The 120514-nt window shown below is 45.4% G+C and overlaps 3 protein-coding genes and 2 pseudogenes across 8 annotated transcripts; 3 read left to right on the top strand and 2 right to left on the bottom strand.

Moving 5' to 3' along the window:
* Positions 1–26428: 26428 nt before the first annotated feature.
* Positions 26429–40628, bottom strand: LOC308252594 (keratin, type II cytoskeletal 8-like; annotated as a pseudogene). Its single transcript has 5 exons — positions 40563–40628; positions 40243–40353; positions 27959–28579; positions 27237–27699; positions 26429–26470 (listed from the first exon to the last, which is right to left on the bottom strand). The product of its transcript is annotated as a keratin, type II cytoskeletal 8-like (transcript).
* Positions 40629–42162: 1534 nt separating this feature from the next.
* Positions 42163–42688, bottom strand: LOC308252593 (inositol polyphosphate 1-phosphatase-like; annotated as a pseudogene). The gene has a single exon. The product of its transcript is annotated as an inositol polyphosphate 1-phosphatase-like (transcript).
* A 12704-nt stretch (positions 42689–55392) lies between these two features.
* ASGR2 (asialoglycoprotein receptor 2) lies at positions 55393–67065 on the top strand. 4 transcript variants are annotated; one of them, XM_080681749.1, is made up of 10 exons: positions 55436–55610; positions 55950–56097; positions 56957–57070; positions 61720–61839; positions 62084–62179; positions 62696–62767; positions 62960–63046; positions 63133–63278; positions 64837–64943; positions 65355–65764. In XM_080681749.1, the coding sequence occupies exons 2-10, from the start codon at positions 55974–55976 to the stop codon at positions 65509–65511; spliced, it is 1023 nt and encodes a 340-aa protein (XP_080537875.1). In that variant the 5' UTR covers positions 55436–55610; positions 55950–55973; the 3' UTR covers positions 65512–65764. The 4 variants fall into 4 exon arrangements, with proteins under 4 accessions (XP_080537876.1, XP_080537875.1, XP_080537878.1 ...); XM_080681750.1 differs by lacking the exon at positions 56957–57070 and having other exon boundaries at positions 55393–55610; positions 65355–67065; XM_080681752.1 differs by lacking the exon at positions 56957–57070 and having other exon boundaries at positions 55454–55610; positions 55956–56097.
* An 18717-nt stretch (positions 67066–85782) lies between these two features.
* On the top strand, positions 85783–90590 carry CLEC10A (C-type lectin domain containing 10A; the record flags this gene model as incomplete). The annotated part of the gene is made up of 9 exons (XM_080681756.1): positions 85783–85849; positions 86440–86556; positions 86866–86961; positions 87054–87125; positions 87228–87299; positions 87406–87492; positions 87578–87729; positions 89916–90022; positions 90434–90590. 9 exons carry the CDS (start codon positions 85783–85785, stop codon positions 90588–90590), a joined length of 927 nt encoding a protein of 308 aa, XP_080537882.1.
* Positions 90591–106676: 16086 nt separating this feature from the next.
* LOC308254153 (C-type lectin domain family 10 member A-like) lies at positions 106677–110276 on the top strand. The gene is made up of 10 exons (XM_080680086.1): positions 106677–106896; positions 107558–107652; positions 108266–108379; positions 108688–108783; positions 108876–108947; positions 109050–109121; positions 109228–109314; positions 109403–109554; positions 109629–109735; positions 109872–110276. The coding sequence occupies exons 2-10, from the start codon at positions 107586–107588 to the stop codon at positions 110020–110022; spliced, it is 918 nt and encodes a 305-aa protein (XP_080536212.1). The 5' UTR covers positions 106677–106896; positions 107558–107585; the 3' UTR covers positions 110023–110276.
* Positions 110277–120514: the final 10238 nt, after the last annotated feature.

The raw sequence follows: 120514 nt of genomic DNA, 5'->3' as shown, positions 1-120514 counted from the left end.
GGAAGGTCAGAGTGCAGGTATGGAGGATCTAATCATATAACAATTGCAGATCTGAAACAGCGGACCCAAGGCAGTGTTTCCCCACCATCGCTGTAACCTTTAGGTTAATCTCTTAGAAGCAGAGTTTATAACTTCCACCCTTAGTAAGGGGATAAAACGAAGAAAAAAAATGTTAATTTAAGGGAAGGCAGGAAAGGAGAAAAAAAGAAAACTGGTAGATAAGAAAAGCTCAAACTAAAAGGTTAGTACATAATCCAACTATGTTGCTGATTATATTAAATGCAAAAGACCAACTGACCTTGTTAAAGGGGAAACAATTCCAGACAGAATAAAGAATAAAGTCCAACCGTATGCTCCAGAGACACATCTAAAACAGAGAAGTTGAAAGCAAAAGCATGCAAAAGATCTGCCAGGCAAATTCTAACCAAAGTAATGAGCATACAAAGTATAGTTTATAACAAAAAGTGTTATTAGAGATAAAGTCACTTCCTAGTGATAAAAGGTTTAATTCGACAGGAAGATACACTGGTATTAAATATATGTGCATAGAATAAGAGGACCACGAAATATTTGAAACAAAAGCTTTGGAAGTACAAGAACAAATGGATAAATCTGTATTTATAGTAGGAGATTGTAATACATCTCTCTAGCAATTGATAGATCAAGCAGACAAACAAAAATCACTAAGGAAACAGGTTTTGAACTTCAGGTTGTAGTATTATGATGCAATAGACATATTTAGTACACTGTACTCATTGCCTACAGAATACTCATTCTTTTCAAGTACACTGAGACATTTAAAAAATTTGAGCAAATACTGGGCCATAAAGCAAGTTTTAACTAATTTCAGATAGAGAATATTTAAAAAAATATTTTTATTATTGATTTCTGAGAGAAAGGGAGAGGGAGAGAGAAATAGAAACATCAATGATCAGAATCATTGATCAGCTGCCTCCTGCATGTCCCTAGGCCCCCAACTGGGGATCAAGTCCACAACCCAGGCATGTGTCCTTGACCGGAATGGAACCCAGGACCCTTCAGTCTACAGGACAAAGCTCTAACCACTGAGCAAAACCGGCTAAGGCTCAAATAAAGAATTCTTTACTACAATAACTAGAAGTGTAAAATCCCTATGTAAACCATTAGCTAACCCAATCAAATGGTGTATTAAAAGAGATATGTGCAAGTAGCATATATGCCAAGAATTAAAAGATGGTTTAACATCAGAAAACATTTATTTATTTAAATATATTTTTATTGATTTCAGAGTGGAAGGGAGAGAGAGTAAGAGAAACATCAATGATGAGAATCCCTGATTGGCTGCCTCCTGCATGCCCCCTACTGGAGATCAAGCCCACAACCCAGGCATGTGCCCCCGACTGGAATCAAACCTGTGACCCTTCAGTCTGCAGGCCAATGCTCTATTCACTGAGCCAAACTGGCCAGGGCCAGAACACATCCTATCTAATAAAAGAGTAATATGCAAATTGACCACACCTCCGCTACACCCACAAGCCATGCCCACAAGCCACGCCCACCAACAATCAGGAGCAAATATGCAAATAAACCCAACCAAGATGGCTGTGGCCACAGAGAGCAGGAGGGAGGCTTGGGTTTCCCCGGCAATGAAGCCAAGCTTTCCACACACCCTGGCAGGCCCAGGCCTCCACTCCAGGCTACAAAGTTTTAATTATAGAAGATAAATAAATCCCAACAGAAATGGTGGCAGCCACGGAGCTGGAGAGAGTAGGAGGCTAGGGTTGCCCCCGGCGATGGAGGAAGCCAAGCTTCTGCAGCCCTGGCCTGCTTTGGCCTCCGCTTAAGGCTACAAAGTTTCAATTATAGAAGATAAATAAATCCCAACAGAAATGGCTGCCGCCATGGAGCAAGCAGAAGGCTTGGCTCCGCTCCAGGCTACAAAGTTTCAATTGTAGAAGGTAAATAAATCCCAGATACCAGGTCCTCTTCTTGGGTCGCCGGGGGGTGTGGACAGCCTGCAAACCACCACAGGCCCCTCGACCAGGTCGCCCCATGCCCCAAGGGAACCCCCACCCTGATCCAGGACACCCTTCAGGACAAACCAGCTGGCCCCCACCTGTGCACCAGACCTCTATCCTATCTAATAAAAGAGTAATATGCAGATTGACCATCACTCCAACACACAAGATGGCTATGGTCACAGATCCTGCCCCCATGTGGTCAAAGATCCTGCCCCTATGTGGACACAAGATGGCCACCACAAGATGGCCAGCAGGGGAGGGCAGTTGGGGTGTACCAGGCCTGCAAGGGAGGGCAGTTAGGGGTGACCAGGCCTGCAGAGGAGGGCAGTTAGGGGCAAACAGGCTGGCAGGGGAGCAGTTAGGCATGAATCAGGCTGGCAGGGGAGTGGTTAGGGGGTTATCAGGCTGGCAGGCAGAAGCAGTTAGGGGCAATCAGGAAGGCAGGCAGGGGAGCAGTTGGGAGCCAGCAGTCCTGGATTGTGAGAGGGATGTCCGACTGCCCGTTTAGGCCCGATCCCAGTTGGGATCGGGCCTAAACGGGCAGTCGGACATCCCTTGAGGGGTCCCAGATTGGAGAGTGTGCAGGCTGGGCTGAGGGACACCCCCCCCCTGCACGAATTTCGTGCACCGGGCCTCTAGTTTATTAATAAAATAGACTTAGAAAGAGCAGAAGACTAGATTAATCTACACTAATAAAAGAGAAAGATGCAAATTGACCGTACCTCTGCTACGCGCACCAGCCAATCAGGAGTGAGTATGCAAACAAACCTGACAAAGATGGTGGCGGCCCCGCCCCCCAGCCGCTTTGGGCCTGTGGGAGTCGGGGAAGTTGGGCACCAGCGCCTGAGGCTGGCTGCGGCCCGGGAGACAAAGAAGCCGCCTGCCCTGTGGCCCGGGAGACGGAGAAGCCACCCACCCTGTGGTCCTGGGCGCCAGCACTTGTGGCTACAGCCCAGGTGAAGCTACCTGCCCACCATCCCCTGTGGCTGCAGCTGGCCCGGGCGCCTATGGCTGACTAGAGGGACGGAAGCCTGGATCCCAGGTGCCTGTGGTCAGCTGGAGGAGGGAATCCTGGGTTCTGGATGCAGCCGGAGGCATAGGTGGTTAGGGGGCAATCAAGCCAGCAGGGGAGCAGTTAGGAGCCAGCAGTTCTGGATTGTGAGAGGGATGTCCGACTGCCAGTTATCCCCCGAGGGGTCCCAGATTGGATAGGGTGCAGGCTGGGCTGAGGGACACCCCCCCTGTGCATGAATTTCATGCACTGGGCCACTAATGGAGTATAAAAGAAAAAAATCACAATGCAGAGAGAGTACTCGAAGAAAGTTTAACACCTACTTACGAGAAAATCTTTTAGGATCTCAGCTGCTTCTATTTTGTTGCTTTATTATCCTCAACATGTGGATTCTATCATGTTTTAAGATGTCTGCCCCACTCCAGCCATGACACATTCCAGGCAAGAGAGAAGAGAGGAGAATGGCATGCTCTCTCTCTCCCTCTGAGGACACTTCTGAAATTTGGATGATCTTACATCTGTTTGATCAGAACTAGTCCCAGGGCCACAGCCGAAAATGTGGCTGAGTAGTGCACTCTTTATTCTAGACTAGAGGCCTGGTGCATGAAATTTGTGTACTCAGGGGGGTTCCTCAGCCTGGCCTGTGCCCTCTTGTGGGGAGCGGGTCTAAGCTGCCAGTCGGACATCCTTAGTGCTGTCGCAGAGCCACTGTGCTCGCCAGCTGTGAGCTGGGCTCAAGGCTTCTGGCTGAGCAGTGCTCCCCTGTGGGAGCACACTGATCACCAGGGGGGCAGCTCCTGCATTGAGCGTCTGCCCCCTGGTGGTCAGTGCGCATCATAGTGACCGATCGTTCCGCCGTTCGGTCCATTTGCATATTAGGGTTTTATTATATTGGATGGCCAACCCAGGCTTTCTATTGACATAGAGCAGAAGTCAGCAAACCATGGCTCTCACCTGTTTTTGTAAATAATGTTTTATTGGAACCCAGCCATGCTCATTTGTTTACGTATTGCTCATGACTGCTTTTACCTCGTAAGCCGAGTTGGGTAGTTTCGACAAAGCTGGCAAATATTTGCCATGTGGCCCTTTGCAGGAATGTTTGTGATGCCTGGTGCAGAGAAGAGGGGAGGATGGGTATTGGGGCCAATGAGAGGTCTGCCACGCTGCTATTACTGCTGCTGTTTAACATCATCCTGACGAAAGTGCGTGAGACAGGAAAGGGCACCAGAGGTGTAAGAATTGGAAAGGAAGGGATAAAACTATATGACAATCTACACAGAAAATCAACACCATCAGCAAATAATTAGACCTAATACAAGGCTCCAGTGTAGCCGGCAGCTATCAACACTTTATTTTATTTTTTAAATAAATCTTTATTGTTTAGATTATTACAATTGTTCCTCTTTTTTCCCCCATAGCTCCCCTCCACCTGGTTCCCACCCCACCCTCTGCTCTTACCCACCACCCCCCCACTGTCCTCATCCATAGGTGTACGATTTTTGTCCAGACTCTTCTGCACCCCGCATACCCCTTTCCCCCCGAGAATTGTCAGTCCACTCCCTTTCTATGCCCCTGATTCTATTATATTCACCAGTTTATTCTGTTCATCAGATTTTTTATTCACTTGATTTTTAGATTCACTTGTTGATAGATATGTATTTGTTGTTCATAATTTTTTATCTTTACCTTTTTCTTCTTCCTCTTCTTAAAGAATACCTTTCAGCATTTCATATAATACTGGTTTGGTGGTGATGAACTCCTTTAGCTTTTTCTTATCTGTGAAGCTCTTTATCTGCCCTTCAATTCTGAATGATAGCTTTGCTGGGTAGAGTAATCTTGGTTGTAGGTTCTTGCTGTTCATCACTTTGAATATTTCTTGCCACTCCCGTCTGGCCTGCATAGTTTCTGTTGAGAAATCAGCTGACAGTAGTATGGGTGCTTCCTTGTAGGTAACTAACTGTTTTTCTCTTGCTGCTTTTAATATTCTCTCTTTGTCTTTTGCTCTTGGCATTTTAATTATGATGTGTCTTGTTGTGGTCCTCTTTGGATTCCTTTTGTTTGGGGTTCTCTGTACTTCCTGGACTTGTAAGTCTATTTCTTTCACCAGGTGGGGGAAGTTTTCTGTTATTATTTCTTCAAATAGGTTTTCAGTATCTTGCTCTCTCTTCTTCTGGCACCCCCATAATTCTGATGTTGGTATGTTTGAAGTTGTCCCAGAGGTTCCTTACACTATCTTCATATTTTTGGATTCTTTTTTCTTTTTGCTTTTTCGGTTGGGTGTTTTTTGCTTCTTTGTATTTCAAATCTTTGATTTGATTCTTGCGATCCTCTAGTCTGCTGTTGGATCTCTGTATATTATTTTTTATTTTAGTCAGTGTATGCTTAATTTCTAGTTGGTCCTTCTTCATATCCTCGAGGGTCTCACTAAATTTATCGGCCTTTTCTAGAAAATTCTTTTTTTTTTTTTAATATTTTTTTATTGATTTTTTTACAGAGAGGAAGGGAGAGGGATAGAGAGCCAGAAACATCGATGAGAGAGAAACATCGATCAGCTGCCTCCTGCACAACCCCTACTGAGGATGTGCCTGCAACCAGGGTACATGCCCTTGACCGGAATTGAACCTGGAACCCTTGAGTCTGCAGGACGACGCTCTATCCACTGAGCCAAACTGGTTAGGGCTCTAGAAAATTCTTGAAAAACCTTATAACTGTGGTTTTGAACTCTATATCCAGTAGTTTGCTTTCGTCCATTTCTTTCATTTGTGACCTGTTTCTTTGTCTCCACATTTTGGCTGCTTACCTGTGTTGATAGAGTGGCTTTGTGTGCTAGGTGTCCTATAGGGCCCAGTGGCTCAGCCTCCCCAGTTACCTGAGGTGGACACTCTTGGTGCACCCCTTGGTGGGCTGTGTGCACAATCTTGTTATAGTTAAGCCTTGATTGTTGTTGGTATCACTGGGATGAATTGACCTCCAGGCCAATTGGCTGTGAGGATCAGCTGTGTCTACGATGGGAGAACTTCTGTGCTGGAGACACCCTTATGAGATAAGACTTGCTTCAGTGGGGATGTGGTGCTCACTGTGTCTGCCCCCTGAGTGTGTTCCTTATGGATCTGAGGAGTTGTAATATGGATGGTCCCACTCTGACCACTGGGTACACTGGCTCTTGGATCTCCAAGGAGGTGCTAATTTAGCCTCTGCCTGAGGCTCCCAGCAGGAGCTACGGAGAGATCTGCAGATTCCTCTTCTTTGTTTGGGTTTTGGAGGTCCCCAGATGAGGCCCAGCTGTGAAGCAATGCAAGCTGCTCCCAGAGCAGTTGGGAGCTTTTGTCTCCCTGCAGATTGATAAAGCCAGCAGCGTACTCAGTTGCCAGCCTTCCCCGCGTGCGCGCGTCTCCGTACCTCTGCTTCCCCCAGCTCTTGTGAGTCTCAGTGAGCTTTTCTCTCTCCTTCTAGTTGTAGAATTTCCACTCAGCCAGCCTTCCTGTGGTTCTGGATGATGTCCGTTTTGTCTTTTAGTTGTAGTTTTTTTCCTTTTTTTTTAAAAATATATTTTATTGATTTTTTACAGAGAGGAAGGGAGAGGGACAGAGAGCCAGAAACATTGATGAGAGATAAACATCCATCAGCTGCCTCCCGCACACCTCCCACTGGGGATGTGCCCGCAACCAAGGTACATGCCCTTGACCGGAATTGAACCCGGGACCCTTGAGTCCGCAGGCCGACGCTCTATCCACTGAGCCAAACCGGTTTCGGCCTTTTAGTTGTAGTTTTGAAATTGTTGTGCGAGGCAGCAGTTTAGGTGTTTACTTATGCTGCCATCTTGGTTTCTCCTCTGCTATCAACACTTTAATGTAGAAAGAGAAGATAAGAAAAATATTAAAAGATTTCCAAATTAACATAAATTCAATGCAAGAAAATATTAATTTCAGTTGGATTTTTTAAAAGCAACTTAATATAGTTAAAAATATAGATAAAGAAATAAAAATCAATTTTGGGGGGAAAAGCAAAAACTGGGAGAAAGGGAAAAAAGACATTAGAATGTATTACAAAGCCACATTTATAAAAGCCACACAGTGATTATACAATAACGGACATATAGGCCAATGGTGTGGAATAGGGAGATCAGAGACAGACCTATGCATATGTGGGAACTTAATATGCAATGACGGGGCACCTCAAATGAGTGGAGAAAAGATATTGGGAAAACCATCTCTTCATAAGAAAAAAAGAACTCCATGCAAAAACTCCATCACAGACAAAGGTGGGCTGGATAGATTCAAGACCCAAACATAAAAGGTAAAATTATAAAAGAAATAGAAAAAAAAAGTCAGAATATTTTCACCTAGGGGTACTGAAAGACTTTATAAATAATGTCTCCAAAGCACATACCAACAAAGCAAAACAAACATTAGTAAAATTGACTTCATGAAAATGAGAAACTCCAGCTCAATGATAATGTATCAGTTAGGGTCATAGCGAGAAATGGGTAACTGAAGGCTATTTTAATAAAGGGACAGTTTATGAAAGTGTGAGCAGGATTGGGAATGCCACAAGAAACAGGATATTCTCCACGTCTGGATTTGAAGAAATGCTCAACTGTGAGCACATTCACCTCCCCATCAAATTCCCTATAAACTGGTCGTTAGCATGAGAAGTTTAATCAGATTCAGGGTCAAGGTTCTCTGACAAAAACCTTTCACAGGCCATGCTGTGTAGCCCCCACTGCATCACAATGGAGATACCTAATGTCTGCCACTTTTAAAAATGGCATCTCCTTTCTAATATTTTTATTCTTATTTTCTTTTTATTCTGGTTTAACCTCCAGAAGTATTCCAGGGATGATTCACCTCCTTCTCTGGGCCTGTCCCAGTGGACTAGTGTGTGTGTGTGTGTGTGTGTGTGTGTGTGTGTGTGTGTGTATATATATATATATATATATATATATATATATATATATATATATATATTAGAGGCCTGGTGCATGAATTCATGCATGGGTGGGGTCTGGCCAGCCTGGCCAGGGGGAGGGGACATGGGCAGTTGGCCGGCCTGCCTGCTGGTCGAACTCCTCGAGGGGACAATTTGGATATTAGCCTTTTATTATATAGGGTATACACTGAGTGGCCCTATTATTATGTGTTCAGAGATCATAATAATCTGGCCACTCAGTGTATTTCTCAGCGCTCCCCAAGCATTTTGGGGTGTGGAGGCTGACATGTATATAGACATCTTTCCTTTCTCCCACTCCTCAGTTCAAGGCATGCTCTCAGCTTCAGTCTGTTCAAAGTTTTCTCATTTAGAAAAATATTTTTATTGATTTCAGAGAAAGGGAGAGGGAGAGAGAAACATCAATGATAAGAGAGGATCATTGATTGGCTGCCTCCTGCACGTCCCCTACTGGGGATCGAGCCCACCACCCGGGCTTGTGCCTTTGACTAGAATTGAACCTGGGGCCCTTTCGTTGGCGGGCTGATGCTCTACCCATTGAGCAAAACTGGCTAGGGCCAAAGTTCTCTCATTTTTATGTTTTTCCCTTCATTCTGATTGCACCTCCTGTTCTCCCTTCCTTAAGCAACCACCTGAATGTCCTTGAAAATGTATGGATCTTTGAAAATTGTGTGGTGCTGTTGTGTGTGTAGGCCAGTGGTCGGCAAACTCATTAGTCAACAGAGCCAAATATCAACAGTACAACGACTGAAATTTCTTTTGAGAGCCGAAAACTGACTTCTGCACATGGGCCACGAAGTTTCTCAATCGCACTGTACGTGAGCGCCCGCACGTGGTATTTTGTGGAAGAGCCACACTCAAGGGGCCAAAGAGCCGCATGTGGCTCGCGAGCCGCAGTTTGCCGACCACTGGTGTAGGCTATTGATTTTTATTAATGTTATTGTGTTCTAGACTGTATTCTGTTTTCTACTTTTTTCATTCAATACTGATTTTAAGTCTTTCCATGTTGTTGTTTGTACATGCAGTCACTCTTTCTATTTTTCGCCTGTATGATACACTTGGTTATATTTTTCTAGCTTTAATGAGATATGATTGACAAATAAAAATTGTTAGCCCTGGCCGGTGTGGTTCAGGGATTGGGTGGTGTCCCATGCACCAGGAGGTTGCCGGTGCGATTCCTGGTCAAAGGCATATGCCAAGGTTGTGGGCTTGATCCCAGTAGGGGGCATGCAGGAGGCAGCTGAATGATGTTTCTTTCTTTCCCTCTCTGTCTAAAAATTAATAAACAATTATTTAAAGAAATTGTACATATTTCAGTTGTACAATGTGATTTTTAAGGTATACAACATGACTTAATATACATATACATATACATATACATATACATATACATATACATAGTGAAATGACCACCACAATCAAGTTAATTTCTCACATAGTTACTATTTTTTGGTGTGTGGTAAGAACACTTAGGTTCAACTCTCTTAGTAAATTTCAAGTACACAATACAGTATTAACTATAATCAGCATGCTGTACACGAGCTACCCAGAACTCCATCCTGCATAACTGAAACTTTGTTCCCTTTGACCAACATCTCCATTTCTCTCACTCCCCAGCCCCTGGCAACCAGCATTGTACTCTCTCATTCTAAGCATTTGACTTTTTTAGATTCCACATATAAAGGAGATCATACAGTATTTGTTTTTCTCTGTCTGGCTTACTTCATTTAGCATAATGCCCTTCAGGTTCACCCATGTTGTTGCAAATGGCAGGAGTTTCTTCTTCTTGTGGGAAAACCAAACGATAGGTATCTATTACATCCAAGTACATACAGGAATCTAGTAGATAGTTGTGACATAAGAAGTGTATATTTGGTCTCTGTCCCCGGTTCCTGACACTGAGCTCCTCAATCCCTTGGAATTTCCTGGGTGATAGGAGCATCTTTGGTTTTAATGATGCACTTGTTGGTGGGCTCCTGAGTGGGGGCTGGTCACCAGGAAGACCAAGCCATGATTAGAAGCTTGGGCCTTTCAGCCACCCTCCATTCTGTGTAGAAGACCTGGAGACTGAGTAAATAATTGATCATGCCTACATGATAAAACCTCCATAAAAAGCCCTAAACTATAGGTTTTGGAGAGCTTCCGGTTTGGTAAACAATACATGCCATGTGAGTAGAGCCCTCTAAACTCCACAGGAACAGAAACTCCTGCTCTCAGGACCATTCTAGACCTCACCTTATGTGCCTCTTCATCTGGCTTTTCATCTGTCTCCTTTATTATATCCTATTAAAAACCAGCAAATGCAAGTGTTTCCTGAGTTCTGTGAGCCATTATAGCCAATTATTGGGTCTGAGGAGGGGATTGTGAGAATACCTGATTTATACCTGGTTGGTCAGAAATACAGGTGACAAGCTGGGACTATGAATGGCATCTGAAGTGGGGGCAGTCTTGTGGGACTGAGCCCTTAACCGGTGTGGTCTGCACTACCTTTAGGTAGCAGTGTCAGAATGGAATTGTAGGACACCTAGTTGGTATCTGCAGAGTTGCAGAATTGGTTTGCATGGACAACCCCTACCCCCACCCCCTGACATTTAGAAGTGCTGTGAATAGAGGAAACAAGAGTTTTCCTTTAATAATTAAGGAGGAGTTTCAAATCAGAGTGGAAAATATGCAGTAAATGGTGGTGGGGCAGTTGTTATCCAACTCACTGACTTCATCACTTAAAAATTTTAAAAATACATTTTTATTGATTTTAGAGAGGAAGGGAGAGGGGAGAGAGAAACACTAATGAGAGATAATCTTTGTTTGGCTGCCTCCTGCATGTCCCACATTGGGGATTGAACCTGAAACCCGGGCATGTGCCTTGACCAGGAATCGAACTGTGACCTCCTGGTTCATAGGTCTACGCTTAACCACTGAGCCACATCAGCTGGGCTGACTTCATAACTTTTTAAAACAAATATGTATTTTTATTGATTTCAGAGAGGAAGAGAGAGGGAGAGATAGAAACATCAATGATGAGAGAGAATCATTGATTGGCTGCCTCTTGCACGCCCCCTACTGGGGATTAAGCCTGCAAGCCGGGCATGTGCCCTTGACTGGAATTGAACCAGGACCCTTTAGTCCGCAGGCTGATGCTCTATCCGCTGAGCAAAACCGGCTAGGACTGACTTCATCAATTTTTAAGAAATATTTGAGGAGAAACCAAGATGGCGGCATAGGTAAGCACCTAAACTGCTGCCTTGCACAACAATTTCAAAACTACAACTAAAAGACAGAACGGACACCATCCAGAACCACAGGAAAGCTGGCTGAGTGAAAATTCTACAACTAGAAGGAAAGAGAAAAGCTCACAGAAAATTGGAGGTATGGCAAAGGGTCTTTGTGCGCACAGAGAGGAAGGGCGGCTGAGAGCCTGGCTGACTTTCTCTGGCGGAAGGGGGAAGGAAGCCCCCGACCGCACTGAACCCCAGTTCTGACTGCACTGAACCCCAGTTCCAGGCGAGCCCCTGGGGACCCATGCTCTTACAGGGGGAATCTGGACTCTCAGGCGGAGACTCGGGAGCCGGGGAAGGCAGAGGTTGGAAGGCGCGTGCGTGCCAGTGTGCACAAAGCCTGTGGAGGTTGCCACAGGCTTTCCCTAGTGGAAGGGAAGTCAGAAGCTCCTGGCTGGACTGAGCCCCAGTTCCAGGTGAGCCCCTGGGACCCACGCTCTTGTGGGGGGAATCTGGACTCTCAGGCGGAGATTCGGGAGCCTGGGAAGGCAGAGGTCTGAAGGCGTGCGCGTGCGCCCAAGGGCAAGGCTGACGGGAAGCCAAGACTGTCTGCTCCGCCCTGAGACTCCACCCCATCCAAGCTGAGCACAGAGGCTGTTGCAATTTGGCAAGTCTAATCCTATAAGGCTGTCTCCAGCACCGAACTTCTCCCAGCGTAGACACAGCTGATCCTTACAGCCAACTGGCCTGGAGGTCAATTCCTCCCAGTGATACCAACAACAATCAAGACTTAACTACAACAAGGCTGTACACACAGTCCACAAAGGGGTGCACCAAGAGTGTCCACCTCAGGTTAACTGGGGAGGCCGACCCACTGGGCCATATAGGAAACCTAGCATACAAAGCGACCCTACCAACTCAGGGAAGCAATGAAAATGCAGCGTCAAAGAAACAGATCACAAACGAAAGAAATGGAGGAAAACAAACGACTGGATATAGAATTCAAAAGCACGGTTATAAGGCTTTTCAAGAATATCCTAGAAAAGGCCAATAAATATAACGAGACCCTCGAAGATATGAAAAAGGACCAACTAGAAATTAAACATACACTGACTGAAATAAAAAATATTATACAGAGACCCAACAACAGACTAGAGGAACACAAGAATCAAGTCAAAGAATTGAAATACAAAGAAGCAAAAAACACTCAACCGAAAAAGCAAAAAGAAAAAAAATCCAATAAGTTGAAGATAGTGTAAGAAGACTCTGGGACAACTTCAAGTGTACCAACATCAGAATTATGGGGGTGCCAAAAGAAGAGAGAGAGCAAGATACTGAAAACCTATTTGAAGAAATAATGACTGAAAACTTCCCCCACCTGGTGAAAGAAATAGACTTACAAGTCCAGGAAGCGCACAGAACCCCAAACAAAAGGAATCCAAAGAGGACCACACCAAGACACATCATAATTAAAATGCCAAGAGCAAAAGACAAAGAGAGAATATTAAAAGCAGCAAGAGAAAAACAGTTAATTACCTACAAGGGAGCACCCATACTACTGTCAGCTGATTTCTCAACAGAAACTATGCAGGCCAGATGGCAGTGGCAAGAAATTTTCAATGTGATGAATAGCAAGAACCTACAACCAAGATTACTCTACCCAGCAAAGCTATCATTCAGAATTGAAGGGCAGATAAAGAGCTTCACAGATAAGAAAAAGCTAAAGGAGTTCATCACCACCAAACCAGTATTATACGAAATGCTGAAAGGTATTCTTAAAGAAGAGGAAGATGAAAAAAGTAAAGATAAAAATTATGAACAACAAATGCATATCTATCAACAAGTGAACCTAAAAATCAAGTGAATTAAAAACCTGAGGAACAGAATAATCTGGTGAATATAATAGAATCAGGGGCATAGAAAGGGAGTGGACTGATAATTCTCAGGGGGAAAGGGGTGTGGGGGGTGTGGGGAGAGACTGGACAAAAATCATACACCTATGGATGAGGACAGTGGGGGGGAGGTAAGGGCAGAAGGTGGGGTGGGAACCGGGTGAAGGGGAGCTATGGGGGGAGAAAGGAGAAACAATTGTAATAATCTGAATAAAGATTTATTAAAAAAAAAAAGAAATATTTGAGACCTGGCCAGGGAGCTCAGTTGGTTAGATATGCCAAAGTTGAGAGTTCGATCCCTAGCCAGGGCACATACAAGAATCAATCAATGAATGTATAAATAAGTGGAACAACAAATTGATGTTTCTCTCTCTGTCAAATCCTACATAATAAAAGGCTAATATGCAAATCGACCAAACAGCGAAACAACTGGTCACTATGACGTGCACTGACAACCAGGGGGCAGACGCTCAACGCAGGAGCTGACCCCTGGTGGTCAGTGTGCTCCTATAAGGGGAGCACCGCTCAGCCAGAAGCTGGGCTCACTGCTGGCAAGAGCAGTGATGGTGGTGGGAGCCGCTCTAGCCTCTGCGGCAGCACTAAGGACCCCTTGGTGGATGTTCGCCTGCTGGCCTAGGAGCGGGCCTAAGCCGGCAAGTGGACATCCCCCGAGGGGTCCCAGACTGTGAGAGGGTGCAGGCCAGGCTGAGGGACCCCTCCCCCAGTGCACAAATGCCTTGCACCAGGTCTCTAGTCAATAATAATAATAAAAAGAAATACTTGACGATGGAATTGTTTTATTTCTTATGTGCTATTTTTCTCAATTCTGAATGCCTGGAATGCTACTTCTCAAAAACTATGGTTCAGATGTTATGATTCATACTCCTGGGTTAAAAAATAGAAGAATTGGTACATAGGAGCTATGGCTACCCCTAATGTTTTAACAAGAAGTGAAAAATACTTCAAATTTCATGTATGGCAAAAACATTTCAGACAATGAAGGAAAATCTACAGTTTATGCTGAATAATGACTAAATATATAAGCTGGCCCTTCCTTGACATTGAGTGCCATTAGCCCAATAGACTGCTACTAGGTAGGTGACTGGCTGGCCTATTTCCACACCTACTTTCCAAGATTCAGCCTTTGTGATCTTAACTCTAGTCTACAGTTTACCAGGGAAGTTTTGGCATTACTTCAATCTCAACCAGTACAGACCACCATTGAGGCCAGATTCTAATCAACCAACTAAGCAAACTATTAGAGCTGCTCTCAGCTACTTTGATGAACTCTGAACCCAGAATCTCTAAGAAGTACACCCAAATCAATAAAATAACGAGGTGGCACACAATCCTGTTTCTTAAACCCAATGGCTCAAAATAGACAGTGGTTAAAGTCTCAGTGCCTTGTCAAGAGCAACCTAGCCAGCCCTGACCGATTTGGCTCAGTGGATAGAGCGTCGGCCTGCGGACTGAAGGGTCCCAGGTTCGATTCCGGTCAAGGGCATGTACCTTGGTTGCGGGCACATCCCCAGTGGTAGGTGTGCAGGAGGCAGCTGATCGATGTTTCTCTCTCATCGATGTTTCTAACTCTCTGTCCCTCTCCCTTCTCTGTAAAAAAATCAATAAAATATATATATATATAAAAAAAGAGCAATCTAGCCAGATCATGAGCAAGGAATCTTGATCTTGATCAGACCAGGGACAGCTTCAGAGTCACAACTTATTTGGCTGTGGGTAATCCCAAAGTGTCTCAAGGTGGCCCAGGTTGGAGAGAAACCACAGAGAGACCTCCACAGTGGGAGGGGTATACCAGGATGCCAAGAGAGGCCTGGACAGGTGAAGGGCAGCAAGGTATGCATCTCTCAGGGAGAGAGGGGAGGACTATTGTGGATTGCAGAGTTATCTTGTCCCACTCTGCACATTTATGACCAGAGACATTGGGACTGGCCTCCCTGGGCCCCGGAGACCAAATTTCAATATTAAAATAACCAGCGAGAGTACAATGGCTTCCCCCCCCCCGCCGCCCCGCCGGAGGAGGGTAGATTCTAGGGGTGGAAAGGACAGGAAGGACAATTTACTCATAGAAACCAGTCTATACTTGTTTACAAATGTGCAAGCAGTGCCCCAATGGCAGGCTTTGCTTGTCCAAAAAGCAAATCTTTTTTTTTTTAATGTATAAAGTACATTTTATTTATTTTTTAATGTGAATTCATTTTTCCCCATCACCATTTATCCCCTCTATGGCCTCTTCCATCCCCGCATCACTACACTGTCCATGAGTTTTCTATTCTTTTCTTTTTTGTTCTCTCCCCCGCCTGCCCAGCTGTCTGCTTGCTTTCTATCTATGAGTCTGTCTTTATTTTGCTTGTTAGTTCAGTTTGTTCATTAAATTCCACATATGAATGAAATCATATGGTACTTGTCTTTCTCTGACTGGCTTATTTAACTTAGCATAATGTTCTCCAGGTCCATCCATGCTGTTGCAAAGGGTAAAATTTTCTTTCTCAAAAAGCAAATCTTTGCCCTCCCCGGGTAGCTCAGTTGGTTAGAGTATCATCCCAATAAACCAAAGTTGAGGGTTCTATCTCTGATCAGGGCACATATACGTGTTAGGGGCAGAAATAGAATATTGGGGGCCAACTACAATGATAAGAAATACTAATCATGCTCTGTTAACCAGGATGGTTCTGCTCTGCTTAGAGAAAGAGCATTCTAACCTCGCTGAGAGTTGCACGCCCTGGCACATGGGAGCTAACATCGGAATGCAGTCCATCCACCTGTCCCGAGAACTGCCTGTCATTATGGAAAGATTCACAACCTCGTGGCTGAAACAATCTAGTCCCAGAGGCACCTGCTCTTTACAACCCGCAGCCCCTATTGCCTGTAATCTGGTCCGGGGGCACCTGGAGGCACCTGCCCTCTGTGACCCCCCACCCCCCAGCCCACATGACCTGTAACCTGTAATGATTATCCCGTGCCTACTTTCCCATGCCTGTAATTCCTACTTCCCCATGTAATCTTTGTCCTTCTAGTATAAGCAGCTGGCTTATGGGGAGAGGCAGAGCAGATTTTTGGGGATGACCTGCTGCTCTCCCACATTGCCGGCAGTATTGGAATAAACGCTCATATATGATTCAACCCTGTCTCTGCTGAATTGGCTCAAGTAGTGACAGGCAGCCCGGACCCCTTGGTTTTTCAGTTACACAAGAAGCAACCAATAAATGCATAAATAAGTGGAACAACAAATCAATATTTCTCTCTCTAAAATCAATAAATAAAAATTAATAAGTAAATAAAATAAAATTATTAAAAAAACCACACAAATCTTTATGTTGACCATCAGAGCCTATATACTCATAAACTTTGTAATATACTATTGTTATGAACTGAATTGTGTTCCTCCTCCCCCAATTCATGTGTTGAGTTCCTAACCTCCAGTACTTCAGAATGTGACCTTATTTGGAGATAAGGTCTTTATTTATTTTATTTTGTTAAATATTATTTAAAAATATTTTTATTGATTTCAGAGAGGAAGGGAGAGTGATAGAGAGATAGAAACATCAGTGATGAGAGAGAATCATTGATTGGCTGCCTCCTGCACACCACCTACTGGGGATTGAGCCTGTAACTCAGACATGTGCCCGTGACCTGAATCGAACCTGGGACCCTTTAAGTCTGCAGGCCAATGCTCGCCACTGAGCCAAAACCATCTAGGGCAAGATAAGGTATTTAAAGAGATAGTTAAATTAAATTGAGGTAATCAGGGTGGCCCCTAATCCAAAATGACCTGGAAGGGAAACTTTATACACAGACGCGTAGAATGAAGACATTGTGAAGACTCGAGGGGAGGACGACCATCTACAAGCCAGGGAGAGGCCTGGAACAAATCCTTCCCTCTCAGCCCTTAGAGGGCACCGACCCTGCCAATGACACCTTGATACTGGACCTCCAGCCTCCAGGACTGTGAGAAAATAAGTTCTGTTTTGTAAGACCCCCCCAGGCTGTGGTACTTTGTTGTGGCAGCCCTAGGAGATGAGATAGCTCCCTCCCAGGATGAATGCACAAAAAGATACTACATGGACACCTCTGAAAATTTGTAATGCCACTAAATACAAAATCCACTGGTAAAGACTAACTGGAAGTTTAAGAAAATGTAATCAGTCGGGAGGTCTTTGGGAAGAGCTTATGGAAATTGTAATATTCTACGTAATTGTGAGACCCTATATAGTGGCACCCTACAGGAAGAACTCTATGTTTATAATAAAGCTCTGTGGGTCTAACTTCCCCTTCCCGTAACCTCCTTTCCCCTAACACTCCTCCATTGTGGCACACAGGCTAGCGTGTGCATGGCTTGCCATGTCTGCATGCACTGGGTTGCAACTCATACTTTTTTGCTTTTGGGTGATGAAACACCTCGTCAACATTATTCTTCACTTGACACTACCAATAAAAAATTCTCTCCATTCAAATTAGGATTATTAAGTAATAAAATCTCACAAGTGAGGAATGCATCTAATAAGATTTGTACAAATAAAATCTGTTTTGGAATCCCAATTTGAATGATTAAATTAAATTTCACTAAATTCAGCATCAATAAAGAAGGCCAGTATAAAATATCACTGTTCTGAAGAGCTACGCCCATTTGCAGTGTTGACAATGAAGTTTGCCCTGTCTCCTTTCAGGGCACCCTCTGGCCCACCCCTGCAGTTTCTAGGCTGGGCAGCAGAGGAAATTCCTTCTTTCCTTCAATCTAAGCTCCCACCATCAGAATGAATTTTACCAAAATGACTTTGAATAGATGAATTACCATGTTTGTTTTGGTTTTCTTTGGTTTTCTGCTTTGTTTTTTTAATCAGCCATTCACCAGCAACTGAGACCATTGGCACTCAGGAATAAAAACAAACACAGACTAGATAAGGCTTCCCTAGTAGTCTAAACTGATCCATTTCCTCAACAGAATTTTAAAACCACAGGGCTGGGGGTCTGAAGAGAAGCCTGGTGTGTGTGTGTGTGTGTGTGTGTGTGTGTACACGCGCGTGCCTCTTTGTGCCACAACCTGTTTAAATCCTCAATTCCCTTTTATTTTTATTTATTTATTTAAAAATATATTTTATTAAATTTTTACAGAGAGGAAGGGAGAGGGATAGAGAGTTAAAAACATCAATCATATGTCTGCAACCAAGGTATATGCCCTTGACCAGAATTGGACCTGGGACCCTTCAGTCTGCAGGCTGATGCTCTATCCATTGAGCCAAACCATTTAGGACCCTCAATTCCCTTTTAAAGGAACAGATATATAATAAAAATCTAAAAGAAGCCACAGTAGAAATGCAGAGAGGTCTGCAAAACAAGAGGCTCCTTTCATTCCAAAAAACCAAACCAACATAATGAATGCAATGGATCCGTGTGCCAAAGTGTCCATTTTGTCCTACGGAGGCACTGCACTGGCACGAATTTTGAAGAGGAAAGAGAGTGTGGGGCCTGCAAACTGCAGCAATGCAATCTCCACTTGAACAATGCACCTTTTTCTGCTGGTAAATCTTTTTTTTTGTAACTTGATGTGTAGGCGCATTTCTCCTTTGTTGAGGGGAGGTAGGGGTGGAGGAGACCAGAGCAGAAGTGAGCATGGGGGGCGGATAGAGGTGGGGAAGGAGTCTGCAGTAAGGGGGCTGCCGTGGGTACCTGGAGAGCTGCTATCCATAAGTGCTGTGAACCCTGCGAAGATGAAGGAAAAATAAAATGGACGCCTTCTAAGAAGTGCTCCTGGTGTCTGGAGTCAAATAAAAGAAGCAGAGCCTACCCCAGGCGGTTTGGTTTAGTAGTTGAGTGTGACCCATGAACCCAGAGTCACTGGTTCAATTCCGGTCAAGGCACATGCTCTGGTTGCAGGCTAGATGCCCAGTAGGGGGCGTGCAGGAGGCAGCCGATGGATGATGTTTCTCTCTATCCCTGTCCTTTCTTTCTAAGGATCAATAAAATCATTAAAAAAAAAAAAAAAAAGCAGAGCCTAGCAGCCATCTCCGCACAGGGGGCTCTCACGCAAACTTTTTGCTGAGAATCTGCAGGCTGGACTGCCTGCCTTTGCACTAATCTGCCTACCAGCAAAGGTGAACTACCTGTCTGCATTGTGCTTCTGCCGGTTGAGCTAACCCTTATAAAGGTTTCCTGTGTCCCATTCCAACTAATAGGACTGAAGCTTTCCTCATCCAATCAGCTGTGCAGTTCTGACCAATCAGAATAGTGCCTCTGGACTAATCAAACGCACAGAATCAAGAACATACCAATCAGGGACTAGGGGCGGGGACTTTTAGCGGAGCCAGTCCCGCTCTGGCTCCGAGAACGCATTTTCAACGGAAAACTGCAGAGTTCGTTTCCTTGGCGGGAGCGGTTGGATCCGAGACACTGGCGAGGTCTCCCCGGAGGGAAGCGGGCAGAACGGCGCGGAGCGGGGCAGATAGGAGAGGATCATCACGGAGCGGAGCTGCCTAGTTGGGGAGGCTTCTGACTACAATTCTTTCTCCTACGCACCCTGAAGTGACTCACACTTCCACCTTGAGAGCAGGTAGCGAGTTAGCACCCACCTGGAAGTTACCATAACTCAGCAACCAGAGTCATCTGACGCAGTTGTATTTACCCGTATTATTTTTCCTTATCCATATTTTTAGCCCTATCATTTCATCCCTTAACTTCTACTCTTCTTCCCCTTTTGCTCCATCCTCTTTAAAGCAACACGGCCCTCTCCTCACCTTATTGTCGATGATACAACAAAGTGGGTAAGAGTAGAGAGTCTAGAGCCAGAGTGACTGGGTTTGCACTTAAGTATGTCTTTTATTAGCGTTGGGATTCAATTTCCTCATCTGTAAAATGAAGGTTATATAGTTACCACCACATAGGATTGTTGTGAGATTTAGACGAGTTAATATATGTAAAGCACTTATATCATTGCCTAACATATATATGTGTCAGCTATTATTATTATTGGATCCCTCAGTTATGTCCAGAACTCATCTTTGCCCCCTGGCTTTCTATATATATCACCCATTTTGGGCCCAATCCAGGGCTAAGTGCTGTGGAAGCTACAGAAATATGACATTGTCCAAAGAATGTAACAATGATAGGTGGGAAGAAAGGGAATATGCATAAAAGAGGAGGTGATATATAATTAAGTACTAAAAGAGATATTATAATTCACCAGAACCTGTAGTCACCGGGGTGTGGGAGTCAGGGAAAGCTGCATGAATAAGCTAGAACTTTAGCTGGTACTTAAAGGGAGTCTATGATTTGTTAAATAGAGAAAAGCCAGAGAGTGCAGTGTAGGCAAAAGCATGGCTTCAGGAATGATCAGGATTTAATAGACCAGTCTGGCTGTAAAGAATTGGTTTAGGAAACAGTGAAAAATTCTATATGTATAAAAGCCTAATAATGCTAAGTGTCGGACCAGTCCACCATTTGACCAGTCACTATGACATGCACTCACCACCAGGGGGCAGACACTCCGACCGGTAGGTTAGCTTGCTGCTGGGGTCCGGCCTATTAGGACTGGGTGAGACAGGCTGGACTCATCCCGGCGCCCTCCCGTGGTCCCTCTGTGGCCCCTCTGTGGCCCCAATGGTGCACCGGTGTGGTCCCTCTGCCTGGCCTGTGCCCTCTCGCAATCCAGGACCCCTTGGGGGATGTCCGAGAGCCAGTTTTGGCCTGATCCTGCAGGCCAGGCCGAGGGACCCCACCGGTGCATGAATCCGTGCACCAGGCCTCTAGTATGATTATGAAAACCTGTTAAGGGTGTGAAAGTTACACTGAAATAGGGAGAGCCACTGAAAGTTTTCAAATGAGAGAGATGATTAAAATATGATTATTTTAGATTCCATATGCAGAGCAATCTAGAGTGGAAATCTTGATTCAGGGAGACCAAATAGAGTGCTCTAGCAAAATCTAGGAGTAAAGTGAGAAGGCGCTGGACCACAGTGGTTGTGACAGGAGTAGGAAGAAAATCCTGGGGACACTAAAAAGGCAGAACTGACAAGATTTAGTAACTGACGGGAGGTGAGGGGTGGGATGTAGAGGAAAGAGAAAAATAAGACCCTGGGAAATTTCTGTCCTGGATGATGAGAATGATGACGGTATAACAGGTGGATGTACAGCAGTTGGGAAGGAAGGCTTCTGGTTGAGTGGAAATGGGGTAGACAGCTATCTGACTTTTTCTGACCTTCCTGAAAAATCCTATCTAATAAAGAGGGAATATGCTAATTGACCCTCACACCCTCACAAAGATGGTGGCACCCACAGCCAATAAGGAGGGAATATGCTAATTGACTGCCATGCCTCAAAGATGGTGGCGCCCACAGCCACAAGATGGCAGTGCCCAGTCCCCTCAGCCCCCCAGCTGCCCAGGGCCGGCCCGAGATGCAGGCAAGCCTTGGATGGTGGCTGCCCAGCCGTGCAGGCAAGCCTTGGATAGCAGCTGCCCAGCTGCCCAGGGCCGGCCCGAGGCACAGGCAAGCCTCAGATGTCGGCTGCTCAGCTGCCCAAGGCTGGCCCGAGGAGCAGGCAAGCCTCGGATAGCAGTTGCCCAGCTGCCCAGGGCTGCCCGAGGCTCAGGTAACCAGGGCCGGCTGAGGTTGACGCTGCTGGCAGTGGCAGCAGCAGAAATATGATGGGGACATTGCCTTCCCCTGATTGCCAGGTTGCCTTCCGCTCCTGAGGGCTCCCGGACTGTGAGAGGGGCCAGGCTGGGCTGAGGGACCCCCCACTCCAGTGCATGAATTTTCATGCACTGGGCCTCTAGTGTGTGTTGAATAGGTAAGTTGTTGCTGAGGGAAGAGGACAAATCTAAAGGCAAAGATTCAGTCATCCACTGAGTTAGTGGTTGAAACAACCTCAGGAATTTAACAGCTTTATTATTTTATTTTATTAGATTATTCCCTCCCCCATTGTTTTTCAGAGAGAGAGTGTGGAAGGGAGGGAAGGAGGTTAAATTGGTCCTAGTTACTCCATCTTGGCCAAAAGCCAGTAGTATTCCCCTTCCCCTATAACAGTATTTAAATCTTGATCCAGGGTCCAATCAAAGATCAGGCATCACATGTCGTGTCTTTGTTTCCTATAGTCCAAAACATTTTCCTACACTTTTTTTTTTTAGTCTTTTCTGACCCCGGCATTTTTGATGTGTTTAAGATAGCTGTCTTGCATGTTGTCCCTCAGTCTAGATTTGTTTGCTAGATTCAAGGTAAACTGTTTTGGGAAGAATACGGTAAAACCTCACTATAACAGACTAATTGGGGTGAGGGGTGCCCATTAAAGCAAAAAAATCCGTTACATAATAAAGTAGGTTTTCTGAATGCGTATGTTAAAAAATTGACAAATTAGTTAACCTGTTTTTACTTCTGTAGACATGTTTGTGTAATTAAAATTAAGTATGTATGAAAAGTTTAATTTCACAGAAAAGTTTTCTATATTATTATAATTTTAAATTTATACTGAATAGGTATTCTGCATTCACCAGTCACTGCGAGTAAACAGATGCACACGGCTGGGGCCAGGTGGGAACATTGGCTGCCATGGGATAAAATTGCTGCTGAGCCCTAGCCAGTTTGGCTCAGTGGATAGAGCATTGGCCTTTGGACCTAAGGACCCTGGGTTTGATTCCGGTCAAGGGCATGTACCTCGGTTGCAGGCTCCTCCCCTGCCCAGGACCTGCTCGGGGTTCGTGCAGGAGGCAACCAATAGATGTGTTTCTCTCACATGGATGTTTCTCTCTGTCTTTCCCTCTCTCTTGCACTCTCTCTAAAAATCAATGGAAAAATATCCTTGGGTGAGGATTAAAACAAACAAACAAACACTGGTGCAGAAAGTTGTCACGAGACAGAACCAATTACCACACATGATTTGGTGTGATCATGTGCTAATCATTCACTGACCAATGTTTACAAGCAGTGATTCTTGCATTTAAATATGTAGACTATAGTTGTAGATATGTGATATTTATTTATGTTGGTGAAATTACTACATTAATTTTTCCAAAATATGGCCTATTTGCTAAAATTTGTTAAGAATAACAGTGAGCCCTAACCGGTTTGGCTCACTGGATAGAGCGTCAGCCTGCGGACTCAATGGTCCAAGGTTCGATTCCGGTCAAGGGCATGTACCTTGGTTGCAGGCACATCCCCGGTGGGGGGTGTGCAGGAGGCAGCTGATTGATGTTTCTCTCTCATCAATGTTTCTAACTCTCTCTCTCTCTCCCTTCATCTCTGTAAAAAATCAATAAAATATATATAAAAAAAAGAGAATAACAGTGAAATAATAACAAAACATAACCTTTTAATTTAATAATAAGCAAATCTTGGTTAAAAGCATTAACCAAGCCCTGACGGGTTTGGCTCAGTGGATAGAGCGTCGGCCTGCGGACTGAAGGGTCCCAGGTTCGATTCCGGTCAGGGGCATGTACCTTGGTTGCGGGCACATCCCCAGTGAGGGGTGTGCAGGAGGCGGCTCATCAATGTTTCTCTCTCATCGATGTTTCTAACTCTCTATTCCTCTCCCTTCCTCTCTGTAAAAAAATCAATAAAATATATTAAAAAAAAAAAAAAAGCATTAACCAAGGTGTTAATTTTCACAAATGACAGACGGATCAGAAATTTTGTCAGTTAAATTTGAAGTCCATTAAATCGAGGTCCAAAAAATTGAGGGTTTACTATATAGGTGATGTATTCTTCCTACCTCCTCACTTCAGGTGGCCCATAATGGGCTACACTGGATCACTTGGTGCAGATCTCTCCATTGTAGAGTTATTTTTCCCCTTGGTAACTAATAAATAATCTGTGGGATGATACTTTGGGATCAGGGAAGATTCTACTCTCAACTTTTTACCAACTGTGCATCAATGATAATCTGTGTCTGAATTGATTATTGGTGGTTACAAAATAACACTTTTTTTCTAATTCTATTATTCCTTCTACATTTATTAGCTGGCAACGTTATTCCATAAATAATAGCTTCCCCTCTTTTCTTTTTGAGTATCATTATGCTCTTCTTTAATTATGTTGTACCTTATCATTTTTCTTTTGAATGTTTAAATTGCCCAGATTTGACCAATGCAATCTGTTATTTAGCCACACAGTGTTTCTTTTTCTTTTTTTTTCCTTTATTGATTAAGGTATTACATATGTGTCCTTATCCCCACATTGCTCCCCCCATTCCCGCCCCTCCCACTCATGCTCTCACTCCCCGGGTGTCTGTGTCCATTGGTTAGGCCAGTGGTCGGCAAACTCATTAGTCAACAGAGCCAAATATCAACAGTACAATGATTGAAATTTCTTTTGAGAGCCAAATTTTTTAAACTTAAACTTCTTCTAATGCCACTTCTTCAAAATAGACTCTCCCAGGCTGTGGTATTTTGTGGAAGAGCCACACTCAAGGGGCCAAAGAGCCGCATGTGGCTCGCGAGCTGCCGTTTGCCGACCACAGGGTTAAGCTTATATGCATGCATACAAGTCCTTTGGTTGATCTCTCCTGCCACACAATGTTTTTATGCCCAGAGTAATTTCTTATATATTTACCGCTCACAATTAGGAATTGAGAAAGGGACTCCATAAGTTGTCGACTTATTCGTAGTCTTCTGAGAAGTCTTCCTCTTCCTGTGGACTCTCACCCCAAAGTGAGACTTTGGGTTGGGAGAGGGAGATACAATTAAACTATGCATTAGTGTCACCCATTCCTAATCCTTATCACCTTTATTCTAGGCATCCCATAACTCCTGCCATACTTACCCTTCTGTTGGGCACGTCTGTCCTCCTCTCTATTTATTTACAATGTTCAAGAGTAGCAAGTGGCCTACCTCTTCTACCTACTCTAGTAACTCCTTTACCACTAATTGAATTCTCTGTGTTTCCATTTATACCTAGCTGTTTGACCTGCTACCTCTGCCAATTTAAAAATAATATTGAGACTGTGGGCAAGACAGTCAAACTGCATTTGACACTGAATGTCTGCCAAATACAGATTGTGGTGAGTCGGAATTGCCTGATAATAAAATTTAAAATTTTTATTTAATTAGTTTTAATTTTTTATTTTTAATCAATGGTAAAATTGTAAACAAATAATGTAACTGCATTATTATTATTATCATTATTGTTTTTGTTAATCCTCACACGAGGATATTTTTTCCATTGACTTTTAGAGAGAGTAGAATGGAGAGAGGGGGAGAGAGAGGAAAAGAGAGAAACATCTATGTGAGAGAGACACATCGATCGGTTGCCTCCCACATGCGCCCTGGCTGGGGCCAGGGATTGAGCCTGCAATTGAGGTACGTACCCTTAACTGGAATTGAACCCAGGACCCTTCAGTCTGCGGGCTGACACTCTAACCACTGAGCAAACTGGCTAGGAAGATACATGTTTATTTTGTTTGTTTTTGCAGTTTTATAAAAAGAGCACAAATGATACTGTTTTATGAAAGTTTTATTTGGAACCTGAGAGTTTCTAGTTCCATCACCAGAGGCTGCTGCCCAGCCCTTCTCAGGGATGGGAGTGCTCTTGTGTACTTAGACTGTCTAACTCCAAACTTGCTTTGAAGCTCCAGGCTTTCTACCCACCAGACTCTCGGTGGGTATTTTTCTACATATTAGGTTATTGGCACCTACTTGATAACTTGCAAAATGTGCTTTCATGCCTACACAGCTTGAATACCGTCTCTGTCAGTGATCTGGGCACATCATAAATAATAATGCTGTGCTACTTATATAAAGACAGTGCTGCTTATTTTTCAAAACAATGTTTTGACCAATTATATTACTCCCTTCCACCTCAAGGGTGGGTAGGACATGCATTTTAATCTCCTCTCACAGGTGAGAAAAACACGACCAGGAAGTACTAAGTGCTATCCTCTATTGCCCAGGTCTCTGGCTCCCAGTTTTAGGTGCTTGGCAAGCCCATGTTCCTCCTTTCTCAGAGCCCTTACCTATCCTCTGACCCTCACCACCCAGCTGCGCAATGGTACACTTGACCTGCACGCAGTCAGGAGCTTTGTATGGTTCCCCAAATAAAGCTGAAAAGAAAAGAAATGACATGAAATGAAAGCCAAGTAGGCATCTGACAACAGTTGCTTTTTCTCTTCTGTATTTTAGGGCCCCAAGTGTTATTCCATAGATTTATTGAACATTCCACATTGGCACACAACCCGGCAAGTCTCAGTCTACATCCCAGATGCCTGCCTAAATATAAGCAAAGAGCAAGGGTGGACACGGTGGTTTTTTCTGTATGCAGCCTTCTGTTATGTGGGCTGGGATATGTGGGAGCAGGGACCAAGCTAAAGAATCAGTGGGTAAATGGAGAAGGGCGTGTCCAGATGAGGACCTGTTAGCAGTGGGTGTTAATCATGGTCATCTGTGATGGCAGCAAGAACATGGGCACCCTGAGGAGATGGAGAGAGGAAGCCTCAGGCTCCCTCTGCATCTGAGGTAGGACAGGAAGGGGTATGTGAATGTGAGGAGTCACAGTAGATCTGCAGAGGGTCTCAGTGAGTGGAGTGTTCTAGCCTTGGCTTTTTATTTTATTTTTATTATTATTTTTAGCTAGCCTTGGCTTTTCTTCAGTACCGGGCATTTGGCCCTTGGGGACCAAGGGATTAATCCTCACTATGGTTACTATAGTTGACGCTATGGAATGTTCTGAGTAAATACCCACTTTTTCCAAAGAAGCCTTTTCTCCTTTTGTTGAGTTGCCAGTCATAGGTTTAAGTTGGGGCTTATTTTTCTTCTCCCTAAATGGCAGTCAAATGCTTGCTGATTCCTCAATTTATTTGGCTGGGATGTATGGACTGACAAAAAGCTGTTCCATGAGTTTTTCATTATCAAAAATGGTCTCTTTTTTATTGATAGGTGAGGAATTATAGGCTTTGGCCGGGGAGTTCAGTAGGTCAGAATGTCACCCCTATATGCCAAGGTTGTAGGTTTAATCTTCGGTCAGGGCACAGGGTACATACAAGAATCAATCAATGAATGCATAAATAAGTGGAACAACAAATTGATGTTTCTCTCTCTCTCTCTCTCGCTCTCTTTTTCTTTTTCTCAGAAAAAATCAATAGAGCTCTGAAGGTGCCAGTGCGGCCCTGAGAAGCACAAGGAGCCAGCCAGCATGTGTCCTGCCATTTGAGGCCTAGTCCACCCCTTAGCGCCCACCCTCCTTGGAGGTGGGATCCAAGCATCCTTGATGGCCAGCTCCCCATACTGCTCGCCAACAGTGACAGGGCCTCCAGGGAAGCCCTCTGGCCTTTGAGGCTCTCGATCTCATCCTGGAGTTGGCTGATGTTCTGGTTCTTCTCAGAAATATCAGTATTCGTGCGATGCAGGTCATCCCATGCTTCCCGGCCAACGTTTGCAGCTCCTCATACTTGATCTGGTACATGGTCTCAGCCTCAGCCCGGCTGCAGTTGGGGATCTCCATGTACTGGGCCTTGACCTTGGCGATGATGCTCCAGCTCCAGGGAGCAGTTGTTGTCCATGGACAGCACCATGGATGTGTGGGAGGTCTGGACTGCAGTTCACGCATCTCTTCATACAGCTGCCTGTAGAAGTTGATCTGATCGGCCGGCCATTCCAGGAGGGCCTCCAGCTCTGCTTTGCTCATGTAAGCTTCATCCACATCTTTGTTCTTCTTTTTTTTTAAAATCCTCACCTGAAGATATTCTTTCCATTGATTTCCAGAGAGAGTGGAAGGGAGAGAGAGAGAGAAACATTGACGTGAGAGAGACACATCGATTGCTCACCTCCTGTGCATGCTCCCACAGGGACTGGGGAACCTGTAACCGAGGTACACGCCCTTGACTGGGAATCGAACCCAAGACCCTTTGGTCCATAGGCGGACACTCTAACCACTGAGCATACTGGCCAGGGCCAACCACATCCTTCTTGATGAGGACAAATTCATTCTCCATCTCTGTGCGCTTGCTGATCTCATCCTTGGACTTATTCTTCAAGTCCCCCACCAGCCCCTGCATGTTGCCAAACTCTGCCTCCAGCCTCAGTCTGTCCTAGGCCAGCGTGTCCAGTTGCCGCTGGAATTTGTTGATGTAGCTCTCAGACATGTTGTCCATTGTACTGTGAGTCGTCTGCTGCTGCAGGAGGCTCCACTGGGTCTCCAGAACCTTAGTCTGCTGCTCCAGGCTCCGCACCTTACCCATGAAGGAAGCAGACTTGTCGTTGAGGGTCTTGATCTGCTCCTTGTCCTGGTGGTACACCGCCTGAATGTTGGGGTCCACCTCCAGCTTCAGGGGCCTCAGCAGGTTCACTTGGAAAGCTGTGATGTTCCCCACATTCCCAGCCCCGCTGTAACCCCCGGCCAGACTCACGTTGGCATCCAGGCCAGCCTGGTAGCCGCTGCCCACCCGGGAAAAGCCGCTGTTGGTGCTGGGCCCACTTGGGTATGAGCGGCTGATGAAGGCCCCGGGGGCCGTGGAGGTCTTCTGGTCACCCTTGTGGACATTGTGGAGGCTGGAGTGGAGGTGAGGAGGTCTGGATCTCCTCTGAACCAGACAGAGATTCGAGAAGGAGCCAAAAAGCTGCTTCTAGGTGTGATTTAACTCTAGGATCAAAGAAACCTCCAAGGGTGCCTGTGAGACTAAGTCTAAAGGGGACCGAGATGAAGTGCTTCTGTCAAGAGAAACTGCTTCTGCCTAGCGTGGTTGTGCATTTTTTTCACTGCATGAGGGCACTCGGCCAAGGGCCAAGATAGTGAGTGGGGCTGAAAGTCCTGCCTGTACTCCATGCCAAGCCACATGCACAGGTCTCCCCAGACACATTGTGGGGCTTTTTAAACAGACACAGAGAATGTCTAAAAGCCCAGCATGCAAGGGCTCGTTTTCAAGGTCCCAGGTCTGTGGTGATTTTGCTCATGAGTATGGACCCATGTACTCATTTAGCCCTAATAAGACCAGAGCTGTACATGTGAGAGACATGGAAATGGCATGAATCGCTAATTGTCGGTATGCATTTACTTCCAAAGGGCTCTTTTCTGTATTTCTGGCATAAGAGATGCTCACCCAAATGCAAGATGGAGGTAAATTTGAGGAGGATAAAGATGGGACAAAGCAGGGGACACATGGAGCTCACATCTCCCTGTTTTGTTTTTTATTTTTAAATTCAAATTCCAATATTTCTTTCATTTAGCTGTTTAAAAAATGTACAACTGCTCAGCAAGACATTTTATAAAAACTTAAAAATGCTGTAAGTAAAGTAGCAATTAAGAATGTTCTCTCACGTAAGAAGATGACAAAAAATTTCACTTAAAAACAGAAATTTATCATCTTAGTATTACAAGTTTATTTAATTCATAAGAAAAGATTCTCAAAGTAGGAATCACCAAGTTTTCTATTGCATACACAACTGTGATTAGGATTTCCAACACAAGGTGTCTCCAGGACTGGTCTCATTTTAGCAGTGCTCAGTCATCTGTTTAGTTCTTTCTATAAGAAGCAGAACTTCGGTGCTGACCTCTGCTAGCTGCTTCTGAGCCCTGTAAAAATGAGTTGACTTGTGTCAGTTTGTCTCCTACATCCTTTGCGCTTTCTTCAGAGTCCAGAGTGCCAACCATTACACTATGGAATGCGCTTTCTTCAATCTTCAGTTTATAATGTTCTACTTCACAGTCTTCTGTCATATGCATTTCCATGTGTTCCAAGGTTTATTGCTTTTTGTTTCCACTTCTCTTTTTTATCCTTTAGTTTTTTATATTTCCTTAGAAGTGAGTGCTTCCACTACTAACTCCTGGTGAGGTGTTTTTCTTCATCCAGATGTATAACATTTCATACTGATAAATTCTTTCTTTAAAATGATGCCATTTGTTGATTAATAATTTCAACATAAGAACATGCTTTTCACTTTCAGCATTCAGTATTTTTATCATATCCTGAAACTGATGGTGGGTATTAATTTTATTGTCTTTTCTTCCCTGTTAGCTTTGTTTTGAGCATGATCCAGTTGCTGTCTAAGCAACATATTTTCACTCTGTAGGTGAGATAAACTCTTCTGTGATGATTCCTGTTTTCCAATGTCTTTATTCACTTTCCTTGTTCCTTTTGATACAGGTGTTCAGTTTCCTTCTTTTGACACTGTTTTTGGTTGAGGTCCCTTTTTACACCTTCTAAAACCAATGTACTTCCTTTGAGAGCATCTCTTGTGTGATAAAGCTCAATTTCTAAGCTATTGTATTTACTTTCCACTTTAGAAAGTTGTTGAGAAAGAATATCATTGTTATATTTTAGGTTAGACATATCAAAATTCATTTTGTCCCGTAAACAAAACCATATCTTGCTCTCTGGAAAGCAAGTTTTAGCAGTCCATTGCCACCACTCGGCCACCTCATTCCAGGAAAGCAAGTTTTAGATCTCTTTTTGATGTCTGACAATGCTCATGATCCTGTACAGCAGTAGCCAGTCTAGACCGGTATGATTCAACTTCTGCTTCCAGTCTTCCTCTGTTTTGTGGTTCATTCTCCGGTTTACGGTTTAGCATTGTTATCTTAGCCGTCAGAACTTCAAACTGTCCATTATATTGAAATACTGTTTTTGTTAATGTTTCCTCATTAAGTTTTATTGTCTTTTGAAGATGGTCATTCTTTTCTTTGACAACTGCAATGTCCTCAAAATATTTTTTCCCTATTTCCTGGTTCTGATTTAAAAAAAATCTATATTTTATTGATATTTTACAGAAAGGGAGGGAGAGGGAGAGAGTTAAAAACATCGATGAGAGAGAAACAACAATCAGCTGCCTCCTGCACACCTCCTACTGGGGATGTGCCCACAACCAAGGCACATGCCCTTGACCGGAATCTAACCCAGGACCTTTCAGTCCACAGGCCGACGCTCTACCCACTGAGCCAAATCGGTTAGAGCTGGTTCTGATTTTTTACTGTGTCTATAGTAAGTCCAGTCTTAGCCTGGCAATTTCATCCCGCAACATGCGATTTTCATGCAACAGACTTTTTTTCGTTTTTCAGAACTATTAGAGACCTCAGAATTCATTTTCTTGGGAGCTATTTCTATCGCCTTTGTTTTGCAAAAGTGTTTGGCCACAATTCCATCTTGTAATATTCTAGCGTTCTGTTCTCGAGAAGATTGCCCCTGAGTGTAATTTCGCTCTCCTACAACCTCATTCTCTCTTACAATCTCCAGTACGATGTCTTGTGTTCTACTGGTTGTTCCAAGTTTTGGGTTCATTCCAACTTCTTTAATGGAGTGCTTTCTTTCTTAAATGCACCTTTTTTTTTTTTTTTCACAAACAGGTGAGCTTTTGGTCTCTTCTCTTTTTCTTCTTTTAAGGTAAGTCTATCAGAATTGTCATTCTCTATAATAGAAAGCTACTGATTATTGGTTTGTTCACCTTTGCTGAATAAATCACTGTCATCAGTGGCAGCATTATGCATGTTTCCTGACACTTCCCTTTTACTGCTTTTCTGCTTCTTTTTTTCTTCTTCAACCTTCAAGTCTTCATTGTGTGCTGTAGGCCTTGAATCATCAATGCCAGGTTTGCTGCAAAGTCTGCTTAAAGAGTCTTCTTCAGAGATATCAACCACTGTCCTTGATTTTGTTTTGGTCTGTGCTTGTTTTCGAGCTTTCCGTAGATGAGGAGTGCTACTTTCAGATGTTGGGGTCTCCTTTCTTCTTTATAGTCAGAAGTTACTTGTTGCCTGCAGTCTCTATGCAGTCTCCACTTTGGTCCTAAGGTATCAGGGTTCTCTCCTGTTGATTATTCAGGAAGTTTTTCTGTGTTTTAGTTGTAATTCCATTTTGTTCCTGGGAGCATGTCTGTGCAGCATCCACTTACTCTGCCGCCATTTTTAATCCCTTCCTGTTGGTTTTTGAGGAGGACGTTTCTGGAGAAGGCGGCCTCTTTGGCTGAGGACTGTGTTTGGACCTCTCAGTTCATCATAGGCAAGAAATGGAGCAAAGCCGCAGGATGCTGATGAGGATGAGCTTTTCATCAAAATGTAAATGATTGGGAACAGTTTGTTTTCTTACTGATTTCAGAGAGGAAGGGAGAGGGAGAGAGAGATAGAAACATCAATGATGCGAATCATTGATTGGCCACCTCCTTCACACCCCCCACTGTAGAGCAAGCCTGTAACTGGGTCAAGTGCCCTGACTGGTGAATTGAACTGTGATCTCATGGTTCATAGGTCCACACTCAACCACTGAGCCACGCCGGCTGGGCTGAGTCCCTGTTTTTTACGTATCGAATCAGAGATTCTCAAACTAGTTTTCTAGCTCAGCCATGAACAAGAGTGATGCTTGCACAGAGGCCTCTGTTCTCTGCAGATTCTGCTGTTACTACAGACAACTTTATGCCAACAGTTAAACCAGTGAAAGGCATCAGGAATACCACTGCCTTTCCCTCCAGATCTGCAGGCTTCAGTTTCCCATTGTTCTCATTCCCGGGTGATGGACTTGAAACTCAGCTAAACCAGCAGCTACAGGCCCTCTTCCCAAACAATGGCCTGGGAAGGCTCATTTCTCATGTTATCCCTTCTTTGAAAATGGACTGCTCTGGGGTCAGTGTGCAACTGACCTATGGCGAGCTCATCTGCAGAACAGGCCTCCTAATGAAGCTTCAGTGAGCAGCAAGAAGTAAAGGTTTCCAAGGCAGAGTGGTATACGGACCAATGGAAAAATGAGAGCTACATCAATGAAAGGACAGAAGCCCAGGGTGGCTAGAAAGAGCAGAAGTCGAGGGAGGTGAGGACCGCTCCCCAGACACGGGACCTGGACTCAGTCAGTTTAGGACATGCCATGAAAGCGCCCAGGCAGGAAGACCTGGGGCGCCTAGTCTGAATCTTGTCTTGACCATGTGACTTTGGCTGAGACAATGACCTCCTGCTTTGCTCATTTAGAGAATGGTGCCACTGCTCCCAGGGTAGACGAGGAGAGGGCCTAACATCCAAGATAGATAAGTTGTACACAAAAATGCTAATGCTAAGATTCCATAACACATCAGATGACTAGTAAGGACCTAGCTATTCACCTGAAATAGTGGGGTTTTAGAGTAGCAGTTAAGAATAGTTATTTTTTAAAATATATTTTTACTGGTGGCCCTGTGCACGAATCTGCACACGAGTAACTCGCTGCCGCTTGCCTCAGCTGGCTGCCCAGCCCACCGCTGCTCGTAGCTCTCTGCCGCCCGTAGCTCACTGTCACGCCCTCCTGTTCGGTTGTTACGCATCACGGCGTGATGACCATTTGCATATTACCTCTTCATTATCTAGATTGATTTCAGAGAGGAAGGGTGAGGGAGAGAGGGATAGAAACATCAATGTGAGAGAGACACATTAATTGGTTGCCTCCCGCATGTGTCCTGACCAGGGCCAGGGATTGAACCTGCAACCAAGGTGCCAGGGATTGAACCTGCAATCAAGGTGCATGCCCTTGATCAGGAGTTGAACCTGCGACCCTTTGGTCCATGGGCCTGTGCTCTACCACTGAACCACACCAGGGGCTGGGGGGCAGGGGGGCAGGAAGGGGTTTTATATATTCTTAAGTGATGTGACATAAAGTCCATTTATATTTTTGGGAGCATTTTCAAAATTGCTTAACTGTAAACAACTTAATAAAATATGTCTATGTAAGAAATGACCAAATCTGTAAAGAATTTTTATGAGTTTATTTGAGCCAAACTGATGACAATTGCCAGGAAGCAAAATTTCAATGGATTGGGGAATGCTCCAGAGAATGGCAGTTTTGCAGTTTATTTTATACAGTAAAATCCAAGGAGGGTTACATGAAATGCATTGGTGGTATATTAGGGAAATCTCTGAGATTGGATAAAGAGTAAAGTGAAGAGACAAATTCTCTTTTTTACATTGGCTGGTAAAGGGTATAGGCTAGTTAACAATGAACATTTACAGCACATAGAGATGGTATTTGGGCAACAAGATAACAATGATGGGTTCCATGGTCTCTGCTCTGGTGGGAGATTGTGTCCTGTGGGTTGGGAATAAAGGGGATTACTCTGATAGTCCAAAGGTATGTTATTGTAGATGCAAAAAAAAAAAAGTCACAGTAGACTGGCTTAGTTAAGGTAAAGATTGACTCCTGTCAAGGAAGATACTGATTCAGTAGGTAGTTAGACATGAGTGGAGTAGGAGCGATAGGCCAGGTATTGAAGGTCACCAGGGTAGAAAGCCCAGGTGCATGGCAATGGACAAAACTGGGAAAAACAAGTATTGTAGAGTGGGACCTCGCCTCCAGCATGACCTTTCCTCTCCTAGCATATTGCTGATCATACAGTTTAGACCCCCTGACCTTTCATATTGCTGGTCATACAGTTTGGACCCTCCTCTGACCTTGTCTCCTCTGGCGTGTTGCTAGTCACATGGCGACCCTTTAGAGGAGGAACAAGGGGGCCAGAGAATAGCCTCATATAACTCCCATAAAAGCCCTTGCACGTCCACTCCCTTAAGCAGCAAGCCCTCAGGACAGTGAGGTCCTGACATGCACCAAATAATCTTGAATACAAAGCCTCGCATCTATTGACCACAGAGACAGAGTTTTTGTCAAACTAGAGATCACATCTAGGCCTCAGTTGTGTTTCAGCGCCAGGCTTAGAAAAGCAGCAAATCCAGATGAAGTGATGCCATGGCTGACATCAGGACCAGGTGCAATGACTAATGACCCCTGACCCTCTAGTGCTGACCAATTGGTAGAGACCACAACCATGAAAGGACACACCTGGAAAGCTGATGCATATTCTATTGAAATCCTCCCCTATAATCCCTGCCATTGGAAACGAGATAAAAACCCTTGAGACAAAGAACCCAGTGCATGGGTGCTATCTCTCTAGAGCAGGTCCCTGCCTTTCCTTCCCCCTTTCTCCCCTTAAGGCATGTACCTTTGCTTTCTCCTGAGCTCCAAGGGCCCTTCTTTTGCCTCAGTAACTTGTTTCCTGGGTTCACACTGCTCAGCTGGCTCATTCTATCTCTGTGATTTTCTAAAATTTTTGCTTGTATTTGAGTTCTTGGCTCTGAATTCTTTCTTAACCAAACTCAAGGACTGAGGTCTAACTTCACCGGTAACATCTGGTGCCATTTTGCCATTAACAATACCAGCCTAGGATGTGACAACCGGTCATGACCCACCTTTAGTTAAGAAGTTTTAATTTCAGACCATCCTATGTGGTTACCTGAGGTCTCTGAGTTTATAAGTCCTTCCATGCAGGCCTCCCCCGAGCTTGTCAGGTTTAGTATATGGCTCCTTTTTTGTCCACTAGTAACACCAAGCTTGAAAGCCAATTTTGCTTTGTGGTCACTGGTCATCACTCAATACAGATGAACACATCATCCAATACAGCCAATCACCCTTTGAGCCCAGACAGCCTGCAGTACATGGATCCTGTTAGAGCACTTTAAACAATGTTTTTATTGATTTCAGAGAGAGGAGAGAGAGGAAGGGAGAGGGAGAGAGAAACATGGATGAGAGGAACATCATTGATCAGCTGCCTCCTGCACACCCCCCTACTGGGGATCGAGCCCGCAACCAGGGCAAATGCCTTGACCAAGATCAAATTGTGACCTCCTAGTTCATGGGTCAACATTCAACCACTGAGCCACACCGGCTGGGCAGGCCTACACTTTTAATGATAAGAATGAAGTCTTTACTATTTAATGTTTCACTTTAGCTATTTGGAGAGAAGCATGATAGTAAGAAGTCCGGGGTGGTGGGGAGAGTCTCATTCCTCGTGGACTAGAGCGTCACACAGGGGTGACCACAAGGTGGTGCTGCCACTCTGAATGTTCGGAACGTAAGAAAAAGTATAACTTTTAATTGTTGACACGTTTACAGATATCCTCCACCCCCACCACCCCGCCCCTCAAGCCAAAGTAACTTTTGATGCCTATTACAGTAACTTAAAGAAGTTTTACAGAAACTTTCCTGGGTGGCTAGAAAGAGGCCTCTGTTCTCTCAGGGAAAAATCCAGGTCTTCCCTATTGTGTTCCTCCTTTACTTTTACCCCAAACACTTCACTTCTGACACTTCCGGTCACCAAAAGTATGGAGGTCTCTCCCCAGCCCCCCGCCCCTTTGCCCTGCAACAAGCAATTCTCTGGGCATCCTGCAATTTAACTCATTTATAACACTATCTACCTAGCAATGGTGTTGGAGCCCACAGGTTAAGGGCTCAGTCCCACGAGACTGCCCACCCTTGCCAATTGACAGCCCAGTATCACCTGTGCTTCTGACTGACCAGCTGTAGATCAAAGGTTTCCATGACCCCTTCTCTGGGTTCAATTAATTTGATAGAGCTGCTCCCAGAATTTACGAGAAACATGTTTACCAGTTTATTAAAGAATATGATAAAGGATAGAGATGAATAGCCAGAAGAGAAGACAGAAAGGGTGAGGTAGTCTGGAAGTATCCCAAGTGCGGGCCCTCTGCCCCTGTGGAGTGGAGGTGTGTCACCCTCTGGTATGTGCATGTGTCGTCCACCTGGAAGCTCTCCCAACCGCTTACTATTGGGATTTTATGGAGGCTTCATCGCTCAGGCATGACCAATTATTAACTCCATTTCCAGCCCTTCTTCCCTCTCTGGAGAATGGGGCGGTGGGGGGGAGCTAAAAATGCCCCTAATCGTGGCCTGGTCTTTCTGGTGATCAGCCCCCATCCAGCAGTCACCCAGGAGCCCACAGTCACCTCATTAGAACAAGAGATGCTCCTAGTGCTCTTACCACGTAGGAATATGCAAGGGATTTTAGGAGCTCTGTGCCAGATACCAATACATATACATGTTTTCTATTGTCTGCACAGGCCAGATTTCACAAACTGAACACACACGTGTAACCAGAAATTTGATCGAGAAAGAACATTATCAGCACCCAGGGCTGTACTGTGCCCCCTTCTAGTCATGGCTCTCTCTCTCTCTCTCTCTCTCTCTCCCCCCCCCCCCTCTATTTCTCTCTCTCTCTGACTTCTAACAGGATAGGTTAGTTTTGCTTGTTTTCATACTTAAGTAAATGGAACCATGCATGTGGTTCTTTCACTCATGATCGACTGTGAAGTTCATCCGAATCATTGCACATGTTGTGGATGGTTCACCCTCATGGCTGTACAGTGTCCTGTCATGGGACTATACCCCAGTTCGTTTAGTCACTCTACTTCTGAGAGGCATCAGAGTAGCTTCCCTGCTGCTAGAACACGGTACATGTATTTTGGTGAACACATGGATGGTTTCTGTCGGGTGCACCTCTAGGACTGGGATTCCTGGGTCACATGGCCAGCTTTAATAGACCCTGCCAAGCAGCTTTCCAAAGGCTGCATCCTTTGTGCTCCCACCAGCATAGTGGAGAGTTTCCGTTGCTTCATATCCTTCAACCTTTTTTTAACCATAATAATTTTAAACATTATTTCTTAAAAAAAAAAAGTTGTTGAGACAACTAGCATTTCTTGAGAGCCTACTATGTGCCTAAGCTCTTCTAATTGGACACAGCACTGAGCAAGACGGGGAATAATCCTTTTTCCCCTGCAGCCTGGGCCCTCGAGGACACTATGGCTCAACCGATGAACCAAGCATGCTTGGCAGGTGCTGGGCCCAGGGGGGAGCAGGCGAGATGAAGCTCCAGAGACCTCTATGGCTGAAATTCTGCCTCTCCCTTCTCCACAGCAGCTTCAACTTGGTCCTAGCAGGGCCAAGTGAGTGAGAAGATGCAAAGGACTATAAAGCTGATAGAAGAATCCAGTGTTGCATGCTTCTTGATAAATTGTTTCCTCAGACTATTCCAATGTTTATACCAAAATGCTAGCTGTCTTCTATCTAGACGTTAAAAGCAAAAGGGGAACCCAGGCAGCTGTGTTCCAGGCTCTGTGCAGGGTGTGAGGGACACGGAGGTGAAATCACGGTTCCTGCCAGGAGGGTGTCAGGGTGCAGTAGGGGAGACAGACAGCGCCCTGAAGCAATGACAGAGTGGCGCTGAGGAGAGGATGGTGAGCGCTGAGGAGGGGATGGTGAGGTCCACGTGGGGAGTCAAGGAAGGCCTCCTGGGGGAGGGGAGAGATGGTGCATGGGCTGGGATTCCAGGACAGCGAGAAGCTTGTGCGAAGGAACAAAGAAAGCCAAACAGCTTGTGGTCTGGTGGCTACAAGGAGTGTCCTGCAGCTTAGGAGGGGTCAGCACATGGGGAGGGGGAGATGGACCATGTGTGCAGCTTGGAGGTGGGGCAAGGAGTTTGCACCTTTCTCAGCTTGTGCTTCTCAACCAGATACAAGCCTGCGAGGCCAGGGGTGCCCTAGGGCTGCAGAATAACAAGGTCATTGGCTCTGGCGTCAGACGGACCTGGGTCTGCATCTTGGCTCGGCCTCTGATTTGTGAGTGACTTGAGAGAAGTTATTTAACTTCTCTACGCCTTAGTTTGCTCATCTGTAAAGTGGGGATAATAGCGGTACCTTCTCCAGAGGCTATTATTAAGCTCAACTCAGGTAGTGGAGGTAGAGCATGTTGTCCAAAGCCTGGCACACAATAAGCTTTCAATGCGTTAAACTAGTGTAATTTTGTCATTGCTTGGTCATGTGTCAGTGCATTTTTCCCTGGAAAGTCCATTTCAACTCGGTAATATATATACACTGACTGGCCAGATTATTATGATCTCTGAATGCATAATAATCTGGCCACTCAGTGTATATCCTATATAAGAAAAGGCTAATATGCAAATTGTCCCCTCGACCAGCAGGCAGGCCGGTCAACCGCCCATGTCCCCTCCTGCTGGCCAGGCTGGCCGGACCCCACCCATGCACGAATTCATGCACCGGGCCTGTAATATATATATACATACACACTGAGTGGTCAGATTATTATGCGTTCAGAGATCATAATAATCTGGCCACTCAGTGTATATTTTAAATCCTCACCCAAGGATATTTTTGCATTGATTTTTAGGGAGAGTGGAAGAGAGAGGGAAAGACAGAGAGGAACATCGATGTGAGAGAAACACATCGATTTGTTGCCTCCTGCACCCGCCCTGACCAGGGCCTAGGCCAGGGAGGAGCCTGCAGCTGAGGTACATGCACTTGACCGGAATCGAACCGGGGACCCTTTGGTCTGCAGGCCGACACTCTATATCCACTGAGCCAAACCAGCGAGGGCACAACTCAGTAATATTTAATTTAAAATTCTTTTTATATTAAAAACAGAAGTGTATTAAAATAAACGCTCTATGGTGGGGCAAGTGGATCTCTTAGAGTTGACTCTTCTCTGACCTTGGGGGGGTGTGGGTGAGGCTCCAGGCTGAGGCTCCTCCAAGGGCAGCTGAGCCACCATCTTCTCCAGAAAGTACCCCCCCCCCCCAACCAAACACCCCTCTTCACCCTGAGCTTGTGTTGTGTATGAACCCGTGTTTCCCTCTCATCTGTGGTCTTGAGGGAGCGGTCCCTGTTCATTTCTGTCCCCCTGGCACAAGCTCTGGGCAGCACACAGTGGGCGTCTGAGTCCATCACAGGACCCCGTGCTTGTGTTTGGCCTCAGAGAACTTTTAGTTATGTCCAGGAGGCAGAAAGCAACGTGGCTTAGAGAATCTGAGGAAGGTTCCCGATCAGCACCTTTCTCACATCCTCGTTGGCATTTCACGTCTCCAGTACCCCCACCATGGCTGCCAATTTGAACCATTCCTGCTTCCCAGTGCCCTTCTGAACTTTAAGTGCATGCTTGTCCTCTCAACATAGTGTGTCCCCCCTACAGAAAGTCTTGGGTGACATGGAGCGGGTAAGCCAGGCAGGGAGAATGAGGCCTCTGTCACGGGCCGCAGGTGGGTGGATGCAGGTAAGTGTGGGAGCAGACACAGACCTGCAGCCAGCATAGCCAGTGGCCAGGGATTAGCCCAGTGAGAGCAGGGTAATGGGGCTTGTAAGATTGGGGTGAGTGAGTGAGTGTGTGTGTGTGTGTGTGTGTGTGAGTGAGTGTGCGTGTGTGTGTGTGTGTGGCTCTGCCCAGATGGGGCCGTTTTGACTCTCCTCCTCCTTGGTGAGTCTCCCCCCTTGTCCCTTCCTGTTGGCTCTCCTGGTTCCTCATTTTGTGATGTAGGAGTGTGTGGACCGTCCAGAAGGGGCCAGGGGTGAAGCTGCTGTTTCCCCTTTGCCTCATGCCTCCTTTCACTTCCTGTCCAACTTCTTGGCTGTCTCTGAATCCCCAGCCAGGGGTCCGTTCTTCTCTCCCACCCCCTGCCTGAGCCACAGGAAGTGGGGGGCTTTCCTCTGGGTCCCAGATGCTTCCAGGCTCCCCAGTTCCCGTAGTGGCATCTCCTCCAGGGAGTGGATGCAGGTGGACACCTGAAGATCAGGGGGAAGGGAATGGGTTTTTATCGAGCACCTACTATGAGATGGGCTTTGTGTACAGGCTCAGGGTTAGATACCTTTTCTTCCACGAATGCATTTAATTTCCATAGGACAACACAAGGCAGGTATTATTACCATATCCATTTCCAGCTGAAGAAACGGAAGCTCCGAGATCTTAAGTAACTTGTCCATGGTTCACTTACAGCTAGTAAGCGGCAGGACCAGAACTCCAACTTGTGTTTGACTCCAAAAGCCATGGTCTTCTCCATACTGCCTTCAGACAGGGAGTGACTCTTACAGAGGTTGGGCTCTCCCTTTTCCTCGCTTTTTGGGGGGTGTGGTGCTGGGCATGGAGATTGAGTGGTGAGGAAGGTAGTTCCTGAGTTCAAAGAGCTGGAGTGCAGACAGGGAGAGAGACATGGCCATCCATTCACTCATGCAGTATGTACTTACTGGTATCGGAAGCAGACCATGTGCAAGTACTGACCCAGACCTGGGGAGCCAGGACTGAATGAGACAAGTCCTGCTCTCGATGAGCCTGTATTCCCGCATGTGCAGGAAGAGAATAACCAGACCCAAATGCATGATACGTGAAATGCTGACAGGCGCTATGGAAAAAAAAGAGAGTAGAGAAGCAGGGAGGGGCAGCTTGGTGGTGATGGAAACAGAGTCTCCTGGTGTGGGGACGAGGCAGCCAGGATGGATGCCCACCTTCTCAGCCTCCTAGGCTGGCACCGGAGGAATATTCTGTCCAGTGTATTTGCTTGGCAAGAGTGGAGTGAGGGTGGGCTCTGCTGCAGTGTTCTTGGCATGGGTGGTGCGTTCTTCTAGACAGTGACCCGGGACTCCAGCCCCTGGCATGCAAACTTTCTTTTCAAGGTGAATTTTTGATGTGTGTAGTAGTATTTGGATACAGAAAAGACTATTTACTATAACTTTGTTTAAAAAAATTAGTAGTCAGTTTGTTAAAATAACTTTAAAAACTCATTTTTAAGCTTCACCTATGTGTGTACCCGCAGGCACAAGGTTTGGGCTAAGGAGGCACAGGAAAAGTCGCCAGCTGCTTGCTTTATCTGTATGCAGTTAGTCCTCCCTGTTGGCCCAGCCATCCGCTCCACTGTGCCTTCGTTTGCCACGTGGTATGCCAGCTGTACCAAATGAAGCCCCGTGTCTGGATGTCTATCCAAGCGTTCTTTAAAGTCTGCCATCCCCTGCCCTGGCCCTGAGTGTGGCAGGAGCGACACAGGAGCCCCGTTTGAATGTGGCATCTTCTGCAAGGATGTAAAGGTCCACAGGCCTGGGGCAACACACCTGCGCTTGTAACCAGCCCCAGCTGCCCGCAATATGCAATCTCTCTCTCTCTCTCTCTCTCTCTCTCTCTCTCTCTCTCTCTCTCTCTCTCACACACACACACACACACACACACACACACACACACACACACGTGACAATGCCGCTTTGATAGGCTCCTTTTCACTTGTGCTATGACAGCTGAAAAACAGGGAGAGAATTCAGCCTCGGAGCTGGTGTTTTCAGCCAGTTGGCTCCGAGGTTCACTGCCATTTCTTTTCTCTTAAAAAAATATATATTTTTGTTGATTTCATAGAGGGAGTGGGAGTGAGATAGAAACATCAATGATGAGAGAGAATCATCAATTGGCTGCCTCCTGCATGCCCGCTACTGGGGATCGAGCCCGAAACCTGGGCATGTGTCCTCGACTGGAATCAAACCTGGGATCCTTCAGTCTGCAGGCCAAAGCTCTATCCACTGAGCCAAACTGGCCAGGGCTCACTGCCATTTCGTTTAGAGATGAAATGAATAGATCTTGGTTCTCATGTAAGAAAGGCCCCAGTAGCGCTGTCCTTTCCGTCTGAGGGTGTTGAGGTCTTAGGAAAGGTTGGTTGATGACTCCCTTCAGAGGCACCCCTGTCTGTATGTCATAGACACCGATTAAAATGGTGACGTACTAAAGTCCATGGGGAAGATTCCTTGGATGGATTGAGTGTCAGCAGAACCTTGTACATACTGATAAGTTGAATCTATGGGATCCACCCAAATTCCCAAAATGTCCCGTGGAAGGGTGACCTCTATCGAATCCACAGTTGGGTCAGTAAAGGCACCACCCAGATGCACAGCCTTGGCTAACGCTTCAGGAGCCACCTGTTACCATTAAGGACTTTGCTAAGAAGCTCTACTGTGTCTTCCTCAGTTGGACACAGTCTCAAGGTAATCTTTTCTCCCAAATAATTAGTAAACTCACTGGATTCTTCTCCAAAAACTTTTTTTCCAAGCCTGGAAACGTGTTCTCCATATTCTGTTTTATAACCATTTAGATTATTTTTAAGTGTACAGTTGGATGGCATTAAGTATAAATATGTGCGACTGGAGAGGAGAAACCAAGATGGCGGCATAGGTAAACACCTAAACTGCTGCCTCGCACAACAATTTCAAAACTACGACTAAAAGACAAAACGGATATCATCCAGAATCACAGGAAGGCTGGCTGAGTGGAAATTCTACAACTAGAAGGAAAGAGAAAAGCACACTGAGACTCAGAGGAGCTGTAGGAGGCAGAGGTACTGAAACACATGCGGAGAGGACTGGCAACTGAGTGCGTGGCTGGCTTTCTCAAGCAGGAGGGAGACAAAAGCTCCCGACTGTGCTGAACTCCAGTTCTGGGTGAGACTTTGGGGACCCAGACTCATTCGGGGAGAAACTGGACTGTCTGGCAGCGGGCAGAACTCAAGGGCAGCTTTCTCTCAGAGGTGCTTGCAGCGATTACCACGGGACACTGAGACACAGGGGCCTATTAGGGCAGGGCTGACAGGAATCCAATGCTGTCTGCTCCGCCCTGGGACTCTGCCCCATCCAAGCTGAGCACAGAGGCTTTTGCAAGTCTTGTCTCATAAGGGTGTTTCCAGCACAGAAGTTCTCCCACCGTAGACACAGCTGATCCTCACAGCCAATTGGCCTGGTCAATTGCTCCCAGTGATACCAACAACAATCAGGGCTTAACTACAACATGACTGTGCACACAGCCCACAAAAGGGTGCACCAAGAGTGTCCACCTCAGGTAACTGGGGAGGCTGAGCCACTGGGCCCTATAGGACACCTAGCACACAAAGCCACTCTGTCAACTCAGGGAAGCAGCCAAAATGCGGAGACAAAAAAACAGATCACAAATGAAAGAAATGGAGGAAAGCAAATGACTGGATATAGAGTTCAAAACCACGGTTATAAGGTTTTTCTTTTTTTTTTTTTTAATAAATCTTTATTCAGATTATTACAATTATTTCTCCCTTTTTCCCCCATAGCTCCCCTCCACCCATTTCCCACCCCACCTTCTGCCCTTACCTACCCCCCACTGTCCTCATCCATAGGTGTATGATTTTTGTCCAGTCTCTTCATGAACCCCCCATACCCCTTTCCCCCTGAGAATTATCAGTCCACTCCCTTTCTATGCCCCTGATTCTATTATATTCACCAGATTATTCTGTTCCTCAGGTTTTTAATTCACTTGATTTTTAGGTTCACTTGTTGATAGATATGTATTTGTTGTTCATAATTTTTATCTTTCCTTTTTTCTTCTTCCTCTTCTTTAAGAATACCTTTCAGCATTTCATATAATACTGGTTTGGTGGTGATGAACTCCTTTAGCTTTTTCTTGTCTGTGAAACTCTTTATCTGCCCTTCAATTCTGAATGATAGCTTTGCTGGGTAGAGTAATCTTGGTTGTAGGTTCTTGCTATTCATCACATTGAAAATTTCTTGCCACTGCCATCTGGCCTGCATAGTTTCTGTTGAAAAGTCAGCTGACAGTCGTATGGGTGCTCCCTTGTAGGTAACTAACTGTTTTTCTCTTGCTGCTTTTAATATTCTCTCTTTGTCTTTTGCTCTTGGCATTTTAATTATGATGTGTCTTGGTGTAGTCCTCTTTGGATTCCTTTTGTTTGGGGTTCTGTGGGCTTCCTGGACTTGTAAGTCTATTTCTTTCACCAGGTGGGGGAAGTTTTCGGTCATTATTTCTTCCAATAGGTTTTCAGTATCTTGCTCTCTCTCTTCTTCTGGCACCCCCATAATTCTGATGTTGGTACGCTTGAAGTTGTCCCAGAGTCTTCTTACATTATCTTCAACTTTTTGGATTTTTTTTTTTGCTTTTTGCTTTTTCGGTTGAGTGTTTTTTGCTTCTTTGTATTTCAATTCTTTGACTTGATTTTTGTGTTCCTCTTGTCTGTTTTTGGGTCTCTGTATAATATTTTTTATTTCAGTCAGTGTATGTTTAATTTCTAGTTGGTCCTTTTTCATCTCTTCGAGGGTCTCGTTATATTTATCGGCCTTTTCTAGGATATTCTTAAAAAGCCTTATAACCGTGGTTTTGAATTCTATATCCAGTCGTTTGTTTTCCTCCATTTCTTTCGTTTGTGATCTGATTCTTAGACGCCGCATTTTCACTGCTTCCCTGAGTTGGTAGATTTGTGTGCTAGGTTTCCAATTTGGACCAGTGGGTCTGCCTCCCCAGTTAACCTGAGGTGGACACTCTTGGTGCACACCTTTGTGGACTGTGTGTACAGCCTTGTTGTAATTAAGTCTTTATTGTTGTTGGTATCACTGGGAAGAATTGACCTCCAGGCCAGTTGGCTGTAAGGATCAGCTGTGTCTATGCTGGGAGAATTCCGGTGCTGGAGACAGCCTTATAGGATTAGACTTGCCAAATTGCAATAGCCTCTGTGCTCAGCTTGGATGGGGTGGAGTCTCAGTCTTGGCTTCCCGTCAACCTTGCCCTTGCGCACACATGTGTGCCTTCAGTCCTCTGCCTTCCCGGCTCCCGATTCTCCGCCCGAGAGTCCAGACTCCCCCCACAAGAGCGTGGTTCCCCAGGGGCTCGCCTGGAACTGGGGTTCACTGCAGTCAGAACTGGGGCTCACTTCAGTCAGAACTGGGGCTCAGTGCCGTCAAGAGCCTCTGACTCCCTTCCACTAGGGAAAGCCTGTGGCAACCTCCGCGGCCTTTGTGCACACTGGCGCGCGCGGACTTTCAGTCCTCCGCCTTCCCCGGCTCCCGAGTCTCCGCCTGAGAGTCCAGACTCCCCCCACAAGAGCGTGGGTCTCCAGGGGCTCACCTGGAACTGGGGTTCACTGCAGTCAGAACTGGGGCTCAGTGACGTCAGGAGCCTCTCACTCCCTTCCACTAGGGAAAGCCTGTGGCAACCTCCGCGGCCTTTGTGCACACTGGCGCGCGCGGACTTTCAGTCCTCCGCCTTCCCCGGCTCCTGAGTCTCCGCCCGAGAGTCCAGACTCCTCCCACAAGAGCGTGGGTCCCCAGGGGCTCGCCCGGAACAGGGGTTCAGTGCAGTCAGAACTGGGGTTCAGTGCGGTCGGGGGCTCCCTTCCCCCTTCCGCCAGAGAAAGTCAGCCAGGCTCTCAGCCGCCCTTCCTCTCTGCGCGCACAAAGACCCTTTGCCGTACCTCCAATTCTCTGTGAGCTTTTCTCTATCCTTCTAGTTGTAGAATTTTCACTCAGTCAGCTTTCCTGCGGTTCTGGATGGTGTCCGTTCTGTCTTTTAGTTGTAGTTTTGAAATTGTTGTGCGAGGCAGCAGTTTAGGTGTTTACCTATGCCACCATCTTGGTTTCTCCCCTCTATAAGGTTTTTCAAGAATTTTCTAGAAAAGGCTGATAAATTTAGTGAGACTCTTGAGGATATGAAAAAGGACCAACTAGAAATTAAGCATACACTGACTGAAATAAAAAATATTATACAGAGATCTAACAGCAGACTAGAGGATTGCAAGAATCAAGTCAAAGATTTGAAATACAAAGAAGCAAAAAACACTCAACCAGAAAAGCAAAAAGAAAAAAGAATCCAAAAATATGAAGATAGTGTAAGGAGCCTCTGGGACAACTTCAAGCATACCAACATCCGAATTATGGGGGTGCCAGAAGAGAGAGAGCAAGATACTGAAAACCTATTTGAAGAAATAATGACTGAAAACTTCCCCCACCTGGTGAAAGAAATAGACTTACAAATCCAGGAAGCGCACAGAACCCCAAACAAAAGGAATCCAAAGAGGACCAGACCAAGACACATCATAATTAAAATGCCAAGAGCAAAAGACAAAGAGAGAATATTAAAAGCAGCAAGAGAAAAACAGTTAATTACCTCAAGGGAGCACTCATATGACTGTCAGCTGATTTCTCAACAGAAACTATGCAGGCCAGACCAGAGTGGCAAGAAATATTCAAAGTGATGAATAGCAAGAACTTAAAACCAAGATTACTCTACACAGCAAAGCTATCATTCAGAATGGAAGGTCAGATAAAGAGCTTCACAGATAAGAAAAAGCTAAAGTTGTTCATCACCACCAAACCAGTATTATATGAAATGCTGAAATGTATTCTGTAAGAAGAGGAAGAAGAAGAAAAAGGTAAAGATAAAAATTATGAAAAACAAAGTGACAACAAATACATATCTATCAACAAGTGAATCTAAAAATGAAGTGGATAAAAAAATCTGATGAACAGAATAAACTGGTGAATATAATAGAATCAGGGGCATAGAAAGGGAGTGGACTGACAATTCTTGGGGGGAAAGGGGTGTGGGGGGTGCGGGAAGAGACTGGACAAAAATCGTACACCTATGGATGAGGACAGTGGGGGGGTTAAGGGCAGAGATTGGGTGGGAACCTGGTGGAGGGGAGCTATCAGGGAAAAAAGAGGAACAATTTTAATAATCTGAACAATAAAGATTTATTAAATTAAAAAAAATAAATATGTGTGACTGTCACTGCCACCCATCTCCAGAACTTTTTTTTTTATCATGCTAACCTGAAACTGTATACCCATTAAATGTAACTCCCTATATTCACCACCCCAACTCCTACTTCTGTCTGTGAATGGGACTACTCTCGGTACCTCATATAAATGGGAACGTACAGTATTTGTCTTTTTGTGACTGGCTTATTTTACTTAACATAACATGGTTAAGGTTTATCTAGATTGTAGCATGTGTCAGAATTTCCTTCATTTAAAAACATTTTTTTTTTTATTGATTTCAGAGAGGAAGGGAGAAAGAGAAACATCAATGATGAGAGAGAATCATTAGCTGCCTCCCACATTCCCCACACTGGGGCTTGAGCCTGCAGCCTGGGCATATGCCCTGACTGGGAATCGAGTCGTGACCTCCTGGTTCATAGGTTGACACTCAACCACTGAGCCACTGGCCGGGCAGATTTCCCTTCCTTTTTTTTTGTTTTGTTATTTTTTTAAAATAAATCTTTATTCAGATTATTACAGTTGTTTCTCTTTTTTCCCCCCATAGCTCCCCTCTACCCGGTTCCCACCCCACCTTCTGCCCTTACCTCCCCCGCCACTGTCCTCATCCATAGGTGTACGATTTTTGTCCAGTCTCTTCCTGAACCCCCCCATACCCCTTTCCCCCTGAGAATTATCAGACCACTCCCTTTCTATGCCCCTGATTCTATTATATTCACCAGTTTATTCTGTTCCTCAGGTTTTTAATTCACTTGATTTTTAGGTTCGCTTGTTGATAGATATGTATTTGTTGTTCATAATTTTTATCTTTACCTTTTTCTTCTTCTTCCTCTTCTTAAAGAATACCTTTCAGCATTTCATGTAATCCTGGTGTGGTGGTGATGAACTCCTTTAGCTTTTTTCTTATCTGTGAAGCTCTTTATCTGCCCTTCAACTCTGAATGATAGCTTTGCTGGGTAGAGTAATCTTGGTTGTAGGTTCTTGCTATTCATCACTTTGAAAATTTCTTGCCACTCCCTTCCGGCCTGCATAGTTTCTGTTGAGAAATCAGCTGACAATCGTATGGGTGCTCCCTTGTAGGTAATTAACTGTTTTTCTCTTGCTGCTTTTATTTTTTTTAAATAAATCTTTATTGTTCAGATTATTACAGGTGTTCCTCTTCCCCCGCCCCCCAATAGCTCCCTTCCACCTGATTCCCCACCTCACCCCATGCCCTTACCCCCCGCCACTGTCTTCATCCATAGGTGTAAGATTTTTGTTCAATCTCTTCCTGAACCCCTCACACCCCCTTCCCCCTGAGAATTGTCAGTCCACTCCCTTTCTATGTCCCTGATTCTATTATATTCACCAGTCCATTCTGTTCTTCAGATTTTTTATTCACTTGATTTTTAGATTCACTTGTTGGTAGGTATGTATTTGATGTCATTTTGTTGTTCATAATTTTTATCTTTACCTTTTTCTTCTTCTTCCTCTTCTTAAAGAATACCCTTCAGCATTTCATGTAATCCTGGTTTGGTGGTGATGAACTCCTTTAGCTTTTTCTTATCTGTGAAGCTCTTTATCTGACCTTCAACTCTGAATGATAGCTTTGCTGGGTAGAGTAATCTTGGTTGTAGGTTCTTGCTGTTCATCACTTTGAATATTTCTTGCCACTCCCTTCTGGCCTGCATAGTTTCTGCTGAGAAATCAGCTGACAGTCGTATGGGTGCTCCCTTGTAGGTAACTAACCGTTTTTCTCTTGCTGCTTTCAAGATTCTCTCTTTGTCTTTTACCCTTGGCATTTTAATTATGATGTGTCTTGGTGTGGTCCTCTTTGGATTCCTCTTGTACGGGGTTCTGTGCGCTTCCTGAACTTGTAAGTCTATTTCTTTCACCAGGTAGGGAAAGTTTTCTGTCATTATTTCTTCTAATAGGTTTTCAATATTTTGCTCTCTGTCTTCTTCTGGCACCCCAAAAATTCGGATGTTGGTACACTTAAAGTTGTCCCAGAGGCTCCTTACACTATCTTCATATTTTTGGATTCTTTTTTCTTTTTGTTTTTCTGGTTGGGTGTTTTTTGTTTTCTCATATTTCAGATCTTTGGTTTGATTCTTGGGGTACGTTGATCTACAGTTGAGTTTCTGTATATTCTTTATTTCAGACAGTGTATGCTTAATTTCAGACTGGTCCTTTTCCATTTTTTTGGCATTCTCATTAAGGTCCTTGAAGGTCTCATCAAGGTTTTTGGCGGTTTTTAGAAGATTCTTGAGTAACCTTATAAATGTGGTTCTGAACTCTATGTCATCCAGTAGTTTGCTTTCCTCCACTTCTTTCATTCGTGACATGTTTCTTTGTCTCGGCATTTTGCTGCTTCCCTGTGTTGATGGAGTGGCTTTGTGTGGTAGGTGACCTATAGTGGCCAGTAGCTCAGCCTCCCCAATCACCTGAGGTGGACGCTCTTGGTACACCCCTTTGTGGGCTGAGTGCAAAGTCTTGGTGTAGTTAAGCCTTGATTGCTGTTGGTACACTGGGAGGAATTGACCTCCAGGCCAATTGGCTGTGAGGACCTGCTGTGTCTATAATGGAAGAACTGCTGCGGTGGAGACACGCTTATGGTGCAGGACTTGTTTCAGTGGGGCTTTGGTGCTCACTGAGTCTGCCTCTTGAATGTGTCACTTATGGATGTGAGGAGTTGAAATCGGGTGTCTCACACTGACCACTAGGTACACTGGCTTCTGGATCTCCAATGGGGTGCAGGTCAGCTACTGTCTGAGGCCACCCAGCAGGAGCTACAGCAAGAACTACAGTTTTCTCCTCTTTGCTTGCGGTTTGGAGGTTCTGGAGCTGTGTGACCCGGGCTGCAAGTTTGCTAGGTTAAGCTGCGATAGGGCAGGCTGTTCATATGCTAAAGCCGCTGCTTGGAGCTTGGGTGGGTTTGTAGATTGTGCGGGGCGGGGTCTCAGGGCATCACTAGGCTAGGGCGTGGCAAACAGCGATGGCTGCCAGTAGGCCGGCTCTGTGTCTCTGACCACGTCTTTGCGTCCCGCGCCCCAGCACAGTAAACAATTATTCCTGCGCGCAGCCCTGTAAGCAAGCCTCACCCACTTTCCGACCGGATGGCAGACAGTCCAGCTTCTCCCCGGAGGAGTTTGGGTCCCCCGCATCTCCCCAGAAACTGGAGTTCGGAGTAATCGGGAGCTTGTCTCCCTTCGGGTTGAAAAAAAGCAGCGCTCCCAGTCGCCCGTCGCCAGCCCGATTCACGTGCCTCCGTACCTCATCTTTTCAGCGCTTGTGCACCTCTCAATGCTGTTTTCTCTTTCCTTCTAGTTGTAGAACTTCCACTCAGCCAGCTTTCCCGTGGTTCTGGGTGATAGACGTTTTGTCTTTTAGTTGTAGTTTTGAAATTGTTGTGCGAGGCAGCAGTTTAGGTGCTTACCTATGCTGCCATCTTGGTTTCTCTCAGATTTCCCTTCATTTTAAGGCTGAATAATATTCCATTACATAGGTAGCTCATTTTGCCTATCCATTCATCCATCACTGGAGACTTGGACTGCTTCCACAAGTTGGCTATTGTGAATAATGCTGCTACAAACATGGCTGCACAATCTTTTTTCTTTAGCTTTGAGTTTGGGGAAAATTTACCATTTCTCTCTACATCACTGATTCTGTTTCCTGCTATTACCAATTGACTCTTCACATACTCCATCGTGTTTGAAATTATCCACCATCATGTTGCACCCAACATTGTTCTTCTGTTATCAGTTGTTCCTTTGGTGTGATTTCCTGCTCTTGTTTTGTAGAAGGAAGATTCATTCATTTAGCAAATAAACTATCCAGGATATTTTAAAAACGTTGCCCTGTTTATTGCTAAGTCTATTTCTTTTAAAAAATATTTTTTATCAATTTCAGAAAGGAAGGGAGAGGGAGCGAGAAATTGAAACAGCAATGATGAGAGAAAATAATTGATCCGCTGCATCCTGCACACCCCCTACTGGGGACTGAGCCTGCAACCGGGCATGTGCCCTGACGGGGAATCGAATCGTGACCTCCTGGTTCATGGGTCAACACTTAGCCACTGAACAACACCAGCCTGGAGCAGTAAGTCTATTTCAAGAGGATCATTTACCTGATTTATTTCCATCTTTTGACTTGCTGTATCTTTTCATATGTCCAATTTAAAAATGTTGTCTTTTTGCCTGAGTGCATTAGTTTGCTTGAGCTGCCATAACAGAATTACCACAGGATGGGGGGCTTAAACAGCAGACATTTATTTTTTTGTAGTTCTGAAAGCTAGAAGTCCAAGTATAAGGTGAGACCACTCTTTCTGGCTTGTAAGCAGCTGTCTTCTCTCTGTGTCCTCACATGGTCTCTCCTCTGTGTGTGCACTCCTGATGTATTTTCCTCTTCTTGTAAGGACATCAACTCTATTGGATTAGGGCTCCACTCTTATGACATGTTTAACCTTAATTACTTCCTTAAAGGCCTCATCTCCAAACAGTCACACAGAAAGGGGGAGGTCAGGTGGACCATGTGATGTTGGCTATGTTATATACTTGGATGCACCCAGCCGTTGGCTGTGCTGCTCTGGAAGCTCCCAGAAGGCTTTGCTCACATGTTGGGGGCCTCGTGCTCCTCTGCGTGATCTCTCCATATTGTGTCTTAACTCCCGCCCCCCTCAGCCCCCATCCCAGGCTTCTTCATGACCCCTCTCTCTCTCTCTCTCTCTCTCGCCTAATAGATGGACTTCCTTATAGCATGGTGTATGGCTTCCAAGAGTGAAAACTGAACCTTCCAGGTCTCTTAAAGGCTAGGCAGAGTGTGGCTTCAAGCACTTCCTATTGGTCAAAGCAAGTCACATGGTCAGCCTGGACTCAAGGTGAGGGGAATGGACTCTACCTCTGGATGGATAGTCTGACTTGCACACACAGTGAAGGGAAAGTTGATGGCTGCCATCTTTGGAGACTGCTGTATATAGTAAACACACCACTTTGGTTGCCTGTGGAGAGTGGAAGAATTGGTGTCTGGAAACAGTGCAGGAGGGAAAGTAATAAAACAAGAGAAAGGTCTTGCTCAGACCTCAGAAGAAGACTGGGTGTCATGAACTCAGAAATTGACTAACCTCACTTTCTGTGCCTTAGGTACACTTTCTGTGCCTTAACTCCCCAACCCCCCCCCCCCAAAAAAAAAACAAAACAAAACACAACAAACAACACACCAAAATCAACCACATAAAACAGAACTTTATAACTGTGGCGGGCTGGCATGGCCATGGCATACTCAGCCCCAGGGCGCCTTATGTGCCGCGCCAGCTCAGCCAGGTTCAGTGACCCTGAGTGGGGGCGGTGAAGGATTAGAAAAGACAGAGAAGAGAATGAAAGCTGGGTCTCGGTGGGAGAGACAGCGACAGCGTCCACAAGCCATGTCTTTATTTTATAGCCAGATGTCATGAGACAAAGTAAGGGTGTGGTCAAGATGTTTACAACATTCTCGTGGGTTTCGAATCTACTCAATTACATGTATCTGATCAAGCTTTGTTTACTTGCAGCCTATATCACTTACGCATGTGGGGCCACGTGTTGGGACCATAGGTTCAAGCTTACACTATAGCTGTTGGCTATAATTGTGCTGGGAGGGCTCTGCCCTCCAAGCTGGGACTTGCACGTGGCCATGAGAGGACTATGCCCTCTCATTAGTCCAAGGCTTGAACCTGTCCAAATACCGTAGCCGCTCTCCACAATAACCCAAATCAGAAAAACCCTAACATAAAAGTAATGAGTCAATGTGGAAACGTAAGAAATAGTCCAAGTATATGTCAGGTGTTGGCAAATTAAAATGTTGACTTTCAGACAGTTAGAAAGAATAGGACACAGAGGGTATCTCTCATGTTCTGTCCTATCTCGCCAGTGCCAGTAGGGAGTTGTACCTTGAAACTTGGAATTTATTCAGTCGAGGTGGGTGGCCAGTGAGACTCCCTCTGTCCCTGGATGGCAGTTGGTGAACCTGGACATGCAGCTGACAATCTATTTGCTGAGTTCTTTCTTATATCTCAGAACTGAAACCACGTCCCTGCCAAAAGTAGGGCTTCATGACAGTGTTTTTCAAACTTTGATTTGTGACTGATTAATGGATCAGGAAACTCAATTTAGTTGGTCATGAAATAGAATGCAAGTAGTTCTGGCTAGTGTTGCTCAGTTGGTTGAGCGTCATCTCATGCCCCAGAAGGTGGTCATTTCAATTCCTGGGCAGGGCACACGCCCAGGTTGCAGGTTCAATCCCCGGGTGCATATGGAAGGCAACCAATCGATGTTTCTCTCTCTCCCTTCCTCTCTTCCTAAAATCAATAAAAACATATTTTAAAAAAGATCATAAAGACTATTAAGAAAAGAAATAGAATGCAAGTAGTAAGGTAAGCATTGTTTTTATGAAACTTTCATGTCAATAGTATATCTACAAATTCATTAATTCAATCACTTGTTCATTCAATAAATACCTGTTGAGCACCTACTATGTGCCAGGCACTGGGGATTCAGAAACCAGTAAAACCTACAAATATGCACGTGTGTGCAGGTGCTTGCGTGTGTGTCCTGGATCATGTTGTAGAATGCATCTCTTACTGTGGGTGACAGTCAAAGAGCAGAGCAGCCACCACTGCCTTGGTGGCTTCATAGAAAAGTCATGATATCGAATTAAGTGGCTACTTCCCATGTGTGTCAGGAAGTTACCACAAAAAATGCACAGGCTGTACACCTGAAACAATACAATGTTAAATGTCAATTAAAAACACAGACAGACAGACAGACAGACAGAAGGAAAGCACAGGCCTCTGTCTCGACCCCTTTTCAGCACCAGTGCACCACGGGCTACTTTATAAGCAGCCCAGGTAGGTGAGGGTCTGAAAATCAGGCATGAAACTGTATTTTCTCCCCAGACTATTGTTAGTGTGAGTGTAGCCATTACTCATGTTCCTCAGCACACGGAGCCCACCTTTCTCGTAGGACTGTGAAGACCCCTCTCTTATGCTCTTTTTCCCGCTTTGTTCCGTTTTGCTTCCCATTTCCCTCCCCTCTGTTCCTCCATCCAAGGCAAGTCGCTTAATCTCCCCGAGGCTAATTTTTGTGGCAATTTTCTCCCCTGAGGTGCTGTGTTGTGAGAATTACACAAGAAACTGGCTGGGAGTGAGGACAAAGGTTTGTGTTGCCAGGGCCATGCAAGGGGCTCACTGGGGTGGCACACCTCCTGCCTCAGGAGGGCTGCCTTCTGCCCAGTCCTCCCTCTGTAACCGGACAACCAAGGGGTCCAGGCTGCCTGTCACTACTTGAGCCAATTCAGCTGCGACAGGAATGAATCAGATATGAGCGTTTATTCCAATACTGCTGGCAGTATGGGAGAGCAGCAGGTCATCCACAAAAATCTGCTCTCCACCCCACCATAAGCCAGCTGCTTATATAGGGTAGAAGGACAAAGATTACATGGGAAAGTAGGAATTCGAGGCATGGGAGAGTAGGCCTGGGATAATCATTACAGGTTATAAATCATGTGGGCTGGAATTGGGTCGTAGAGGGCAGGTGCCTCCAGGTTCCCTGGGACCAGATTACAGGCAATAGGGGCTGCGGGTTGTAAAAAGCAGGTGCCTCCAGGACTAGATTGTTTCAGCCACGAGGTTGTGAATCTTTCCATCATGATAGGCAGTTCTCGGGACAGGAGGATGGGCTGCATTCCCATGTTAGCTCCCATGTGCCAGGGCGTACAACTCCCAGCCAGCTTAGAATGCTCTTTCTCTAAGCAGAGCAGAACCATCCTGGTTAACAGAGCATGATTAGTATTTCTTATCATTGTAGTTGGCCCCCAATATTCTATTTCTGCCCCTAACACCTCCTCCCCCTGCACATCTGGTTCTCCAGGGTGTCAGTCCCCAGTGGGGGGAGCTTGTCAGCCCAGCTCAGGGAGCCTGGGCTGAGCCCAGGAAGCTGGGCCTGGGCTCCGATGCCAGATTGGGCAAGAACAGAGAACCGGCCCCTCTGATCCTGGTCAGGGTGTTTAGAGACACCAACAATTCTGGGAAATTCAGAGGCAGGAAGTGAAAGGGGGTGGGGTGAGGGGAAACCCTGAACTGCACTTCCACCCTCTTGGCCTGGCCTCCCTTCCAAACTGTGCAATGAGGTCTGAGGTGACTGGCTCATAGGGGTGACGGGGACAGACCAGGAGACCCTTTCTCTAGAAAGAACAGAGACAGTCCTGCCCCAGCCCCCACCATGCTTTGCCTGCCTCCCAACTCCATTTCCACTTCTGTTTACTGTCCAAAGTCCCTGGGGTCAGGAGATGCCAGGTTACAGCCACTTGGACATTCAGACACACGGGCTCAGGGCCCTCACCTGGACCAGCCCTCTCCCCTCCTCTGTCCTGCTAGCACCACCTGCCCCACTTCTCCTGGCTCCAGCTCCTCCTTAGCCTTGGGGCCTGGGCTGCCCGCGGGACCTGGAGTAAGCCCTCCACACCTTTAGCAGGTAACCAAGGTTGGGGAGGCAGGTGGGACTGGGGATGTTTGATATTAAGGAGACTGTAGCTGAGGGGCAGTGGGGACCGGATGGGAAGATGAGTGTGTGGAGGGAAGGCTCCCCCATGGCCATGCCACAGCCTAAGCAATCATCTGAGAGGGGACAGGACTGGCTGTATTTCAGCCCCAAACTCACCTCCAACCTCGGACCCAACCCAAGCTGTCTCCTCAATCTACTCTCACCCTACTTCCAACATCATCACCAGCCTCCACCTGAATTAGCATCTTAGCACCAACATCAGCCCCGAACTCAGCCCCAGCCCTAAGAGCAGCCTCAACTCAACCCCAGGTGCAGCTCGGCCCTGGACCCAGCATGGAGAAGGACTTCCAAGACATCCAGCAGCTGGACCCCGAGGAAAATGACCACCAGCTGGGTAGGGGTGAGGGACCAGGCACTCATGGACACAGTCCCAGGAGAGCAGATGCATTTTGGAAAGGCAAGTACCCAGTTTCTGGGGCTCTGCTTCACCTTCTCACTCCTGACCGCTCTGTCTCTCTGAGGTCTCTGTCATATTCACTCCGTGGGCAGGGCCAGGCCCCTCCACGTGTGTAGGTGTGTGGTGCCCACACCTCTGTTTACCCCCTGACCTCACCTTTCTCTCTACCCTCAGGACCCCAGGAAAGGGTGTGTGCCCAGAGGTGAGGGAGTGAGTGGGAGCTGGAGATGACTTCCTCCCCTCTTCCTTCTGACATGTGCTGTGTGCAAGGAAAGCCCATTCAGCCAGGAGAGTGTCTGTGTATACGGGAAGGTGTGGGGATGGGTAGGTGGGGCAACAGACACAGAGATATTCTGGAACATTCTCACTCCCCCCCAACACCCCCCCACCCCCGATCTTTCTCTGGCAGATCTTGATGGAAGGCCCATGTCTAGGAAATGGTTTTAAGGCAAGAGAGACCCGAGCCATTCTAGGCTGAAGGGCTGGAGCTAGGGTGGGGGTGTGTGTGTGTCAGGTGTGTGGGTGCTGGTGATGGAGTGAGGCTCTGTGGAGACAGGAGGGGCTGGGACTTGGAGCTCAGGGAGAGGATCTGGTTAGCCTGTGCTGGGAAGAGAAACCCCTCATTTCTGAGGTTGGCAGACTGTGGAGGCTGGTGCTGTTGCCGGTGGGAGCTGGGCAGGGCAGAAGCAGAAGGAGGCACAGGCATTCCTACTGAAGGCTTGGCAGTAGGAGGCCAGATCTGCCTCACTCCCTCTGCATTGTCAATGCCCACGTGATACCTGGTATGCAGTAAACACTCAAAAATGATTTGGGGTATTGTTGCATCTTCCGAAGGTGAGAGGGTTCTGCGTTTAAGCAGGTGGTTTGGAGACAGTCCAGAGGTTTGGGGTTTCATGGGAGAAGGCGCTCACCCAACAGGCCCGATGGAGACACTGCAGGGCACCGCTGAGGTGCTGCAAGCGTCAGTGCGCAGGTGAGCTGATATCTGCCTCCTGCCTACCAGCCATCCTCTCCCACTCTCCAAGCACCTTATATGCCTCTGTTTTCAGCAAATTTGGAAACATTTTGGCCAGTGTCTGCCTCACCCTCCTCCCCTTTCCTTCAAGGACTCCAATTCTGCATCTATTAGTGGACCCACAGTTCACTGATGCTATTTCAATTTTTAAAAAATAATTTTTTCTCTCTCGGTGTTTCTTTTTATATAGCTTTATTGCTTTGTCTTAAAGTTTACAAATCTTTCCTTATGTATGTCTAATCTTCCATTAATTCCACCCAGTGTATTTTTTATCTCATACATTGTAGTTTTCATGTCTAGAAGTTCAACATGGGCCTTTTAAATATTCTCTTTGATATTCTACTTAATTTTTTGAACATATGGAGCACAGTTACAATATCTGTTTTAATGTCCTGTCTGCTAATTCTAACATCTGGGTCAGTTCTGGGTCAGTTTTGATAGATTAACCTCCTGGTTACAAAATGTGTTTACCTGTTTCTTTGTATGTCTAGGAATCTTTGATTGGAAGGCAGACATTGTGATTCTACCTGTTGTGTGCTGGATATATATTTGTATTCCTCTAAATATTCTTGAGCTTTATTCTGGGATGTAGTTAAGTGACTTGGATCACTTTGGTCCTTCCAGGTGTTGTGTTTATGACTTGTTAGGTGGGTCTGGAGCATGGTCGGGGCAAGGGCTTCTTGGGTCAGCTACCCAGTGCGTTGTAGGTGATGTTTTCCAGACTGGCTGGTGGGAGCAGGCACTGTTCCTGGACCTGTATGAGTGCCAGGCACTGCTCCCTAATCCTTGCAGATTGTTTTTGCCTGGTCTAAGGTGGTTTTGTTTACTGCCGATTGCTTGACGGGAACACTACACAGATCTCTGGACTGCTCTGTGCAGCTCTCTCCCCTGATACTTTGTCCTGTGATGTCTAATAACCCCAGTCTCCTTAGACTCTAGGCCCCATCTCTTCAACTGGGGGAGTCTGCTGAGCTCTGCTTGGATTGCCCCTCCCTGCCTCATGGCCTGAAAACTTTCTCCCAGCACAGGCTGGGACAGTCATAGGCCTCATCTTGTTCGCCTCCTGTCTCCCAGGGATCATTGCTCTGTGTTGCTTGAAGGCCGGTGCCTTGAAAGTGGTTGTTTCTTATAGTTAGCTGTTTCTTGTTTTGGTGTCTCTGGGAGGAGGGCCAATCTCATACTTATTATTCCATGTTGGGCAGACCCTTTCTTTTTTTTTTTAAAATTTAATAAATCTTTATTGTTCAGATTATTACAATTGTTTCTCCTTTTCCCCCCATAGCTCCCCTCCACCCGGTTCCCACCCCACCCTCTGCCCTTACCTCCCCGCACTGCCCTCATCCATAGGTGTACAATTTTTGTCCAGTCTCTTCCTGCACCCCCATATCCTTTCCCCCTGAGAATTATCAGCCCACTCCCTTTCTATGCCCCTGATTCTATTATATTCACCAGTTTATTCTGTTCATCAGATTTTTAATTCACTTGATTTTTAGGTTCACTTGTTGATAGATATGTATTTGTTGTTCATAATTTTTATCTTTATGTTTTTTTCTTCTTCCTCTTCTTACAGAATATCTTTCAGCATTTCATATAATACTGGTTTGGTGGTGATGAACTCCTTTAGCTTTTTCTTATCTGTGAAGCTCTTTATCTGACCTTCCATTCTGAATGATAGCTTTGCTGGGTAGAGTAATCTTGGTTGTAGGTCCTTGCTATTCATCACTTTGAATATTTCTTGCCACTCCGGTCTGGCCTGCATAGTTTCTGTTGAGAAATCAGCTGACAGTAGTATGGGTGCTCCCTTGTAGGTAACTAACTTTTTTTCTCTTGCTGCTTTTAATATTCTCTCTTTGTCTTTTGCTCTTGGCATTTTAATTATGATGTGTCTTGGTATGGTCCTCTTTGGATTCCTTTTGTTTGGGGTTCTGTGTGCTTCCTGGACTTGTAAGTCTATTTCTTTCACCAGGTGGGGGAAGTTTTCAGTCATTATTTCTTCAAATAGGTTTTCAGTATCTTGCTTTCTCTCTTCTTCTGGCACCCCCATAATTCAGATGTTGGTACACTTGAAGTTGTCCCAGAGGCTTCTTACACTATCTTCAACTTTTTGGATTCTTTTTTCTTTTTTCTTTTCCAGTTGAGTGTTTTTTGCTTCTTTGTATTTCAAATCTTTGACTTGATTCTTGCGTTCCTCTAGTCTGCTGTTGGGTCTCTGTATAATATTTTTTATTTCAGTCAGTGTATGTTTAATTTCTAGTTGGTCCTTTTTCATATCTTCGAGGGTCTCGCTAAATTTATCGGCCTTTTCTAGGATATTCTTGAAAAGCCTTATAACCGTGGTTTTGAATTCTATATCCAGTCGTTTGTTTTCCTCCATTTCTTTCATTTGTGATCTGTTTCTTTGTCTCTGCATTTTCACTGCTTCCCTGAGTTGGTAGGGTAGCTTTTTGTGCTAAGTTTCCTATATGGCCCAGTGGGTCGGCCTCCCCAGTTACCTGTGGTGGACACTCTTGGTGCACCCCTTTGTGGACTGTGTGTACAGCCTTGTTGTAGTTAAGTCTTGATTGTTGTTGGTATCACTGGGAGGAATTGACCTCCAGGCCAGTTGGCTGTGAGGATCAGCTGTGTCTACGCCGGGAGAAGTTTGGTGCTGGAGACAGCCTTATAGGATCAGACCTGCAAAACTGCAAAAGCCTCTGTGCTCAGCGTGGATGGGGCAGAGTCTCAGGGAGGAGCAGACAGTCTTGGCTTCCCGTCAGCCCTGCCCTTGCGCACGCACCTCCAGACCTCTGCCTTCCACGGCTCCCCTGAGTTTCCGCCTGACAGTCCAGATTCCCTTTGTAAGAGCCTGGGTCCCCCGGGGCTCGCCTGGAACTGGGGTTCAGTGCAGTCAGGAGCTTCTGACTCCCTTCCGCTAGGGAAAGCCTGTGGCAACCTCCACATTCAGTCTTCTCTGCGAGCACTCTCTCGCGCGCGCCTCCAGACCCCTGTCCGCTGTGGCTCCCTTGAGTCTCCAAGTCTCCGTGTGCCTTTCTCTCTACCTGACAGTTCAGACTCCTCCTGTATGAGCCTGGGTCCATGGGGTTTCACCCGGAACTGGGGTTCAGTGCAGTAGGGGGCTTCCTTCCCCCTCCCGCCAGAGAAAGTCAGCCAGGCACTCAGCCGCCCTTCCTCTCTGCGCATGTGTCTCTGTACCTCAGCCCTTTGCCACTCCTCTGATTCTCCATGAGCTTTTCTCTTTCCTTCTAGTTGTAGAATTTCCACTGAGCCAGCCTTCCTGTGGTTCTGGATGATGTCTGTTCTGTCTTTTAGTTGTAGTTTTGAAATTGTTGTGTGAGGCAGCAGTTTAGGTGCTTACCTATGCCACCATCTTGGTTTCCACAGACCCTTTCTTTTATTTTCTAACTTGACCATGCAGCACTTCACACATTTAAACCCATTTCACGCTCAGAACAACCCAATCAGGTAGCTATTGTTCTTACCCACTTTTTTTCTATTGTGGTAAGAACGCATAATTGGGATCGACCCTTCAACAAAATTTAAAGTGCACAATACTGCTTTGTTAACTAGGCACAGTGTCATAAGCAGATCTCTAGAACTCACACGTCTTGTGTAAATGTAACTTTACACCCGCTGAACAGCAATTCCCGATTTTCCATTCCCAGACCCTGGCAACCACCATCCCACCCTGTTTCTATGAGTTTGATGGTTAGATTGTATAAGTGGATACAAGGAAACGGAGGCGCCAAGAGATTGAATGACTTGCCTCTGATCTCTGGTTGGTGGCATAGTGGGACTCAGTCACGGATGGTCTGGTGTCCGGACAGAGGTCTGGAGACAGGTTGTTGAGCCTACCCAGAGTTGAGGGTTTATAGGCTGTAGGGCAGGCTGGGAAGAGGACAAGGGCCCACTAAATGGACAATATTAGAAAGAGCAGTCAGAGGACCAGCCAAGGAGTATCAGTAATGAGTGTGAGAGTGAAATGAAAAGTGTGTGTGTGTGTGTGTGTGTGTGTGTTTTCAGGATTCAGCTTGACCAAGGGGAGGGAGAGGTTTCTGTGAGGTGACTGAGGGCTAAGAGGGGAGTGTTTATAGTGGAGGAACAAGGGTTTCTGGGGTGGAAGGGCAGAGATATGTGGGAAAGGAGGCTCTAGGGGTGAAAGATGAGAGAGGATGGGACTTGGACAGCAGCCCGTGGGGAGTGGTCTGTGAATGGATCGTGGTGGAATGACCTGGACTTGAACATCCCAAGGGAATTGGGTGGTGGTGGTTCCAGTTTTAGACTTGCTTGAGGAACCCAGGCATGGATTTTAAGAACACAGGGCCTGTTTCCTAGGTCCCTGGGTCTAAGATTGGGCCTTTACACACCAATGATGTGACTATTGGTGTCATGTGCAGGTGTCTTGCATGCACGTGTAGGTGTGTGCATATGCATGTGTTCATGTGGGTGCCAGTGTGCAAATGCATGTGTGTGCAATGCTGAAACGCTGGGGTCAAAGCCCATAGTCCTCCCACCCACCTGGGCTGTACTTCCTGAGACTTCTGCTCCCCTGGATGCTCCCATTAGGTGGGCTCTGAACAGCTCTCCTCCTGACACCCTTTCCCTCGCAGGAGCGCCCCCTCCCCAGCCCCCTCTACTGCGGACTCTCTGCTCCAGCCTCTGGCTCAGCCTGCTGGTCCTGGGCTTCAACGTTCTGCTGCTGGTGGCCATCTGCGTGATCGGGTCCCAGAGTGAGGATCGCAGAGGCCAGTGGGATGGGCCATGTTGGGAGGAGATACAGGCTGTGCCCGGGGCAGTGCCAGGGGCAGTGCCGGGGGCAGTGAGAGCTATGGCAGGGGAAGACTTGGAGGCAGTAAGGAGCAGTGCTGGGACGGTGAGGGGGGGGGGGGGGGGACGGTGCCATGACAGTGATGAGGCTGTCACCTGGGGCACAGCCCCCTCCACTTTGCCCGGTGCCCTCTCTCTCCTGACAAGGAGCACAGATGCAAAGGGAGTTTTGGACCCTAAAAGATGCTTTCAGCAACTTCTCCGCCAGCACCCTCACTGAGATCCGGACGCTCAGCTTCCACGGTGAGGGCGCTCTCCGGCCGGGAGGGCCGGTGGTGGGGTAGTTGAGGCACCCGCTTAGCAGCACAGGCTGGACTCCAAGGTGGGTGCCCAGTGCGGGGTCTGCAAAGGGGTGTGTTTGTGGTGTGTGGGCAGATACCCCAGTGGATCCCTGGGCTGAGGGACCTTGAAGGATGGATAGGCAGGTGAAGAGGAGAGGGGTCAGTGCCAGGTAGAGAGAACGAATCTGCCAAGGAGGTGGGCAGGGCCAGGCCACGGAAGCAAGCTGTGTTAATGAAGCGAGGCTTCATTTTGAGAATATAGGGACTTAGGGAGGGGATTCAGGCAGGGGAGTGGCCTGAGCAGGTTTGTTCCTCAGAAAGCCAGGTGGCAGTTCAGGGAGACTGGGCAGAGTTGGGAGCTGGGGGGCAGAGCCTGTGACCCAGGTGAAGTGATGGTGGCTGGTGCTCCAGTGGATGAGCGTGGAGGGTGCTAAGGAGGCGGAATGGAGGAGACCTGTTCAGTTTTCCCCTTTCTCAGGAGGCAGCACAAGTGACAAAGTGACAACTCTGGAAGCCAAGCTGGAGAAACAGCAGCTGGAGCTGAGAGCAGGTCTGAGACCCCCCTTGGTGTGTGGTATGTGAGTGTGTGTGTGTGTGAGCATATGTATGGAGTGTGGGGTGAGTGATGTGTGTGTTGTGCATATGAGTGTGAGTGTGAGTGATGTGTGTGTGTCCTGTGTGGGGCGCCGGTAGATGGGACGCCCTCACTGCCCACATCCGGGCCTGTTGCTCTGTCCCCTAGATCACGCCACCTTGCTCTTTCACCTGAAGCACTTCCCAGCCGATGTGCGCATCCTGTCCTGTCAGATGGCCTTCCTGCGAAGCAATGGTAGGGAGGTAGGGACAGGGAGCCTCCAGGCCCAGTGCGCCTGTCCCTCCAGCGGACTCACCTCCCTGCCCACTCCCGTTCTGCAGGCACGGAATGCTGCCCCATTGGCTGGCTGGAGCATGAAGGCAGCTGCTACTGGTTTTCTCGCTCTGGATTGACCTGGCCCCAGGCTGAGAAGTACTGCCAGCTGGAGAACGCCCACCTGGTCGTCATCAACTCCAGAGAGGAGCAGGTGAAGCACACCTCCCCAGGCAGGAGGCGCCTGGAATGCAAACCCTGGGCGCTGGGTCCGGTGCTTTATTATTATTATTATTAAAATATATTTGTATTGATTTCAGAGAGGAAAAGAGAGGGAGAGAGAGATGGAAACATCAATGATGAGAGAGAATCATTGATTGGCTGCCTCCTGCACACCCCACACTGGGGATCGAGCCCACAACCCGGACATGTGCCCTGACCGGGAATTGAACCATGACCTACTGGTTCATAGGTTCAACCACTGAGCAACACCAGCCAGGCGCTTTATTATTATTATTATTATTATTATTATTATTATTATTATTTTAAAATATTTTTATTGATTTCAGAGAGGAAGGGAGAGGGAGATAGAAACATCAATGATGAGAGAGAATCATTGACTGGCTGCCTGCTGCACACCCCCTGCTGAGGATCCAGCCTGCAACCTGGGCACGTGCCCTTGACCGAATCGAACCTGAGACCCTTCAGTCCGCAGGCAGATGCTCTATCCACTGAGCCAAACCAGCTGGGGCCACTTTTTAAATTTTTTTTAACCTGGGGAAGAGTCCAGAAGCAGCAGGTTGGCAGAACGCTGGGCGGTTCATAGTGGAGCAGCCACTGATCTAAGAGGTGGGAGATTATAGCCAGGAGCTCGGGCAAAGGGGCAGGAGCCAGGTGAGCAGGGGGTGAGGAGCAGGTCAGGAGACAGAACGCAAGACAAGATGAACTAACTAGAGGCAGGACTCGGGTGCAGAGCGCGGGGTCACTGAGAGCCCTTCTCACTGTGTGCTGCCTGGGATGTGGCGGCCATTTGGGTGAAAGGAGCAGAGTGGGCAGGATTCCCATCACATAGTAAAGACTCAGCAAATGTTACCATGAATATCCTCCTTAAACAACGGCCCGCCTATTCTAACAGGCTGGCTCTTCCCTGTGAGCATTGCTGCCTGGGTTGTGGTGTGGTGGTGGCAGGGGTAGGCGAGACCTGCAGTGCCATCTGGGGCTCTGGGCAGTGGGTCCAAGTGGAAGCCCCAGGACCCGGTGAACCTCTGGAGATGACAGCTACACAGAAGTAGGAGCAGGGCAGAAGCCCCTGAGGGGCAGGTGACACCGAAGGCTCCGTGGGGCAGCAGGCACAGGGCCAGAGTCAGGATCCCAAGTTTGAGGTTGTGGGCAGAAGACACGGGGAGGACTAGCTTTGGGGTAGCAGCCAGGGGTTTAGAATGAAGTGGGGGCGGGATGGGGGCAGTGTCACAAACTTAGCACTGCATTGACTTTTGGGGCTCTACCAACCACCGCGAGGTCCTTAAGTCAGAAGCATTAGAGGGCTTCTGAGGGTTAAATAAAATAATACCCATGAAGCACATAGCAGGGGCTTTAGCCCAGTACATTATCTCGAAGCAATAGCTAAGGTTACCAAGGACAAAGCGAGGACCTAGTTTTGCTGGGAGCTGATGCTGCACCTTGGGGCAGATGAGGCTGGGGCAGGCTGAGGGCCCACAGCTAATGCCTGCACGGAGCACAAGGGACGACACTCCATTCCACTTGTTTTCCAGAAATTCATTGCACAGCACTCGAGCCCCTTTCACACCTGGATAGGTCTCACTGAGAGTGATGGCTCCTGGAAGTGGGTGGACGGCACAGACTATGGGAACAGCTACAAGTAAGCGCCTCCTCCCCACCCCACCCATCCTGAGGGACCCAATTCCCCAACCATCTCCCCTCCAGCCTCCCACGTGCTCCTTTCTGTTCCCTGAACTCTCCAAGGCTGTACTTTTTTTTTTTTTTTTTTTTTAAATTTCAGAGAGGAAGGGAAAGGGAGAGAGAGATAGAAACATCAACGATGAGAGAGAATCATTGATTGGCTGCCTCCTGCAAGCCCCACACTGGGGACCCAGCCTGAAACCTGGGCACGTGCCCTGACCGGGAATCAAACCGTGACCTTCTGGTTCATAGGCCAAAGCTCAATGTGGTTCATAGAGCCACACGGTTGGGCAAGGCTGTGCTTTTCTGAGGTGGAGTGAGGGGTGCTGGGATGGGTGGTCAGAGTCTAAGCTCTGTCCTGCATTCCTAGGAACTGGGCCTTCGGTGAACCAAATAACTGGCAGGGGCATGAGGAGGGCGGAAGTGAAGACTGTGCCGAAGTCCGGGATGATGGGCGCTGGAACGACGATTTCTGCCTGCAGGTGCAGCGCTGGGCGTGTGAGATGACACGCAACATCACCGGCTAGGAGCCCTGACCCCAGCAGATCTCCACCTGCACCCCACCCCTACCCTGCTCCCAGCTTCTCTACTGGGGATTTGGAAGAAAGGAAGAATAGTCAGAGGCATTGGGAGGAGTTGAGGGAAGATAGAACAAAGTGGTTTAAGAATCTCAGGCCCCGGGGACACAGATCCCGCCTCCTTCTGCTACTCACTGTGAGGATTATCATTTGCAGCCTCCTCAGTGGAGTAGGAAAAGAAGAACCAATGCTTGACACTCTGTGTGGACTGGTTATTTGGAACTGGGAAATGCAGGGTGCAAAGAAGAGGGAGCGCAGAGGGTCTGGGAGAAAGTTTAGTCCTAGACAGCTGCTCCTGGGTCCCCAATCCTGAGGGACACGGATCAGGGAGGGGAGGGGAGGGAAGAGCTTGGAGCAGAAGCATTCAGTGGAAGGCCCCGGGGCTGGGGGTGCGGGATGGAGCTGGCTGGGTCTGGCTGGAGGGGCTGCCCACAGCCTGAGGGGCTCCTGGAGGAAGCACTTTCCCTGCAGTTGGGATCTCCTCCAGAAGAGGCTTCAGGGGCACCCCACTTCCCTCAGCCTGGGAGCGGTGGCGTGGGCCGCAAGGCCGGTGAAGAACGTTTGCTAAGAGAGGGGGATTGGTGGCACACTTTTCTGCTGTTTTCAGCGTGGCTGCCTCTTTTTGACCCAAACGGATCTAGATGGATGTCCAGCACAGGGTGTCACCGACATGTCCGCAGTGGGCAGACTTCATCCTCCAAGATCATCCTAAAGCCAATCTTAGAAGGGCCTTTAAGCAACTAATTTTTTTGTTTTATTCTTATTACAATAGTAATATATACAATTAGTGAAAAATGTTTTAAACACACACACACACACACACACACACACACACACACACACACACACACACGAAGAGATTTATTACAAGGAATTGGCTCCTGTGATTATGGAGGCTGACAAGACCCAAGTCCTGCGGTGAGCAGGCAAGCTGGAGGCCCAGGAGAGCCGATGGATGGTGGAATGACAAAGGCAGCAGACCAAACACCCAGGGGAGTGATGTTTCCCTCGAGTCCAAAGGCAGGAAAAAGCCAATGTCCCCATTTGGAGGGGGTCAGGCAGGAAGAACTCTCTGGGGCTCACGGAGGCTCAGCCTTCTGGTTCGTGCAGGGCTTCAACTGGTAAGATGAGGCCCACCCGCTTGGGGAGAGCAATCTGCTTTCCCAATTCAAATGTTCCTCTCATGGAAAACACCCTCCCAGACACACCCAAAATAGGACTGACCCAACTTCCAGGCACCCTGTGGCCCAGTCAAATTGACATAAAAGGTTTCCTGTTGGGTGTGCCCTGCATATGTGCACATTTGCAATATTGCACTTCACTACCCAGCAGCTTTTCCCACTTTCCCGTGCCTTGTGTGTGGACTTTGATCCAATCTTTGCTATTCCCGTGGAACGTAGCAAGGGTGGAGAATTCCAAAATATGGATGTGCCCTATGTTAGTTAATCATTCCCTGTGGAATATAAGGCATTGGCATTAAAAATAATCTTTATTGTTCAGATTATAACAGTTGTTCCTCTCCCCCAGCCCCCCGTAACTCCCCTCCACCCTGTTCCCACCCCACCCCATGCCCTTACCCCCCCTCCACTGTCCTCGTCTATAGGTGTAAAGATTTTTGTCAATCTCTTTCCGCAATCCCCACACCCCCTTCCTCCTGAGAATTTTCAGTCCACTCCCTTTCTATGCCCCTGATTCCATTATATTCACCAGTTTATTCTGTTCATCAGATTTTTATTCACTTGATTTTTAGATTCACTTGTTGATAAATATGAATTTGTTGTCACTTTGTTGTTCATAATTTTTATCTTTACCTTTTTCTTCTTCTTCCTCTTCTTACAGAATACCCTTCAACATTTTCATATAATACTGGTTTGGTGGTGATGAACTCCTTAGGTTTTTCTTATCTGTGAAGCTCTTTATCTGACCTTCAATTCTGAATGATAGCTTTGCTGGGTAGAGTAATCTTGGTTGTAGGTTCTTGCTATTCATCACTTTGAATATTTCTTGCCACTCCCTTCCGGCCTGCATAGTTTCTGTTGAGAAATCAGCTGACAATCGTATGGGTACTCCCTTGTAGGTAACTAACTGTTTTTCTCTTGCTGCTTTTAATATTCTCTCTTTGTCTTTTGCCCTTGGCATTTATGTGTCTTGGTGTGGTCCTCTTTGGATTCTTCTTGTTTGGGGTTCTCTGCACTTCCTGGACTTGTAAGTCTATTTCTTTCACTAGAGAGGGGAAGTTTTCTGTCATTATTTCTTCAAATAGGTTTTCAACATCTTGCTCTCTCTCTCCTTCTGGCACCCCCATAATTCAGATGTTGGTACGCTTGAAGTTGTCCCAGAGGTTCCTTACACTATCTTCATATTTTTGGATTCTTTTTTCTTTTTGCTTTTCCGGTTGAGTGTTTTTTGCTTCTTCGTATTTCAAATATTTTGATTATTGGGATCCTCTAGTCCAGTGGTCGGCAAACTGCGGCTTGTGAGCCACATGCGGCTCTTTGGCCCTTTGAGTGTGGCTCTTCCACAAAATACCACGGCCTGGGCGAGTCTATTTTGAAGAAGTGGCGTTAGAAGAAGTTTAAGTTTAAAAAATTTGTTTTGTTTTTTTTTTCACTTTTTATTTATTTTTATTTTTTTTAATTGTTTGAAGTATTACAAATAGTAGTACATATGTCTTCTTTTTTTTTTTTCCCCCATTGACCTTCAAGTTTAAAAAATTTGGCTCTCAAAAGAAATTTCAGTCGTTGTACTTTTGATATTTGGCTCTGTTGACTAATGAGTTTGCTGACCACTGCTCTAGTCTGCTGTTGGATCTCTGTATATTATTCTTTATTTCAGTCAGTGTATGCTTAATTTCTAGTTGGTCCTTTTTCATATCCTCGAGGGTCTCACTAAATTTATCGGCGGTTTCTAGAAGATTCTTGAAAAACCTTATAACTGTGGTTTTGAACTCTATATCCAGTAGTTTGCTTTCCTCCATTTCTTTCATTTGTGACCTGTTTCTTTGTCTCTGCATTTTGGCTGCTTCCCTGTGTTGATAGCATGGCCTTGTGTGCTAGGTGTCCTGTAGGGCCCATTGGCTCAGCCTCCCCAATTACCTGAGGTGGACACTCTTGGTGCACCCCTTTGTGGGCTGTGTGCACAGTCATGTTGTAGTTAAGCCTTGATTGTTGTTGGTATCACTGGGATGAATTGACCTCCAGGCCAATTGGCTGTGAGGATCAGCTGTGTCTACGCTGGGAGAACTTCTGTGCTAGAGACACCCATATGGGGCAAGACTTGCTTCAGTGGGGATTTGGTGCTCACTGAGTCTGCCCCTTGAGTGTGTCCCTTATGAATGTGAAGAGTTGTAATCTGGTATGGTCTCCCACTGACCACTGGGTACACTGGCTCTTGGATCTCCAAGGAGGTGCAAAGTCAGCCACTGCCTGAGGCCACCCAGCAGGAGCTACAGAGAGATCTGCAGATTCCTCCTCTTTGTTTGGGGTTTGGAGGTGCCCAGATGAGGCCCAGCTGTGAAGCAATGCAGGCTGCTGCTGCCGGGCCACGTGCCTTCTTTTGAAAGCTTTGGATTTCTCTGACCCAGCTGCAGATTGTTAGCTTTTATGTTGCAAAAGACCAGGCCATTCATATGCAAAAGCCTCTGAACACAGCTTGGGTGGGGTTTTAAACTGGGTGGGGCAGGGTCTCAGGGAATCATCAGGGCGGAGCAAATAGCACTGACTGCCAGTCAGCCCTGCCCCAGAGAGGTCCCTGGGTCTCTGTGTCCTGAGGCCCTGTGCAGGAACAATGATCGCTGCAAGCACCTCAGAGAAAGCTGTCCTTGTGTTCCAGCCCGAAGCCAGACAGTCTAGTTTCTCCCCATATGAGTCTGGGTCCCCAGAGTCTCTCCTGGAACTGGAGTTCAGAGCAATTGGGAGCTTGTATCTCCCTTCTGACTGAAAAAAAAAACAGCGAACCCAGTTTCTCGTGTGCCTCTGCACCTCCTACCAGTCTCAATGTGCTTTTTTCTTACTTCTAGTTGTAGAACTTCCACTCAGCCAGCTTTCCCATGGTTCTGGATGATATTTGTTTTGTCTTTTAGTTGTAGTTTTGATGTGGTTGTAAGAGGCAGCAAGTACAGGTGTTTACCTATGCCACCATCTTGGTTCTCTCCCCTCAGGTGAATTCTTTGGCATTTTTGTATGTTTTCACACATAATATTTCAAGCAAATTTTGCTTCTCAGTTTGTGCTAGGTAAAGACTTCCCGATTTTGAGTTGCAAAATTTTCTAGGACTTCTCCTTCCAAATATATACGATTGGCATGAGGTAAAAAGAAATTATGGAGCCCTAGCTAGTTTGGCACACTGGATAGGGCGTCAGCCTGCAGACTGAAGGGTCCTGGGTTTGATTCTGGTCAAGGGCACATGCCTGGGTTCTGGGCTTGATCCCCAATAGGGGGCATGCAGGAGGCAGCCAACCAATGATTCTCTCTCATCATTGATGTTTCCATCTCTCTCTCCCTCTCCCTTCCTCTATGAAATCAACAAAACTATATTAAAAATTATGTAAGTAATAATACATGCAAGTAAAGTCTTATAAAGCTAGAAAAAGCCACTTCTGCTGTGTAGAGAAACCACTCAGTGCTTTTTAGCTGTTTCTTCCAGTGACATCTGAATTTCTAGATAATGCACATAGACAGATATATCTTTATTTACCAATTGTTGATATTATTTAGTTCTGCCTGTAGATAAGGTACAATCTTCCAATTGAGTTTACAACAATTTCTATTTAAATCGTAATTCAGAATGTGTATCAGCTATGGCTGCATCAACAGTGGTAAATGCTGAGCCAAGTAGTATCATCTGATTACATTTCCTTTCTTGCACAACTTTTGTTTCTTCTGAAGTTTATAATTATTTAAAAGAATATGCTCTATATTCTTTGAACCTATTGTGAAATCTTCCTTAACTGTAAAAAAGTTTGGCAATATAAACATCTACTCATGCAAACTGGTCATAGAATTGGTATTTCAGTTGCACTTTTTTTCCTAGAGTCACAGGGGTGAATGGAAATTTTATAAAGCTTAGCAGGCGTCCTCAAACTACGGCCCGCAGGCCACATGCGGCCCGCCGAGGACATTTATCCGGCCCGCCAGGTGCCGCTGCCTGTCCTGCTTAGCAGCCGACTCGTCCTGGGCCCGCAGTGTGCATAGGAATTTGTTCATAGTTTTTTTTTAAACTATAGTCCGGCCCTCCAGCGGTCTGAGGGACAGTGAACTGGCCCCCTGTTTAAAAAGTTTGAGGACCCCTGGCTTAAAGTGTACACAATTTTGGGAAGCCCTTAAGAAAAAATACAAAATTAAGCATCAAAGTTATTATGTACTTAACTCAAAAAACTTCAAATTAAAAAAGCTGAAGATACCATAAGCATCACAAAAATGATATAATCTATATATATAAAAGGCTAATATGCTAACTGTCCGACCATCCGACTGCTATATGTGCACTGACCACCAGGGGACAGATGGTCAGTGCAGGAGCTGCCATGACTCACACTGGCCATTTACAGAGAAATGGCACCATGGACCTGGTGCCTACAAAGCAACACTTGGCTTCCCCCAAGTGGGATACAGGCCCCGCCACCACCCCGGAGTGACAGTCCACCAAATCACAGCTAATGCTGCCAAGACCCCATGGCACAAAATGTGGCCCATAGCCCAGCCCAGCCTGGAAACGGTGGCTGTGGGTGCCGGGTAATGACGTCACATAACAATGCCTGGCTTCCTCTCCTTAGCAACTAGCCTCCTTGCAGTTTCTTCAGCCCAGGAACATGACTTGCTTTATAGCCAGGTGGAAACATTTTACACTTTAACGAAATGTCTGTGAAGTGTTTTCCCATGCCTCATCTCATTTGATCCTCACAGAAGTCCTGGAGTAGGCACATAGGAGACTAGGTGGAATCCTATTCTCTTTTCAATAGCTGGAAAACGGAGATTTAGGAAGCTTAGAAACTTGACCCAACTGAAAAGAAGTAAGAAATGGTGAACCTTAAAAATGACTTCAGGTTTTGTCACTGTGCAGAATATAGTCAAACACTGCTACAGTTAAATATTTTACCCTTTGTTCTTCCTGCATGATCTACAATAATAATTTGCTTTGTGTTGATATTTACTGCTGTGTTGCTGACAATTTTTTTGACATTTATTTATTTATTTATTTTTATTTTTTTATTATTAATTTCTTTATTGATTAAGGTATCACATATTTGTCCTCATCCCCCCATTCCCATCCCAAACCCCTCCCCATGCATGCCCCCACCCCCCAGTTGTCCGTGATCACTGGTTAGGCTTATATGCATGCATACAAGTCCTTTGGTTGATCTCTCCCTCTTACCGCCACCCTCCCCTACCTTCCCTCTGAGGTTTGACAGTCTGATCGATGCTTCCCTGTTTCCAGGTCTTATTTTGTTCATCAGTTTATGTTGTTCATTATTTCCCCTAGATGAGTGAGATCATGTGATACTAGAAATACACTTATAAGAACCGAAAATGAGACAAGCAATAATGGTTATGCTGAGAGGCAAATGAATCAGTCTGTAGTGAGTTTCTTTCTGGGCCAACAGTTCTTTTGAGTCCCAATTTCAATGTCAAATAGTTCCTTATGTGTACATGTCAGCAATGATATTTCAGTTCTGGATGGTGGACAAATGGTGGTAATGCAGGTCCAACCCTCTCTGGTTTGGTCCTGGGCAACCTGCTGCGATGCACAGCTGCTGACTGCTAGTATGGCAAGGCGTCGTCAGCGTCTTCCATCTCGGGACTGTTTCTCTTCTGTCTTCATGGCTGGAGCAGTCCTGTCAATTCCTCTCTGTTGCAGGAATCCACATGGTCTTGGAGGTGTTTTCTGAAAATATACAAACATATTTTCGACCAAAAGTTAATAAAAGAATCTTTTCTATAAATTTGACTTGGGATCCTTTTTCATTTTTTGCCCAAACAATTTTCCTTTGGCTTGTTTTGATACCATGTGTGTTTTTCATGGGTGTCTTGCTGTTAGCATTACAAATGAAAGGTAATTTTCTAAAGTAAAAATTTTCTATATGCAATTTACTTACAAGATATTTTTCCTTACATGATATTCTTCTACTATCCCCCCTTTTTTGATTTAAATATTAGGAGGCTTTTGGAAATTTTATAATGTAGTCTTGATAGCTTTTAAATTTTAATTTTTTGCACTAAAATATGACTGCTTTAGGTTCATTACATGTTATGCAATTTTACCATGAGATGAACTACCAATAAAAATTTTAGTTAACACTTTAGGAACAGCTTTTTGTCCAGTACAATTAATTTTTCTAGAATATTCGCTTAGCCAATTTAAATTAGTCTGAGAACCTGACTACTATTTTACTGTCAAATTTAATACTCTAACGACAATCTTATTTTACCCTGCAAATATTAGTGGAAAGGATTATTTGCCTTCTTGAGTAGGCCCTGAGCATTCCTGGTGCTAGCTTGGATTTAGATATCAAAAACCCACTTCCCCACAGCATGGGTACAAGACATGTGTTGCTGACAATTACCTGAAAGAGAAGTTGAGGTACTTCATTGGGCTGGAAAAGTTTAGCTAAATCAGAAAGCAGGTCTAATAAAGCAAGTTTATTCTACATATATAAAAGGCTAAGTTGACTCGTGCATGCACGATACATATAAAGCTCTTGCTGGCGCCAATCGCACGCATGTGTTTCGATCTGTCATTGTTGATCGTGAATGTGCTTGATACGTCTATTATAGAGAAAGAGCAAATAGTTACATTAAAATATTTCTTCTAGTTAATTTCCTTTCAATGTGTATGAATTTGTGCACTGGGCCACTAGTATTTTGAATAATCTTCTAACACGCTTCTAAACTCTGTTTTCCCTGCACTTCTTTGCTGCAGGCTCATTGTTTACATGTGACAAAGGTGTTGTAAGGTGAGTGTCCACAGAGAGAAGAGATTGTCAAGTGTTTTCTCTGATGCAGTTCTTCTATGTTACTGCTGTCAGGTCCTTCAGGGCATGTGCATGTGCCACCTTCATGTCACCCCAAATAAGTTTGCACAGTGGGTAATAAAAGGTCCCCTGAAAGCCATTCTGGAGCAGGTGGGTGGACCCTAAGAGTACATGATGTGACTGCAAACTGCATATCAACCCTGTCACTGAAACCAACTTCTTACTCAGATGAACAAAAGCCACCTGACACAGAGGAAAGTGTGAAGAAGGGAGAGTTGGAGTGAACATGACAGTGGTCATCTGAACTGATTGTGGTCAAAATAACTTTTGCTTTCATCATTTATAAAAACTTATGATTATGTGATGACATTGATAGGGCCCTTGGGGACCTTGAAGGGGCCCAAGAGAGGCCCTGGAGTTCAAGCTCCCTTAGGCTCACTGTCAATTCATGTCTTACCTCTCCACAACCCCCCTGTCCCACACAGCCAGTCTTGTGTCCTCAGATCCCACCAGAAAGGCTATCTCTAAACCTGTGGTGGAGCAGTTATCTTGGAATTTCCTACTCATCCTGAGAAATTCCTGGATCTTTCTCTTTCTCTTGGGTTGGGTGTTCTTGCTTGGATCTGTTCTTCTGCCTTTGTTCTTCTTTTCCACTTGTTTTACTGAACCATCCTCTCCAGTAGCTTCCTGGAAAAGTGTGTTTGGGAGGGACTTTCTTTGACAGATTGATTAATTATTGGTGAGAATACAGAATTATAGCTTGAAAATAACCTCTTTTCAACGTTTGGTGATCCTCACTCCATGTTTTCTAGCTTTTAATGTGCTGTTGAGAGACCTGACCCTACACTAAGCCTGATCCTTTGTATGTGAATCCTCTGCCTCTTTAGGATGTTACCTTAAGCCTGTGTGAGAAAATCACCACTGATGTGCTTTGGTGGGAGCCTTTCAGTTGCTAGACCAGGCTCCCACCAGGTTGTTTTAATTTGGGAGAGTGGAAGGTGATTTGAGAGAAATGGCTGAGAACCAGGTGGTTGGTCTGTTGGGCATGGTGAGGATTCTGCTGCTACTTGCTGGAAAAGTGCTGTATCAGGCCCTGCCTTCCTTCCTGCTCAGTGCCCCCAGGGTTGTCATGGAAACCTCAGGAGACTTGTGTCTAACAGGAAGCAGTAACGTCACATTATTGTTCATATTTTCCTCTGAATCTTAGATTTTAGGCTTGTATGCTCCAAAGGTACTCTTTTCAATCAGTGATCCATATTCTGAATTGAAAATATAATTAAAAAATCATTACATTAAAAGTAAGTGCCAAATATTGCTAAGTGAAAGAAGCCAATTTGAAAGGGCTACATTCTGTGTGATTCCAACTACATGACATTCTGGAAAAGGCAAAACTATGGAGACAGTAAAAAAAAAGTGATTGGCAGGAGTTTGGGGGGAGGAAGGGATGAATAGGTAGACCAAAGGGAATTTTAGGGTGGTGAAACTATTCCGTATGTTACTGTAGAAGTGGATAATGGCATTATACATTTATCAAAACCTGTAGAATGTACAACACAAAGACTGAACCCTAATGTAAACTATGGACTTTAGATACTAATGATGTTTCAATATTGGTTTATCAGTTATATAATATGTACCACACTAATGCAAGATGAATCAATAAAGGAAAGGAAGAATAAAATAAAAATCACAATAAACATAATTTTCTGTTCTTTTGAGTTATTGATATGACTCAGGGAAGAAGGTAGTAAACTTGTGTGTTCTATGGTTGTAAACAGAACATCTGATAAATGAACAGCTGGTGGGAGCCAATAGCTTCCTATAATAATCTAATATAATAATAGAGGAATATGCAAATTAGCTGGGACGCCATAACCTCACGACTGATCTACAAGTGGCGGAGAGCTACAGGAGGGTGGGGCAGTGGGTGGAGAGCTATAGGAGGGCGGGGCAGCGAGCTACAAGCGGTGGTGGGCAGGGTGGCCAGCTGAGGCAAGTGGCAGCGAGCTACTTGCCCATGGATTGGTGTGCAGGGCTACTAGTAGTAATAATAAATGAAACAAACATTGTTTATACTGTGCTTTTAGAAATATTTTTGTCACCGCAATCTATCAAAGAAGGACCTTAATAAATGCAAAAAGGAGATATTTATTATGTTCCATTCTAGTATTATAATATAACTAGAGACCCAATGCATGAAAATTCATGCAAGAATTTTCCTTCCCCCGGCTGCCGGCACCAGCTTCCCTTCGGCCCCAGCTTCATCCAAAAGGATGTGTGGTCTAATTAGCATATTACCCTTTTATTATTATAGATTAATTTAAATTATATATAAATAATAAAAAGAGAACCAAAATGTCTTCATAAAGAAATACTGTCCCATATTACCATGACTCAAAGTGAAAATTATCTAGAAGAGAATTAAATATATTGAAACATATTTGATGAAGCTAAAGCTGGACTCTAGGAAAATGTACAGCCTCATGTTTTTATAACCCAAAATTAAAGATTGAAAGTAAATAGCCAAGTATTCAACTTAAAAATTAGAAAATTCAGCTACAAAACAACCTAAAATATAGTGGAAAGAGGAAATGAATAAAGTTAATATTAGAAGATTCCAAATATAGTAGAATGAAGAAGGCTAAAAACTATTTTAAAAGTTAAAGCTTTATTTTTTGATAACTGGAGATTCACCTGCAGGTGTATGAAATAATACAGAGAGATCGCATGTAACCTTTACTTATTTCTCCCAATCATAACATCTTGCAAAAAATATTGTATAATCTCATCACCAGGATATTAACATTGATCCAGTCAAGATATAGAACATTTGCATCACTACAAGGATCCCCCCTGATACCCTGTTATAGCCACACCCACCTCCACTGCCCACCCAATTCCTAACCCTTGATAACCACTAATTGGTTCTCTATTTCTATAATTTTGTTATATCAACAATGTTTTTCAGTGGAAACATGCAGCATGTAACCCTTTGGGACTGGCTTTTTTTACTCACTGTAATTCCCTGTAGACTCATTAAACTGTTGCATGTGTCAATCATTCATTCTTTTTTATCACTGAGTACTGTTCCGTGGGATAGATGTACCAGTTGTTTAGTTTTGTACACGCTGAAGGTCATCTGGGTTGTTTCCAGTTTTAATTATTACAAATAAAGCTTATATAAGCATTCATGTACAAATTTTGCTATGAACATAGTTTAATTTCTCTGGGAAAAAGCCCAAGTCTACAATTGCTGGGTCATGTAGTGGTTGGATGTTTAGTTTCAGAAGAAGCTGCCAAACTGTTTCCCAGAGTGGTTGTACCATCTTATTTGCCTACTAGAGGCCTGGTGCATGAAATTTGTGCACCCTGGGGGGGGGGCGTTCCTCAGCCTGGCCTGTGCCCTCTCACAGTTCTGGAGCCCTCGGGGGATGTCCAACTGATGGCTTAGGCCTGCTTCGGGCCTAAGCTGTCAGTCGGAATCCTTAGTGCTGCTGCAGAGGCAAGAGAGGCTCCTGCCACCACTGCTGTGCTTGCCAGCTGTGAGCCCGGCTTCTGGTTGAGCAGTGCTCCCCCTGTGGGAGTGCACTGACCACCAGGGGGCAGCTCCTGCATTGAGCATCTGCCCCCTGGTTGTCAGTGAGCATCATAGTGACTGGTCATTCTGCTGTTTGGTTGATTTGCATATTAGCATTTTATTATATAGGAGGATCACCAGTGTATTAATGATCCAGATTGCTCACATCTTCACCTGCATTTGGTTGCTAACACTATTTTAAAATTTTAGCCATCTGTGAGTGTGTAATGAAATAATACCGTGGTGTGTTTTTTAAAAATTTCTTTATTGATTAAGGTGTTACATATGTGTCCTTATTCCCCCATTACCCTCCTCATCCCCCCCCCCCCAATTACCGTGGTTTTAATTTACATTTCCCTGATGGCTAATAATTTGTACAATTTTCTTGTGCTTATTTTATTTTTTTAAATATATTTTTATTGATTTCAGAGAGGAAGGGAGGAGAGAGATAGAAACATTAATGATGAGAGAGAATAACTGATTGGCTGCCTCCTGCACAACCCCACTGGGGATCAAGCCAGAAACCTGAGTATGTGCCCTGATGGGGAATCGAACCCTGACCTCCTGGTTCATAGGTTGAAGCTCAACCACTGAGCCATGCCAGCCGGCTCACGTGCTTATTTTCCATCTGTAATTCTCTTTGAAGAAATGTCTCTTCCTGTGTGTGTGTGTGTGTGTGTGTGTGTGTGTGTGTGTGTGCGCCCGCGCCAATTTTCTAATTGGATTATTTGTGGGGTTTTTTTTTACTGTTGAGTTTTGAGAATTCCTTATGTATTCTTGATGTCAGTTTTTTGTTGGCTATGTGGTTTGCAAATATTTTCTCCAAGTATGCAGCTTGCCTTTCTATCTTCTTAACAAAGATCAATTTCCCAAAAGAGTAATGTGATAAATACAATCTTGGCAATCTCAATTAAGGAACAGAAAAGTGACAACCACATAAAATAGGAAGTTAATGTCACTTTTCCTGTTTTCATAGGAATTTGGCTGGGTTCCTGAAGCTGAAATGATTGTTGGTAAATGCCCATACATTAAAACAGGAGTTGAACACATGTAGGCAGGGGGAAAACAAGCAACCACCACTCTTCCCAGCCTCTGTAAGAGAGGAGGGAGTTAAGGAGATTATTTCAAGGAAATTTCAGTTGTAAACCTGGGCTGGAGCTGTCACATTCATCAGCTAATCAGGCTATACTTGGCGGTCTGACAGGACAAGGAGGCCTAGTGGACTCCATGGATGTCAGGCTTGAGCCATATAGGAAGAACCCTGCCCAAGAGGACTGCATGGCAGAGTGAGGCTGAAAGAGACTGTGGGTGTACAGCTGCCACCTGGGGCAGGAACCCATGGTGACCATTACAGAGGGAAGCCAGAGAGTTCATAGTCATGAGGGACTTCCATGGGAGGGTCCCATAGGGGGTCTCGAAGGAACCAAAGGATCCAATGAGAGGCTGGTGTTGGATGCCTGCTGTGAAGAACATCTTGATCACCACAATAGCACCAGATTCTTGTATTCCTTTTTTTTTTAACAAATTTGATATGTTGTATTTTAATTGTAGTTGAGTTCAAAATTAGTTTCTAGTTTCTGTTGAGACTTTGTCTTTGATCCATGGATTATTTAGAAACATGTTGCTTAATTTTTGGGTTATGGTGATTTTTAAATTACATTGCTGTTATTGATTTCTAGTTAAATTCTGTTATGATCTGAGTACATATGTTATACAATTTCAATTTGTTTACATTTGTTAAAGTGTTGTATGATCCATGATATGATATATCTTCAAGTAAGTTCTATGTAGTACTTACAATTAATGTGTATTCTGCTGTCTTAAGGTGGCATTTATGATCTATAAATGTCAGAGATATTATATATAAAAATAATGCAAGTGTGATCTGAATGCCAATTAACTTTTTTGGAATAGGATAAAATAACTTTACTATTCAATAAGATAATAAAAGATACCCAGTGAGAAAATTTTGAAGGTAAACTCTGAAAAATAGAAGCAAGAAAATTTCTAAACCATTAGAAGAAAGAAAATGCAAAAACAACAACAACAAAACAACAACAATCTGTCAAAGTCAGAAAAAAGGCAAGAAAATATAGTAGATCAAAACATAAAATTATAGCCCTGGTCAGTTTGGTTCAGTGAATAGAGCATCGGTCTGCAGACTGAAAGGTCTTGGGCTCCATTCTGGTCAAGGGCATGTACCTTTGTTGTAGGCTGGATCCTCTGGCCCTGGTTGGGGCATGTGCAGGAGGCACTCAATTGATGTGTTTCTCTCACATTGATATTTCTCTCTCTCTGTCTCTCCCCATCCCTTCAACTCTCTCTAAAAATCAATGGAAAAATATCCTTGGGTGAGGATTTAAAAAAATTGACTTCAAGGCAAAATTCATTACTAGGGAAAAAGGAGTCACTATCTACACTAATAAAAGAGAAACATGCAAATTGACTATACCTCTGCTACGCCCACAAGGCATGCCCACCAGCCAATCAGGAGCGAGTATGGAAATTAAGCCAACCAAGATGGCTGCAGCCACAGAGCGAGCAGGAGGCTTGGGTTTCCCTGGCAATGGAGGAAGCCAAGCTTCCCACCCGCTCTGCCCAGCCCTGGCCTCTGCTCAAGGCTACAAAGTTTCAATTATAGAAGATAAATAAATCCCAGATACCAGGGCCCCTGCTTGGGTCGTCAGGGGGGCCGGCCTGCAAACCACCACAGGCTCCTTGCCCAGGCCACCCCACGCCCCAAGGGAACCCCCACCCTGATCCGGGACACCCTTCAGGGCAAACCAGCCGGCCCCCACCCGTGCACCAGGCCTCTATCCTATCCTATCTAATAAAAGAGTAATATGCAAATTGACTGTCACTCCAACACACAAGATGGCTGCCCCCATGTGGACACAAGATGGCCACCACAAGATGGCCAGCAGGGGAGGGCAGTTGGGGGGGACCCAGGCCTGCAGGGGAGGGCAGTTAGGGGCAATCAGGCTGGCAGGGAGTGTTTAGGGGGTGATCAGGCTGGCAGGCAGAAGCGGTTAGGGGCAATCAGGAAGGCAGGCAGGTGAGCAGTTGGGAGCCAGCAGTCCTGGATTGTGGGAGGGATGTTCAACTGCCCGTTTAGGCATGATCCTACTGGTAGGATTGGGCAAAACAGGCAGTTGGACATCCCTCAAGGAGTACCAGATTGGAGAGGGTGCAGGCTGGGCTGAGGGACACACACCCCCGTGCACGAATTTCGTGCATTGGGCCTCTAGTATATATATATAAAAGCCTAAGCAACTGGCTGACTGGTAGCTATGATGTGCACTGACCACCAGGGGGCAGACACTCAATGCAGGAGCTGCCAAGCTGCAGTGACTTGGCAGCTGCGGTTCTCGGTGACACACCTGGAACCAGAGAGGAGGGAGCCTGATTCTGGGGTGCATCACCTGAGAACTGCCCTCTTGCAATCTGGGACCCCTCAGGAGATGTCAGAGAGCCAGTTTTGGCCCGATCCCTGCACACACTAGACAGTCTCTCATCCCCGGGCCTTTGCACTTTGTGGTGCCCTGTGTCTAGAACGTTATTCCTCCCTTCTCTCTTTTTTAAAAAAATATTTTTAAATTGATTTCAGAGAGGAAGGGAGAGGGAGAGAGAGATAGAAACATCAATGATGGGAGAGAATCATTGATTGGCTGCCTCCTGCACACTCCCTACTGGGGATCGAGCCTGCAGCTTGGTCATGTGTCCTGACCAGGAATCGAACCATGACCTTTTAGTTCATAGGCTGATGCTCAACCACCAAGCCACACTGGCCAAGCCTGGAGCTTCTCATGACTCACTCCTTCACCTCCTTCAGATTTTTGCTCAGATACCACCTTCCCAGAAAGGCCTTTCTTGACTTCTCCTCCTCCTTCTTCTCCTCCTCCTTCTTCTCCTCCTCCTCCTCCTCCTCCTCCTTCTTCCTCCTCCTCTTCCTCCTCCTCCTCCTCCTTCCTCCTCCTCCTCCTCCTCCTCCTTCTTCTTTCTTTCTTTTTTAAAAAAGAAAGGTCCCTTTAAAAATTTTTTTAAGGCTTGATTTCAGAGAGGAAGGGAGAGAGATAGAAACATCAATGATGAGGAAGAATCATTGATCAGTAGCCTCCTGCATGCCCCCTACTGGGGAGGGATGAAGACCGCAACCCAGGCATGTGCCCTTGGCTGAAATCGAATCTGGGATCCTTTAGTCTGCAGGCCAATGCTCTATCCACTGAGCCAAACCGGCTAGGGCTTGACATCCTCTTCTTGATGGCATATTAAATACTGACCCCTTCTCTCACTTCCCTGCTATATTTTCCTCCATAGCACTTATAACCATACAAATATATATATATATATATTGCTAATTTATTTTGTTTATTTGTAAGTTCTATGAGGGCAGGGCCTCATTTGTCTGTTTGTTCACACCTAAAGTATGTCTTTTCTAAAGGAGAATGTCTGGTATATTGTAGATGCCCAATAAGTACTCGTTGAGTGGATGCATAAATGCACGTATAAGTGAATGCAGAAACACACCATGTTCTCTGTGGGAATGATTCAACAATGCCAAAATGTTGTTTATGCCCAAATTAATATGGAAATACAATGAAGTACTGTGGTAGACACAGAGATGAGCTAGCCAGACCCCCTCCCTTACAGGAGTGTGGCCTGTGCAGACAGCCCTCTCCTGTGAGGTCCTACCCCTGCTGGGGTGCTCATTGGTGACTAAGCAAGGTGGGTTACAAAGGCCCAGGTTTGAAAATCAGAACTTCCTGCTGGGTTGCTGAAGTTCTGTGGGGTCTTCACAGCTGTTTACTAGTAACTTCTCCCTCTGCCCACTTCTCTTTTTACCCCCCTTCCTTTCACAGGTGTTGGTCCCTAGTAAATAACTTATACCCCAACTTCAGTCTCAGTCTTTACTCCTAAAGACCCAACCAGTTGTTAGGCACATTCTAGGGCTCCATTATGCTCTGCTTGGGGCTCTTGGCCCTCCCTGAGATTGCTCTGTTGTTCTTATTACAGGTCTCATTATTTACAGCCTTCGGCTTCCAGCAAACCACCTCACCCAGTTTCCAGTGGACCACCCACACCTGGCCCCCACCTGCACCTGATTCAACCAGTTACTCTGACCCTTACAAGAGACATAAATACCCTGTTCCCCCTACTCTGTACCAAATGATGCCATTTTGGTCTCAGCCCTTCTGCAAGCAGATGTACTAGTAACAATAAATTTATAATTCTTTACCCTTTTGGCCTCTCGTGTTCCTCCTTCGGTGACCCTACATTTGGTGCTGAAATGGGGAGGGTTTCATGGGGAAGGGGAGCCATCACCCCGGCTTCAGTCACCTTGAATTTGCTACTCAGAGAGCAGTACGCAGCTTACCTCCGAATCCTACTCAGGTGACACAATCAGCGGCCTTGATTAGGCCTCCCTCTCTTAAGGGACCTTCCAAACCAGCAAAGGAGGATGCTGAATCAGAGACCTCTCCTTCCCTGACCCCTCACTGAACACTGGCTCATTTTGTAACCGGACAATCAAGGGGTCCAGGCTGCCTATCACTACTTGAGCCAATTAAGCAGAGACAGGGTTGAATTTGTATGAGTGTTTATTATAATACCACCGGCAGTGTGGGAGAGCAGCAGGTCATCCACAAAAATCTGCTCTGCCCTTCACCATAGGCCAGCTGCTTATACTGGGGAGAAGGACACAGATTCCCTGGGGGCATGGAAAAGTAGGCACGGGGTAATCATTACAGGTTACAAGTCATGTGGGCTGGGGGGTGGGGGGTCACAGAGGGCAGGTGCCTCCAGGTGCCCCCGGACCAGATTACAGGCAATAGGGGCTGTGGGTTGTAAAGAGCAGGTGCCTCTCGGACTAGATTGTTTCAGCCACGAGGTTGTAAATCTTTCCATCAAGATAGGCAGTTCTGCTGAAACCGGTTTGGCTCAGTGGATAGAGCGTTGGCCTGCGGACTGAAAGGTCCCAGGTTCGATTCCGGTCAAGGGTATGTACCTTGGTTGCGGGCACATCCCCAGTAAGGGGTGTGCAGGAGGCAGCTGATCGATGTTTCTCTCTCATCGATGTTTCTAACTCTCTATCCCTCTCCTTTCCTCTCTGTAAAAAAATCAATAAAATATATTAAAAGAAAAAAAGATAGGCAGTTCTCAGGTCAGGAGGATGGACTGCATTCCGATGTTAGCTCTCATGTGCCAGGGCGTACAACTCCCAGCGAGGTTAGAATGTGCTTTATCTAACCAGAAAAGAATAATCATGGTTAACAGAGCATGATTAGCATTTCTTATTATTGTAGCTGGCCCCCAATATTCTATTTCTGCCCCTAACAATTTCATCTCCAGTAAATGACAATTGGATCATCCCTCCAGATTTCTGATTTGCTGTCTCAGACAAAAGACCTAGCGCTAGCCTAGAAATCCTCTCCAATCCGGTCTTGGCCCCTGGACCAGGTCCCACAGTCTTCCTCGTCGCAGGGAACACCTGCCACGTGGACTGGACTGTCCTCCTCCCTTGGGAGCCTGACTAGAAGGTGGGGATGCCCTCCCTCTAGTCTAGCTCCCTAGGTCTCCTTTTGTTGCTTACCTCCTCTTTCTAATTTACACCACTGAGAATTCTTTTTCTGTTCCCCCCAATAACACTCCTCTAGGATGTCTCCTCCATAATCTTAACACATTCAGCTTTTCCACGGATTTCCAGTCAAAGAGCCGTATCGTCTATCTAATACTGCCTGGCCACAAAATACATTAGACAATGATTCACATTGGCCTGAGAATGGAGCTTTTGATTTTAACATTCTCTGGGACTTAGACAATTTCTGTCACTGCAATGGGAAGTCGTCATTCCACCTGCCATCTGGGTGGAAGTGGGCACAGTTGTCACCTCCACCCAGGCCGTGCTGCTGGTTAGTGCATGGTGGCTATTGCCAATTCTGGCTGTTCAGGTTGGTGTGCCCTTCCTGGTGTCCAGGCCTCTCTCATCTCTGGGGGAACCCTCCTCTCCCTTGGCCCACAGCTCCTGGGTGCTGGGCCAGTGTCCATTGGCTCCCCGCCTTTCCTACCAGTTTTGAGGAGGTCTCTGCCCTTCGTTGTTTTAAAGTCTCCTCTTCAGCCAGTCTTCAGCTGGTATTTCAGGGTGACTAATTCCCAATTTAGTTCAGTTCTAGTTAAATTCTGGGAGGAGGTGGGAGAAAGATCCACCTACTCCACTGCCATCTTCCAATCCCCTCTCCCATGGTTCTGTGGGAACTGAATGGTTAATGTGATGCTCAATCAAAGTTTGTTCATGTTCCCAGATCCTCCTGTCCCAATCTAGCCAGGGATCCTACTTCCTTCACCCTCTTCCCTCCTTCTTGGAAGAGTGAGGAGAGCTAGGCCAGAGCTGGGGGAGCTTGATGGCTCAGGCCCCAGAGGAAGCTCAGATGCTAGGAACTTGGGTTATAATTGAGAAAGAACTGAGAAAAAGGCTCTTCTGGATCTGGGTGTGCAATGGTGGAGACACTATCAATTATGGGAAGTTTTGATGCAGGAAGTGAAAGGGTGCATGGGCAGAGGATTAGACTGTACCTCTTATCCATTCTGGTCAGCACTCATTTCCCAAATAAAAGAAATGAGGAAGTTAGGAAGGCTGAAAGGAAGTGAAAAGGGAGGAGACACACACTGGAGGAGGAGAGCAAAGCTGGCTTGATATCTATCACCCCAAACACACAATCTCAGCCTGTGATTTGATTATTATTTACTGCCCAAAGTCAAGGAAATGAGAGACCCCAGATGATAGACTCCTGGGCTTTCAGACACAGAGACCAGCAGGACTCCAGCCACTTATCCGACTCCTCCCTCCCTCATCTCTACCCCAATCTCTAGGATTTCATTTTATCCAACTCTGCTCATTGCTGCACGGCAAACCCAAGAATCACAGCCTCCAGACTTTGCACAGGTAACTGGGTTGGGGATGCAGGTGAGACCAAGGGGACAGGGAGGGAGTTAGAGAAAGCAGCGAGAGGGGGCTGTGGGTCTGCAGAGAGAATGAATAGGAAGAGATATAAAAGGGCAGCTTGGAGATTCAATGGCCAAGTGAAAATTTTAGACTCTATTCACATAACTGGATGCAGGTTGAAATATGACAGCCAAACCTCGGTCACAAACTGAGACTCACTCAGCCCCATCTCCAGCCCAATTCCAGCCCCATCTTTAGCCCCAGCCTAGCCTCAGTCCTAACCCCATTAGAAACACCATCTTCTCCTTTAACCCCCAAACATAGCTTCAACCCCAAAGTCAACCCCAAATTGACTCTCTTCTGTTTCCAACTTCAGGGCCAAGCTGAAGTATTGACCCTGATCAAAGGAGGAGATGTAAACTCAATTGCATCCCCAATATTAGACCCAATCCTAGTCACATATTTAGCTCCAACTTTACCTTCACCTTCATTCCCACACTCAACCCAACCCCAGCCCAAAGACCAATCCTGACCCCACTTCCAGCCGCTGCTGCAAACCTAGGCCCATTGCCATTCTTCTCCCTAACCCTTGGCTCATCCTCAACCTGAACTTCTCTTACCTCAACATCAGCCCTGACTTCAGCTCCAACCTCCCCCATCCCCTAACTCCATCCCTAACCTGTTCTCTGGCCCTGCCTCCATTTCAGCTCTGACAGTCTCAGAGTTGGTCCAAGGATGTCAATGAAGTATGAAAACCTCCAGTCCTTGGAGAGTGAGAAGAAAAGCCAGGGTTCTAGAAATGGTAAGAAGAAAGGAGAAATGGTGTCTTCTAAAATACTTTTGTTAAAGTATGTTTAGAAGAATTTCTGCTGTCACGGTATATCTGCACCTCTACCATGTATACTGCTGGGCTGCTGCACTCTGAGGGGGCTCCAGTATAAAGAGGATTCATAATCCTCTGAAGGACAGGATCAGGGTGGACCAAAGCAGTCCTGCTGTACTCTGGGGAAGGTCATGAGCATTTACACTGGGAGAGTGAATAGTCATGTTTAGAAGAAAAACTTTGGCTAACCTGACAATACAGATAAGCACGAGCCTGCTGAGGGCCAGGATGCCCCAGTGCATTCTGTGTCCTCCTGCCTCCTGTCCCAGCCCTGATGATAAGACCTCACATATTGCCATCGTGTTGACATAGGGATGAGGAGCCCAGGTGACGGAGGACTTGTACTGGTGCATGAGGGGTCAGATGCCTGGGCATCCCCTGCACCACAACCTCTCCCCAGCTTTACCTGCACCACCCTTCATCCCTGACAGGTCCCTGTGGCCCTCTCCTCCTCCCCTGTGTCTCTCCTGTCCTCAACCTCCATGTCCTGATGTCCTCTCCTCTTGCAGGGCTGCCTCCTCCCCCAGCCTTCCTGCAGCATCTCTGCTCTGGACCCTTCCCCCTTCTGATCTCTCTGGGCCTCATCCTTCTCCTGATGATTGGTATCTGCGTGATTGGGTCCAAAAGTGAGTGTCACAGGATGGGCAGGGATGGGGGCGATAGTGGGGTACAGTAATCCAGGCACTGATGATGATCATGGTGGGTAAAGATGGCTGCTGGCTCTGTTACTTACTCATGGGTAATGTAGTCAAAGAACCTAACCTCTGGAAGCCTGAGTTTCCTCCGCTGCAAGCTTGGATAACAACCATGCCTGTACCTTGAAGTCGGGTGGCTGTGAGGACCCAATGAGCCAATGTATGTCCAGTGCTCTGCTCAGTGCCAGCACAGAGAGGACTCATCAAGCTTAGCACTCATGGTCCCACTTGCCTGATCAGATGCCAATATGCGGAGGGACCTGGAGACCCTGAGAGCATCTTTCAGCAACTTCACTTCCAACACGCTGGCTGAGGTCCAGGCCCTGCACTCCCAGGGTGAGCCTGGATGGAAGGGCCTCTAGATGGGAGGAGTCATGGTGGGGAAGAGGGGAGCTGAATCCTGAGCACTGAGTCCCCATGTCCTCCAGGTGGCAGTTTGCAAGCAACAATAACATCTCTGAAAGCTGTGGTGGAAAACCAGGAGCAGGAACTGCAAGCAGGTGAGAGACTCCTCCAGGAGTGAGTGTGCAAGGGTGGGGGCTGGGCTCTCAGGACAGAGGTGGGTGGGAGCAGCCAGGGGTGCTGAGTGCCCTCCCCTCCAGCCCGTAGCTTGAATGACAAGGTGTTTTCTCTGGAGAGCAAGCTGGAGAAAGAGCAGCAGGAACTCAAAGCAGGTCAGGCCCCTTCTCCCCTGCCCCTGGGCCTGATGTGGTGGGAGGGCATGGAGGGCCCTCAGCTGGGCCCTCTGCATTGTCCCCACTGCCCTTCTGTGTGTCCCAGGTTATTTTGGAATGTTCATGGGATTCCAGCACCTGGTCAACAGCCTGAACTCACTGAATTGTCAGATAGCTGCGCTCAAGAGCAATGGTGAGTGGTGTGTAGGGCAGCGCCTAGGCCCATATCCTGCCCATGTCTGGGCAGCACATCAGATCCTCCTCCCTTTCCACCTCAGACTCTCAAAATGCCTGCTGCCCCATTGGCTGGCTGGAGCATGAAGGCAGCTGCTACTGGTTCTCTGGTACTGGGAAGCCCTGGCCCGAGGCTGAGAAGTACTGCCAGCTGGAGAATGCTCACCTGGTTGTCATCAACTCCAGAGAGGAGCAGGTGAGGGCTCAGGTCTGAGCTCAGGTCCTGAGAACTGGCCCCGCTAAAGAAATGGTTCTCTGCTCTTGCTGCACATTGGCATCACCAGGGAGCTTTAAAACCATGGCGATGTGAGTTACACCCTGAGGGATTTATAATCATGGGCCACACAATGACATTTCAGCAAGGAAAGACCAAAGAGAGAACAGTCATCTCATAAGATTAGATTAGAGCCAAAAATTCCTTTCACCTAGTGCAGTGGTCGGCAAACCGCGGCTTGTGAGCCACATGCGGCTCTTTGGCCCCTTGAGTGTGGCTCTTTCACAAAATACCATGGCCTGGGCAAGTCTATTTTGAAGAAGTGGCGTTAGAAGAAGTTTAAGTTTAAAAAATTTGGCTTTCAAAAGAAATTTCAATTGTACTGTTGATATTTGGCTCTGTTGACTAATGGGTTTGCCGATCACTGACCTAGTGGGAGGTAGCCTCATGATGTAGTGCAGCACATTGCTCAGGTGTGTGTGCTGATGCTGGTGTGAACAGACCTACCTCACTGCCAGTCATATGTATAAAAGCCCAGCACTTACAATTATGCACAGTACAATATACTTGAAAATGGTAATAAACAACTGTTACTGATTTATGCATTTACTAGAGGCCTGGTGCACGAAGATTCGTGCACGGGGGGGGGGGGGTGGGTGGGTCCCTCAGCCCGACCTGCACCCTCTCCAATCTGGGAGCCCTCAGGGGAGCCCTCTCCAATCCGGGAGTTTCTGTCTGTCTTTGCAATCATATGAGTGAATTGTCTGAGACCCCAACCCAGTTTGGTTTGTTGCTCACAGAATAATAGTGGCATTTTTTTTTTTTGCTTCATTGGTGGAGATTTCCTGGAAATTTTAGGATATCTTCCCTTTAATTTTTCCTAGACACTCTGATTTTACTTATGACTCTCACCTTTGCTTTCCCTCCATCCCCCACAGCAACAATAACTTGCTCCAGGCTCACTTTGCTCTAGTGTCTAGGACATCCGTCTGCCACCAGAACTAGGATTCCCAGCATTCCTGGTGCTCCCTGCGCTCTTGGTTTTCCCTTCCTGCTCTGTCTCTCTCCCACGGCCTCCCGCTCTGCCAAGTCCTCCAAGTCGCCAGCTCTCCCTCTCTGCTCTCTGCCCAGCGCCTGTGTATGCAAATTAACCCACCATCTTTGTTAGGTTAATTTGCATACTCATTCCTGATTAACTGGTGAGCGTAGCAGAGGTATGGTCAATTTACATGTTTCTCTTTTATTATGTAGGATGATACTACTAGAGGCCCAGTGCACGGATTCATGCACTGGTGGGGTCCCTCAACCTGGCCTGTGCCCTCTCACAATCTGGGATCCCTCGGGGGATGTAGTGGTGTGTGAAGTGGCAGGCAGCTGGGGAGGAGCCCAAGTCCAGGCTGGGCTCTGCGCTGCTCCCACTCATCCCGGCCCTGCTGTGCCTGCTGCCACTTGGTAGCGCTGCTGCAGAGGCGGGAGAAGCTAGCACCGCTGCAGCTGCGCTCACCAGCCGTGAGCCCAGCCTCTGGTGCCTGTCGGTCAGCTGAGTGGCACTCATGCTTTGGGGGCACACTGACCACCAGGGGGCACACTGACCACCAAGGGGCAGCTCCTGTGTTGAGCATCTGCCCTCTGGTGGCCAGTGTGTGTCATAGCGACCAGCTGGTCATCTGGTTGTTCGGTCGACCAGTTGCTTAGGGTTTTATATATATAGATACTATTATTATGTTAGAGTGTATTCTTTCTACTTATAAAAAAGCTTTGTTGTTTAAACGTATGCTGTGTTTTGCTGGCAGCAGCCTCATATACACCTTGTGTTTACTGTATCCCTTTTGTGCATCCTTTTCTCTTATGTTTGATTTTATCATCTCTTGTGGTTTTGTAGAGTAACACACCATGCAGGCTGATAGCCTAGGAGCAATAGGCTACAGTCTAGGTGTGCGGTAGGCTATGCCATCCCAGGTTGTTAAGTGCACTCTATGATGTTCGCACAATGATGGAATTACCAGTCTCTGTTATTAAAGTAGAGCGTGACAGCAATTGGCCTGGGCATTGGGATAAACATCCTAAATCCCCTCAACTGATATAATGTACATGTAAAGTTTAAAACTCCTAGTCCAAGGAGTTGGTTGGGAGGGGGAGAAGACATTATTGTCATTCTGTCGTCCCAGATTTTTGTCCAGGAGCACATAGGCTCCTCATACACCTGGATGGGCCTCAGTGATCCTGAAGGAGCCTGGAAATGGGTGGATGGAACAGACTATGAGACCAACTTCAAGTGAGTACTCTTTTTTTTTTTTATTAAGGTATTATATGTGTACATATCTTACCATTGCCCCCCCCCACCCCACTCCCATACATACCCTCACCCCCCAATGTTTTGCATCCGTTGGGTACTCTTATATGCATGCATATAAGTCCTTCAGTTGATCTCTTATTTCCCCCACCTCTCCCTAACCTTACCGCTGTAATTTGACATTCTGTTTGATGCTTTACTGCCTCTGTATCTATCTTTTTGTTCATCAGTTTATAATGTTTTTCATTATCCCCTCAAGTGAGTACTCTTGCTTTCTGTGTTCTTCCTCCGCTTTCAGCTCTGCTCCTCGAGGATCTGACCTACAGCCTCTTCTTCTCAGCCCTCACTCTGTTCCATCTGACTTTCCCAACTTACTGTGTCCTTCTCCCTCAGGAACTGGAAGCCAGGACAGCCAGATGACTGGCAGGGGCACGGGCTAGGTGGAGGTGAGGACTGTGCCCACTTCCACCCGGATGGCAAATGGAATGACGACGTCTGCCAGAGGCTCTACCGCTGGATCTGTGAGGCCAGCACTAGCAAGTCCAGATAGGAGTGTCTTAGAGCTGCTTCCTGTGGACCATTGAGCCATGGAAATGGCAGGGATGGGGGAGGGATTCTTCCCCAGACACCCCTAATAAGATTGTGGGAGAGAAATAAGCCCTGAGAGATTGGAGCATTGCCATCATTTTGAATTTTTTTCTCCTTAACTTTCAGAGATTATATAGAGTTCCTAAGGTGCTTTTAAAAATTAAATTTCAGCTTTATTGAGGTATAATTGACATATAAAACTTTAAGTTACTTAAAGTATACATGGTTGTGATTTTATATATATATATATACATATATATAAAATCACAACCATGTATATATATAGTAAATATATTTACTATATATATATACATATATATACATATATATATATATATATATATATATATATATATATAGTAAAGGAAAGACCCCATCTAGTTAATGAACACATCTATAATCTCACATATTTATCTTTTTTTGTACGATTACTTAAGTTCTGTTTTCTTAGCAAATTTCACTTATACTATACAGTGTTATCAACTATAGTCACCATGTTTTACATTAGATCCTCAGACCTATTTATTTATAACTGAAAGTTTGTACCCTTTTACCAACCTTTCCATATTTTATACCCCCACCACCCAGGCAACCACTTTTCTACTATTTCTTACTATGAATTTGGTATTTTCAGATTCCACATATAAGTGATGCCATGCAGTATCTGTCTTTCTTGGTCTGGCTTATATCACTTGGTATAATGCCTTCAAAGTCCATTCATGTTGTGGCAAATGGCAGGATTTCCTTCTACTCATGAATTAATAATGTTTCATTGCTCATATATACCACATCTTCTCTATCTATTCATCCATTGATGAACACTTAGGTTGTTCCCATATCTAGGCTATTGTTAATAATGCTGCAATGAACATGGGATGCAGATATACAATTTTCATTTCATTTGCATATATTCCCAGAAGTGGGATTGCTGGATCATATGGTAGTTCTATTTTAAATTTTTGCAGAAAACTCCATACTATTTTCCATAGTGGTTGCACCAATTTACATTCCCACCTGTAGTATATAAGAGTTCCCTTTCGCTTTGCCAACCCAGATTTGTAACCTTAAAAATAAACTTTATTGAGATAAAATTCTTTTTTTTTAAATTTCTTTATTGATTAAGGTATTACATATGTGTCCTTATTCCTCCATTACCCCCCACCTCCCATTCATGCCCCCACCCCCCTGTTGTCTGTGTCCATTGATTAGGCTTACATGCATGCATATAAGTCCTTTGGTTGATCTCTCCCTCTTACCCCCACTGTCCCTTACCTTCCCTGAGGTTTGATGTTCTGATTGATGTTTCTCTGTCTCTGGATCTATTTCTATTCATCAGTTTATGTTGTTCATTACATTCCACAAATGAGTGAGATCATGTGATATTTATCTTTCTCTGCCTGGCTTATTTCACTTAGCATAATGCTCTCCATCTCCATCCATGTTGTTGCAAATGTTAAGAACTCCTCCTTTTTTACTGCAGTGTAGTATTCCATTGTGTAGATGTACCACAGTTTTTTAATCCACTCATCTGCTGATGGGCACTTAGGCTGTTTCCAAATCTTGCTATGGTGAATTGTGCTGCTATGAACATAGGGGTGCGTAAACCCTTTCTGATTTGTGTTTCTAGTTTCCTGGGATATATTCCTAGAAGTGGGATCACTGGGTCAAATGGGAGTTCCATTTTTAGTTTTTTGAGGAACTCCATACTGTTCTCCACAGTGGCTGCACCAGTCTGCATTCCCACCAGCAGTGCACGAGGGTTCCTTTTTCTCCACATCCTCGCCAGCACTTGTCATTTGTTGACTTGTTGATAATAGCCATTCTGACAGGTGTGAGATGGTACCTCATTGTCGTTTTGATTTGCATCTCTCTGGTGATTAGTGATTTTGAGCAGGTTTTCATATGTCTCTTGGCCTTCCTTCTGTCTTCTTTTGAAAAGTGTCTATTTAGATCAGTTGCCCATTTTTTTATTGGGCTGTTTATCTTCTTTTTGTTAAGCTGCATGAGTTCCCTGTAAATGTTGGAGATTAAATCCTTATCATTGATATCATTGGCAAATATGTTCTCCCATGCAGTGGGCTTTCTTGTTGTTTTATTGTTGGTTTCCTTTGCTGTGCAAAAGCTTTTTATTTTCATGTAGTCCCATTTGTTTATTTTCTCTTTAGTTTCCATTGCCCTAGGAGCAGTATCAGTGAAGAAATTGCTTTGGCATATGTCAGAGATTTTTCTGCCTATGGATTCCTCTAGTATTTTTATGGTTTCCCATCGTATGTTTAAGTCCTTGATCCATTTTGAGTTTATTTTTGTGTATGGTGTAAGTTGGTGGTCTAGTTTCATTTTTTTGCATGTATCTGTCCAATTTTCCCAACACCATTTATTGAAGAGACTGTCTTATTATTATTATTATTATTATTAAGGTACTAGAGGCCCGGTGCACGAAATTCGTGCATGGGGGTGGGGGGTGTCCCTCAGCCCAGCCTGCACCCTCTCCAATCTGGGACCCCTCGAGGGATGTCCGACTGCCCGTTTAAGCCGATCCCGGTGGGATCGGGCTTAAACGGGCAGTCGGACATCCCTCTCACAATCCAGGACTGCTGGCTCCCAACTGCTCGCCTGCCTGCCTTCCTGATTGCCCCTAACCGCTTCTGCCTGCCAGCCCGATCACCCCCTAACCACTCCCCTGCCAGCCTGATTGATGCCTAACTGCTCCCCTGCCAGCCTGTTTGCCCCTAACTGCCCTCCCCTGCAGGCCTGGTCACTCCTAACTGCCCTCCCCTGCAGGCCTGGTCCCCCCCAACTGCTCTCCCCTGCAGGCCTGGTCGCCCCCAACTTCCCTCCTCTGCCGGCTTGGTCACCCCTAACTGCCCTCCCCTGCAGGCTTGATAGACCCCAACTGCCCTCACTTGCAGGCCTGGTCCCTCCCAACTGCTCTCCCCTGCTGGCCTGATCACCCACAACTGCCCTCCCTTGCAGTCCTGGTCCCTCCCAACTGCCCTCCCTTGCTGGCCATCTTGTGGCGGCCATCTTGTGTCCACATGGGGGCAGCCATCTTGTGTGTTGGAGTGATGGTCAATCTGCATATTACTCTTTTATTAGATAGGATAGAGGCCTGGTGCACGGGTGGGGGCCAGCTGGTTTGCCCTGAAGTGTGTCACGGATCAGGGTGGGGGTTCCCTTGGGGCATGGGGCAGCCTAGGCGAGGGGCCTGTGGTGGTTTGCAGGCCGGCCATGCCCACTGGCGACCCAAGCAGAGGCCCTGGTATCTGGGATTTATTTATCTTCTACAGTTGAAACTTTGTAGCCTTCAGCGGAGCCAAGCCTTCTGCTTGCTCAGTGGCGGAAGTCATTTTTTTTTTGGTATTTATGTATCTTCTATAATTGAAACTTTGTAGCCTTAAGCGGAGGCCTGGGCCGGCCAGGGCTGCAGAAGCTTGGCTTCCTCCATCACCAGGGGCAACCCTAGCCTCCTGCTCTTTCCAGCTCCGTGGCTGCCACCATTTCTGTTTGGGTTTATGTATCTTCTATCATTGAAACTTTGTAGCCTTGAGTGGAGGCCTAGGCCCGCATGGGCAGGCGGAAAGCTTGGCTTCCTCCATCGCCAGGGAAACCCAAGCCTCCCTCCTGCTCTCTGTGGCTGTAGCCATCTTGGTTGGGTTTATTTGCATATTCGCTCCTGATTGGCTGGTGGATGTGGCTGGTGGGCGTGGCTGGTGGGTGTAGCGGAGTGATGGTTAATTTGCATATTACTCTTTTATTAGATAGGATTATATGTGTACATATCTTACCATTGCCCCCCCCAACCCCACTCCCATACATGCCCTCACCCCCCAATGTTTTGCATCCGTTGGTTATTCTTATATGCATGCATGTAAGTCCTTCAGTTGATCTCTTATTTCCCCCACCTCTCCCTAACCTTACCGCTGTAATTTGACAGTCTGTTTGATGCTTTACTGCCTCTGTATCTTTTTGTTCATCAGTTTATAATGTTTTTTATTATCCACAAATGAGTGAGACCATGTGGCATTTTTCTTTCATTGACTGGCTTATTTCACTTAGCATAATTCCATCCAGGTTGCTACAAATGGTAAGAATGCCTTCTTTTTTATGGAAGCATAGTATTCCATTGTGTAGATGTTCCATAGTTTTCTGATCCAGTCATCTGCTGACGGGCACCTAGGCTGTTTCCAAATCTTAGCTATTGTAAATTGTGCTGCTATGAACATAGGGGTGAATATATCCTTTCTGATTGGTGTTTCTATTTCTTACGATATATTCCTAGGAGTGGGGTTACTGGGTCAAACAGGAGTTCCATTTTCAGTTTTTTCAGGAAACTCCATACTGTTCTCCACAGGGGCTGCACCATTCTGCATTCCCACCAGCAGTGCACGAGGGTTCCTTTTTCTCCACATCCTTGCCAACACTTGTCGTTTGTTGATTTGTTGATGATAGCCATTCTGACAGGTGTGAGATGGTATCGCATTGTCGTTTTGATTTGCATCTCTCGGATAATTAGTGACTTTGAGCATGTTTTCATGTGTCTCTTGGCCTTCCTTCTGTCTTCTTTTGAAAAGATTCTATTTAGGTCCGTTGCCCATTTTTTTATTGGATCATTTATCTTCCTTTTATTAAGTTGTATAAGCTGCCTGTAGATGTTGGAGATTAAACCTTTATCAGTGATAACATTTGCAGATAACATTCTCCCATACAGTGGGATCGGGCTGATGGTTTCTTTTGCTGTGCAAAAGCTTTTTATTTTGATGTAGTCCCATTTGTTTATTTTCTCTTTGGCTTCTATTGCCCTAGGGGCAGTATCAGTGAAGAAGTTCTTTCGGCATATGTCTGAGATTTTGCTGCCTGTGGATACCTCTAGTATTTTTATGGTTTCCCATTTTATGTTTAAGTCCTGTATCCATTTTGAGTTTATTTTTGTGTATGGTGTAAGTTGGTCATCTAGTTTCATTTTTTTGCATGTATCTGTCCAATTTTCCCAACACCACTTATTGAAGAGACTGTTTTGACTCCATTGTATGTTCATGACTCCTTTGTCAAATATTAATTGAGCATAGTGGTTTGGTTCGATATCTGGATTCTCTATTCTATTCCATTGGTCTATATGTCTGTTCTTGTGCCAGTACCAGGCTGTTTTGAGGACAGTGGCTTTGTAATACAGCTTTAAATCTGGTATTGAGATCCCTCCTACTTTATTCTTCTTTCTCAGGATTGCTGTGGCTATTCGGGGTCTTTTTATATTCCAGATGAAATTTTAGAGAGTTCTTTCTATGTCTGTGAAATATGCCATTGGTATTTTAATAGGGAGTGCATTGAATCTATAGATTGCTTTGGGTAGTATGGACATTTTAATGATGTTGATTCTCCCAATCCATGAACATGGCATGTTCTTCCACCTGTTTACGTCTTCCTCTATCTCTTTTTTCAGTGTCCTGTTGTTTGCCACGTATAGGTCTTTTACTTCCTTGGTTAAGTTTATCCCTAGGTATCTTAATTTTTTTGGTGCAATGGTAAATGGGATTGTCTTTTTAGTCTCTCTTTCTGTAAGTTCACTATTGGTGTATAGAAATGCCATAGATTTCTTGGCATTAATTTTGTATCCTGCTACATTGCCGAATTCATTTATTAAGTCTGTTAGTTTTTTGATGGAGTCTTTCAGGTTTTTTATGTACAATATCATGTCATCTGCAAATAAGGACAGCTTTACTTCTTCTTTTCCAATTTGGATGCCTTTTATTTCTTCTTCTTGTCTAATTGCGGTGGCTAATACTTCCAGTACTATGTCAAACAGGAGTGGTGAGAGTGGGCATCCCTGTCTTGTTCCTGTTCTTAGGGGAAATGGTTTTAGTTTTTGCCCATTGAGTATGATGTTAGCTGTAGGTTTATCATATATAACTTTTATTATGTTGAGGTATGATCCTTCTATTCCCACCTTGTTGAGAGTTTTTATCAAGAAAGGGTGTTGGATTTTGTCAAATGCTTTTTCTGCATCAATTGATATGACTATGTGATTTTTATCTCTCAATTTGTTTATGTGATGTATCATGTTAATTGATTTGCGGATATTGTACCATCCTTGCATTCCTGGGATAAATCCTACTTGGTCATGGTGTATGATCTTTCTGATGTACTGCTGGATCCAATTTGCTAGAATTTTGTTGAGGATTTTGGCATCTACATTCATGAGGGATATTGGCCTGTAATTCTCTTTCATTGTGTTGTCTTTATCTGGTTTTGGTATTAGGGTGATGCTAGCTTCATAGAAGGAGCTTGGAAGTGTTCCTTCCTCTTGAATTTTTTGGAATTGTCTGAGGAGGATAGGTTTTAGGTCTTCCTTGAATGTTTGGTAAAACTCTCCTGTGAAGCCGTCAGGCCCCGGGCTTTTGTTTGCCAGAAGCTTTTTGATGACTGCTTCAATTTCTTCCATAGTTACTGGCATGTTGAGCTGTTTAGATTCTTCCTGATTGAGTTTTGGAAGGTTATATTTTTCTAGGAATATGTCCATTTCCTCCAGGTTGTCCAGTTTATTGGAATAGAGTTGTTCATAGTATTTTTTTAACAATCCTTTGTATTTCAGCGGGATCTGTTGTTATTTCACCTCTTTCATTTCTGATTTTGTTTATTTGGGTCCTCTCTCTTTGCTTCTTGGTGAGCCTGGCTAGAGGTTCATCAATCTTGTTTATCCTTTCAAAGAACCAGCTCTTGGTTTTGTTGATCTTTTGTATTGTTTCTTTGGTCTCTATGTCATTTATCTCCGCTCTGATCTTTATTATTTCCTTCCTTCTGCTTACACTGGGCTTTTCTTGTTTCTCCTTTTCTAACTCTTTGAGTTGTTGGGTTAGGTAATTTATTACCATTGTTTCTTGTTTTTTGCAGTAGGCTTGTAGAGCTATGAACTTCTCTCTCAAGACTGCTTTCGCTGTGTCCCATAGATTTTGGATTGTTGTGTTTTCATTGTCATTTGTTGCCATGATGTTTTTTATTTCTTCCTTGATCTCTCTGGTAACCCAGTCATTGTTTAATAGCATGCTGTTTAGTCTCCATGTGTTTGATTTCTTTGGATTGTTTTTATTGTAGTTGATTTCCAGTTTTATGCCACTGTGGTCTGAGAAGATGCTTGATATGATTTCTATCTTCTTGAATTTGAAGAGACTTTGCCTATGTCCCAACATATGGTCTATCTTTGAAAATGACCCATGTGCACTTGAAAAGAATATATATTCTGTGGCTTTGGGGTGAAATGTTCTGAAGATGTCAATTAATTCCATCTGGTCTAGTGAGTCATTTAGGATTGATGTTTCTTTGCTGATTTTTGTTTAGAGGATTTGTCCAATGGTGATAGTGGGGTATTAAAGTCTCCTATTATGATTGTATTGCTGTCAATCTCTCCCTTGATATCCTCCAGGAGATTTTTTATGTATTTGGGTGCTCCTGTATTGGGTGCATATATATTTACCAGAGTTATTTCTTCTTGTTGGATTGCTCCCTTTAGTATTATGAAGTGGCCTTCCTTATCTCTTGTTATGTCCTTCACTTTGAGATCTAATTTGTCAGATATAAGTATTGCTACCCCAGCTTTTTTTTCATTTCCATTCGCCTGGAAGACCTATTTCCATCCCTTCACCCTCAGTCTGTGTGCATCTTTTTTTTCTGAGGTGGGTTTCTTGTAGACAACAGATATAAGTGTCGTGTTTTCTTATCCAATCCGTTACCCTATGTCTTTTGATTGGCGCATTTAATCCATTTACATTTAAAGTTATTATTGATAGGTACTTATTTGTCGCCATTTTTATTCTTTACCCCTGTGTTCCTTCTTCGCTTCCTATTTCTTTTTTTTTACAGCAGCCCCTTTAGCATTTCTTGCATTGCTGGTTTGGTGGTAATAAATTCCCTTAGTCCTTTTTTGTCTGTGAAGCTCCTGATTTCACCTTCAATTTTGATTGATAGCCTTGCTGGGTACAGTATTCTTGGATTCAGACCCTTCCTTTGCATGACTTTGTATATTTCATTCCATTCCCTTCTGGCCTGATGAGTTTCTGTTGAGAAATCAGTTGCTAGTCTGATGGGGGTTCCTTTGTAGGTAACTTTCTGTCTCTCTCTTGCTGCTTTTAAGATTCTTATTTTGTCATTGGTGTTTGCCAATTTAATTATAATGTGCCTTGGTGTCAGTTTTTGGGGTTCATTTTGCTTGGGACTCTGTGAGCTTCTTGGATTTGTGTGGGTTTTTTCTTCCCTATATCAGGGAAGTTTTCTGTCATTATTTCTTCAAAGAGGTTTTCTATTCCTTGCTCAGTTTCCTTTCCTTCTGGAACCCCTATTATGCGGATGTTGTTTTGTTTCATGTTGTCCCAAAGTTCCCTTAGGCTCTCCTCTTGCTTTTTAATTTTATTTTCTAGAAGTTGCTCTACTTGGGTATTTTTTCCCATCTTGTCTTCTAGCTCACTGATGCGGTCCTCTGCTTCTTCTAGTCTACTCTTGATGCTTTCTATTGAGTTCTTTACAGCATTGATGTCATTTTTCATTTCTTCTTGGTTCTTCTTCATTTCCTCTTGGTTCTTACTCATATTGTCGAATTTGTCTTCCATTCTTTTCAGCCACCTTATGACCATTTCTCTGAATTCTTTTTCTGGAAGGTTGCTTGCCTCCATTTCGTTTACTTCCTTTTCTGGTGATGCCTGCTTTTCTTTCATATGTGGGCTGTGTCTTTGTCTCCCCATGGTCTCTCTTCTCCGGATGTCTGGTTATGTAGTTCTCTCTCTCCTCTCCGTGGTGGAGTGTAGAGCTCCTCTGAATCCGCGTGTTTGCGCCAACTGGGGACCGGTGTTCTGAAGAGACTGTCTTGACACCATTGTATGTTCATGCCTCCTTTGTCAAATATTAATTGAGCATAGTGATTTGGGTTGATTTCTGGGTTCTCTATTCTATTCTATTGATCTATATGTCTGTTCTTGTGCCAATACCAGGCAGTTTTAAGAATTATGGCACTCACCCCTGCTGGGGTGAGTGCCATAATTCAGCTTGATATCTGGTATTGAGATCCCACCTAATTTGTTCTTCTTTCTCAGGATTGCTGTGGCTATTCGGGGTCTTTTTTTATTCCAGATCAATTTTTGGAAAGTTCGTTCTAGGTCTGTGAAATATGCTGTTGGTATTTTAATGGGAAGTGCGTTGAATTTATAGATTGCTTTGGGTAGTATGGACATTTTGATGATGTTGATTCTATCAATCCATGAATATGGTATGTTCTTTCATCTGTTTATATCTTCCTCTATCTCTTTTTTCAGTGTTGTGTAGTTTTCTGCATATAGGTCTTTTATCTCCTTAGTTAAGTTTATTCCTAGGTATCTTAATTTTTGGTGCGATGGTAAATGGGATTGCTTTTTTAGTCTCTCTTTCTATAAGTTCATTATTGGTGTTTAGAAATGCCATAGATTTCTTGGCCTTAATTTTGTATTCTGCTACATTGCTGAATTCATTTATTAAGTCTAATAATTTTTTGATGGAGTCTTTAGGGTTTTCTATGTACAGTATCATGTCATCTGAGAATAAGGACAGTTTTACTTCTTTTCCAATTTGGATGCCTTTTATTTCTTCTTCTTGTCTGATTGCAATGGCTAGTACTTCCAGCACTATGTTGAACAGGAGTGGTGAGAGTGGGCATCCCTGTCTTGTTCTTTTTCTTAAGGGAAATGGTTTTAATTTTTGCCCATTGAGTATGATGTTGGCTGTGGGTTTGTCATATATGACTTTTATTATGTTGAGGTATGATCCTTCTATTCCCACCTTGCTGAGAGTTTTTATCAAGAAAGCGTGTTGGATTTTGTCAAATGCTTTTTCTGCATCAATTGATAGACTATGTGATTTTTATCTCTCAATTTGTTTATGTGATGGAGATACAATTCTTACACAGTAAAATGAACTCATTGAAAGAGTAGAGATGACTTTTGACAAATATACATACTTAGGTAACCACCACTCCAACAAGGTGTAGAAAATTTCCTTCATCCCAAAAATCTCCCAGAATTTCATATAAATGAAACCACACAGTATATACTCTTTTGTGAAACCTTATGCATTTCACACAGACTAATTTTTAGTAACCATAAAATAACAGAATGAGGAAGGTAGGTGAGGCCTTGGAAAGTCCTATTTTATAGTGAAAAGAGCATTTTCTTTCCTATAGATTGAGTTCCATTATCTTCTGTCACTTAAAAGCTGTTTAAACTTAGGGTGATAAGGAAAGATGACTCTTTAACTTTTTTGAATATCCCAAAGTTGTTAGGAGAAGCAGATAACACCCCCAGTTGTATTGGTTAGCTATTGTTAACAATCTACCCCAATTAGCGGCTTAAAACAATAAACATTTGTTATAGCCTATGAGTCTATAGATCAGCTGGGTGTTTTTTGGTCTGGCAAGACTTGACTTACCTTAGCTGGTCTCGTTCATGCATTCGAGGCCAGCTGGTGGGTTGGCTGGGAGCTGGTCTAGGACAGCCTCACTTCCATGTCTGACATTTGGCTGGCTATGGCCTGGGACAATGGGGATGCCTGGGTCATTTTAGGCTAGCCTGGGCTTATTCGCATTATGCCTTTGGGCAGGGTTCCAAAAGAGTAACTGGAAGAGTGCAAGGACTCTGAAGCCTTAGTTTTGGAACTGAAGCATCACTTCTGTTAACTCCTGTTGGCCAAAGTAAATCACTTTGTGGCAGCCCCACTTCTGGGAGTCAGGAAATAGAACATCTTCTGATGGGAGGAGCTACAAAGTCATAATGTGGAGAGAATGGACATAGGGAGGCATGGAGATTGCTGTGTTTTTCAATAAATTTGGCACACCAGGGGAAGCATATTGGGACATCCTGTAAAGAACCAGTCCATAACTAAGGGTTCCCATTAAGAGAGGCCAGGACACATGCATTGTGGTATTACTTGCACCCAGACAACTGCCTGGCATATAGAAAGGTGTCAGTTAAAGTTTATTAACAATACAGAGGCTCAGCTGGCATGGCTCAGTGGTTGAGCATCAACCTTGGAACCAGAAGTTCACAGTTCAATTCCCGGTCAGGGCATATGCCTGAGTTACAGGCTCGATCCCCAGTTTGGGGTGTGCAAGAGGCAGTTGATCAATGATTCTCTCTCATCATTGATGTTTCTATCTCTCTCTCCCACTCCTTTCCTCTCTGAAATCAAGAAAAATATTTTAAAAAAATAAGAGGTTGATATCAGAGGGAAGGTATGGGAAGGACAAAATTATCCCCTGGAGGCAGCACAACTTCACTTTTCCCTGCCCACCAGCATCACATGAAAATCATCAGACTGGGTACTTGATGAATCACTGAGAACCTTCTTCGCGCAGGTCCCATACTTCCAGAAGCTCTTCCAGTGACTGAACCTAACAGGCAGCTAGAATGCAGAGGCAGTAGAAGCAGATCTTGGCATGTCTTAGGTCTTTTGCTGACCTGTTCCTGGGCTTGGTGATGTTGGAAGTCAGATTTGGTGCACATCTTGACCCCTCCCATGCACACCCAGACCCAATAGAGGCAGCCACAAATGGTGGATTGCTTTGTTGCTTCAAACAGGTAGCTCATGGCCAGCCACAGGCAGCATCTGACATTGAAATGCACCAGAGTCCCTCCCAGGATGTCCCAAAAGAAAAACATCCAGTGGTGGGCTTCAGACCACATCAGAGCAGGACCCACTTAGCTCCATAAGCAGCATATTCAAAGGGAGATCTCAGCAGGCAGCAGACCCTGCTGGGGTGAGTGCCATTTAATGTGGTCAGCTCCCAGACAGCATCTCATACCCTATGGTTGAGATTAATTCTCACAGTCAGCCAGCCTGAGGTTCAAGCCTATACATGGAGAGGCCAAGAGCAATCAAGACTCAACTACAACAGGATAGCTTACATAACCCACATAAGGAATAGTCCTAGAGCACCTTGCTCAGGTTATGAGGGAGACTGTGTGACTGAGTCCCACAGGACAACTACTACATAAGACCACCATACCAAGACTGGGAGTGATAGCAGGCCTACCTAATGCATAGAAACAAATACAGAGAGGAAGCCAAAATGGGAAGACAGACCTGCCAGCATTGCTAAGTGGTTAGAGCTTCAGCTCACACACTAAAGGGTTGTGGGTTTGATTCCTGGTCAAGGGCATGTACCTGGGTTTCAGGTTCAATCCTGGCCCCGTTAGGGGCACATGTGGGAGGCAACCAATTGATGTCTCTCTCTCACAATGGTGCTTCTCTCTCTCTCTTCCCCCCACCCCACTCCCCTCCACTCTCTAAAAATTAGTGGAAAAATATCCTTGGGTGAGTATTAACAACACCAACAAAAAATTAAAAATGGGGAGACAAAAACATCCCCAAATAAAATAACAGGAGAAATTCCCAGAAAAAGAACTAAACGAAATGGAGGCAAGCATTCTACCAGATATAAAGTTCAAAACAATGATTATAAGGATGCTCGAGGAACGTAGGGGAAGAACGGATGAACTCAGTGAGAACATAAACAAAGAGATAGTAAGCATAAAAAGAACATAGAAACCATGATAAAGAACCAGTCAGAAGTGAAGAATACAATATCTGAAGTGAAGAATTACACTTCAAAAGAAGGTATAAACTGTGGGTTAGGTGTAGCAGATTATCAAATCAGTGATTTGGAAGACAAGGTAGCAGGAAACATCCAATCAGAACAGAAAAAGAAAATAATAATTAAAAAAATAAGGATAGTCTAAGGGAGCTCTGGGACACCATAAAGGATAACAGTTTCTACATCATAGGGGTACCAGAAGGAGAAGAAAGAGAGCAAGAAATTGAGAACCTTTTTGAAGAAATAATGACAGAAAACTTCCTGAACCTGGTGAAGGAAAGGAAAGGTTACTTCCAGGAACGTGGCAAGAAAGTCAGACTTTGGGAGGACAGGCTTACCACACAGAACCACAGCAGGTATTCAAAGGAAAATTCTTTAAGATTACCCATGTGGACAAGTTTTTTCAGTTTGCCCATGATGGCAAAACAGTGCTTCTCTCACACGATTACCATGTTCACAAAATGTGATGACATAGCTTTAAGCATCGTTATTGCAAAAGTCAGGAATAAGTTGCATTTCCTAGGGAGTCAGTGGTATATGGAAAATGTTCTAAGTTTAATTTATTTTGGAGATTAGAAGGTGAACTATTATTTTATGAAACCCACATGCTAGTTATCAGCAAAATCCTGTCAACTCCACCTTCACAATATATCCAAAATCAACACTTCTCATCACCTCCAAGCTTATGCCACCATCATCTATCTCCTGGGTATTACAATAGCTCCTTACCTGGACTTTTGGTTCCACCCTTGACCCTTTTCATGAAATCCACAATACAACAGTCACATAGTACAGTTAACATATATGCCATGTCATTCAATCCTCTGCTCTGACCCCTCCAAAGTCTTCCCCCTAACTTGGAGAAAAAAAATCCTCAACAAGAGACTACAAGACCCTAAAGAATTGCTGACCCATGTTTCCCCTATATGACTCATCTATTCTTCTCTCAAGCTCACTTCTCTATAAAATCTCTGGCATCTCTGGCAAAGAGATGATCCTTGTAAACACCAGACATGCTTTCACCCCAGGGCCTTTGCACATGCTGTGCCTTCTATCTGGAAAACTCTTCCTACTGGAGCTTCTCAAGACTTACTCCCTCACCTCCTTCAGGCTTTTGTCCAGTTATCACTTTCCCAGTAAGGTCTTTCTTGACCCCCAATGCTTTTTTTGTTTGTTTGTTTATTAATTTAAGACCTTTGTTAACAGGTGCTTGCAGTTTGTTGACTCTTTTGAAAAAAATCAAGTTGTAAACTTTTATTACAATTAAAAACGAGGTTCTTGAAAATTTCAACTTTACCAGATATGAAACAATTTAACAACCTTTAAAAGTGTATTGAGAAAAAACAGGCTTATAAAAAGCAAGCACATTTGTCATTACCTGAAATAGATATATTTAGGTAAAAATAATAAAACCTGCATGCTATACGGATAATGCAGATAGTTCTAGGTATTTGATCAATGGGCAAAAAGCAAGCATTTGAGAGCTTCAGTTTCAATCTTTTGATCCTTTCTTATTGCTGAGATTTCATATTCATTTTTTCCTGTTGGATGACTAAACCAGATAATAGTAGAGATGGTAAGTCAGCATTTACTCAGCCCCTCCCTGCTCAGCTTTTGGAGCAGACAAATTCTCAGCTGGTGGATCAGCTACTTTGGTCCCCTTGCCATTTTGTGCTTTAGGGTGCTTTGGGCGTCTGTGATGGTCATTGAAGTGGCAGTGGGACCAACATGGAGGAGGCTGCTGACCATGGGTCTCATCTCCTGGATATTTTTTATCTTCATTGCCATCATTGCCATCTTCTGTAGGCTGTCATTTTAAAAAATATATATTTTATTGATTTTTTACAGAGAGGAAGGGAGAGGGATAGAGAGTTAGAAACATCGATGAGAGAGAAACATCGATCAGCTGCCTCCTGCACACTCCCTACTGGGTATGTGCCCGAAACCAAGGTACATGCCCTTGACTGGAATCGAACCTGGGACCCTTGAGTCCTCAGGCCGATGCTCTATCCACTGAGCCAAACCAGTTAGGGCTGTAGGCTGTCATTTGGGAGGAGGGCCCCTGCGGAGTCATGGTCTATGGCCCCTACACATGTTCTGTCTCACTGGTTCTACCTGTTCTCCCGCACCCTGGTTGTCAGCTCCTCCATCACTTGTTCCTGCATAGGGAGGGTTGGGATACTGTGGTGGATGCCCATAGGGTCTCCGCAGGTAGTGAGGTGGGAGCTATTGCTTGTGGTAGGACAGGTGCTGCTGGGCATGGCCTTCAGGAGCGCTGTCCGATCCCTCATGCCTTTCCCCACTCTCATTATTCTGGTAATTCTTTTGGCAATTGCCTGGAGGACCCCTTTGATACTCTATTGATGGCCTATGAAGAATTGACCCCATCTCACTTCACTGCTATATTTTCCTTGTAGCACTTATCACCATGTAATATTATATATTTCTTACTCATATATTGTATCTGTCACCCACCAGAATGGAAGTTCTATGAGGGTGGGACCACTTTTATCTGCTCACAGTTCACACTGCTCTCCCTTTGCCTAAAACTAGGGTGAGTGTCTGGGAGGGAAAATCCTGTGTACCGGCCCTTTAAAAAAGTGGCTTTGTCCCTGGGCGGTTCAGGTCTCTGGCTACTAGAAGCACTGATGCTGGTTGGTATGTGGTGGCTATTGCCAGTTCTGGCTGTCCAGGTTGGTGTGCCCTGCCTAGTGTCCAGGCCTCTCTCCTCTCGGGGGAACCCTCCTCTCCCTTGGCCCACAGCTCCTGGGTGCTGGGCCACTGCCCATTGGCTATCAGTTTTGAGGAGGTCTCTGCCCTTCCTTGTTTAAAAGTCTCCTCTTCAGCCAGTCTTCAGCTGGTATTTCAGGGTGACTATCCCATAATTTAGTTTAGTTTTAGTTAAATTCTGGGAGGAGGTGGGAGAAAGACCAATTCCCCCTCCCATGGTTCTGCGGGAACTGAATGGTTAATGTGATGCTCAATCAAAGTTTATTCCTGTTCCCAGATCCTCCTGTCCCAGTCTGGCTAGGGATGCTACTGTCCTTTACCCTCTTCCCTCCTTCTTGGAAGAGTGAGGAGAGCTAGGCCAGAGCTGGGGGAGCTTGGTGGTTCAGGCCCCAGAGGAAGCTTAGATGCCAGGAACTTGGGTTACGATTGAGGAAGAACTGAGAAAAGGCTCTTCTGGATCTGGGTGTGCAATGGTGGAGACAGCATCATCTCTGGGAAATGCTGATGCAGGAAGTGAAATGGGGTGTGGGGCAAAGAAGAAGCAACAGACTGCACCTATGGACCCCTCTGGGAGGGGTTCCCCTCCACAATGGAAACAATGAGGAAGTCAAGGAGCTCAATAGAAGCTGAAAAGGACCAGACACATCCGGGGGTGAGGGATGGGGGGAGGGAAGCAAAGCTGGCCCTATATATAGCTTCTTCACTCACACAATCTCTGCCTGGGTTCCAATTATTATTGACTGCCAAAGTTGAGGAAAAGGGAGATCCCAGGTTATAGACTCCTGGGCTTTTAGACACAGAGACCAGCAGGACTCCAGCCACTGACCTGACTCCTCCCTCCCTCATCTCTACCCCAATCTCTAGGATTTCATTTTATCCAACTCTGCTCATTGCTGCACGGCAAACCCAAGAATCACAGCCTCCAGACTTTGCACAGGTAACTGGGTTGGGGATGCAGATGAGACCAAGGGGACAGGGAGGGAGTTAGAGAAAGCAGGGAGAGGGGGCTGTGGATCTGAAGTGGGACTGAATAGGAAGAGATATAAAAGGGCAGCTTGGAGATTCAATGACCTGGTGGAGATTTTAGACTCTATTCACTTAATTGGATTTGGGTTGCCCCATCTCTAGTGCAGTTCCAGCCCCATCTTCAGCCTCCTGTCTAGACACAGCCCTAACTCCATTACAAACACCAGCACCAACCCAGCTCTCTTCAGTTTCCAACATCAGCACCAAACTTAGGCCCCACTCCATCCATGGCATCAACACCAGTATTGACCCTGGTCCTAGGAGGAGATGCAACCTTACTTGCACCCCCAATGTAAGACCCAGTCCTAGTAATACCTTTAGCTCCAACTTTACCTTTACCTTCAATCTCACATTCAAGCCATCCCCAGCCCAAAGACCAATCCTGACCTCACTTCCAACCTCTGCTGCAAACCCAGGCCCATTCCCATTCGTATCCCTAACCCCTGGTTCATCCTCATCCTGAACTTCTTCTCTTACCTCAACTTCAGCCTGACTTCAGCTCCAACCTAGTCCCAGCCTCCCCTGTCTCCTATCTCCAGCCTAGCTGGTCACTGGCCCTGCCTCCATTTCAGCTCTAACAGCCTCAGCGTTGGTCCAAGGATGTCAATGAAGTATGAAGACCTCCAGTCCTTGGAGAGTGAGAAGAAAAGCCAAGGTTTTAGAAATGGTAAGAGGAAAGGAGAAATGGTGTCTCCTAAAATACTCTGTTAATATGTTTAGAAGGATTTCTGCTGTCATGGTATATCTGTACCTCTACCATGTACATTGCTGGGGTCCCCCACACTGCGAGTGTCAGGCCCTAGCGCCTGGTGGTTGCAATGTGAAGAGGATTCAAGAAGGACAGGATCAGGATGGACCAAAGCAGTCCTGGATGCCTATACTCTGGGGAAGGGTATGAGCTTTTGCACTGGGGGAATGAACAGTCATATTTGGAAAGGAAACATTTGTTAACCTGACAATATAGATAAGCACGAGCCTGCTGAGGGCCTGGCTGCCCCGACTCACTGTGTCCTCCTGCGCCCTGTCCCAGCCCTAATGATAAGACCTTACATATTGTCATCATGTGTTTCTGGGGAAGGTGGGGGGGGGGCGTTCTGTGTGACTGAGAACTTGTGCTGGTCCATGAGGGGTCAGATGCCTGGGCATCCTCTGCACCACAACCTCTCCCCAGCTTTACCTGCACCACCCTTCATCCCTGACAGGTCCCTGTGGCCCTCTCCTCCTCCCCCGTGTCTCTCCTGTCCTCAACCTCCATGTCCTGATGTCCTCTCCTCTTGCAGGGCTGCCTCCTCCCCCAGCCTTCCTGCAGCATCTCTGCTCTAGACCCTGCCCCCTTCTGCTCTCTCTGGGCCTCATCCTCCTGATGATTGGCATCCTCGTGATTGGATCCAAAAGTGAGTGTCACAGGATGGGCAGGGATGCGGGCGAGAGTGGGGTACAGTAATCCAGGCACTGATGATGATCATGGTGAGTAAAGACAGCTGCTGGCTCTGTTACTTACTCATGGGTAATGTAGTCCAAGAACCTAACCTCTGGAAGCCCAGTTTCCTCCTCTGCAAGCTTGGATAACAACCATGCCTGTACCTTGAAGTCGGGTGGCTGTGAGGACCCAATGAGCCAATGTATGTCCAGTGCTCTGCTCAGTGCCAGCACAGAGAGGACTCATCAAGCTTAGCACTCATGGTCCCACTTGCCTGATCAGATGCCAATATGCGGAGGGACCTGGAGACCCAGAAAGCATCTTTCAGCAACTTCACTTCCAACATGCTGGCTGAGGTCCAGGCCCTGCACTCCCAGGGTGAGCCTGGCTGGAAGGGGCTCTGGATGGGAGGGGTCATGGTGGGGAAGAGGGGAGCTGAATCCTGAGCACTGAGTTCCCATGTCCTCCAGGTGGCAGTTTGCAAGCAACAATAACATCTCTGAAAGCTGTGGTGGAAAACCAGGAGCAGGAACTGCAAGCAGGTGAGAGACTCCTCCAGGAGTGAGTGTGCAAGGGTGGGGGCTGGGCTCTCAGGACAGAGGTGGGTGGGAGCAGCCAGGGGTGCTGAGTGCCCTCCCCTCCAGCCCGTAGCTTGAATGACAAGGTGTTTTCTCTGGAGAGCAAGCTGGAGAAAGAGCAGCAGGAACTCAAAGCAGGTCAGGCCCCTTCTCCCCTGCCCCTGGGCCTGATGTGGTGGGAGGGCATGGAGGGCCCTCAGCTGGGCCCTCTGCATTGTCCCCACTGCCCTTCTGTATGTCCCAGGTTATTCTGAAATGCTCCTGAGAGTCCAGCAACTGGTCAATGACCTGCACACCCTGCATTGTCAGATGGCTGCGCTCAAGAGCAATGGTGAGTTGTGTGTAGGGCAGTGCCTAGCCCCATATCCTGTCCATGTGTCACTGGGCAGCATCTCAGAACCTCCCCACACCCACCTCAGACTCTCAAAATGCCTGCTGTCCCATTGGCTGGCTGGAGTATAAAGGCAGCTGCTACTGGTTTTCTCGCTCTCGATCGACCTGGCCCGAGGCTGAGAAGTCCTGCCTGCTGCAGAATGCCCACCTGGTGGTCGTGGGTTCCTGGAATGAGCAGGTGAGAACTGGGAGAGCTTGTTTGGGAGGCTGGTTGGTCTACTTGAAGTCACCGCCTTTGTTGTCTCCCCACAGAAGTTTCTTGAGCAACACATGTACCCTGTGGACACCTGGATTGGCCTTACTGACCAACATGGTCCCTGGACATGGGTGGATGGGACAGACTATAAGACCGGCTTCCAGTGAGTGTGTGCTCTGTACTCTGTTCCTTTGGCCTGGGTCCTGCTATCCCTGCTGGGTGTTTTTGAGGGTAAGAGGAACTCCTCGGCTTGGCTGAGGGTCCAGCTTCCAGGGCCCACATCCACCTGCTCTCCCTAGGAACTGGAGCCCAACGCAGCCAGACAATTGGCACTACCATGGGCAAGAGGACTGTGCCCACTTCATGACTGATGGCCAATGGAATGATAACATGTGCGTGATGCCCTTCCGCTGGGTCTGCGAGACAGAGCTGAACAGATCTAGCTCCTAGTCTCCTCTCTCCTAGTTTATTTCCTGAATGCTTTCACCTGCTGAGGGAACCTGGCTTGGGGATTCTTTTTTCTGGGGGGCCTCCTGCATCATCCCAGGGGTTTTCATCTAGGATTTTAAGGAAAGGGGAGAAGATGATGTGTGAGGAATGCAGAATGATGTTTGATGGGGTGGGTAGATTAAAAACCATGTCACTCTTTGCAATTTGCAGGTTATTATTGTCAACTTTTTTTAGAATAAAAAGAAGAGAACGACACATTTTGTGTCGTCTGGTTATTGGGGGTTAGGAATGTGCTGTGGCTTGTTGGTACTAGGAAGCCTTGGGCAGGCAGCAGGGCACTGGGAAAACTGTATGAGTTTTGGGTCAGATGGTGCCACTGGTTATTTACAGGGCAAGTAACTGCTCTCTGAGTCTCAGCTGTAAAATAGTATTGTTGCTGGGACCAGCCTCTTTCCAGAGCCTTTCAGAACAGAGCCACCCCTGTGTGTTGAGTGCTTTCAAAGCTTCAGATGAAACTTCTTGGTGTCGGTTGCGTGCATTACAGTGAAGAGAAGCAGCATCCACAGCCAACAAGTACAATGAATCAAAGCTGAGGCCAGTGTTGGCTCATGCTGTGGACTTTGCTAAAATCTCCCAAAGGTTACAAACCCTGAACATGCAGAGCTGACCTTGGCATGCTCCATATTCTTGCTAAGCAGCCCTAGTCCAAGCATTAGGAGCAGCTGGCCTTATCTTTACTAAACCTACTCTTTGCTGTGGAGGCAGACACTATTTCTATTTTCCAAGGCTGTTTGCTATACAAATATCCTTGAAAAGACAGTTGAGAATGCAGGCGGTCAGTGACTCTGCTCATAAGATGTTCACAAATGTGAGAATTTTTTCCCAAACCCTAAAGATACAGTTCTCCTACAATTGATATCTACACTAATAGAAGAGAAACATGCAAATTGACTGTACCTCCGCTACGCCCACAAGCCATGCCCACCAGCCGATCAGGAGAGAGTATGCAAATTAACCCAAAAAAGATGGCGGCAGCCATGGAACTGGAGTGAGCAGGAGGCTTGGGTTGCCCTGGTGATGGAGGAAGCCAAGCTTCCCGCCTGCCCTAGCCGGCCCTGGCCTCTGCTCAAGGCTACAAAGTTTCAATTATAGAAAATAAATAAACCCCAAGATACCTGCTTCCAGCCAGCCCTGGCCTCCGCTCAAGGAGGGGCTGGGAGCTGGGTTGTCAGGGGCAACCCAGGCTACCAGCTGACCCTGGCCTCTGCTCAAGGCTACAAAGTTTCAATTATAGAAGATAAATAAATCCCAGATACTTGCTTCCAGCCGGCCCTGGCCTCCACTCAAGGAGGTGCTAAAAAAAAAAAAAAAAAAAAAAAAAAAAAAAAAGAAAGAAAGAAAGAAAGGAGGGGCTGGGAGCTTGGGTCACGGTGGAGGGGGGGGGGTGATCAGGCCAGGATGGGATGGCAGTTGTGGGTGATCAGGCTGGTGGGGGGCGGGGCCATTGGGGGTAAGCAGACCAGCAGGGGGCCAGTTGGGAGTGAGCAGGCCATCAGTGGGAGTCAGTTGGAGGTGATCAGGACAGCAGGGGGCAGGCAGTTTGGAGTGAGCAGGCCAGCAGGGGGGCAGTTGGGGGTGAGCAGGCCAATGGAGAGAAAAGGTGGAGGTGAGCAGACTGGCACAGGGGGCAGTTGGGAGTGATCAGGCTGGCAGGGGAGGCATTTGTGGGTGAGCAGGCTGGCAGTGGAGGGCAGTTGTGGGCAAGCAGGCCAGCAGGCAGAGTGGTTAGGGGCAATCAGGCAGGCAGGCAGGTGAGTGGCTGGAGCCAGCAGTCTCGGATTGTGAGAGGGATGTCCAACTGCCGGTTTAGGCCCAATCCCTGTAAACTGGCAGTAGGACATCCTTCGAGGGGTCCCAGATTGGAGAGGGTGCAGGCCGGGCTGAGGAACACACCCCCCCCCATGCATGAATTTCGTGCACCGGGCTACTAATACACACACACACACACACACACACACACACACAATGTTTGGTGATCAATTTTCCATATTCTATCTCACTTAGAAATTATCCAGGTGTCCAAAGGTTGCCTACTAATTAATTTAAAAACTATTTAAAAATGTTTTTATTGATTTCAGAGAGGAAGGGAGAGGGAGAGATAGAAACATCAATGAGAGAGAATCATTGATTGGCTGCCTCCTGCACGCCCCCTACCAGGGACCGAGCCCAAAACTCAGGCAGGTGCCCTGACTGGGAATTTAATGGTAACCTCCTGGTTCATAGGTCAACACTCACCATGGAGCCACATCAGCCGGGCTTGCTTTGATTCAGGTCTTAAAGTTAGCAAAGAATCTTGAAAATTATGTTTCAGCTGATACACCATAGAATTAAATTGTCATCAGAATTTTTTAAAGATTATAATTCAATTTAGTTTAATACATTTTTTCAAATATTAAATGCTTACATTATACTCCACACTGATCAAATTAGGAAAAAGACATATAGCTGTTTATAAGCCAAAAAAATTATTAAACCAATTTGATCATGTGGACTTAGATTTTTATGGAGAAATGCTTCTAAGCAAACAATTTCTGTGAGAGTGATGTTTCTACAAGTTTGAACATTCAGCATATCAAAAGTTGTTTCTTTTAGCAGATTTCTAGGACAATTAGATTTATGCAAGTGTGTTAGTAATCCAGAACATCTTTTATTATCACACAATGAGAAATAATGACTCCTCTTAATTTTAGTCACACAAGGAGTCTGCAGCTGCCTGGCTGGCATGGCTCAGTGGTTGAGTGTTGACCTATGAACCATGAGGTCACGGTCCCATTCCCAGTGAGGTCACATGCACAGGTTGCAGGCTCAATCCCAGAGTGGGGCATGCAGGGGGCAGCCTATCAATGGTTATCTCTCATCATTGATGTTTCTATCTCCCTTTCTCTCTCCCTTCCTCTCTGAAATCAATAAAAATATATTTAAAAAATAAAAAGAGTCTGCAGCTTCCATTCTACAACTTCAGCCTTGGGTCCAAAGTAAACACAGAAATACAAGGACTCATTAGTTCAAAAAAGTGAGGCAGGAACTGGGAAGAAAGTGAGGCAGGGACTGGGAGGAGGGCACAATGGCAATTCAAGGTGGCACAGTGATACATAAACCAGGGTCCTGCACCTCTTGTGACTTTAGGCTCACTTACTATCTCGCAAGAGTACTCCTTTAAGAAGTCTGTTCTTAATTTTTGGAAACCTCCCTAACTGGCCCTCAAATTATGCAAATGGACCCTCTATAATGTAAGGGTCCTCTTCTGAAAAAAGGAATTTGGGCCCAAGAAGATAAGACAGCTCTGTGGGTGAGTATGTTAAAGTGTGTCTAAGATGTCTTTGGGAAAAAGGAATCTTAGCTAAGGACGAAATGAGACTGTGGAAGGAATGGTGTGGCATTTTATCTGTTTCGGTTTGAGTCCTTTGCTGGTAGGACTCATCAGCTATAAAGTACAAACAAAACTAGAGCAAGGTTATGAAAAAAAAAAGAGCATTTGTTATAAGAATACAGGGGTGTCTCACAGAACCCAAGAGCAGGGTAGCATCTGAGACCCTGGACAGAGTGGAAATAGGAGCTGGAACCCTTTTCTAGCTTTTTTTTTTTTTTTTTTTAACAGTATTTAGAATTAAAATTAGTTCTTAATTGACAACAATAACAAATTATGGGAGAGCAGAAAATAATACATTTTAAAAAATAATCCAATGCTTTTAAATTTGTATTTATTTATTTAAATGTATCTTTATTGTTGAAAGTATTACAGATGTCCCCTTTTCCCCCCGTTGGACTCCCTCCCTCTGCTCCACCTCCCCAGGCCTTCGTGCACTATTGTCTGTGTGCATGGGCCCTGCATATATGCACATATATTCTTTGGTTAATCTCTTGTGGGAGCACTTCCTTCTGAGACTTTCTTGCTTTCTTACATCTGATCACCACTCTGCTTTATTCTTCACTTCACTGCAGGCCATCTTTGTTTTTGTGTCAATGTTTTAGTCATTTTAAAATTTCCTACGTTTTTATGATGCTTTGACATCTGGCAGATAACCTCATCTCTATGAATTCTTTTCTTTTTAAAAAAATATATTTTTATTGATTTCAGAGAGGAAGGGAGAGGGAGTGAGAGAGAGAAACATCAATGATGAGAGAGAAATATTGACCGGCTGCCTCCTGCAGGTCAATATTTCTGGGGATTGAGCCCGCAACCCGGGCATGTGTCCTTGACCAGAATCGAACCTAGGACCCTTCAGTCTGCAGACTGATGCTCTATCTACTGAGCCACACTGGCTAGGGCTGAATGCTTTCTTGAGTGCCCTTCACCTGGCTGGTGAAAAACCACCATGAAACCAATGCAGAAACAGAGGTAAAAATTACCTTGAAAGAAATTTTACTTCAGAAAAATTTATTTGTGTAGTCTGTCCTCAAGAAAAATTAAATAGGAGTTGGGTGACACAAAAGGAAATAGCAAAGAGTAAAACATACCACAGTTAAAAGAAAACATAAGTAAAGGAGAAACCACAGAGAAAGTTGAAACTATAAAAATAACTTAAAATAACATAAATCCACATCTGAAGTTTGGAGTAGGGACTTGAGAAAATACACATAATGCAGAGAGAAAAGGGGGAGGGGGAATATAAACTTAAATAACAGGAAGGTGGAGACTCTGGATGACAGAAAACTGGAAATACAGAATTTGGGTAATGGTTTCCAACTAGAAGAAAAGAACAAATGCAGTAAAAACAAAACAAAACAAAACAACCCATTCAATCATATGACATAAGCCTGTTAAAATGGAAATGGGAATATATTTTAATCATGATATTTAAAAAACCTGAAATATAGGCATTAGACCTGAGAAAAAAAATTAGATATTCGAAGAAAATTATAACCGCTAGTGAAGGACATAAAGAAAGATCTAAACACATGGACAATCATATCCTACTATTGGATAGGAAGATTTAATTTAATAAAACTGTCAATTCTCCCAGTATGTAAGTGTAATACCATCCCAACTAGAACCCAAACTGGGTTCTCTTTTTTATTTTTATTTATTTTTAAAATATATTTTTATTTATTTCAGAGAAGAAGGGAGAGGGAGAGAGAGAAACATCAACGATGAGAGAGAATCATTGATTGGCTGCTTCCTGCACACCCCTTACTGGGGATCGAGCCCACAACCCGGCCATGTGCCCTTGACTGGAATCGAAGGGCACATGGCCGGGTTTCCTTGATTGGAAACCGGGCCATGTGCCCTTCAGTACACAGGTCGACACTCTATCAACTGAGCCACACCAGCTAGGGCTGGGTTCTCTTTTTATTTTTTATTTTTTTAATTTTTTTAAAATATATTTTATTGATTTTTTACAGAGAGGAAGGGAGAGGGAGAGAGTTAGAAACATCGATGAGCTGCCTCCTGCACACTCCCTACTGGGTATGTGCCCGCAACCAAGGTACATGCCCTTGACCGGAATCAAACCTGGGACCCTTGAGTCCGCAGGCCGACGCTCTATCCACTGAGCAAAACTGGCTAGGGCTGGGTTCTCTTTTTTAAATTAAACTTTCATTTTGAAATATAGATTCACACAGAGGTTGCAAAAACAGCCCAAAGAGTCCCCTAGTGCCCTTCCCCCAGTTTCCTCCGATAGTGACACGTGACATAGTCTTAGTATAATTACTGGAACCAGAAAAGTGACATTGGCACAAGACTATTACCTAGAGACCTTATTTGGATTTCACTAGTTTTGAAATGCACTCTTTTGTTTGTTTGCTTGCTTTTCATGTATAGTTCTAGGAATTTTATCACATGTATAGACTAAAGTAACCACAGTCAGGGTACAGAACTCAGACCACAGGAGACCCCTCCTCTCTTTCCCATTTTAGTCATATGCTCCCCGCCACTCTAGCCTCTGGAAACAATGGGCCTGTTGTCTATCACTGGAGTTTTGTCAGGTTGAGCTGGTTATATAAGAGGAATCACACAGTTTAAACCTCTGCAGATGGGCTTTCTTTTTTCACTTGGTTGGACTGTCACTACTGGCTGGATGTTGGTTGAACTTCAGAGATTCTTGGATCCAGACCAAGCTGCCATCTGAGTGGCCAGCGGCACAAGACAGTGATGAAGATGCAAGAAGCATTTTCCAATTGAAGTGGACACAGCGGATTCTGTTTCTCATCAGGCATCTATTTGAAACCCCAAAGCACGAGAAGTAACTTTAAGGGTAAAACTTTACAGTGTGAATGTAGATGATCACACAAAGAAGAAACTTATTCAACTTGTGGGAGAGCAATACTGTAAGGCCACAGATGGGCTTACTGTTAAAGCAGGTACCCTTTAAAGAGACAGAATTATGATTGTGCAATGTATGTGCTAATAGTTTTATTCCAAGAGTCTTGGAAAACTTAAGAATGAGAGAAAAATAAGACTGAAGTAGACATGGAAGAGTATATATGGGAAAATATCTCCTCAGAAAAAAATATCTTGGAAACACTTCTCCAAATGAAAGCCATGGAGAAAAACCTGGGAGTAAGTAAAGAAGATCAAGATTACAAAAAGTCTGTTGTTAGTCTTAAGAACAAGGGAGACTCCCTAACCGGTTTTGCTCAGTGGATAGAGCATCGGCCTGCGTACTAACAGGTCCCAGGTTTAATTCCGGTCAAGGGCATATACCTTTGTGTGGGCACATCCCCAGCAGGAAGCAGCTGATCGATGTGTCTCTCTCATCGATGTTTCTAACTCTCTATCCCTCTCTCTTCCTCTCTGTAAAAAAAAAAAATCAATAAAATATATTTTTAAAAAAAGAACGAGGGAGACAATGAAAATACCCTTTCTCAGTACAAAAAAAATCAGTGAAGAGACTGTTAAATCTGACATGGATTATGTAGGGAAAAGATGGACAACATGTGTGATGAGATCATGTGAAATGCAGATGGATTTTAAACATATAGGCAGTGAACCCGTGGATAAAAGGGGATTACTGTAATGAGAATTCGTTCATGTGTCTGGATACACAATAATAATGTAAAGGAATTATGTTACACCAAGGGGTCTCAGTCTGCAGTTCATGGGATACTGAATTTCCCAGAGGCTTTTTTGGAAAAGCTATTTTCATCATAATACAAAGATGATATCTGCTTTTCCACTGTGTTAAAATGGACACAGATGGTGCAATATGCATGGTGTCGAAAATGGCTCATAAATTAGCATGAACCAAGACACTGGCACCAAACTGTGGTAGTCATTGTATTCTTTAGTGCCATGTACTCCCAGAAAAAGCATACCGGTTTCAATGAAGAATGTTCTTATTAAAATAGCAAATATGGTCACATAATATTATAGAACTGTAATATGTGCTCCAGAGCACTACCAGGATTGGTTATAGAGAAGGTAGAAAAATTTCATTTTAGCCCGACTTGCCGTGGCTCAGCGGCTGAGCATCAACCTATGAACCAGGAGTCACGGTTTGATTTCAGGTCACGGCACATGCCCAGGTGGCAGGCTCATGGGACGTACAGGAGACAGCTGATGAATGAGTTTCTCATCACTGATGTTTCTATCTCCCTCTCCCTCTCTCTTCCTCTCTGAAAGCAATAAAAATATTTTTTAAAAATAATTTCATTTTAAATGTCTGATTCCTGTGACTGCGAAACATTGAGTCTGTTCCTTGGGGAGCTCCTTCTCCACCGTCCACCCCACCCAGCAGCTGAGACTACCTCAGTTAAATGGCAGTTGTGGTCCCTCCCTCCTGGGGCTTTGTCCATGAGACAGGACACGTTTTAACTAGTAATTGCAAATGGCTGACAGACCAAAGGGGGGAACCCAGAGTTATAGAGGGATTTGTAACTTGGGGGTGGTGGGGATGGAGGGGATTCCTTATTCTACAGCCTACACTGAAGAAGTGGTCTTTAAATTGATATTTTAAGGATGAGCAGATTTTAAAGAAGGGGAGAAAGGAGATGAAGAAAAAGAGATTTGATTAGAGGTAAGAGAAAATGTGTGTATTCAAGTGTTATTTCTATTTCTGAGGGGAGAAAACCAAGGCTCAGAGAGGCCAAGTAACTTGCCAGAGGTCACATAGCACTGTAGCCCAGGTCTCTGTGACTGTGGGCTTGAGGCTGTGGTACGGTTGCTCATTGCTCAACTTAAAGAACTGACAGCATTGGTAACGACAGCATCTCAGGTCTCCAGGCTAGGAAAGTTTCCCAACACAGTGTTTTCCCTTCTCTTTACAAACCCTTAGCCCAACGTCAATCACAGATTATTGACTGTGATGGGGGAGGAAATTGTACTGTAATCTCCTTTCATTCGGATCTGGTACTTTTGGCAGAACTGAGACCTCCTGAGGACTTGTAGGCCTTTTGTACTTGCCTGTTCATTGATTGAGCCAGGCAGTGCCCTGGCTACAGATATACCAATGAATGAGCCCTGCTGTCCCCTTAATAAGCACCCTTAGCTCTGAGCTGATTTTTGCAGCTGAAATGACTCCCCTCAGATCCTACTGAAATGTCTCCACAACCTGTGATTCTCAGAGAGCAGGAAGAATTGCCAAGGTACACATTGCTCAGTAGGGCTAAATTTGGGGCTGTGGTTGGGCAGATTCAGAGACTTTATTTGAGGCTGAGGCTTGAAATCGGGTTGGAGTTTAGGATGGGAGTAGAATTGTGGCTAAAATTGGGCCTGAGATAAGAGTTTGAGGCAGAATCTAGTGCCAAATTTGGTGCTAAATTCATGGCTGGAGTTGGGGCTGCCCAACCCAGTCTAGCGGTATGTGGAGAGATAGCCCATATCAATCCTTGATCTTTACCCCAATATCTCTCACCATTTAGACCCCACCTAAAACCCCAAGTCCTGCCCCCTGCCCCCATTTGCTTTCTCTGACCTCCTTGTTTTCTCATTCCCACCCGTGTCCTCAATCCAGTTTCCTGCAGCAGAAAAAAAAGGTGGGCGAGAGTCAGTATAAATGACCAGAGGCCTCATGTCTGAGACCCAGAATTCTATAGCCTAGAGAGTCTAGACCAGTGATCAGCAAACTAATTAGTCAACAGAGCCAAATATCAACAGTACAATGATTGAAATTTCTTTTGAGAGCCAAATTTTTTAAACTTAAACTTCTTCTAAGGCCACTTCTTCAAAATAGACTCGCCCAGGCCGTGGTATTTCGTGGAAGAGCCACACTCAAGGGGCCAAAGAGCCGCATGTGGCTCGTGAGCCGCAGTTTGCCAACCAGGGCCTAGACCTTCTATTCCCAGACTTCACACAGTAAATTAAAAGGAGAATTAATTGGGATTGGACATAGGTGGCAGTGGTTATATGGTCAACCTGACTCTCCTCCAGACTGTGTCTCCTCCCTTTCTGCTTCTTTTGAATTCCTCCCACTTCCTCATTTTTACCATTTGGGAGAGGGGAGTTTTTCCAGCGGGGTCCACTGGTACAGTCTGTTACTTCTCCTCTGCCCCACACCCCCTTTCACTTCCTGCATCAGAATTCCCCAGTATTGTTGAGACTACCTCAGTAGTCATAATTGTAAACTCAGGACCAGAGAAGCCTTTTTCTCTGCTCTTACTCAGTTATGACTCAAGTTCCAGGCATCTGAGCTTCCTCTGGGGCCTGGATATTTGATTAGTTTTTAAAAAAAAATGTCCCAGTGTATTTGAAAAGAATGCCTATTCTGTAGGTAATTAATGTAGTGTATTAAATACGTCAATTGGATCATAATAGTACAACCTGGAGCTCAACACATCTGTTTCCTTGGTGATTTTTTTTTTGTCTATTCAATCTGTCAATTATTAGAGAGATGTATTGTAATCTCCTACTATAAATATAGATTTGTCTATTTGTTCTAGTACTTCCAGATCCAGGCAAGAGAGGATCCAACCCAAGGAAAAGGACCACAAATTTTTCAGGATGAGTAGGAAGTTTCAAGATAACTGCTCTGCCACAGACTTAGAGATAGCCTCTCTGGTGGGGTCTGAGGACACAAGACTGGCTGTGGGGCAGAGGGATTAGGGGGAGGTAAGACATGAATTGACAGCGAGCCTAAGGGAGCTTGAACTCAAGGGCCTCTCTTGGGCCTCTTCAAAGTCCCCAAGGGCCCTAGTGGTGTCATCACATAATCGTAAGTTTTTGTAAATGATGAAAGCAAAAGTTATTTTGACCACAATCAGTTCTGATGACCACTGCCTCTTTCCACTCCAACTCCCCCTTCTTCACACGTTCCTCTGTGTCAGGTGGCTTTTGTTCACCTGAGTAAGAAGCTGGCTTGAGTGAGGAGGTTCCTATGTGGTCTGCAGTCACATCGTGTATTCTTAGGGTTGTCCCGCCAGTTCAGGAATGGCTTTCAGGGTACCTTTTATCACCCACGGTGCAGATTCCTTTAGGGTGACATGAAGGTGGCACATGTGCATGCCCTGAAGGACCTGATAGCAGTGACATAGAAGAATCCTCTGTGGACACTCACCT

This window comes from Plecotus auritus (assembly GCF_963455305.1).
Source record: "Plecotus auritus genome assembly, chromosome: 7".
In the NCBI taxonomy this organism is placed as follows: Eukaryota; Metazoa; Chordata; class Mammalia; order Chiroptera; family Vespertilionidae; genus Plecotus; species Plecotus auritus.
The sequence above is the reverse complement of the archived record's forward strand: the minus strand, read 5'-3'. Positions and strand labels throughout refer to the sequence as shown.

Bases quoted from the DNA above. Each gene is read 5' to 3' on its own strand.
- ASGR2 (XM_080681749.1), top strand. From the start codon at position 55,974: ATGGAGAAGGACTTCCAAGACATCCAGCAGCTGGACCCCGAGGAAAAT. The intron at 61,840-62,083 runs GTGAGGATCGCA...TCTCCTGACAAG, and splicing joins CTGCGTGATCGGGTCCCAGA to GAGCACAGATGCAAAGGGAG. The intron at 64,944-65,354 runs GTAAGCGCCTCC...CTGCATTCCTAG, and splicing joins GACTATGGGAACAGCTACAA to GAACTGGGCCTTCGGTGAAC.
- LOC308254153 (XM_080680086.1), top strand. From the start codon at position 107,586: ATGTCAATGAAGTATGAAGACCTCCAGTCCTTGGAGAGTGAGAAGAAA. The intron at 108,784-108,875 runs GTGAGCCTGGCT...CATGTCCTCCAG, and splicing joins CCAGGCCCTGCACTCCCAGG to GTGGCAGTTTGCAAGCAACA. The intron at 108,948-109,049 runs GTGAGAGACTCC...CCTCCCCTCCAG, and splicing joins GGAGCAGGAACTGCAAGCAG to CCCGTAGCTTGAATGACAAG.